Source organism: Pteronotus mesoamericanus, unplaced genomic scaffold (assembly GCF_021234165.1).
Source record: "Pteronotus mesoamericanus isolate MK-2021 breed Mesoamerican mustached bat unplaced genomic scaffold, CSHL_Meso_final contig_639, whole genome shotgun sequence".
NCBI classification, from domain to species: Eukaryota; Metazoa; Chordata; class Mammalia; order Chiroptera; family Mormoopidae; genus Pteronotus; species Pteronotus mesoamericanus.
Window position 1 is genome coordinate 1,607,759 of NW_026555223.1, and position 141,585 is coordinate 1,749,343.

General features: G+C 46.5%; 6 protein-coding genes and 1 pseudogene across 11 annotated transcripts; 5 read left to right on the top strand and 2 right to left on the bottom strand.

The window, feature by feature from the left end:
* The first annotated feature begins 42,003 nt into the window (after nt 1–42,003).
* Nucleotides 42,004–71,271, top strand: LOC129076712 (F-box only protein 17-like; annotated as a pseudogene).
* Nucleotides 71,272–71,764: 493 nt separating this feature from the next.
* MRPS12 (mitochondrial ribosomal protein S12) lies at nt 71,765–76,358 on the bottom strand. Of its 3 annotated transcripts, none has more exons than XM_054580866.1 (3): nt 76,306–76,358; nt 75,973–76,040; nt 71,765–73,705 (listed from the first exon to the last, which is right to left on the bottom strand). In XM_054580866.1, the coding sequence occupies exons 2-3, from the start codon at nt 76,019–76,021 to the stop codon at nt 73,335–73,337; spliced, it is 420 nt and encodes a 139-aa protein (XP_054436841.1). In that variant the 5' UTR covers nt 76,022–76,040; nt 76,306–76,358; the 3' UTR covers nt 71,765–73,334. The 3 variants fall into 3 exon arrangements, with proteins under 3 accessions (XP_054436841.1, XP_054436843.1, XP_054436842.1); XM_054580868.1 differs by having other exon boundaries at nt 76,261–76,333; XM_054580867.1 differs by having other exon boundaries at nt 76,239–76,333.
* A 206-nt stretch (nt 76,359–76,564) lies between these two features.
* On the top strand, nt 76,565–88,031 carry SARS2 (seryl-tRNA synthetase 2, mitochondrial). Of its 2 annotated transcripts, XM_054580870.1 has the most exons (16): nt 76,565–76,869; nt 80,433–80,528; nt 82,496–82,525; nt 83,161–83,301; nt 83,382–83,436; nt 84,029–84,092; nt 84,331–84,436; nt 85,157–85,204; nt 85,454–85,562; nt 85,876–85,921; nt 86,004–86,091; nt 86,172–86,281; nt 87,001–87,094; nt 87,190–87,282; nt 87,390–87,455; nt 87,543–88,031. In XM_054580870.1, exons 1-16 carry the CDS (start codon nt 76,603–76,605, stop codon nt 87,684–87,686), a joined length of 1,557 nt encoding a protein of 518 aa, XP_054436845.1. In that variant the 5' UTR covers nt 76,565–76,602; the 3' UTR covers nt 87,687–88,031. The 2 variants fall into 2 exon arrangements, with proteins under 2 accessions (XP_054436845.1, XP_054436844.1); XM_054580869.1 differs by lacking the exon at nt 85,157–85,204 and having other exon boundaries at nt 76,566–76,869.
* A 1,689-nt stretch (nt 88,032–89,720) lies between these two features.
* Nucleotides 89,721–92,093, top strand: CCER2 (coiled-coil glutamate rich protein 2). The gene is made up of 5 exons (XM_054580823.1): nt 89,721–89,793; nt 90,049–90,089; nt 90,219–90,306; nt 90,713–91,233; nt 91,876–92,093. The coding sequence occupies exons 1-5, from the start codon at nt 89,721–89,723 to the stop codon at nt 91,963–91,965; spliced, it is 813 nt and encodes a 270-aa protein (XP_054436798.1). The 3' UTR covers nt 91,966–92,093.
* Nucleotides 92,094–92,317: 224 nt separating this feature from the next.
* Nucleotides 92,318–103,215, bottom strand: NFKBIB (NFKB inhibitor beta). 3 transcript variants are annotated; one of them, XM_054580810.1, is made up of 6 exons: nt 102,976–103,215; nt 95,003–95,108; nt 94,592–94,715; nt 93,558–93,646; nt 93,162–93,467; nt 92,318–92,455 (listed from the first exon to the last, which is right to left on the bottom strand). In XM_054580810.1, the coding sequence occupies exons 1-6, from the start codon at nt 103,152–103,154 to the stop codon at nt 92,360–92,362; spliced, it is 900 nt and encodes a 299-aa protein (XP_054436785.1). In that variant the 5' UTR covers nt 103,155–103,215; the 3' UTR covers nt 92,318–92,359. The 3 variants fall into 3 exon arrangements, with proteins under 3 accessions (XP_054436785.1, XP_054436784.1, XP_054436783.1); XM_054580809.1 differs by having other exon boundaries at nt 93,207–93,467; nt 94,592–94,922; XM_054580808.1 differs by having other exon boundaries at nt 94,592–94,922.
* A 309-nt stretch (nt 103,216–103,524) lies between these two features.
* On the top strand, nt 103,525–121,487 carry SIRT2 (sirtuin 2). Its single transcript, XM_054580812.1, has 16 exons — nt 103,525–103,640; nt 104,483–104,529; nt 107,546–107,594; nt 107,857–107,970; nt 110,939–110,980; nt 111,139–111,245; nt 111,361–111,417; nt 111,887–111,955; nt 116,826–116,955; nt 118,986–119,045; nt 119,340–119,395; nt 119,559–119,635; nt 119,721–119,772; nt 120,359–120,429; nt 120,573–120,639; nt 120,760–121,487. Exons 1-16 carry the CDS (start codon nt 103,625–103,627, stop codon nt 120,913–120,915), a joined length of 1,170 nt encoding a protein of 389 aa, XP_054436787.1. The 5' UTR covers nt 103,525–103,624; the 3' UTR covers nt 120,916–121,487.
* Nucleotides 121,488–122,971: 1,484 nt separating this feature from the next.
* RINL (Ras and Rab interactor like) lies at nt 122,972–129,948 on the top strand. The gene is given in 10 exon segments (XM_054580871.1): nt 122,972–123,042; nt 123,222–123,369; nt 125,149–125,251; nt 126,205–126,277; nt 126,364–126,428; nt 126,508–126,657; nt 126,741–127,148; nt 127,541–127,852; nt 128,112–128,243; nt 128,397–129,948. Coding segments are annotated over 10 exon segments (1,680 nt in total). The 3' UTR covers nt 128,615–129,948.
* Nucleotides 129,949–141,585: the final 11,637 nt, after the last annotated feature.

Genomic DNA, 141,585 nt, shown 5'->3' on the forward strand with positions numbered 1-141,585 from the left:
AAGCAAAAAAAGGTTCAGCTGCCTGCCACAACAAAAGCCAAACTCAGGAAGCAGGTGCTGGTGCAAAAGGAAAGAGGTTTTATTCAGGTGCTATGTGACCTGGGAGAATGATGGACTCCTATCTCAAAGGCCATGCATCCTGCCTGCTCAAGCCTGCAGTTCTGCAGGGATAGGGAGGTGAGGGCTTTTATCATATATAATTATCTTGCTACCTTTTGGCATGCTTCGGTCCCAGTCATTCACCTTCCTAACTTTCTTTGTACTCAGCTCTTGTCCATTCATCTTTCTAGCTTTAAGACACACTTGGGTCCTACCCATTCATATTTCTGGCTTTTGGCACACTCAGTGTAAGAATCAACCCCTTAGCCAATGGGGGAAACTTCCTTGCACTCGGACTGACTGTCTACGGTGGTAACACCTTTATCTTTTGACCTCCATAGTAGCTTTTTCAATGTCTGTTCACTGTATTTATTAAATATCTGGCTCTACCTGTGAGATATTTTCCTTGCTTATATTTTCTTATTTCTGGTTATAATCTTTCCTTTTCTGCTTGAAAAAGACCCTTTAACTTTTCTTCAAAATCTCATTTAATGGTAATAAACTCCTTTAGTTTTTGCTTGTCCAGGAAACTCTTTACTTCTCCTTCAATTCTGAATGATAACCTTGCCAGGTAAATTACTCTAGGTTGTAGGTTCCTTTCTTTCAGAACTTTTAAAGATGTGCTGTTACTTCCTTCTGTTGTATAAAGTTTTTGCTGAAAAATCAGCAGAATGGTCTTATGTAGTTTCCTTTATATGTAACTAGTTATTTTTCTCTTGTTGCCTTCAAAATTGTCTCTTTATCTGTAACTTTTGCCATTTTAATTACAATACATCTTGGTGTGGGTCTCTTTGGGGTCATGTTGTTTAGAACTCTCTGTGCTTGCTAGACCTGGATGTCTGTCTCCTCTCCCACAGAATGAATTTTTTAGACATTATTTCTTCAAATAATGTTTTGTTCCTTTTTGTTTCTCCTTCTTTGATCCCTATTATATGAATGTTTGTGTGTTTATTTCAGAGATCCCTAAAACTATCCTCTTTTTTAAGTTCTTTTTGCTGTTCTGATTAGTTGGTTTATTTCCACTAGTCTAATCTTCCATGCTGATTAATTCTTTTGTATTAGCTAATCTGCTGTTGATTTCTTCTAGTGTAGTTTGCATTATTCAGGTCTGTTTGGTTTTTATTATACTTTCTAACTCTTTGTTGAAGTTCTAAGTTCCTCTATTCTTCTCTTAATTTTAGTGAACATTCTTATGATTTTCCTTGGGTTATTTATCTGATAAATTTCTTATTTCTGTTTCCTTATGGTTTTTTCTGACTTTTTTTGTTTCTTCATTTGAAAAATATTCTGTCTTTCATTTTACTTGACTTTCTATGTGTTTGTTTATATAATTTAGACATAGCTATTTCTTCCAGTCTTAAAAAGTGGCCTCATGTAGAAGCAGCCTCTGTGTAGGCTGTGTGCTAGGTGGTTTTGACAGGGTGGTAGGAGTTAAGCAGGTGTCTAAGGCATTCAGGGCACTGGCCCACCAAGCTGCAGCTGCTCCAAGTGTAGAGGCCAGATGCATGTCGGTCCTGCTTGTTTCCTCTATTTGGGACTTCATCACATGTTTAATCTCAGCCTCCAGGTCAACTGATACTGCATGACCCAGAGCCAATGACCTTAGGCCTTTACCCTAAGTCACATTGTTGATCTCTCTGAGTGGCTATCCTCAACCAAATCACATTGTTAGACTATCCAGTTATTACCCAAAGTCCCAAGGAAACAAAGATATTCCTACCAAGTATAACATTCCAAAGGCCCACAGATTACTTCCCTGAAGCTGAAGGCAAAGGTCAGACCTTTGGCTCAGGCTAAATTCTTTTCTACACATTATCTTTTAAACATTTTAAGATGGTTTCAATCTGCAGCAAAGTTTAGGAACCACTAGTGGGTAATATTATAATTTGGCCTAAAAGAAAATAATGTTAACACTTAGAGCGTTATAGTCACAGGATAAATTTAAAATTTCTATTTATATTCTTTATTTTTGTGATTGGCTCAGCTGTATAAAAGGATAATCGATTAAGTCTTCTGAATGTAAAAATCCATTAATATTACATTTGGACAAAATTCTGTGGAGGAATGGACATCTAATTCTAAGCAGTAGAGTGATGTGAAGTCTCTCTAAAAGACGGTAGTAGTTCATGTATTTTTACAGCTCTTTACTCTTAAGTTTGTAAATTTTAACTTCTCACATGAAAAGTGCCTACATAATTATGATAAAATCAACACATTCCTGTTACGAGCCCCAAGGTCAGAAGCAGAAATTGCCAGGAAATCCCACTCCCAGCACCTTCATGCCCCTTTCATATCACTATCCATTCAACTATAAATGTTTTGTTCATTTTTGTACTTTATGTACAATTATATATATATATTTGTATCTGGCTTCTTTCACTCAATAACATGTTTGTATGATCCAATCAAAAAATGGGCAAAGGACCTGGGCAGACGCTTTTCCAAGGAGGAGATACAGAGGGCCCAGAGGCATTTGAAAGGATGCTCAGCATCACTAGCCATCAGAGAAATGCAGATCAAAACCACCATGAGGTACCACTTCACACCGGTCAGAATGGCCATCATAAACAGATCAGCAAACAACAGGTGCTAGCAAGGCTGTGGAGAAAAGGGAACCCTAGTCCACTGTTGGTAGGAATGCAGACTGGTGCAGCCACTGTGGAAGGCAGTGTGGAATTTCCTCAAAAAGCTGAAAATGGAACTGCCTTTTGATCCAGTGATTCCCCTGCTGGGACTATACCCTAAGAACACCAAAACGCCAATACAAAAGAACCTATGCACCCCAATGTTCATAGCAGCACAATTTACAATAGCCAAGTGTTGGAAGCAACCTGAATGCCCATCAGTAGATGATTGGATCAAAAAGTTATGGTACATATACACAATGGAATACTATGCAGCAGAAAGAAAAAAAGAACTACTAAACTTCACGACAGCATGGATGGAACTGGAGAGGATTATGCTAAGCGAAATAAGCCAGGGGGCGAAAGACAAATACCATATGATCTCACCTATAAGTGGAACCTAACCAACAATACAAAGATGCAAGGAAAATAAGACCAGCAACACTGAAAGGAAAAGAAACCAACAGAGACAAGAGGGAAGGAGGGAGGGGAGGCGGGGAAAAGGAAGGGAAGGGGAAAGTCAGGGAACATATAGCAAGGACTCATGGACAAAACCAAAAGGGAAGAGCTGAGGGAGGGAAGGAGGGAGCGGGCAAGGGAAGGTGGTGGGGGATAGGCAAAGACAAATGTATTTGAAAAATTAATTAAAATAAAATTTTAAAAAAAGAAAAAAAATAACATGTTTGTAGATTCTTCCATAATTGGATGTAGCTGTACTTAGTTTCATTGCTATATAATATTCCATTATGGGAACATACCATAATTTATTCATTTATCATTGGTGGGCATTGGACTTTTTAAAATGTTGCTGGTAATTCCATTACCATTTCATTTAGCTTCCCATGGATCCTTTCGAATGACTGAAAATTGTGTTTAAAACATCAACATTACATGGACAACAGTGTGATGATTGCTGAGAAGGAGGGCATTTCAGGGAGCTAATTGGTAATGGAAAAAAATACAGTAAAGATTAAATTTTTAAAATATCAACATTATAGCCCTGGTTGGTGTGGCTGTTGGTTGGAGCATCATCCCTTAACCAAAAGGTTGCCAGTTTGATTCCTGGTCAGGGCACATGACCAGCTGCGGACTCAGTCCTCCACTGGGGCACGTGCAGGAGGCAGCCCATCAGTGTTTCTCTTTCACATCAATGTTTCTCTCTCTATCTCCCTTCTTCTTTCTCTTAAATGAGAATAAAATAAACCTTTAAAAAAATGTTAAATCAACATTATATGCATCATAAATTACATCTTTTGCCACCATTTAAACATAGAGTGAAAAATTTTAATTGTCACCTTAACAATGTGGGAGGAGGTACCTTGGAGAGCACTGCTCTAGGTCATTGCTTCCATAATGAATGTGCATGCAGACCAGCTAGGGATCTCGTTTAGTGCAGATTCTGATTTATTGGGTATGGTGTGGGGAAAGCTCCCAGGTGATGTTGATGGTGCTAGTCTGAGGACCACATTTTGAATTTGCACATGCTGAAAATTCATTCAGGTGGGGCGGGCAGATACCCAAAGAGATGGGGTGCCAACTCCAGTTTTCAAGGCCTCCCTCTTCCAACAGGTAGGCAGCCTGACCCAATAGTAGTTGTGTATATTGAACCACTGTCTGACTTCTGGATGTCAACGAGACCATCCTGGATGAATTCCCTGATATACCTTCTCCCATTTGGCAGTGAAACTACAATGTCTGCCATCAGGTGAGTCTTTGACGGGGTGTGGGGCCTGTGATTGTTACCAATTGCTGTATAACAAATCACCCCAAAACTTGGTGGCTTAACATCAACGGTACTTTATTACCACTTTAGTCACCACTTTAATACCTCTCATGGTTTCTATTAGCAGGGTTCTGCTGGGTGCTCCTGCCTCCAGTCATTCTTGTAGTTGTGCGCAGACAACGGCTGGAGCTGAAGGGCAGGGTAGGGGTGTGTGTGTGTGTGTGTGTGTGTGTGTGTGTGTGTGTGTGTGTGTGTGTGTGTGTAGAGCAGCTGGCAGCTGGCCAAGCATCTCTTTTCATTTGGATCTCTATCATGGAATGTCTCTGCTTAGCTGGGCTTCCTCACATCCTGGAGGCCCCATGGCAGTCGGACTGCTTACCAGTGGCTCAGGGTTCTACCATGAGGATTCTAGAGAAACCAAGAGAAGCTGCATTCTCTTTCTTTTCTATCTTTTTTTTTTAATCCTCAATGGCAGACATTTTTTCTTTGCTTTTAGAGAGAGAGGAAGGGAGAGAGTGAAACATCAATGTGAGAGGGGAAACAGCAATCAATTTCTCCCATATACTCCCAGACTAGGAATTGAATCTGCAGCCTAGGTATGTGCCCTGAAAAGGAGCTGAACCTGCAAACTTTTGGTTACATGACAATACTCCAACCACCTGAGCCACACTGGTTAGGACTGCATTGTCTTTTCTGACCCAGCCTTGGAAATCACTCTGCCAAAGTCACTTGGCATCATTCTTGCCTCACTCTTGGTTACAAGAAAATACACCCAAATTCAAGAGGACAGAAAATAGACTTCACCAAATGATGAGTTCCATGATGCTAGAGCAAATTGTGAAACCAGAGGCATTGCTGCAGCCATCTTTGGAAAATATCATCGGCCAAAAGGCCCCAAACTCTGTTTGAAGGCAACGTGGTGGCACAGTGATGCTAATTAATCTCTTCCTCTACCTATAGACCACCCATGTTTCAAACACTCGGACCAACTGTGGCCTGGCCTCCATGGAGCCTGTGTGACTGTGCAGGTTCCTCTGTCCTAGTCAAGGGCTCTCTTTGCACAACAACCTGACTGTGCTTTCCAAGAGCTGTGACCAGTGACCAGTAAAAGAGTTTGTACCTCCCTGGCATCCTGAGAACTTCTGGGTCCAGTCAAGGGTTCTGCTGTTTCCTGTCTTCAAGTTCTAGAAACTACTAGAAAAAAGTTCCTCCATCAGATCTACCTACCACTGCTGCCCAAGGGTAGTTCCCGTGCTACTGAGGGGAGACTCACAGGTAAGCCTGGGGGAACGCTGGTTCCTGAGAGGGCTCCTGGTCACCTCACCCAGATCCCCTGGTTTAACTCTGTCCCCTCTGCCCACCTCCTGTTTCTGCTTTAGGGACTTTATTGGTTCCTTCATGGAAGCCCTCTGCTCTTCTCTGAACTAAATTCTTATCCTTATGGCTGGGGAAATTCCAGCCACCTTGGATGGTGAACTTACCTCCTGAGGTTGCCAGGCTGGGACTGGGTCTCCCAAACAAGCTGACTACCTCAAAAAAGTGTGTGGTTCTGCCCACTCTGATTTCTCTGAAAAATGAAGGAATTCCCTGAACCCAACCCTGATCCTCAAGGACCCCTGTAATTGTGCAATGTATAAAATTATTTTATTTTGAAATTTTTTCAATCCTGTGAGAATAATATATCAGCAACATCTATCTGCCAACCATATGTAATAAATTTATTATTTTGCCCAAAGTGCCTCAGATCTTTTTAATAAAAATACAGTGTTATTACCTTGGTTACTTGTTGGTTCAGAGGAACAAGTTGCCTGTTGAGAAGGAGAAACTCTAAGGAAGCCACTGGTTGATGGTATTTTACAGCAGAAACAATAGGAGAGTTAGAACAGTATTTCCCAAGCCCTAAGGAAATCATCAATTCAGACAAAGATTGTCAATCAGTGTTAATTAGGAGCATTAAGCAAATGGTGGATGTGGGTACAGTGTCACAATGGCACGACACTCGTAACTTCCTAATCATGAGGGTTAGATGGCACCATGCAGTGGCAGGGTTGGGCTGTCCTCAACTCAACCCAGGGACCGTGACCAGCCTCACACCACTGAGAAGTTCTAGGTGTTCTGATGTGATGCCAATGAAGTGTGTGCCACCTCTTTTGATGTATTCCTCCCTGAATTGCCTCATACGATGGTCAGGCTTCAGCCCCACCCTGCAGTACAGACAGAAGTAGAGGGAGAGCAAGCCTAGGCCGGCCCAGCAGCAGCCAGACACACCCAGAGGTGGCGAGTTTTGCTGGTTTCATAAAAAGGGGGTTGGGACAGGTTGAGATAGATCTAAGAGTCATGACCAGATAAAGTATGTGGTCCTGCAATAAATCCTGGTATGCACAACTGAGCTCTGGAAGCTATTTTAGGGTCAACTGGGGGAATTTGGATATGAAGAATATAAGATGAACCTTTATAAAAAGGGAAAGGTGGAGACAATTGCCTGGGGGGTGGAAGCAGCAGTATATTTTTTTGGCATATATATGCATGTTATTGTATATATAAGTGTGTATGTGTATGCCAAAATTAAATTATATTGCTTTATACACACACCTGTATATATCTACATGTATTTACATCCTGTTTTTACATCCTGGATTACCTTATGGGCACATGTACATATATATTCAGAAGAATAAGAATATGAACCACAGTGTTACAAGATTACTGCAGTGTGATCTCTGGATGGTGGTGATTTTGTATTTACTAATTCTGCTTATCTATATCTCATTTCTTATGTACAAGTATATAGATATACAAAAATACAATGTTACAGATAAAATATAAAGCATCCTCCAATGCAATTTCCCTCTCCTTCCAGAAATAAGCACATTTAGAAGGCATCTTTGGCCCTGGCTGTGCAGCTCAGTGGATTGAGCACAGGCCTGAGAAGCAAAGTGTCATCAGTTAAATTCCCAGTCAGAGCACATGCCCGGTTTGTGGGCCAGTAGGGGATGCGTGAGAGGCAACAACACACTGATGTTTCTCTCCATTTCTCTCTCCCTCCTTTCTCCTCTCTCTAAAAATAAATAAATAAAATCTTTTTTTAAAAAAAGAAGGAGGCATCTTTGCTGACAGGGTTTTTGTTGTTGGTTTAATTTGGTGATGGAGAATTCTAAACACAACAAAGGCAGAGAGGAGAGTAGTATAACCTCAATGTATCTATCACCCAGCAACAGTTACCATCTTCGGACAGTCCTTAATCCACACCCCTATTGATTCTCCCCTCTTTCATATTATTTTAAAATATTTTTACTTTGAAACAATCTCAAACTAGGTTTGAAGTTGAAGGTATGGCACAAAGAGCTTCTTTCCTCCTGAAATATTTAGTACATTTCCAACTTGATGTGCCTTTAACATCACAGCAAAAATCTTCAGTGTGTATTTCCTACATATAAGGACATTCTGCTGCATAAGTACAAGACAACCACCAAAATCATGATAGCCAGGTTGATTCAGTAGCAGCAAACAGCAGGTTAACGTAGCTGGCCTCTCCCCAAAAAGGCAAGTTTGCACGGGTGGCCCTTGGCTGGGTCTGGGAAACCGATAAGGAGGGTTCATTGTGGTAAGGCCGACTGTCTGCACAAACAGCTTGGGTTTCAGATGCCCACCTGCTTTCATTCAGAGAGTCTGGAACGTCAGTCCGCCAACCAGAGGGAGCCTCACGACCAGCCCCTGCCCAGCCCTCGGGGGCGGGGCCTAATGAGCTTCCCCGGACATCACACGTGTGTTACTACATTTTTGTTGCCGAGGGAAGAGGGCACTGTGTGGCCCCTCAGGAAGAGGACAGGACAGAGGGGTCCTACACATGGATTCTTCAGCCTCACCAGTGTTTTTTTCCCCTAATGGTCCCACTGTGTGTCCTTCACACCTTGTAGTAAATCTGAGGAGAGAGTACTGTTTCATTCTGAGTCCCAGGAGTTCTAGCAAATATCAGAACACAGGGTGGGTTTGGGGATCACACACAACCGCACCCGCAGAGGTGGGGCTGCTCGGGGAATCCTGACTAAGTGAACTGTGGCTACTGTATTTTGCGGGGAGGAGAAGTGGGGTGAGGGGTGATGAACTCCTGGTGCCTTGTGGCCATGAAGTTACCCATGAGCTAAAAGTTACCTGTGGAATTAAAACCCGAGCTCCAGAAAAATAAATAGATAAAAATAAAAATAAAACCTGAGCTCCAGACCCGGGGAGTCGGCTCACCGACCCCCTGCTGACTTTGGCTGGTGCCAAATGAAGTGAAATCAAGGAGGCCTGGTGATGCCTTTGGGCTTTCCACCTTCCTCCAGGCAGAAGAAAGGACCGAAATGTCCCACAAGTGGGTCTGAAGTGGATCAAAGACAATAGACATTAGTTTGTGGCCTCTCCCTATCCCAGGCACAGAAGACAGGAGCCAAATTTCCAAAAATAGGTGTTTTTTACCTTTCTAATACACTTTATTTTTGTAATTTTATTTTTCAATTAAAATTTACTTTCCATATTATTTTGTATTGGTTTCAGGTGAACAGCATGGTGATTAGGCAATCACATAATTGACAGTGTTCCATCCCTGCCCCCATATTTCTAGTAGCCACCTGGCACCATACATATTTATCACAATATTATTGACTTATTTCCTGTACTCTACATCCCCATGACTATTTTCTAATGACCAATATGTGTTTCTTAATCCCTTCACCTCTTTCACCCTGCCCCCCACTCCCCGACTCTAGCAACCATCAGCCTATTCACTGTGTCTATGAGTCTGTTTCAATTTTGTCTGTTTGTTTATTTTTTTCTTTAGATTCCACATATAAGCGAAATCATATGTTCTTTCTCTGACTGACTTATTTTACTCAGCATAATACCCTCTGGGTCCATCCATGCTGTCATAAATGATAAGGTATCATTCTTTTTTATGTCCAAGAAATATTCTATTATATATATATGTACCACTGCTTTTTTATCTATTTGTATATTGATGAGCAATTGGGTTGCTTCCCTATGTTGGCTATTGTAAACAATGCTACAGTGAACATACTAGTGTATATATTCTTTCAAATTAGTGTTTTGATTTTCTTCACATATATTCCCAGAATTGCTGGATCAAAGGGCAGTTCCATTTTTAATTTTTTGAGGAACCGCCATACCGTTTTCCACAGTGGCTGCATCAACTTGCATTCCCACCAACAGTACATGAGGGTCTTCTTTGCTGCACATCCTCGGCAACATTTGTCATTAGATGAACCAAAAGAGTTTGCATCATTTTCTCCACCACAGGGGAGGAAAAGGGTTAAATCCATTCCTGGAGCTGAATCAAAGCTTTAGATAAGCCAGAAGGAACAAGGAAAATAAAACACAGCTCTTCAGCCCCACATATTCTAACTGGGATCTCTGGGCAGCCCTGGTGTTAACCCGGTAAATGCGGAATTTTCTTCAAGGGATTTGAGTAAACTTGCAGTGAGGAAATGAAATGGGAAGATTTATAATAAAATGTGATCTGTTGATTATATCTCAAAGGAAAGGGAAATTTGACAAACTGCTGTGTATTTTAAGGCCATTTCAGTTGCATGTGTGATTTAAAAATCAATGGTCAATGTATATATTATATTTATATACGATATACATATAAATATATATTTATATATATATATATTTGTTTGCTTTCTGTATATTATGACATTTTGACCACTTACAAGTTCTTTCTGGCTGAAGAGAGACTGTCCTTCCCAAAGCTAGTCAATTTTTGGAACCCAGCCAGAGTGTGCCTTTGATATACAAATGACCCAGTCCTGAGCTAGGCCTTCTCTATTTGGCTCCTGCACCATGAGAGTCAATATTCACCTGCCTTACCCACCCCAGAGCCAAGTACCAAGCAACTGAGGACCAGCCCTAGAGTACAAAGTCAACCCCCCAAAAAAGAAATTATTCAACCTAGCCAGTCTTAAATTGTTTACCCTGCCTGCCTTTCCCAAGGAATCCCCAACAAAGGTCATGACCTAAACCTTCCCCTTGGTTCTGCCTCCTGTCCCCTGACCTCCCCGTGGCCCTTCGTGGTACACCTGTGTCTAGGACTCTCAAGTATAATAAACTTGGTTTTCCTGATCGTCTTCACTGTTTTTTCTTGTGGCTGCACCTCATTGATCACCTTTTGAAAGAATACAAAACAATGAAATGTTGTATGCTTGTAATATACACTAGAGAGATCATCTGGATTAGAGAAAACTGCAAGAACAAGTGTGTGTGGTATGTGTGTGTGTGTGTGTGTGTGTGTGTGTGTCGCCCCCTTGTCTTTGCCACTAATGGGAGGATTGGAATTTAAACCCTGTGAGTACTGGAAACAGAACAAATACAAGTCTCTGTAAATGATGATTTTTGCTGTCATTTTGGCCTATTGAAATCTTTGGGGGAGGGGGCAAAGGAGAAAATGTAAAAAGAGAAACAATCTCCAATCCACAGGCAAATACACTTTATAGTTTTTAGTTTGCCAGTGGGACCTTGTTAAAGCCAAATGCCTAACTCTGCAAGACCAAAGTGGGCAATAAGCACAGACAGAGTAACCCCCGTCCCCCCACACAGGCACAGCCCACCATCAACATTCCCCACCAGAGAGGGACATTTTTTACATCCAAGAACCTACATCAGCATCATTATGACCCAGAGAGTTCACTCTTGATGTTGTACATTCTATGAGTTTAAACAAATATATAATGATATGTAACCATCATTCTTTAAAATAAAATTTAATTGATTTTTTAATTTTGTATTTCTTTTTTTAAGATGTTATTTAATTATTTTTAGAGAGGGAAAGGGAGGGAGAAAGAGAGAAAGAGAAACACCCCTGTGTGGTTGCATCTCATGCATTTTCTGCTGGGGACCTGGCCTGCAACCCAGGCATGTGCCTTACACTGGGAATTGAACCAGCAACATTTTGGCTCGCAGGATGGCCCTCAATCCACTGAGCCACACGACCTACAGCTATTTCTTCAGGGGGTTTTTTTTCTAGAGAAAGAAAAACATTGATCCATTGCTCCACCCATCCATGCATTCATTGGTTGACTCCTGCATGTACCTTGACTGGGGATCAATCCGTAACCCTCGCACATGAGGAAAATGTTCCAACCTACTGAGTCACCCGGCCAGGGCAACATGTACCTTGATTACATTATCATACATTTTCTCTGTGCTTCACCTGTTCATTCCTCCCTTCTCCCAACTCCTGGTAACCACTGATCTTTTACAGTCTCCACAGTTTTGTTTTTTCCAGAATGTCATATGGTTGAAATCATGTTAGTATGTAGCATTTCAAATGGGCTTCTTTCACTTAGAAAATGTATTTAAGGTTCTCCCATGGCTTTTCGTAGCTTGATAGCTCATTTCTTTTTAGTGCTGAGTAATATTCCATCAGCTGGATGGACCATAGTTTATTTAACCATTCGCCAACTGAAGGACATCTTGGTTTCTTCCAAGTTTTGGCAGTTATGAATAAAGCTCCTACAAACATCCATGCACAGTTTTTTGTGTAGACATAAGTTTCCAACTCATTTGGGTAAATACCAAAGAGTACAAGGTTGGATCATTTGGTAAGATATGTTTAATTTGGTAAGAAACTACCAAACTGTCTTCCAAAGAGGGTGAACCATTTGGCATTCCCACCATAAGTTAATGAGAGAGTTCCTGCTGCTCCACACCCTCACCAGCATTTGCTGTTGTCCCTGTTTCAGACTTTGGTCATTCTAAAAGGTGTGTAATAGGTAGCTCATTGTTGTTTTAATTTGCTCTTCCCTAATGACATATGATGGTAAGCATCTTATCATAGTTTTATTTGCCATCTGTATATCTTCTTCTGTGGGGTGTCTATTCAATCCTTTTGTCCATTTTTAATCAGATCGTTCATTTTCTTGTTGTTGAATTTTAAGAGTTCTTTTTATATTTTGAATAAGAGTTCTTTATCAGATATATCTTTTACAAATATTTTCTCCCAGTCTGTAGCTTGTATTCTCAGTCTCTTGAAGAAATGTATATTTTTAAGTGGGTCAGTTTGACTCTAAGACTGACAAAGCAACAAGAGCTTAGGAAAGCTGTTACCATCATTTGGACTTGGAACACAGTCGCATGCCCACGGCTGAGCTTGCTGCTGCTGAAGGAAACCCTCTGGCTTTTCTGAATTCCTGAATTCACAGTTCCTAATTGTCTGGACCTGACTCTAAGCCAAAACCTGATACGGTCTGCTATGAGCTATTTCATTCTCAGCATGCACTGTGCTCAGCTGAAAGCAGACATGTGCTCAATGAACAGGACTCCAATTCTGGGACCTCAGCAGATTTAGGATGCCCCCTAAACTGTGAAAACATCATGGGTGCTGGCTGGACCATCTGGATCACATAAACATGCCCACAGGAAAATCTTCTTTGAGGAAACTGTCCGAAACCAAGCCACTGCTCAGCTCTCTCTTTCTGAGATACTAACTTCTGATGCCTTTCCAACTTGTGATTCCTGCCAAACCTGCTGCAAGTTAGAGGAGGGCACATCACAGGGACTGTGACCCTCTGGGCACTCCTAACAGACTGGATGGTGGACCCTACAGGAGTGAGGGTGGGATGCCTCACTGCTGTTGACTTGTGTTCCACTTTCCCCATTAGATGAAGTTTTGCAACAGTGGTCGGTCTAACAGCCTGACTCTGAGTCCTTCACTTTTCTCCTGGTGCACACACCTTAGGAAGCAGCTCGATTACTAAATGCAGCTGTCCTCAGAGAGGGGTTGATCTTTTCCAGGATGCTCACTGGATAAGATATCAGAAAAAAAGGGGATTGTACAAACTGATTCTGAAAATTGTTGAAATTCCAGAGTTCATCCTGACCAATTCCTGGACATAATGTGTCTTTCTAGTTGTATAAAAACGTTTTTGTTTGCTTGTATGTGTGAAAATGTTTTTGTCCCTTATTGCATCCTACCCTTTTGGATGAAAAGCTTGAATAAGAATTTTAAAATAATCGGAATTCTAAAGTATTCACACAGAAAAAAAACTGTTAAAGCTAATAGAAGAATTCAGGAACATTCCAAGATATAAGATCAACATATAAAACCCACTTGAATTTCTATACAGTAGCAATGAAAATCTGAAAATTAAATTAAGAAAACAATTCCTTTTATAATAGCATCAAAATGAATAAAATATTAGGAATAAGTTTAACCACAGAACTAAGACTGAAAACTATAAAACATTGCTCAAAGAAATTAAAGACCTAAATAAATGGAAAGACACCCACGTTCACCACCTGGAAGACAATATTGTTAAGATGGTAACATCTCTCCAAATTGGTTTACAGATTCAATATAATCCCTATCAAAATTCTAATTCTAATTACCTTTTTTTGTAGAAATGGACAGCTGATTCTAAAGTTCGTATGGAATTGCAAGGGGTCCCAAACTGCCAAAACAAACTTGAAAAAAAGTTGGAAGACTCACATTTACTACAAAGCTAATAAAATCAGTGGGGCATAAGGATAGACATATAGATCAATGGAATAAAACTGAGAGTCCAGAAATAAACTCATACATCTACAGTCAACTGACTTTCAACAAGGTTGTCAATGGGAAAATGACAGTTTTTGTCAACAAATGGTGTGGGACAGCTGGATAACTACAAATGAAAAAAATGAAGTCACACCTTTACCTCATACACAAAAATTAACTCAAAATGATCAAAAACTTAAATGTAAGAGTTAAAACTATAAAATTTTTAGAAGAAAACATAGCAATACATCTTCATGACCTTGGATTTGGCAATTGATTCTCATGTATGACATAAAAAGCACAAGCAAAAAAAGAAAAAATAGATAAATTGAACTTCATCAAAGTTAAAAATATTTATGCATCAAAGGATACAGTAAAGATAGTGAAAAAACAACCTGCAGAAGAGGTAAGAATATTTACAAATAATATACCTGATAAGAGCCTAGTATCCAAAATATATAAGTAATTCTTACAAACTCAACAATAACAAAAAAATAAAATAAAACCAACCCAATTTTTAAATGAACTTGAATGGACTGTCTCCAAAGGAGATAAATAAATGGCTAAGAAGTACATGAAAAGTTGTTCAACATCATTAGTGTTTAAGAAAATGCATATCAAAACCACAATGAGATACCTCTTTACATGTATGTAAACATAGAAAATAAATGTTTGTGTTGATGTTGAGAAATTCTAGTTTGCAGACTGTTTTTTTTAAGATTTTATTTATTTTAGAGAGAGTGGAAGGAAGGGAGAAAGAAAGGGAGAGAAACATCCAGGTGTGGTTGCCTCTCACACGCTCCCCACTGGGGACCTGGCCCGCAACCCAGGCCTGCGCCCTGACTGGGAATTGAACCAGCGACCCTTTGGTTCCCAGGCCGGCGCTCAGTCCACTGAGCCACACCAGCCAGGGCTAATGTTGAGAAATTCTAATACTCATACATTGCAGGTGGGAATGTAAAATGGTGCAGCTGCTTTGGAAAGCAGTTCAGCAGTTTTTCAAAAAGTTAAACATGAGCTAGAAATTTAACTTCTACATATACACCCAAAGGTATTGAAAACAAGTGTTCAACAAAAACTTGCAGCATTATTCATAGTATCCAAAAAGTGGAAATAATTTAAATGTCCATCAACTGATAAATGGATAACCCAAATGAGATATAACCATAAAATGGAATAGTACACAGACAGAAAGAGGAAATGGAAGGAGAGGAATGAGGTACAGATCCATGCTACAACATGGATGAACCCTGAAAAAATTATGTTCAGCAAAAGAAAGCTACATATCACATTATTCCATTGATAGGAAGTGCTCAGAACAGGCAAATCCATAGAGACAGAAAATAGATTGATGGTTGTCTGGAATGAGGAGGAGGATTGGACAGTGACTACTCACAGGTACAGAGTTGTGTTTCAGGGTAATGAAAATGTTCTGAAACTAATAGTAGAGACAGTTGCATAACATTGTGAATGTACTTAAAGCCACTGAACTGTACTTTTGTTTTTGAATCCTCAACCAAGGATATGTTTTTATTGATTTTAGATAGGAAGGGAAAGAGAGAGAGAGAAAGGGAAACATTGATGTGAGAGAGAAACATTGATCAGTTGCCTCCCATATGTGCCCTGACAGGGGGTCAAACCTTTTGATATATGGAATGACATTCCAACCAACTGAGCCACCCCGCCTGTGCTGAACTATAGACTTTTAAATTGATAAAATGGTGAGTGATATATTATGTGAATTTTACCTCAAGAAAATATTTGGGACAAAAATGTAGTTTTGATTACTTTAGGAGCCACACTAATTTTGTAACCAAAAAAAAGAGGCACACAAACTTGCCAGAGTTTGGGGAGAGACATTTTGATCTTTCTTTTAGAACAACTCCTAGAATCTTTCCTCTTCACCCCAACTTCAAAGAGAGAGAGAGAGAGAGAGAGAGAGAGAGAGAGAGAGAGAGAGAGAACTGTCCAGTGCTGTCTTTCCAAGCTGCTAGACCACCTTGAGTTCAAACCATGAGCCTACCCCAGATGTCTAGCCCTCCAACCAGTCACACCTGACAGCTGACTAGGGGATGACAGGAGGTGGCCTTGACCCCGAATACCTCCAGGCGCTGTCCATGCTCATGACGTGGAAGAACTGGTGTCATGGAAAAGCCAACTGTTTGGAGCTGATTTCCTTTTTATTTCCCTCTGAAAGCAAGGACAGAACTGAACGATTTGGCCTGTTCTCAGAGGGCCCAGGGCAGGAAATGACCCTGAGGACCCTGTTACCCTGTCCTGCCTGGCCAACGCATGTCCTGCTTGGGATCCCCTAATAATTATAAACTCTTTGCTTCCAGGGTTCCACATGTGCCCTCTGGGGTTGTGTGTGTGGTGGACTGGTGCTACTTTGCCCGGGAAGGCTTTTTAATCAACTTTCGCTTAGTGATCAGAGTGTGTTATACCTAACTGATGCCTTGGGTCAGGTGAAGAGGTTCAAGCAGAAACTTGCAGAGGCCACTTTGCTTTCTAAGACTGTTATGGTTAATGGGATTTGTTTTAACTGGCTAAATCCAGGACCCTGGAAGGCATAACTGAGGCCAGGATTGCACTGCAGTCCTACTGATAATAATTTTGCTGTAAAGATGTCTGGGCCGAGGGTCAATGAAGTGAACTGAACAAAAGAGTTAGCATAACAGGCCTGAGACAGCTGTCTTTGGAAGGGCCTGCTTACAAGGTTAGCCATTGGCTGGCATCTGCAAATGCGGCACCCAGAGTGTACCAATCACTCCGTAATTGATGAGGGTGATTCGCTGAGCTGGGATTGTGCAAATACATCGTTTATCCTGAGCACTTGCATTCTTTCTTGGAGTATGAAATTTTGGTACACACTAGGCAGAGCGTGCCTGTATGATGGCCTCCAATAAAAACCTTAGATGCTGAAATCCTAATGGGCTTCCTGCATCACACACGTGGTTGGTATTTTCTTGTGCTCTGTGACATCTCTTGGGAGGGAGAAAGCATAAGGAAGTCTGTATATGATTCCTCCAAATCCCACCTTGTCTTTCCCCTTATGATCTGTCTGTGTATCCTTAGTACATTGCTATCATAACCTTATCTGAGTGCAATTGTACACTGAGTCACATGAGTCCTTCTAGAAAATCTCTGATAAAGACAAACTGCGACTTGAAGCAAACAGAGTCAGTAGGGAGATCTGCCAGAGTCTATGGGAGGAGCGAGGGCTTATGGAAGTTTTTGAACTCCAGGTAACTGCAAGGACCTTACAGGAAGAACTCTCTGTTTATAGAAAGCTCTGTGTTCTAACTCCCCCTTCTCTTCTCTTCCTTTTCCTTCTAAAAGTGCCCCTCCTTCTTGGCACGCAGGCCAGAGTGTGTACGTGGCTGCCACGTCTGCATGCACTGGGTTGCAATTCTTTTTTTTTTTCCTGAATAAATCCTTGTTGTGACAAAACACACGTCAATATTATTTTTCAGTCAATATCTCCAAATATTGTATGGTCTTTAGAAATCCCAATAGTGTGCCACTAATCTCTAGAGTCCATTCAAATTTTGCCAAATTTCCCAGTAATGTTATTTGTAGCAAAAGGATCCAGATTAAAATGACATGCAGTGGTTTCTAGATGCCATGTCTCCCTAGTCTCCTCTGATCTGGAACAGTTCTTCTGTCTCTTTTTTACTTTCATAATCTTGATAGTATTGAACATGATAAGCCAGTTTTGCTTCATAGGATGTCCCTCAATTTGGTTTTGTCTGATGTTTCCTTATAGATTCAGATTATGCATCTTTGGCAAGAATATCACAGAAGTTAATTTTGCCCTTGTTGCATCCCATCAGGTTATACATGGCTTCAGTTTGTCCTGTTACTGATGATGCTCACCTTGACCACTTGATTTCAGGTGTAAACTACCATCCTTCACTGTCAAGCTACTCCTTTCTCCTTCTAAATAGTGTTTGGATATAGCATTTTTAAAAGGTCTTCTTGGAAGTTTGGCCTTTGGTTAGCTTCTAGAATGTTGGATAAGGGACTAATCAGAGTGATTCACTGCCTGGATTATGTGAACAATGTGGTTTTTGCTCTTTTCCTTCTGGAATTTTTGTGTATGTGCTAGAAGTAGATACATATTATGTTCAGCATAAGCCACGTTGTTAGCCTTAGATATTCTAGCCACAGTTAAGCGCCCTTATCGGTTAGGAATAATGGTAAGAATACTTTCAAAAGCCAAGTTTCCAGATGCCAGCCAAGGGCTAACCTTGCATGCAGACCCTTCTGCAGATAGAAGCCTCAGGCCTGTTGTGCTGACTCTCCAAAGTTCCCATCCAGTTCTATATTAATATAGCCACACACCCCGATCTCTTTTAGTTACTATTCTGAAATATGTGGAATCTTTTTTTTAAGATTTTATTTATTTATTTTTAGACAAGAGGAAGGGAGGGAGAAAGAGGGAGGGAAACATCAATGTGTGGTTGCCTCTCATACGCTCCCTACTGGGGACCTGGCTTGCAATCCAGGCATGTGCCCTGACTGGGAATCGAACAAATGACCCTTTGGTTCACAGGCTGGTGCTCAATCCACTGAGCCACACCAGCCAGGGCAAGAATCTTTTTTTTAATTTATCTGTTCTCTAAGCATCCCAACCCTCTTACCTTTGACCGAGAGGTTACAACTTGAAGTTATTTGAATCAGGAGTATGAGTGGGATGCTGACATTTTCCAAAAGATGTTTGCAGCTGGGTTGCCTTCCACTGTCTCATGAACACATGTATGGAAGATTTTTAGAGGGGGTCTGAATGACAGGAACACTGAGTGTTAGCTTTTCCAACTCTGCGAGGTGGGAAGTTTCTGGAGTATAGTCATTTTAGGCTAAGGCCACAGGCTGAGAAGAATCCCTTATTGGAGCCTATGTCCTTCCATCTCTGCTTACAAATTGGTCAATTCTTGCTTGCCCTCATATGTCTTATAGGGATACTGGGAAAAGCAAAAGGGGGCAATATAGACACCAACCAGTTCCCTAGGGCTACAATCTCAGGTGATCAAATAGCCTGCCAACCTAATTATTAAAAAAGATAGTTCTACAAAATGTTTCTTCCTGACATGTTAACAAAGACAATGCCACCTGTCTTATTTAGAATTCTGTTTTTTACATCAGCACCCCATGTCTGGTATCAATTGCTGTATTAAGATACAAGTTAGGCGGTTATAACAGACACTAAAATATAGAACTTCTGCCCTGGATGGTGTAGCTCAGTGGATTGCACACCAGCCTGCGAACCAAAGGGTTGCTGGTTCAATTCCCAGTCATGGCACTTGCCTGAGTTATGAGCTGGTCTCCATTTGGGGTTGTGCAAAAGGCAGCCAGGACATTGATGTTTCCCTCTCTTTCTCCCTCCCTTCCCATCTCTCTAAAAAATAAATAAATACAATCTAAAAATGAATAAAAACACAACACAGTATCTCAGGCAATATAGAAGCTCATCTCTCATTTAATATTTTACTGGTTGTGGGCAGTGTGCGGCAGGTAAATGGCTCTGATCCTTGACCTGTCAGTTTTACTGTCTTCAATATGTGCTTTCCATCTTTAGGCCCAATGAAGCTACTGAAATTGCTTTTTCTATCCAGTAGAAAGGGAGAGAAGGGGGAATATAGAAGATTGGCTTTGCCCTACTGGTATGGCTCAGTGGGTTGACAATCATGCTGCAAACCAAAAAATGTCTCCAGTTCAATTCCCAGTCAGGTCGTGTGCCTGGGGTATGGGTCAGGTTCCTGGTTGAGGATGTGCAAGAGGCAACTGAGATGAACTAGAAATTGCAGTGTCTGTACTTACCTCCCATTGGCCTGAACTTAGTCACATGGCTACCTCTAGCAGGAAAGGAGGCTGGGAAAAGTAGCGGCTGGGTAGACAGCTGAAACTTGGGGAATTTTATTACTAAGAAAAAGAAAGGGAAGTGGGTATTGAAGAAACTGATGGTAATAACTACTCAATATGTTCCCATATATATTCTCTCTATAATATCTCTGGCCACAAGTCTTCCTGAAATAAAAACTACATTTTCCAGTTCCCTTACATCCAAGTGTGACCATGTGACTAAGTCTTACCTAATGGAATGTAAGGGAAAATGATGTATACAGCTTCTGAGATGTGATTTCAAGGTGGGGCAAAGCATGCCCTTTTTAATTCCCTCTGCAGCATTCCTGCTTCTTGGAGGGTGGATGTGATGCCAGAGCCCTGTCATGGGCCATGAAGATAAGGATGAGAGGCCAGAAGCAGCCTGGATCCTAGACAATGGCTGAGCCGCCATGCCAAGCCTGAACAACCAACTTTTGAATTTTACCTAAGAGAAAAATAAACTTATACCTCATGTAAGTTCTTATGAGTTTTAGTGTCTGTTATACACAGCCAAATCCAAATCCTAATTAACACAAAGAATGTCAAACTTAATGTACCTTTCACAACTTGCTTTTTTCACTTAAGATTACAGATCTTATATGTTAATATTGATTTATGTATAGCCAATTTTTTTCATAAGTCCTTCAGGAGTCATTACACTGAGTCTCTTTATTTTATTGTGGTAAAATAAACATAACATAAAATTTATCATTTTATCCATTTTTAAGTATACAATTCAGTGGCATTAAATGCATTTACAGTGTTGTATTGTGCAAACCCCACTATCCATTTCCAGGACTTTTCATAGTCCCGTAACAGCAACTTCGTACCCATTAAACAGTCACTCCCCATTCTCCCTGCCACCAGCCCCTGTTAACCTCTTGTCTATTTTACATCTTTATAAATTTGCCTATTCTAAGTCCCTCATATAAGTGGAATCTTACAATATTTGTCTTTTGTGTCTGATCTAATTCATTCATTTTAACCACCAAATGACATAGTGTCTGTCTCCTTGTTTAGATCATCTTTGTCATCCTTTAAAGAAGTTTCGTAATTTACTACAAAGTGAGCCTGGACATCTTTTCTTGATATTTGGGCTAGGTACCTCATGTGTATAAGAAAATGGAATCTTTTTTAAGAATTATATTTTATAAATGGTAATGGAAAAATACAATAAAAATAAACTATTAAAAAGTTATATTTTCTAATTGGTCACTGCTGCCATTATAGAAGTGTTATTGATTTTTTTTTTTTGGATGTTAATCTTATATCCAGCAGACTTGCTGAAATTTCTTCTTAGTTCTTAACAGAAAATTTTTCTAATTAACTTGGCTATTTGTTACAGGTTTGTGGTTGGCTCCTTATATCAGATCGATGCCTTTCTCTTATCTCCTGTTGGTCTTGAAAGTTTTATTATAAATGAGTGTGGAATTCCATACAGCATTTTTCTACTTTGTTAATATTCCATATTAACAAATACGGATTTGCTGTTAAACTTTTGTTGTGAGATTGTCATAGGTAGGAAAATGGAGTGGATGCTATAATATGCCCCCCCATACGCCTTCTTGAGGATGAAGGCATTCCTCCCACCAGCTGCCAGGAGGGTTGGCAGCTGATGGCTTACAGCTGTGCCTCTGTCTAGGCAATGCCCTCAGTGGAAGAGGACCATCTCTCTCAAGCTTATGCCCCTTTCCAGGGGGCAGCCCACATTCTATGTCTGGTCAATAAGAGGGACAAAAATTTGGCTTCATGCCTCAATTGGGTACAACCCAGAAGAGCCACCACAACTCCAGGTTCCCTGTAGGACAGACTGAAGCCCTTGTTATAACCACAGCAATGTCCCTCTGTGCCCATCCAGCCCCTGCCTTCCTTAACTGGGAATTATCTGCTTGTGCAGCAACTCTCCAGCTCAGAGACAGTTTCCCGGGAGACTCTACCTGTCAAAAACTGGTTGTATGTATGTATGTTTATTTTTAAACAAAAATAAAATAAATACTTATGTGTCTACCAACTAAGTTCTGTAATAGATCATCGACACTGCCTTGGAAGCCTCTTATGGGTCCTTCTGCTTCCATCCTACTCAGAGATCATCAATATCCTCAATTTTGTAATGATCTCTTGGGGGTGTTTTTATCTATGTACATATCTATGTATGTCAAGTACATGAATGGCTTTGTTTGCTTTTGAACGTTAAATAAATGGAGCCTACAGCATGTGCTCTTCTGTGGCCTGCTTCTTTCATACAATCTTGATGTGAAATTCACCCATTTTTTGACAAAGATAGCTATTATTTGCTCATTTTGTCCATTATGTGAATAAACTAGAACATGTGCCTCTGTTCCACCTTTGACAGGCATGGGTGCTGTGTCCAGTTTGGGACTATTACTTGCTGCTGCTGTGAATGTTCTCATACTTGTCTCTGCGGTCACTGGCACAAGTGTCTCTAAGGCGGCGTTTCTTAGCACTATTGACATTTGGCCTGGATAAACCTTGGTTGTGATGGGCTGTCCTGGGGGTTGTAGAATGTTTAGCAGCATGCTTGTCCTCTACCCACTAAATGCCAGTAGCACCTCTTCCCTCTGGTTGTGGCAACCAAGAAAGTCTCCAGGTACCACCAAATGTCCCCGGGGAGCAAAACCGCCCCAGTTGAGAATCACTGTCCAAGACAAGCCACTTAATTTCCAACAGCTTCCTCCTCTACTTAATGGTGCCAATAACTGTATTTGCTATACCATAGCTACACTATGTACTGTTAAAAGAGATAACACGGCCAAATGGAGTCACTTGTGCTAAGCCCATGTCACCAAACCAAGACTCAGTACCTAACCCAATTCAGTTTCAGCCTCTCCCAAGAATGTAATCTTTAACCAGTCAGTGTTGGAACTACCTGGCCAGCACTAGTGAGGTAATCTGCCTGATAAGCCCCTTCTGTCCCCAAAGGAATGTGATCTTGCCAGAAACAATTTGCTAGAAACTTCCTTGTTCTGCCTTCTCCTGCCTATAAAAATCTTCGATTTTGTACATTTCCTCAGAGTTCCTTACTATCTCCTAGGTGGAAGGCTGCCCAATTCATGAATTGTTGAATAAAGTCAATTAGATCTTTAAATTTACTCAGCTGAATTTTGTTTTGGGCTATATTTACCTATAAATTAAGCTGAGTGTTAACATGTGCAATGTGCTTAGAACAAAGCTTGGCACAGAGGACAACTGTTAGATTGTTGTCGTTATTGTTGCTATTATATGTAAAGTAAAGGCATGTGCTTAGCGCTAAGAAGCTACCCTATCTCCTCTCAGGCATCCTGAATTGGTCCCCCTCTGAGCCTTTCGTCCTGTGCAAAATGGTGACATTCTTCTTTCCTGGGCGTTCCTATGGGATCCCAGAGCAAACAGCAGGGGGTGCCTGGGCTCTTGACAGACTTCATGAGTTTCTGAAGCAGGGTCCCTCTGTCAGCCAAACACGTTGTTTAAATATTGAAATACTTCACACAGATGTGAATATCCACTGCCGAGAGCCCTCCCCTCCTCGGGACTTCCTCCCCTCCCCATACTCAAAAGTGCACCCAGGGCATTTGAGACCTAACCTGTGTCAGTCATGACTGGGCCCTGCCATTCTATGCTATTATTACAGACTGTGATGTCACCCTGGCCGGTTGTCTCAGTTGCTTGGAACATCATCCTGTACACCAAAAGGACATGGGTTCAATTCCCAGTTAGGGCACATGCCTAGGTTGCAAGTTCGATCCCTGGTTGGGATGAGTATGGGAGGCAACAAATCAATGCTTCTCTCTCACATTGATGTTTATCTCTCTCCCTCCTTATCAATAAAAATATCCTCGGCCCTGGCTGATATAGCTCAGTGGATTAAGTGCTACCTGCAAACTAAAAGGTTCCTGGTTCCACTCCCTTCAGGGCATGCCTGGGTTGTAGGCCAGGTCCCCGGCTGGGGGCATGAGAGAAGCAGCCAATCAATGTTTCTCTCCCTCTCGTTCTCCCTCCCTTCCTCTCTCTCTAGAAATGAATAAATAAAATCTTTTTTAAAAATATATCCTTGGATGAGGATTAAGAAAAAAGACTGATGTCACCACTAATCCTACTGGGGCAGATCCCTTACTCATTAACTATTCCCCCTTTCTGGCCAACAGAGCCCCAGTATGTTTTCAGTGCAGCAACAACCCAGCCTCTGGAGATCCAGGGATGAACTGGGGTCAACCAGCTATGGCTGACCTGTTCCTTTTGCTGGATGTTTGCTCTCACAGCCTCCTTGGCACAAAAGGTGACCACATGACCCCATTCTGAGCAGGGAAGTTCTGCTGGGTGGTCTTCCTCCCTCCTTCCTGCTTCTGTGTGTGGTTATAGAACCTGCAGCCAAGACCCCCATCTTGGAGGATAGAAGCCAGCATACTTGGGCTGGTGAAGAGGAAAGAGAGACAGCCAGGCTCCTTGATGACAAAACTGAGCTGCTGGACCCACCTGGGTCTGGGGGTCACAGGGCAGGCACTTACCCACGGCAAGTCACAGAGCAGATCCGCAATGCAGTGGAATCTGTTCTCCCCATCATTTCCTCCACGTCACCAATCCAGGCAGTTCTCTGAAGAAGAAGAGGTAACAGAGGTGCCCACTCTGGTCACCGCACAACCTATTCATTCTGTCCCACCCTCACATACCCTCGCTGCTGGGCAGTGCTTGTCCCTACCACTTTCCCACACTGGCCCAGGGCCCTTTCCTTGAACTCTTCCTTAAGGACATCAACATCCCCGGAGGGACCTTCAGGAGTCTCAGCACCCCCCTCCCACCTCCACATGGTCACCTCAGCCTACACCATCGCCCTCCTCAGGCACCAAGGCATTCCTGACTCCCCGTGGTCAGTCCAGGCTCCCTGATTTCCCCTGGGCAGTAATAAGGCCAAGTTAAGTCTTGAGGGGATAGAACATAGAACATTGGTTTCCAACTTTCAGGCTGTGACTCATTGATAAGTCACAGCATTTTTTTAAATTAAATAAAATTAAAAAACTATTTTAACAGAGTACACTGCATACAGCAGGTAAATACGACTGCAAGGTATTCTGTCTACTTATATGTGTAGTGATTGTTATAGAAAAGGTAATCCTTACTCAGATTATGGAAACGACATTTAGAAAGACATTGTGCCTTGAAGTTCCCAGCACATGCCCAGAAAGAACTGATGTCACCCCACTCTGAACCTCTTCCTCAGGCACCTTCAGGACAAGGTCTCTTTGTTTAACCAGTTGCTCAGATCCAAGACCTTGGCTTTATCCTGACTCTTCTCTCTCACACCACATCCAATCCCACAGTAGCAAATCCTGTTTCTTTCCTTCGAAGTATATGCAGTATCTGTCACACTTCTACAGCCACTTGTCTCTTGTCCCAGCCAGAACCCCCTCTCACCTCAGCTATGACTCGTTTAGCTCCATGACAGCAGGACCAAGGAAGAGCACCTGTCACAGGGTAGGTGCTACACATAGCAGAGCTGACTCTCTCTGGGCAAACCTGATCTGCCTCCTTGGTCTCATGTCTGGGCAAGGCTGGGCTTTGAAGTCACTTGGCCAGCCTCCTTCTGCTGTCCTCACCCATCCCCCCCACCCCCCAGCCTGTTACCTTCCCTCCCCTCCACGCGAGCTCATTCCTCCAGGACACAGGGCCTCTGAGCCATTTAAGAAGTTGAGCCCAGCAGCCCCACATGCAGCCCCATGATGGAGGCTGGTCAACTCCAGGCTGATCGGCTGATCATATCTTCCCCAATTTCCACTGACACAATCCACACCAGGGACAATCTCCAGATCCCCAATGCCCAAGAAACCTCTGAGGCCTCCCTGTTTATCGCTGGGTCACAACCTTGATTTCAGCCTGACCAGGAGCAGAGACAGGGAAACTGATGATAAATGGTTCCATCAACACACTGAACGTCATTTAATTGTCTCCGGGGGTTGTGGGCAGGCCAGACGCTGAGACTCAGGGAAGAATGCAGAATAGAGCCCAGCAGTCGACAGACCAGCTGACGCCAGGCCAGCTGTGAGCCGGCCAGGCAGCGCCACAGACTTCCTCTGATTTCAATGGCCATGAAATGATACACATGTGAGGTAATGCTTCACCCGACCGGGGATGCAGGCCAGAAGACCGAAATTTTGTAGTCAGGAAGCCCCTTTGTCATGGTAACTATTTGTCAGGGGTTTTGTCTTCTTTCATAACTACAAAGGTAGAGCTTCCCCTCTAACTCCAAATCTCTGGCCAAGAATTAATCTTGCCTTGCTAGTAAAACTTTCCTTGAGAGTATCTTTTAATGCTCTGTTGTAAGGAAAGCATACAATTAAACAGCAAGTCAATGAAACCCACAGAATTAAATACTTTTTTGTTATGTTTAAGACATCTGGGATATTGATATTTAAAGTTTTTGCTATGTTTAAGAGAATATGACATAGGAAAAAATATGGCAAATTTGTCCTGTAAGTCTTCCAACGTAAAGTAGGCAATGGAGTCATTCATTATTTTAGACCTATAATTTTTCACAGAAACATGAAAGAGAATTTTTTGAAATATCTAAATGGTCCTGGAATGTTTAAAAGATCTCAGTACTCTTGTAATTTATTATAAGAGTTTAGTACTTGGGAAGGTTTCACTCCTTAGAAGCTTCTGTTGAGTTTCTGAAGAAAACTGAACAATTTAAATTTGTGAAGGCACAACAGTCAAGGGGATTTAATTAACTAAGATTCTACATGGGATGTGAAGCTATTGAAACCAGAGTTGGTTGAACATTAATCAAAGACCTCCCTGAAAGTGATTGTTTAAATTTACCAGATTTATAAGTAGACTAATATTTGAAAGTAGAACTTTGAAGCTTAAGGAAGAGAGTGCTTTTAATTGATAGTTATAATACACTGAAGGTTAATTTAAACATGAAGTACTCAGGCTTTTCTATGCACAAATGTCTCCCCCCAAGACACCAGAATGCTCACTCAGATGCTGTCTTTTGTTGGTGGCTGGAAGCCATCTCCCTAATCAGGGTAAATGACTGACCTTCCCTTAGAGAAATGGTGCCAGGCATAGCTAATTGTCCCCATCCCCTTCCATCTCCCTTCATTCACAACTGTGGGAGGCCACCTCTGAGATGACCCTATTGACCCCCACCTCCTGGTGTTTATGGCCCCCACAATCCCCTCTTCTGGAGTATGGGCTGCATCCAGTGACTCGCTTGTAACAAATAGAAAATGGCAAAAGTAATGAGATGTCACTTCTAAGACTGGGCTACAAAAGGATTGATTGCAACTTCTGTCCTGTTCTCTCTCACTAGCTCTCTTGCTCAGAGGGAAGCCACACGGAGAGCTGCCCAGTGGTGAGGCCCACTGGCTGGGGACTGATGTCCCTCTGACAGCCAGCCAGCAAAGACCGCAGGCCGCCCACAAGCATGCCCATAAGCTTGGAAAAAGAGCCTCCCCCACTTGACTGCAGCTCTGACCAACACCTTGCTTGTAGTTTTGGGAGAGACCTTCGGCCAGAGATACGAGATTACTGACCACAGAAAACATAAGATAATAAGTGTTTGTTGTTTTAATATTTTGGGGGGAGGGAAGGGAGTAATCTGTTACATGGCAAAAGCCAACTAACACAATAGTAATGTAATCTGAGCAAAAGATTCCAGCCCTGAAAGAAGACCTACATTTCCCCCACTCCTTTGTGGCCAGGCATGGTGACATGGGGAAGTGATAGTGTTGACAGCTATCTGACCACACAGACAAGGCCAACACCTAGAAGGAGTAGAGGTGCCTGACTGACTTCATAGAGCAGAGCTATTTTATCAGCCTGAAAGTACTAGGGAGAGCAAAATAAACTTTGAACAGCTAAGACTCAGCTTTTCCCAAGTCCCACATATTCATTTAATCCATCTTTTAATCAACGCCCTCTTTTTTAAATTAGTCTCCTTCTGATCAATGGTAACAAAGGTCGTATGGTTTGGAATGTTTGGTACATGTTTTTGTTTATTTTTTCTAAAAATTATTACAATGATTAATAAATACATATTGTCTCCTATATGTCACAGAGCAGCCCACCACTAGCACACATGCCATCAGTCATGGAAACACTTCTCTTCTCTTTATTTGCCCAAGAACGTATTTTTATGAAGATTAGCTCCTTACTCATCTTTTCAAATTGTGTTCTAATTTGCCAGTAGCCTTCTGGCAACCCCTGGGTTCCTGGTGCTTCAGCTGGCCAGCTTGACAAAAGCTACTGGCTGCTTTTCCTTCTAAGCGTGGATCTTCAAAGGAGATCCGTGTTACAGACACTTGATATTTGGCAAACACTACCCTAGAGAAAACTATGCCCAGTGATCCTCTGGAAGGATGATTTGTGTGGGCCTGACCTGAGCCCACGGTTTTCAGGGAGTTCCTGCAGTGTGCCGGCACCAACAGGGAACCTGCAGTCCTGAGTTCTCTGACCCACAGGGCCTCTCCTACTGGGGTGGGCCAACCTCAGAAAATGATGCCAGGAGGAATCCATGGAGGGCGAGCACCTCAATGAATCAATTTCTAAGATTCGACATGCACAGGCCTTAGCAAACCTCTGGGAGGGGGGCATCTGAGGGTAACCAGGGTTTTATGCTTGTAGATGGGTCAGCCCAAGATGGTGGCTACGGACTCTTGGTCTGATCTAGGCTCCTCCTTATCCTGTGTTGTCTTACCCAATACCTTTGGGATAATGATGGAATCAACCTCAGATGGTTGCTGGGAGCGTTAGATGAGATAATGTACTTTGAGCCCTTAGTCCAGTACCTGGCACATAAGATCCTAGGGCACATAATTACAGAACATTAGTGTGTAATAACAATTAGGATGATGACTACCATCATTATAAAAGGACTATGGTCTGTGGTGGGCTGAATAATGCCCCCCCAAATTATTTAGATCCCTCGACTTTGTAAACATTACTTTATATGGCAAAATGACTTTACAGGGTCCCAAAAGGGGAAGATTATCCTGGATTATCCAATGGGTATATTAACGGTCCCCTTAACCACCATCACTACAATGAGGCTGGCCAGCTTTGTTTGGGGATTGCTTTTCTCTTCCAAGGGCTGACAACACAGTGGTCTGCAATGCCAGGCTCTGGGCTAAGTGCATTGAAGGGATTCCTTGAGGAACTGCCACCACAAATGTCCAAAGGGCCAGGCTGACATTGTGACACAGGATGAGCCCAGGAACAGCACAGCTCAGGGTGGAGACCATGAGAGTGGGACACAGTGAATCCTCTCTTACAGTCACTTCCTGCCACCAGAGTGCAGACCAGGACTACCAGGTCTTTCCATTTCCAAGAGAAGCTGAAAAATTAGGGCTTTTTGTGAATCACCCCTGTGATTTTCTACTGTTTTCAACCAATACACCATTTTTAAAATACGGCACATGAACAGTAGCAGCAAAGAAATAGGCAAAGCTTGATTAACACACAAATCATGGGAAAGAAATGCTAGTGGTTCTTAAACACAAGAAAAGATGATCATCTTCGTCATCACAAGAGAAATGCAAAGTAAGACTATGGCGAGGTATCATTTTCCACTACTCAAGCAAAGATTTCACACATCTGGGGACTTCTGGTCAAGATGGCAGAGTAGGCAGATATGGCTTGCCTCTTCACACAACCACATCAAAATTACAAATAAAATATAGAACAACCATCACTCAGAACCATCAGAAATTGAGTTGAATGAAAGCCTGACAACTATGGAATTAAAGAAACCACATCCATCCACACTGGTAGGAGGGGCACAGATGCAGAACAGGATGTTCCCACACCCTGTGAGGTGGATAAAAATTTGGAAGGGATCTCTCAGGAGCAAGGAGCCCAGCCCCATGCCAGGCCCCCCAGCTCAGTATTCCAGTGTCAGGAAGATAAATCCCCACAACTTTTGACTGCAAAAAAGATCAGGGATTGAGTCAGTGGAAGAAAATTCTGGAGCCCCAAACAGTTCCACTTAAAGAGTCCACACATGGACTCACCTACTCAGACTCACTTCCTCTGAGCTCCAGCACTGGGGTAACAGCTTGAAAGGCACCAGTGGTATATAGGAAGAAACTGAAGTGACTGGCATCAAGGTGAGCAGAGGCCATTGTCCTTTTCTAAACCTTCCCCCCACACAGCCAGTAAGTTGGTGCCACACCTGAGACTCCATCAACTTGGCTAACACTGCTTGACCCATCTTGAAGATCCCCAGACTCTCCCCATCCAGATTACGGGGCCCACCCAAGCTGCTTTTCTTTCCTTAAGATTTTATTCACTTATTGTTAGAGAAAAGGAGGGAGAAAGAGAGGGAGAGAAACATCAATGCGTGGTTGCCTCTTAAACACCCTCAACTGGGGACCTAGCCCACAACCCAGGCATGTTACCTGACCGAGAATCGAACCCACTACCTTTTGGTTCACAGGCCAGCACTCAATCCATTGAGCCACACCAGCCAGGGCTACTTTTCTTTTTTTTCTTTTTAATTACGTTTAAGATTCTATTTATTTATTTTCAGAGAGAGGGGAAGGGAGGGAGAAAGAGAGAAACATCAATAAGTGAAGGAAGCATCGATTGGTTGCCTCTCACATAGTCCCAACTGGGGGCCTGGCCTGCAACCCAGGTATGTACGTATCCTGATGGGGAATCAAATCAGCAACGTTTCAGTTCATATACCAGTGCTCAATCCACTGAGCCACGCCAGCCAGGGCACCAAGCTGCTTTCCCATATGAATGGATGGTCATGGCTTATGCTTCACAACATCTTAAATCCTATCAAACAAGCAACAGCTGGCCTCAGTGAGCCACAAGCCCAGCACTAGCAGCAGCCAGCCTAGGTTCACATCTTGGTTTTGCCTGGGAATCTCCAAGTCCAGCACAAGAAGCAGCCATCTCAGACTGCTTTATAGCTCAGGCATACTGGTCCTGGGCAAAACAAAGGTGGTGGCTTACCTTGGCCTGCACCACCTGGGAAACCCCAGGGCCTGAACACCCAGTGGATAGCTAGAGACCATATCAGAGCACCATCACCCTGCCCCTGCACATCTGACCCTCTACAGAAACTGGAGGTTGGTGATAAGTGATCACAGCTGACTGGCCTGTGTAAGTCCTTCCCATTGATCTGCCAACAGCAACCAAGGCTCAAGTACAAGAGGAGGGTGTACTCAGCACACATGAAGGGTGCATCTTGAGTACTCAACTTGAGTGATAGGACAGGCTGTGCCACTGGACCCTACAGGACACCTACTACTTTAGGCCATGCTGCCAAGACAGAGTCAAAGCAGCTCCATCTACTACATATAAACAGTCACAAGGAGGCTGCCAAAACTAGGGGACAAAGAAACAAGACCAAATGAAAGAACAGATCAAAACTCCAGAAAAAGAATTAAACAAAATGGAGATAAGCAATCTATTAGATGCAGAGTTCAAGACACTGGTTATAAGGATGCTCAAGGAACTTAGTGAGGACCTCAACAGCAGTTTTTAAAAAATCCAGTCAGAAATGAAGGATACACTAATTGAAATAAAGAACAATTTACAGGGAAACAACAGTAGAGTGGATAAAGCCAAGAATCAAATCAATGATTTGGAATATAAGGAAGCACAAAACAACCAATCAGAACAATAAGAAGAAGAAAAGAATCCAAAAAGTGAGGATAGTATAAGCAGCCTCTGGGCAACTTGAAGCATTCCAATATTCACATCATAGGGGTGCCAGGAGAAGAGAAAGAACAAGAAATTGGAAGTCCATTTGAAAAAAATAATAAAAGAAAACTTCCCTAATTTGGTGAAGGAAATAAACATGCACGTCCAGGAAGCATAGAGAGTCCCAAACAAGATGGATGCAAAGAAGCCCACTCCAAGATACAGCATAATTAAAATGCCAAGGGTTAAAGATAAAGAGACTCTTGAAAGCAGCAAGAGAAAAGCAGTTAGTTATCTACAGGGGAGTTCCCATAAGACTGTCAGCTGATTTCTCAAAAGAAACTTTGCAGGCTAGCAAGGATTGGCAAGAAATATTCTAAGTCATGAAAAGCAGGGATCTACAACCAAAGATTGCTCTACCCAGCAAAGCTATCATTTACAATCGAAGGGCAGATAAAGAGCTTCCAAGACAAGAAGAAACTAAAGGAGGTAGTCATCACCAAACCATTATTATAAGAAATGTTAAAGGGACTTATTTCAGAAAAAGAAGATCAAAACTATGAACAAGAAAATGGCAAAAAATACAAATCTATCAACAACTGAATCTAAAAAAAATAAAACCTAAGCAAACAAGAAAAAAAGAGAATCATGGATACAGAGAGTGTTTCAATGGTCGCCAGAATGGAGAGAAGTGAGGGTGAATGGGTGAAGAAGTGAAGGGATTAAGAAGTACAAATAGGTAGTTACAGAATAACCATGGGGATGTAAAGTACAGTATGAGAAATGGAGTCACTAAAGAACTTATATGCATGACCCATGGCCATGAACAATGGTAGGAGTATTGCCTGAGGGAGTGGGGGTGCTGGATGGGTGCAGGGCCAAGGGAGAAAAATAAGGACAACTGTAATAGCATAATCAATAAAATATATTTTTCAAAAATATATTTTAGAAATATAGAAAGAACAAGAAATTGGAAGTCCATTTGAAAAAAATAATAAAAGAAAACTTCCCTAATTTGGTGAAGGAAATAAACATGCACGTCCAGGAAGCATAGAGAGTCCCAAACAAGATGGATGCAAAGAAGCCCACTCCAAGACACAGCATTTTTGTTTTCAAAAAGAAAAACAAAATCCCTCCCCCCCAAAATAAAACATCTGATAATACATGGAATCTGCAAACATGTAGGGTTTTGACATTTCATGTTTTCATGGTTGATGAAAATAAAGGTTGGGATACCACTTCACATCTAAATAGAATGGCAATGATAATGACAATAATAATATTAATGATGATGATGATGATGATGCAAAATAAGTGATGGTAAGGATGTAGAGAAACTGGAACCCTCATACATTGCTGATAAGAATGTAAAATGGTGCAGCCTCTATGGAAAACAGTTTTGTTGGTTTTCAAATAATTAAACATAGAATTGCCATAACCATATGACCCAGCCATTCCATTTCTGGGTATACACACCCAGAAGAATTGAAAACAGGGATGAAAGCAGATCCTTGTGGGTGAATGTTTATAACAGCTTTATCCACAGTAGCCAAAAGGTAGACACAAACCAAACATCCATCAATAGATGACAAAAGGACAAATAAAATATAATATATTCATTCAATGGAATATTTTCATCCATAAAAAGTAATGAAGTACTGATGCATGCTATCACATGGATGAACCTTGAAACACTATGCTATGTGAAATAAGCCAGACACAAAAGAACAAATGTTGTATGACCCCACTTATATAAAATATCTAGAAGAGGCAAATTTATAGAGACAGAAAGATTAGAGGTTACCAGGGGCTGGGATTGGGGAAGGAGGGAATGGGGAATTATTACTGATTGGGTACAATTTCCGTTTGGGGTCATGAAAATTCTGGGCCCTGGCTGGTGTGGCTCCGTGGGTTGAGTACTGGCCTGCAGACCAAAACAAGGTTCCCAGTTCAATTCCTGATCCAGGCACATGCCTGGGTTGAGGGGCAGATCCCTAGTTGGGGGCATGTGAGAGGCAGCCAATCAATGTTTCTCTCCCCCTCTTTCTCCCTCTCTCTAGAAATAAATAAATAAATAAATCTTAAAAAAAGAAAGAAAATGTTGGGACAAAATAGTGATGGCTACAAAGCAGGATGAATGCAACTAATGCTATTACATTATATACTTAAAAAGGGATAAATTAGCAAATGTGTTATATCTATTTTACCATAATAAAAATAAGTTGAGGCTTTATTAAGCCACACTAATCAAAGGCTTTGGATTTAACTGAATAGAAACAGATCTGGTCCTGCTCAGGACAAAGAGCTCAGTGGAGGGAGGCCTGCCTGCACCACGTGAAAAGATGCTAGGGACACCTGTGACCCTGAGGGGACTGCACAGCTGGGCCATCAACAAAACCCATCTGCTGGCGCAGAGCCAATCTCAAAGACTCTCTGAGTAACTACTCCTTTAGAGCTCCCTGGTCTCACCACCAGTCTGTCCACCTACACCTAAAACTCAGCAGTTCTGAGGCAGTGACCCTGACTCTTTCTTTATGTCAGGTGAGTAAAATCATGCTCCCAGCAGGAAAGAATACAAATTGAAATAGTAATAATAAAGACATAAATTCAACCATGGTGTCAACACATTTGTGACATGTGTCAGTACAAGTTACTAGTTTTATCATCATACAATATCATACAACTGCTTTGTGTATGTGTTAAGGTAGTTACAATGTTTGCAAGCATCTGCTATTAGATTTGTGAAAGGTTTAAGTGATTGTCTTTGGAACAAGTGCTTAAATGGTTATGGAAATCTGATTTAAAAGAACCACTGTTTCGACCTCTAGCCAAGATGGAGGCATAGGTAGATACACTTTGCTTCCTCGTACAACGAAAACAAGGATAACAACAAATTTAAAAACAAAAAACAAACAGAACTGCCAGAAAACTGAACTATATGGAAATCTAACAACCAAGGAGTTATGGAAAAAACATCCCTCCAGACTGGTAGGAGGGGTGGAAACAGGCAGCTGGGGTGGAGAGGATGCATGGCAAGGCAGTGGACCGGGGCAGGCAAGGCAGTGGCTGGTGAACCAGGATATACCACATTTGTGTACAGATAATCCAGGAGGAACAACTGGGGAGTGAGACAGACTGCACAATACAAGGTTCCAGCACAGGAAACTAAAGCCTCAAAACCTCTGGCTATAAAAATCTGTGGGGGTTGTGGCTGTGGGAGAAACTTCCAGCCTCACAGGAGAGTTTGTTGGAAAGATTCATGGGGTCCTTGAATGTACACAAGCCCACCCACCATGGAATCAGCACCAGAAAAGCCAAATCTACTTGTGGGTAGCAGGGGAAGTGACTGAAAGCAGGGGAGAGCTGAGCAAGTGGCATCATCCCCTCTCGGACCCCTCCCCCACATACAGCATCCCAACACAGAGATCCAGGTTCCCTGACAAATACCTAAGGCTCTGCCCCTTACAACGTAATAGGTGTGCCCAGACAAAGAAATATGGCCCAAATGAAAGAACAGATCAAAACTCCAGAAAAATAACAAAGCGACAAGGAGATGGCCAACCTGTCAGACACAGAGTTCAAAACACTGGTAATCAGGATGCTCACAGAAATGATTGAGTACAGCTGCAAAATAGAGGAAGAAATGAAAGCTTTACAAAGTGAAATAAAGAAAAATATACAGGGAACCAACAGTGAAGGGAAGGAAACCAGGACTCATATCAACAATTTGGAACAGAAGGAAGAAATAAACATTCAACCAGAACAGAATAAAGACACAAGAATTCAAAAAAATGAGTAGAGGCTTAAGAACCTCCAGGACAACTTTAAACATTCCAACATCTGAATCATAGTGGTGCCACAAGGAGAAGAGGAGAGCAAAAAATTGAAAACTTATTTGAAAAAATAATGAAGGAAAACTTCCCCAATTTGGTGAAGGAAATAGATTTCCAGGAAGTCCAAGAAGCTCAGAGAGTCCCAAAGAAATTGGACCCATGGAGGAACATACCAAGACACATCATAATTAAATTACCCAAGATTAAAGATAAGGAGAAAATCTTAAAGGCAGCAAGAGAGCTCTGGCTGGTGTGGCTTAGTAGACTGAGCGCCAGCCTGCAAAGGAAAAGGTTGCAGGTTTGAGTCCCAGTCAGGACATATGCCTAAGTAATGGGCCAGGTCCCCAGTAGGGGGCGCTCGAGAGGCAACCACACATTAATATTTCCTTCTCTTCCTCCCTTCCCCTCTTCAAAGATAAATAAATAAAATCTTTAAGAGTTACCTACAAAGGAGTTCCCATAAGATTATCAGCTGATTTCTCAAAAGAAAACTTGCAGGCAAGAATGGGCTGGAAAGAAGTATTCAAAGTCATGAAAAGCAAGGACCTACCTCCAAGATGACTCTATCCAGCAAAGCTCTCATTTAGAATGGAAGGGCAGATAAAGTGCTTCCCAGATAAGGTAAAGTTAAAGGAGTTTATCACCACCAAACCCTTATTATATGAAATGTTAAAGGGACTTATCTAAGAAAAAGAAGATCAAAACTATGAACAGTAAAATGACAACAAACTCACAAGTACCAACAACTGAACCTAAAAAAACAAAAACAAGCAACTAGAACAGGAACAGAATCACAGAAATGGAGATCACATAAAGAGTTAAAGGGCAGGGAGAGAAGAAGGGGAGAACAGGGAAAAAGTACAGGGAATAAGAAGCATAGCTGGTAGGTACAAAATAGGCAGGGGGAGGTAAAGAATAGTATAGGAAATGGAGAAGCCGAAAAACTTGTAAGTATGACCCATGAATATGAACTAAGGGAGGGGAATGCTGGAGGGAATGGGGGTACCAAGCAGAAGGGGATAAAGGGGAGAAAAAAGAATGGGACAACTGTAATAGCATAATCAATAAAATATACTTTAAAAATATTTAATCATTTTAAAGTGTATGACTTGGCAGTTTCTAGTATATTTACAATGCTGTACAATCATCATCACTATTTCCAGAACATTCTCATCACTCCATTCTCTTTCATTCCTCCAGCCCCTGGCAACCACTAACCTACTTTCTGTCTCTATGAATTTGCCTATTGTAGTCATTTTACATAAATGAAATCAGTATAAGATGTGGCCTTTCATATCTGGCTCCTTTAATTTATAATGTTTTCAAGGTTCATCCATGTTGTAGCATGGATCTATATACTTCATTCCTGTTTTTGGCTGAATAATTCCATTCCAATAATACCATTGTATAGATATACCACATTATATTTACCTATTCATTTGTTTATGGACATTTTGATTATTTCCAGCTTTTGGCTATTATAAATAATGCTGCTATGATCATCTGTGTACCAATTTTTGTGTGGACACATATTTCATTTCTCTTCAGTATACACCCAGGAGTGGAATTGCGGGTCATATGATAGCTCTAAGTTCAAATTTTTGAGGATCCACCAGACTGATTTCCAAAGCTGCTGCACCATTTTACACTCCAACAAGCAGTGTGGGAGGATGCCAATGTCCACATCCTCAGCAATACTGACTATTGTTTCTTTTAAAAATTATAGCCATGCACATAACTTTCGACCGAGCAATTCCACTTCTAGAAATGTCTACTGTGATGACACTTTGTATTTGGCAGCACTGTTTGTAATACCTTATATTTCCATTAGTAAGGGACAAGGAAAACATCAGGTACATTCCTACAATAGAATTCTATGCAGCTGCTAAGGAAAAATAAGGAAGCTTTACACAGTGATATGGAAAAATCAAAATATATTAGGTGATCAAAGCAAAGTATCAAACATGAAGTGCATGGTATGTTATTGTTTGTTTGAAGTACGTGTGTGTGTGTGTATGTGTGTGTGTGTGTGAAATTCCTCAATAATGTATAAAAAAAACCTCTGCAAGAACACATCAGGACCCCTACCCGGGTAGTTTAGTTGGTTAGGGCATCGTCCCGATACACCAAGGTTGTGCGTTTGATCTCCAGTCAGGGCACATACAGGAAGCAATCAATGAATGCATAAATAAGGGGAACAACAAATCGATATTTCTCTCTCTGTCTTCCTTCCTCTCTCTTTCTCTTCCTCTCTGTAAAATCAATAAATTTTTTTTAATTAGAAAAATAAAGAACATGTTCGAATGGAAAGAAAAATGGGGTAGCTGAGGGCAGTGGTAGAAGACAGATTAGCGCTGGACATATTTTTCGTACTTTAAAAATATTATACAATATGAATATATTATTCAATTCAAAATTAATACAAAGAGAAATTTTTAAACACTGAAAGCTAAACAGAACATATGTGTGATATAAACTGGAAGCTGCCAGGCCCTGACTTCTGCATTGTCCAATTGACCCTCATTCCATAAGGAAACTGGCAACACTGGTTGCTCAGTAACCAGAGCTGTCACCAGAAGATAAAGTTTGACCCCAGAGCCCACCATCTTAGCACCTCAGAGAACCCTTATGCACTCTTATTTGTATAAAGTAATGGAATCAGAACGGGAATCAGCTGGCAATGGCAAAGAGATTGGGGAGGAGAGTGTGTTGGTTTCCTGTGGCTGCTATAACAAAGTATCATAAACTTAATGACTTAAAACAACAAAATGTGTCCTTCTACTGTCCAAAATCAGTTTCATCAGGCTAAAGTCAAGGTCTCTGTGGGGTTGGTTTCTTCTGGAGCTTCTGAGTTAAGAGTGTTGACCTTTTTCAGCTTCTGGTGGCCACCTTTGCTCCCAGACTGTGGCCCCTCCCTCTACCCTCAAAGCGCCTCACTCCAGTCACTGCTCCTCCCGCCGTCACATTGCTGTCCCTCTGACTGACTCCTCCTATCTCCCTCTGTAAGGACCAAGTCATTGTATTCAGGACCCACCCAGATCATCCAGGACAATCTCCCCAACTTTGAGATCCTTAACTCTGTCGTAACACCTGCGAAGTCCCTGTTGCCTTATAAGGTCACATTTACAGGTTCCAAGAATTAGGGCACGAATATTTTGAGGGGGATTTAGCCTACTAGAGACCATCCAAACTTGAGAGATTCTGACACATTTCTGGTAGACAGATCGGGTAGAGCCTTGGGGACATGAATCACAGGAGGTCGTTGCATTCAGGAGAGAACTACAGAGAAGAGGGAGCCCAGCTCTCCTTGGGTTGTAGGCAGTAGGCAGGAGTGAGAAAAGATAGTGAAGGCAGGTTGTGAAGAATGTCTGCCCATGCTTCCTGCACCCTTTCCTACGCTGTTCCCCAGGGCCCAGGCCAGCCAACATGCACATGCAGAAAAACAAGGACTGAAGAGCAGTTCCCTAAAGAGATCCAGCTGACAGCCTGAGTTGGTAACTAGGGTAGGTTCTGGCTTATGAAAAAAACCAGTCCTATTCTGGCAGCCAGAAGTGGGACTCCTGGCCCCCTACCCACCCACATGTGAAACCAGACTGTGGGCAAGCCCCACGCCCAGGCACGAAGCTCCCATTCATGCTCCGACTCAGGGTAGAGGCCTGGAGGGAAAACAGTCCAACATTTATAACAGGAACCACACCCCCATCACCTATAGACACCAGCCTTGTCCCTCATTTGAGAATGGCAAGGAACAAGCGAGGAGCACCAAACAGAAAAAGAAAACCAGCACTGGGCAGTGAGCAAGAGCTCACCCAAAGGGAATGGCCAATTCAGGACCCAATCAAGGTGCATGAACTGTATGTGGTTGTTATGGTTCCTTGGTCTCTTTTTGTTTTTCACAGGTAGACTTTTTTTTCCTTTTGTTATATGTTGACTTTTTTTGAGAAGTCTTGGCCAGTTATTTTGGGTATATCCCTTATTTTCAATGTCTGATTGTCTTCCCATTATTAAATAGAGATTTAATTTTTAAAAAAAAGAATTCTGCATAAGCAATCTTGTGCATTTCCTATAATGTCACATCAACAGGTTTTCCCACTATGGGGATACTGTTGATCACTCAGTTACAAAGAGGGGATATGCCAGAAAGCACCCCCTCACACACACTAGGTAGGTACATTTCTTTCCCGTTGTAATGAATAAGTCATCTGTTGAGTGTTAATTCTGAACTGTTCCCCAATGGTCTTGGCATCCTTTGACCATCCAGTTATCTATTTTATTGGGGGTCCTTGTGTTTTTCTGAATTTATCTGTAATACACAGGTATTATTTGTTGAAATAAATTGCTTAGTGCCTGTGAACCTACATATTCTATGTAATCTGGTTCACAGCAGGTGTTTAATAATACATGGTATCAATTTTTTTTTAATCATTGCACTGGGAGGGGTACAATCTCATCCACAAACATAAACTTTCTTCCTAAACTCTTTAAGCAGTAAGACCTGACTGAACTGATCTCAGGTTATTTATAACTAAGTGTGTTTTCCTCTCGAAACAGACTTCGAAGCAGGAGTATCATGTGATAATGCAGCTGCCGAACATGCTGGGAATACTGAAGTATTCTAAAACAAACAAACAAACAAAAAGCAAGAATCAAACCATCTATCTCTGAACATTTCATATAAGGGACTGTGTGTTCATCTGCACTAAAAACACGACCAGTAATGCAATAATTTTACAATCCGCAGCAGAAAATGCTTTTGGTGCAAATAATGAAAGGTACTGTCTACTCCACAAGCACACGATCTCACGCCGTCCTCACGGCGGCGCTGCGGTGCCTTGTTTACGGTTCTAACGAAGGGGACCCGGGACCCCATGCTCAAATCCTCTCTCACAGTGTGAACTCCACTCCCCCCACCCCCAACCAAGCAAGGGACTTGTACTGCGTGAATAGAGTAAGAATCTCTGGGCCTCAGTTCCCCAGGAGAGGCGTCCATAGGATCATGCACATAAAGCATTTAGCACAGTGCCTAATGTGAGCGAGAGCTGGGGAAGGCCTGGCATTCAAGACTTGGCTCTGAAATTTCCAAGATCAGTCACTTGAGGTCCCTTGGGCAACTTAGGGCAATCAGAAGGAACTCTGAAAAGCCAAGGGAGAACTGGGTTGTGGCCCTATTTTCACTGGTGCTGAACCTTCTGATTAATTCTGTTGTCTACAATTTAAGGGATAGGGAGGTTTTTGAAGTAGGATGTGTGGTAGAAAGGTTTAATTTAAGTCCCCAGGCCTTTTTTTTTTTTTAACTTAATCATGTCACTGGTTTATTATAAAAGAATATAACCCAGTAACAGCCAGATGCCTAGGGCAAGGTATGAGGAAAGTAGCTCAAAACTTCCATAACCTCTCTGAGAGCGCCACTCTTACCGAACCTCCAAGTGTTCCACGTCCAGGAGCTCTCCAAGCCCTGTTTCTGTTGGCTTTCCCAGGAGGCTTTCTTATACTGTCACGATTGGTTCTGTCACGGCCCGTTGTTTGCCTCCGGCCCCTCCCCTCTCCTCCCCTCGAGGTTGGGGTGGGGAACCGGTGGGAGTGAAAGTTCCAGTCCGCTAATCACTTGAACGAAACCCCAGGCAACCAGCCCCCAAACTTAGGTTACCTGGGGTCTTTCCAAGTGTCAAGTCATTAACACAATAAAAGACTTTTATCACTTAGGAAATTCCAACGGTTTTAAGGAACTCTGTGCCAAGAATGGAGATGAAGACCAAATATACTTTTTTATTATAAATCATAATATCACCGTGAGCATATTGTCAATTGTAATGAATGTTAATGGTACATTTCAAGAATTGCTTCCCAAAAGGGGGAACCCTTATTAGAATTTGACCTCCTGTGGAATACTTGAAACTCATAAAGAGTTGATTTCTCTCAGGTAATTATATCGCAGGCTGGAGGAGCAATGGGCATAATAGGTCATATCCAGAAAATGGTAATCGATGAAGCACTTTCAGTTTGGGAAAAGATAATAACTACTGATCCAGAAGCAGTTAAAATATTTTTAAAACTAGTAGTTTTAATATTATATCTTTCAAATAACTGGTTCTTTGGTTTCCACATTGCTTCTCTTTTTTGTAAGCATAGCCAAAGGGGAAGGTTCCGAGTTCTTCCCTGAGGACCCCGGCTTCTGAGACTCTACGCTAAGGTCACACTGTAAATACAAGTGGATGGGAATTTTCATCCAAGTTTCTGTAACGCCCAGGATCGGAGTCACAGCCAGGGCATTTACCAGCAGCGGACAGATGGTGGGATAGATGTTTTGAATGGCGTAGGCGGCTGTACCTGGTAGGCTGGAATAAGAAGGATTTGCGGGGAGGCACCTGAGGTGTGCGCCGGGAACCCGGGTCTCGGAAGGTGGGGCGCCCAGGCAGCAGGGTGACCACGTGGGTAAACTGTAGGCTCCGTAAGGTGCGGGCCGCCGTCTCCCAGAGCAGTGGGGCTGGGTTTCCTGCCAGCCCTTGGCAACTGGGCCCTCCCCAGGCGCCAGCTGCGCTCCCGGGTCCCGCTCCTCTGTCGCTCCCGCCTGCCGGGGGAGCTCAGAGCCGCCCGTCCCCGGCGCCCAACCTCAGCCACCAGCCCCCGGAGAGGATCGACTGCCCACACCACCGACCCGTGGCTCCTTGGGCGGGGACGACCCCGGGAAGCCCCCGACTGCCTCCCAGAGCTGGGTGGGGAAGGGGATCTTGGCCCGCTGCCGCCTCCGAGCGGACCGCCAGGTGAGCGCCGGGACAGGTAGGGACCCAGGTCGGACCCCGCGTCCAGTCCTCACTCTCAGACGGGGCGCCCCGGGAGGGAATTCCGCCCCAGACCCTTCCCGGAGGGGCGGATCTCAGGGAGTCCTGTACCTCAGCACCCCTTCCCCGGCCCCTTGGCGTCCTAGGCTGTCGCAGCCAACTTGAGTCCCTTTCGGCCCAGAGTTGCACAGCGCACGTCTGAAAGCGCAGAGCGCTCTGCGTTCTAATCGGGTCCTCCGAAGCCCACGCCCCTCCACCCGCCGCCCCTTCGCGGAGGCAGCCACTGAATCTCGGTTCCAAACGACCGACCCACACGTGTTCACAGCAGCAGCTGAAAGTTTTACCAACCCTGGGTTTTGTTTCTTCTGGCTGGAAGCCCCTTCGCAATCTGGGAATCAGAACCCTTAGAGCGCCGTCTTGATGTAGCCAGTTGGGCACAGTATTGTTTTTATCTGCGGCCGCTCCTCCCAGATTAAATTTTGTTTTGGTATGTTAACTGTTGCTGTTCAGTCATATGTTTTCACACTCCACATCTTGTTATGTCGAGTTTAGACAGCATTTATTTACCCCCTTTTGAAAGACAGCCATATATGAACCTACTTTTAAGATACAATTTTAAATGTAAAAAAACACAAAAACAAAAGACAAATAAGACAGACCTTTGCATGAAAAATAACAGCCCTTTAAACAGCTCCTCCCCGCCCCCGCAGCCGATTAAAAATTTTTGTAATTAAATTACTTTTTTTCATTTTTTAATTTAATTCTATTTTTTCAAATACATGTCTCTGCCTCCCCCCCACCACTTTCCCTTGCCCCCTCCCTCAGCTCTTCCCCTTTGCTTTTGTCCATGAGTCCTTGCTGTATGTTCCTTGACTTGCCCGTTCCCTTCCTTTTCCCCGCCCCCCCTACCTCCTTCCCTCTTGTCTCTGTTGATTTCTTTTCCTTTCAGTGTTGCTGGTCTTATTTGCCTTGCATCTTTGTATTGTTAGTTAGGTTCCACTTATAGGTGAGATCATATGGTATTTGTCTTTCGCCCCCTGGCTTATTTCGCTTAGCATAATGCTCTCCAGTTCCATCCATGCTGTCGCGATAAATTACTTTTCAAAAATGGCAAAAGTAGCTTATGATCTGTGGTGCATCACTTTAAACCTCTTTCTGCTTTTTATTCCTCTAGTAGTTATTTCCAACCTCTAAAGCAAATTCTTGGATTATTTCTTAGATTATCAGCTTTAAGGCAATGTCCACTAATCCCTTGCTAGAAATAGAAGGGAACAGTTTTCAAGGCCTGAACAGCTTCCTCCCTCCTCGGGGGTCCCCAGCCTCCCGCCTCCCTCGCATTACCGCGAGAGCTCCACCTCCTGTCTTCCTCCCCCACCCCCACCCTGGTACTTGGAAAAATTGTCTTCCATGAAACCGGTTCCTGGTACTGAAAAGGTTGGACACCGCTGCATAATCACAGAATTCCTTTCAGTTTCTCTATTGGATACTTTTGTAACATAAAGTTTTTAAACTGGTATTTCTTGTTCCATAAAAAAATAGATATTTATATGATCTGTGGGATTTATATGATCCCATTTTTATGAGATATGGCTGAGAAGCCTGCTTAAAAAAATTTTTTTAATTTTATATTTATTTAAATACTTTTTTATCCAATCAATTTAGACATATGGTTCACAAAGCAAACAGAAGTGAGTCTGCCTTGTTTTTTTCTATGATAAAAATAATATAATCTCTGAGAGAAGAGGGAAAAGGCAGGGCAATGTTTTAGATTAAAAGGGAAACAAACTATCCCAACACTGAGAGGCCCAGACCTTGTTAGGAAGAAGCAAAAACCTTGGGACAATGGGGAAAATGGTTCACACGCTGCGCACTACCTAGCAGAATGCTTTCTCCTCATTGTTATATGAGATCACAGTGCAGACCTAGAGAATGCCCTTATTCTTGTTTGGAAGATGCACATGAAAGTATTTCAGAGTTCATCAAAAGAGAGAGAGAGAGCAAATATGGCAAAATGGGTATTCATTTTCCTAACCTTTCAACTTTTCAATATGATGAAATTTTTATGGTAAAAATTTGAGTTAAATAAAGAAAATTTAGAAACTCGGAAAGAGGCAAAGATACATGCACAATGGGGCAAACTCAGTCCTACACACCAAGGTTCAAATCCTGATTCTGCCACTTACTTGTCTGGCAGCCTTGGGCATGTTGAGTCCCTCCTCCCAGCCTCAGTTTGCCCAGCTGAAAAATAGCCCCTACCTCTTGCTGTGGTTTGTGAGACTTCTCTGAGATTCTGTAAGCACTTCCCACATGCCTAGCGCAAAGTTAATGCACAGTTAACAGTAACTTCATATTTTGTGAGGGGTTTTTTTAACTACCATAGTCTGCTCCCCTGCAAATAACTGCTGTTACCATCCTCACTGCTGTTGTGCTCTCCTTGTACTTTTTTTCTAGAGGTGGGTTTTGAACTTGGCATATCCTTTTTCCTTTTTAAAATTCCTCAAATGGCTCTGATCTTGCCACTGGAAGAGTTTTGTGTTCGGCTCTGTCTCATCCCATTACTTCCTAAGCACGTCTCCCCTCAGCCCACATTCCTCTAGTCAAGGTTCCAGTAGCCACATGGTCCACACACGGAGGTGCCTGTGCCACTCCAGTCCCATAGCTGGGCCTCAACTACTAATCCTAGTGACAGAGTCACAGTGGCAGCTAAAATTTGTCGAAGGCCAGGCCTTGATCTTCATTACACATGATGTTCATTACACTTAAATTAGAACATGCCAAAAAGCCAAAGTGACTTGGCTTCCACTTCACCCACACTGTGACCCAGAGGGCAGCTGGGTAATGAGAGGGAGATGACAGTGAAATGCAGAGAAACAAAGAAATTCAAACCCATTGCTGTCTGCTGTGAAAGATGATATTTAGCCCACTGCATCGTTCCCTGTTTCATCACTCCATCAATTTTTAATAACTGTACTTTTTTCAATCTTTCTTATTTACCTTTGTAACTACATTTTATGCTTCGCTGCTCTATTTTTTATTCTGACAGCTTTTGATTGCCATGATAAAAAAGTAGGTGAGCCCAGCATCTTGGCTTCCCCTCCCCCCACCTTTCATTTCCCATCTTTTGTCAGTTATGTGATTGCTTGCACACTGTCAAGGTTGATAACATCTACAGTCTGTTCTGTTACCATACGTAAGCCTTACATGCTTTAACTGTAAAATTTGCAAGGGTTTCTTTTTTGGACAGCTCTATTGAGGTATAATTTACATACCATAAAATTCAGCCCATTTAAGTGTACAATTGAGTGATTTGTAGTGAATTTACAGAATTGTGCTGCCATCATCACAATTTTGAAGCATTTCTGTTGCCTCTCAAATATGCCTTGTGCCTGCTTGTGGTCACTGTCCATTCCCATACCCAGCCTCAGGCAATTACTGATCTACTTCCTGTATTTTTAGGTGTGTCTTTTCTGGATATTTCTTATGAATACATCATACAGGAATTATGAATACATCATACAGTATGTGGCTTCTTTAACTTAGCATATATACTGTTTGGGGGTTTAGTCATACTATAGCAGATACCCGTATTTTATTCCTCATTTTATTAAACAATAATATTCCATTGTATGGATAGACTACATTTCATTTACCCATTCAGCAGGTGATGGACATGTGAATTGTTTCCGAAGTTATAATGCTGCTGTGAACATTTGCAATCAAGTCTGTGTGGACAGCCTAGTAGAATTGCTGGATTTCAAGATAAGCTTGTGTTTAACTATTTTTTTTAATGTTCAGCTTTTAAAATAACGGCCCAAGTGTTGTCCAAAGTGACTGTACCGTTTCCCATTCCTGCCAGCAGTGTGTGAGGGTTCCACTTTCTCCATATCTTCAACCAATCTTTTGAACATTAGCCATTCGAAGTGCGCATGAAGTAGTGTCTCATTTTGATTTTAATTTGCATTTCCTTAATGACTAATGATGTTGATCATCTTTTCATGTGCTTATTAGTCATTTTTATATCTTCGTTGGTGAAATGTCTATTCAGATCCTTTGTCCATTTTTTAATTGATTTGTCTTATTATTGAATTTTAAGTGTTCTTTATATTACATATTCTAGGTGCAAGTCCTTTATCAGATATATGAATGACAAATGCTTTCTGCCAATCTATAGCCAGTCTTTTCTTTTTCTTAAGGGTGTCTTTTGAAGTGCAAAAGTTTTCCATTTTGATGATATTTCATTAATCCATGTTTTTCTTTTATGAATTATACTTTGGTGTTGTATCTAAGAAATCTTTACCTAACCGAAGATCATAAGATTTTCTCCTGTTTTCCTCTAAAAGCTTTAAAAGACTTAAATTTAAGTAAGTCTGTGATTCATTTTGAATTGATATTTGTGTATGGTATGAGGTAAAGGCCTAAATTCACCTTTTTGCATATAGGTTTCCCAGCACCATTTGTTTTATATTTTTTCTTTGTTACTGTATTTTTCCATACCATTTATCCCCTGTATACCCTCCTCCCCCCTGCCATCACCACACTGTTGTCTACGTCCATGAGTCCTTTTTCCTTTTTGTTTAATCCCTCCTCCCCCTAACCCCCACCCCATAGCTGTCATCCTGCTCTCTATCTATGAATCCGTCTCTATTTTGCACATTAGTTCATTTTGTTTATTAGATTTTCACATATGTGTGAAATCATATGGTGTTTGTCTTTCTCTGGTTGGCTTATTTCACTTAGCATAGTGTTCTCCAGGTCCATCCATGCTGTTGCAAAGAGTAAAATTTTTCTTCTTTTTTACAGCCGAGCAGTATCCCATTGTGTAAATGTCCCATAGTTGTTTTATACATTAGTCTATTGATGGACACTTGGGCTGCTTCCATATCTTGGTGATTGTAAATAACACTACGGTGAACATAGGGATGCTTACATTCTGTCAAATTAGTGTTTTGGGTTTCTTTGGATGTATTCACAGAAGTGGAATCACTGGGTCAAAAGGCAGATCCATTTTTAATTTTTTGAGGTATCTCCATACTGCTTTCCACAGTGGCTGCACCAATCTGCATTCCCACCAACAGTGCGAAAGGGTTCCCCTTTCTCCACCAGCACCGAAAAGACAATCTTTATGCTAAGAGACCAGATTGTAAATGTTTTCAGCACAAAAAGAAATGATAGTATGTGACTGGATAGAGGTTAGCTAACACTACAGTGGTAATCCTATTGCAATATATATATGTCAAATCAATACATAGTATACCTTAAATTTAACAATGTTATATGTCAATTGTATCTTTAAAAAAAAGAAGACAGCCTTTTCCCAATGAAAACTAATAAATAAGGCCACTGCAAGGAAAATGCGCCCTAACTGGTAGGGCTCAGTGATTGATTGCTGGCCTGCAAACCAAAGCCTCACTAGTTGCATTCCCAGTGTAGGGCACATGCTTAGGTTGCAGGCCACGTCCCCAGCAGGGGGCGTGCCAGATGCAACCACACATTGATGCTCCTCTCTCCTTCCCGTCTCTATGAATAAATAAATAAATAAATCTTTTAAAAGATAAATAAAGTCTTTGTTAAAAAGAAAAAAAGGAAAATGTCCCTAGCCTCCAGGTCAATGGGTTCCTCTTTTTTGCACTTTGTTAAATGGACAGGACATGGATACAGGTTACTGTATATTATATTTGGTCCATGGTTTCTTAAACAGTTTTTTGCTTATCCTGCAGTTTCTATAGCTTTAGTTTTTCCCTTTTGAGAGAAGCATTTTTCTGTTTCTAATGCATCTAATCTATTTCCTGGAATTTTTTTCCTTCTTGAACGTATTCTTTTCCAGTGCCCTGTTCTTGTCTTGAGAATCTTCTCAAATCTAGGTGTATCCAGTACCAGCTCTATAACCTGCAGGGCCCAATGCAAAATGAAAAAGTAGGCCCCTTTTTCCAAAATAATTAAGAATTTTGCGCTGGCCAGGTAGCACAGTTAGCTAGAACATTGTCCCTATACGACAAGGTTGTGAATTCTAGTACCAGTCAAGGCACAAACAACAAATGCATAAATAAGTGGAACAACAAATTGATGCCTTTCTCTCTCTGTCTCTCTTTCCCCCCATCTCCCTTCCTCCCTCTCTCTTCCTAAAATCAATAAATGTTTAAAAATTACTAAGAATTTCAAGTTGGGTCCTGGCCAGGTGGCTCAATTGGTTGGAGCATCATCCCATACACCAAAAGGTTGTGGTTCAATCCCCGGTCAGAGCAGGTACCTAGGTTTCAGGTTCAGTCTCTGGTCAGGCGCATACAGGAAGCCACTATGTGTTTCTCTCTCATATTGATGTTTCTCTCTCTCTCTGTCTCTCTCCCTTCCTCTTTCTCTAAAGTCAATAAATATATTCTCAGGTGAGGTTTTTTTAAAAAAAGAACTTCAAGTTGGCAACAGCAGAGCATTAAAACCAGCATGGATCCCTTCTAAGTGGGGGACTGTGTGTGACTGCACACGCCCCATGACCATAAAGCCTGAAGCCAGCTTTAGGTGTATTAATTAGGGTTTTCCTTTTCCTTTAAGTTCTTTCAGTGCTCTGAATTGTCTGTTTCCTCTGGGGTCCATTCACTCTAGCTTTGCCTGTTTATCCAAATACTTTTCTTTCAGCCCTGGCTGGTGTGGCTCCATGGGTTGAGTGCTGGCTTATGAACCAAAGGGTCACCAGTTCAAGTCAGGGCACATGCATAGGTTGCGGGCAGGGCCCTAGTGGGCGGTGCTCAAGAGGCGACCACACATCCCTTCTCTCCCTCTCTTTCTCCTTCCCTTCCTCATTCTAAAAATAAATAAATAATCTTTAAAAAAATTTCTCTTTCATGCTGCTTGTTTTCTTCAAACATCTAGTGATACTTGCTTGTCCAATCACATTTTCAAACAAGGACCTGGGTGGCTTCTTTTTTTAATTTAACGAAGTAGTTATTTATTTTTTAAATTATCATACAGTAAAATTGACTTCTTGGGCAAGGATGATACAATTCTATGATTTTGTTTTAAGTTTTATGAATTTTAACTCATTTTTTATGTAGCCACCACCACAATCAGGATACATAAATATTCCATCACTCAAAAAAAACCTCCCTTTATAATTACACACCAGCCCTGCACATCTTCCAACTATAGATTTGTTCTCCATCCCTATAGTTTGTTTTTTCAAATAATGTCAGATAAATAGAATTATTATGCCTTTTCAGGTTGGGTGACATTTTTTAAAGTCACTGCTATGAGACCTGGGGCTATTGTAAATATAGTCCTGGTTTCCCACTGGTGTGTTGCTCCCATTGAAGGGATGCCTGAGACTTGGTTAGAGGCAGCACTTATCGGAATGGAGGGAGTCAGTCTTTGCTGGGAGCTCACTCCTAGCTGCCAGGACGGCGAGGGCTGTGCTGAGGAACGCCAGCAGCCTGGGCACTTCCCAGATGTTTCATGTGACTTCTCTGGACAACAGTCATGTGGTACTGTTTTGCTTTCCTGTGTATGAATGTTTAGCAGCCTGAGATCTGTGGGGCAGAGCATGAGGGAGGAAAAAGAGGAATCGGGGAGCCAAGAGGCACAGTTTTTGCAATGATGGACCTCTGTCCTCACTCTGCCCTCTCACTGCTGAGCTGCGTGCCTACCCCAGCCTGGGCTGCTTGAACCCCTGACTTTGGGTCCAGGGCCTCTGGGGGTCCCTGAGGTTCCACTGTCCCCACCTTGAGTTCTGTCCTAGCCCCTACACTTCTGCCTGCTCTCTGTCTTTCAAAAATACATCGATATTTCTTTTTTTGTTGATAGTCTCCCTCTTGTTCACTTTTTTTAAATTCCTTTACTGAACATAGAGAGAAGGCCCTTTGAGAGGAAGAGAAGACCGCCCAGATCCAAGCCCCAGTGCACTTCTGATGGCTGTGTGACCTTCTGGAAGTCATTTTACCTCTCTGGGCCTCAATTTCTTCCTAGGTGAAGGTCAACTAGGACAATACAGAAGTCACAAAACAGCCACCCCTATTCGTTCCTGGGTCCGTAGTTGTCCTATCTGGCCCATACTGTGCTTTAATTTTTTTAATGCATTGCTAACATTTAAAAATTGGGTGATTTGACATAAAAACTGGAATTATCAGTTTCTTTTGAACAATGAAGATGTGGCCAAACGGGCCCACCTTCCTACCTGGCAGTAAATCAGGCACAGTGAGTATTGGCCCGGCGCCCAGGTAGGCTGTTCTCTCCGACTTGCCAGAGTCTCTACCACTCCCTGTTCCTTCCACTGAGTCGGCCTCATGTAGAATGCTGCCTGTCTCAGGTGGGCATTTGAACTTGGGACTCCTGGGATACGGTTTTGAGAGCACCCAGCCCAGGAGCAGACACTTACGAGCTGTTATTATTGTGAGACTAGCTGGGGGTGGGGCTGGGCAGTGGAGGCCCAGATCCAGGCCTGGCCCTGATCGCCAGGCCCTGCGACCCCAGGGGTGCATTCACCCAGAAGGGCTGCCGTTTTAGAAAATCTACACAAAGGCTCAAGTAGGCCAGTATAGCTCCTGATTATCACTAGCTCTTTCTGCCTTCTTAAAGAGGGGAGCCACACAGACTCTTTGAACAAATAAATAATTCTAAAGAGTAAAGGATTTTCATCTTATTGATGATTTTTATATATCTATTTGTTGCAGGTTAGAAACAATACAAGCACTACAGTTCAAGAGCAAAGAGTTAAAGTGAGTAAGGGAAAAGGTCAGGTAGAGGAAAACCTCCCAAAGGTGTGAAAAAGAAGCCACTCTGCCTAAAATTTAAAAGATTGAAATACCAGATGCTGGCAAAGGCAACTCTCATACATAGTAGTTGTGAATGTAAATGACACAGTCAGAACTATTGGTGAGTTGGTTTGTTGTTTCTTGTAAAATGAAACATACACTTATGTGATCCAAGAATTCCACTCGCAGGCATCTTCTCGTAAGAGATGCAAACATATGAACACTTGTACGTGAATGTTCATAGCAACTTTATTCATAATCACCCCAAGTTGGACACAACCCAAATGTCCATCATGGTGAGCAGATAAATACTCTGCGGTGTATCTGTTCAATGGAATACTACTCAGCAATAACAAGGAATGTACCACTGACTGGTACATGCAACAATGTGGATGAATCACGCAGACATTATGCTGAAGGGAAAAAGACACAGGGAGTATATACTGTATTTAATCAGTCAGGTCCAGTCAGGAGACTGAACCCACACAGTAATATGAAGAGAGAATGCTTAATGTACAAAATTATGAATTATAGCAGGGGATTGGAGTAAGAGGGGTTGGCTTCAAAGAGATAAAGAGGATGCTAAAGAATATAGAAACAGCAGATAGCAGGAACAACCGCTAATCCTAAGGTCTAAGATAGAGAGTTCAAAAAAGAGAACAGTCTCAAGCTGTCCTTGACAGCCCCAGACACCATGATCTCATTGGACAACACTTGGCCTTCACTCACTAAAGGGCAAAGGAGTCTGTATAGTGCTGCTCCTGTGGAACCTGCTGGAAATCCACCCTCTGGAACTTACCAGAAGTCAATTCTCTAGGGTGCTGGAGAAAGCAGTTCACAGGAAGTGCTTGGAACCACCTGAGGTGGGTGCCAGGGGAAGGTGCCCGTCAGTCGTGTGCGGGTTGCTGCTGACTGCAAGCACTGGAGAAGCTGCTTGTCCTGAGGAACCCCATCTGGAAACAGGAAGCAAAACGCTTTCCTCCTGCAGTATCTCTCTGGCTCCCCCTACTGGAAAAAGTTAATATCACGTCAGCCAGGGCCAAACTCCAGTTTAGCAGCTTGGAGCTGTGAGGCAGTAAATGGATAATTGGCACACCATATGATTCCATTTATATAAAATTCTAGAAAAAACCAAATTTATAGTGACAGAAAGAAGATTAGTGGTTGCCTTGGAGTCAGAGTTGGGGTTGATGGCAAAGGGGTAAACCTTTTGGAGTGACAAGAGATGTTCTGTACCTTGGTTGTGGTGATGGTCACCTGCTTGTATACAGTTGTTAAAATTTAAATTATACACTTGAAATATATGCATTTTACTGGATGTAAGTAATACATCAATAAAGGTATTTTCATTTTTAATGTTTCATTCTGGGAAACATAGGACTCCTGGAACTTACCAGAAGTCAATTCTCTATATTTTGGGCAAATATAAATGGAAAGACAGGCACGTGTTCACTTACACAGCAGAAACGCACCAAGAATTCTACCACCAAGTCACCCCAGCTTACACTGGTGAATATGTGTCTTGGGGATGTTGTTGCACATTGGCTTGGCGGCTTGCTCACTTATTCTCCCTCAGGAGTTCAAGTTCAACATGGGTGTGGTGGATAGTTGGCAGAGTTTAGGTTCCCACAACCTTCTCCCATCTTCCTTCTCCCCAAGGTGGATCCACAGAGTGCATCTCACTATAGGTTCCTAATTCTTTTAGATGATCAAATCTTCATCCTAAGAGCTAAAACCTGTTTGTTGTTTCATTACCATTGGGTCTTATTCCTTAAGATCTGGCCGGGCTTGTCCTTCACTGCTTTCATCAATCCTCTGAGGTAGAGCAACAGCTCTCCCTGTTACAAACAAGATTCGGAGGCTAGCAACATGCCTGAGAGACGACATGTCCAGGAAGAGGCAGAACGAGGATTTGAACCCAGATCATCTGCCTCTATAGTGGGAGCTCTGGACCACCACCCTTCCTGCTGGGGGCAGTAGCCCAAGTCCTGAAAACCCTCAGATGCTGCCTGCTCTCAGCGGAAGGGTCCTAATAGGTTTTAGGAACATTGAATCTTTGCTAACTGGATATTTTTACCATCATGATTTTATTATGGAAATTGTCAAGCATAAAAAAGTTGGAATAATTATGCAGTGAACAAACACTCCTAAGAATGGGAGACAATGATAATGCCCGTATTTTTTTTACCCTAATTACTGACATAGTAACAGTTTGTTCAGTCTTCCAAGTTCATTAAACAAAATAAAAAGTTAATGAAATGAGCTCTGACTAGTGTGGCTCAGTTGGGTGTCAGCCTGCAAAGCAAAAGGTCGCTGGTTCAATTCCTGGTCTGGGCACATGTCTGGGTTGCAGGCTGAGTACCAGCTGGGACGTGCGCAAGAAGGCCCATCTATGTTTCTCTCACACATCGATGTTTCTCTTCCTCTGTTTTTTCCTGTTTTTCCCTCTCTCTAAAAATAAATAAATAAAATCTTTTTTAAAAAATTAGTGAAATGACATTTCAAGTATTAAAATGTATAATATCACATCAAAGTAAAATAACTGATAAATATCTAAGTTACTTATAAGTTATTCTAATATAACAGCTGATACAATTTTAACATCAATTGAAATAAAATTGCTAAAATTAATAAAAATTAACTAATAAAATTAATCAAGTTTAAGGAAACCATAAAATGAAAGTTTGATGAATCATGAGTCTTGAAAATGAACCTGTATTAATATTAATTTTCTAATCCTCACCCAAGGATTTATTTATTGATTTTTCTTTTTGAGAGAGAGAGGAAGGGGAAGAGAGAGAAACATCAATATGAGAGAGAAACATTGATCGATTGCCTCCCATTCATGTCATGACTGGGGATCAAACCATAACCTAGTATGTGCCCTGACCGGAAATCGAATCTGCAACATTTTGGTGTACAGGACGGCGCTCCAACCAACTGAGCCACCCAACCAGCGCTGAAATTGTATTATTTAATCTTTGTCAAAAGTGCATACTCTGGAAAAAGTATGGTCTAGCTGGAGAGACCACATGGAGATAGAGAAATGGCCGAGGAGCCCCAGCTGTTTCGAGTCTCCCAACCCCAGGTTTTAAATATAGCACCAATGAGCCTGCAGATGGCAGGGCCCCACGCCCTGCCTGAGGGCTGCTGCATGCAGCCGCTCGGAGCTGCTTAGCTGAACCCAGTCAACCCCCAGAGCCATGAAAAATAAATAAATAATGGTTATTGTAGGTGTCGCTTCCAGCAAACAAACCAACCCTGGCTATGGTGTCCTTTTTTGGGGGGGGTGGGGGTGGATCAAATTTTAAGAGAAACTTTAGAAGTTACAGAGACCATAGAAGTGAGCCAGCTGGGATGCCTGGACTCAGGAAATAAGTTACAGGAGCAAAAGAGGGGCCCTTGGGACTTAGGAGAGAGAAAGGTGCAGGTAACAGGCCTGGGTGGGGGAAGAAGAGGGAGAAGAGAAAGGTGCCAATGTGCTCCTGAGAAGTAGAGCCACCGCCAAGGTGTCTTCACTGAGCCATGGATGTATTTTTGTGTACAGTTTTCCAGTCACCATGAAAAGGTCTCCAGCCCTACACAGTTTGAGGAACTGCTGAGAAGACATATAAGGGAACTGTAAATAGTTTGTACAGATTTCTTCATTTTAAAATAGTCCTCTGTTTTGTTTAATAACTTTGGGAAGGGGTTTTGGACATCTTTTGTTCATTTCTATGGACTATCATCTCATTTTACTGTTATTTATAGTAAACCTTTTATTGAATATGCAGAAATGTACAGTCTGAATTGTTATAAATGCATACACATAGCTAGCCCTCACCTCTGCCCAGTTTGAAATTTGCTGCCTGAAATTCTCTTAGCAGAGAAGTTCTTGTTGGTATTCAGCACATACATTCATCATGAAATAAATCATTGAGTCATTGATCACAATCTCAAGATGCAAAAAATTCCAGATTTTTAAGTAAAATGATATAAAGACATTACACCAACAAAAATACCAGGATCCAGAATAGCTAAAACATGGAAGCCACCGTTGTCTATAAGAAGATAAATGGATAAGCAAAACAGGATACATATACGATGAGATATTATTCAGCCTTAAAAAGGAAGGAAATTCTGATACATGTTACAATATGGATGGACCATGCCAAATGAAAGAGGCCAGTTACAAAAGGACAAACACTAATTCATCTTATATGGATTATTTAGTAAAGACCAGAGATAAAGTAGCAGTGGTTACTGAGGGCAGGAGGGAAGGGACAATGAGGAACTATTGTTTCAAAAGATGAAAAGAGCTCTGGAGCGGTAGCACACACATTGTAAATGTATTTAGAACCACTGACCTGTACACTTAAAAATGGTCAAGATAGTAAATTTTGTTATCTGAACTTTACCACAGTTTTTTTTAAATGTTGCCCATAAAACAGGCAACAAGTAAGAACAACCAAAAAAGAAATATTTCTGATTATAAAAAAAGCCAAAATAACCCCCAGAAACAGTAGTCAGTACTTTAAAACAGCATCGTTTAAAAACAAACAAACCCTAAGAACACCAAAACGCCAATGCAAAAGAACCTATGCACCCCAATGTTCATAGCAGCACAATTAACAATAGCCAAGTGTTGGAAGCAACCTAAATGCCCATCAGTAGATGATTGGATCAAAAAGTTATGGTACATATACACAATGGAATACTATGCAGCAGAAAGAAAAAAAGAACTACTAAACAGCGTGGATGGAACTGGAGAGCATTATGCTAAGCGAAATAAGCCAGGGGGCGAAAGACAAATACCATATGATCTCACCTATAAGCGGAACCTAATCAACAATGCAAAGATGCAAGGCAAATAAGACCAGCAACACTGAAAGGAAAAGAAATCAACAGAGACAAGAGGGAAGGAGGGAGGGGGGGCGGGGAAAAGAAAGGGAAGGGGCAAGTCAAGGAACATATAGCAAGGACTCATGGACAAAACCAAAGGGGAAAAGCTGAGGGAGGGAAGGAGGGAGGGGGCAAGGGAAAGTGGTGGGGGGGAGGCAGAGACAAATGTATTTGAAAAAATAAATTAAAATAAAAACAAACAAACAACAAAACATGCTATTCCTGAATTACATTTACTAGTCTCAAAGGAGACTTTTTTTTGGCCCCATATCACACAGATAGAAAGTAGGGAATCAGGATTTGAACCCCGTTTGGTGCACATTTACAGTCAGGGCTCCTCGCACTGAGGGCAGCTCTCTGTAGGGGTACCAGTGACTTACAGTGCAGGTCGCTGAACCTCATTCCATTTAGCTAGTGCTGCATAACAGACCACTTAAAACCTAGTGACTTAAACAATAACCTTTATTCTATTATTATTTCTTATGGAAAGAGACGTGGCTCAGCTAAGCAGTTCTCAGGGGCAGTTGCCACCAGACAGTGGTTGGAGCTGGGTCATCTGATAACTTATCTAAAGCACCTGGAATGGGAAGTCAACCAGCTGGGGCTCTCTAGGCGTTTCTCTCCCTCTTCATGTGGTCTCTCCAGTATGGTGACTTCAGGGCAACCAAATTTAAGTGGTAACCCAAGCCGTGGTGTGCTGGAACAGTTCCCACCAGCTCAAGTGGATTTGGGGCAACTCTTTCCACCCCCACCGTTTAGGCACTTCACCTTGGTAGTTAGCAGTCGACTATGATCAGTTTGTTTACACCACAGAAATCAGCAAACTTACAGACCTAGACTTCTCCCTCACCCCTCCCCTGCAGAGAGCTAATTGTTAACCATTTAGCAGCGCGCCACTGGACTTGGCTCCTGAGCACACATCAGAGAGAGTCAGGCAGAGGTAGAATCTCTGTTACAGTATGGTTTTGGAAATCCCTTGGCAATGTCATTTCTGTGGTCATAAAGGCCTGTCCATGTCAAAGGAAGGGATCCACTCTACTTCTTACTGGAGAGGGATTAAGTCCAGGGAGAGCATGTCAGAGAGGATGTGCTATTACAGCCATTTTGAGAAGATATGGTCTGCCGTGACCTCATGGGTCCCTGGAAACTGAGTACCAGTAGCATCCCCCAGTCATTGTGACAACCATAAAATAACCTCCCTGCCAAACATGCTCCTGAACACTGGGCAGCAGTCAGTGCTATGCCTCACGTGTCCCATATGACCCAGTCAGTTGTTGGCATGCAGCCATGTGGACACAGTGGCTACATGGCACCTCGTGGCTCTCAGCAGAGCATCCCGAACAAGTGTTTTATAGACTCAGGGCTCATAACATGCATCACTTGAAGGTTCTTATGTTACCAGATAAGATCTGGGCCCGGAGCGGGTCTGCCTCAGACCCGCTAGTAGTATGTGGGTTCTTGACTTCATGTAGGAAAGATTTCACAACACAAGTCCAGGTGATTTTGAGTGTGTATATTAAAGCTGGGAACAGTGAAACAAAGGAAGAACATAAGGTAGAAGAAGCAACAGGAAAGAGAAAGTGAGAGAAAAAGGGGCCTTGGGGACAAGTTCAGGGGGTAAGCCTGGGACGAGCTGCCACTGCCCATTGCTCTCATAGCTGCAAGTCCTGTCTGGTCCCTTAGAGTTTAGGAGATGCATGCCTTTGGGGGAAGAAGTAGGGGAAGGGAAAGGTGTGGGTGAGCTCTCAGGAGGGAAAGCCCACTGCCAATTCTTCATCTTGAGGCTTTTTATCATTTTTTTGGCAGGAATCCTAGGGAAGGTCTCAGGGCAGGGTCTTAACAGAATATTAGCTTTTCAGATGTGTCCTTTGGTGTGTTGATTCATCAGAATGTGTGCTATAAAGGAATTAGGGTTATTTATCTGCTTGTTTTTATTTTTAAAGGACATTATTGAAGGGGGACCAGGACCGAAGCTGTTCTGCCCCGGGCCTGTCTGTAATATGTAAACCATGTGCTCCTCAGTAGTCTTGGTTAGAGAAGATAAAACCTTGTGATTCATTAACTGGCTGTAAATTGCTCAAATTGTTTGGCCTTATTTAATTATGTTGTCTCAGTTTCCCTTATTCTGTTAGCAGGCAGGGAGCCTGGCCCTGAGTGGGTCTGCTTAGGGCCGGCCAGTAGCGTGTGGGTTCTTGACTTGTGCAGGAAAGAGTTCACAACGTGAGTCCAGGTGACTAAGAGGGTACATTTATTAAGGCTGGGGAAAGTGAAATAAAAAAAGGACTTAGCAGAGAAGAAGCAACAGTCTGGGCTGCCTTAGCTCACTGGACAGAGAAAAGGGGGCCATGGAGATATGTTCAAGGGGTTAGCCTAGGACAAGATACCACTGCCCATTGCTCCCCTCCTTGCAAGTCTGGTGGGGTCCCTTAGAGTTTAGGAGATGCATGCCTATCGAGGAAGAAGGAGGGGAAGGAATGGTACTGGCTGCTCCCCAGAGGGACAACGCATGCCGGGTCCCTTGTCTTGAGGTTTTTATCTCTCCCACAGGCAAGAATTTTAAGGGAGGCCTTGTTATCATAAAAGAGTCAGTCAAGGCATCAGGAAGATTCCTCCATTAGCCAAGATGGAGGAAATGGGAGTTTCTTACACCGAGTGCACAAAAAGCTAGCAAGATGATTGGATAGGAAAAGCCCTTCCCCCTGCCACTTCAGGGACTAGTTTGGGGGAGGGACTAGGGGAAGGCAGGCAGATGTTCCATAGAAGTCAAAATAGCATGGGGGAGGTGCTGGACCAAAGAGGCCTGTCAGTCTAACCTGGGGAAAGAAGAGATAGGTTGGGGGATGGACCCACCTGAAGTACACAGAAGTTTGGGAAGTTGATGGCGCATTTTGAAAAAGCACCTTGTCCATCCCACACCCAAACTAATATAATCCCAGGGGAACAAAGATTCTGTCACTCTTGCTCATGACCTGCCTTTACATGGTGTGCTTACCTGTTCTCTCCATGGGCCACGTGGCTGCTAAGGCTGCTAAGGCTCCAGGAGGGAGTCTCTCTCTCACTCTCTTGCCCAACTGGTGATGCACTTGCCATAATGCTCGCACACTCTCTCACCTGGGAGCGCACAATCATATGGCCCTGGCAGCTGCATGACCCATGGCCATGCGGGCTTAGCGCACAAGCTCCAGGAGGGAGCCTGAAATGGACAGCAGCCAGGAACAAGCTAAGCTACCAGGATGGGGACTGGGGACTAACACTGCTTAGCATCCCCATGTGGGCTCCAAGGAACTGTACTTTAAAATAGAGTAGAACCTCAACACTGGCTTTTGTCTTGGCCTTGCTGAGGACAGTTGGACTTTTTCCATAACAGAAAGGAAATGGTCTTTGAGATGGGAATCTGCCATTCTCCCAGGTAGTACAGCACCCAAATAAAATCTCTTTCCTTTTGTACCAGCATTGTCCTCACAAGTTTGGCTTTTGTGGCAACAGTAGCCAAACCTTGTTTTTTGTTTGGTTACAGTCTCAAGGGAGGGTTTTAACAGAATATTCATCAGTTTTTCAGGTGGCTCTTTCAGGGTTTTGATCTCCCACTGCTGATTGGTCAAGTGTCAGGGAAGGGGGTCATTAGTCATTGCATCTGGTCCAGGCATTGCCCATCTTGTTTTGCTGCTTTTCTGGGCCTGAAACTGAAATATAACTGAGCCTGGATGTTACCTCTAGGGAGGTGACCTTCTGTATCTGGCTGTAAATTGGCCAGTTTGTTAAGCTCTCTCAGTTTTCCACTTGTCTTGGCTTGGGGGCCTGTGGTGGATTTGCTTGTAAATTTCTGCTAATTTCTTTAAATTATACCTTATTGATTATGCTGTTACAGTTGTCCTGATTTTGCCCCCTTTGCCCCTCACCCACCCAGCACCCCCCACTCCCTCAGGCACTCCCCACCACCGCTGTTCATGTCCACGGGTCATGAGTATAAGTTCTTCGGCGACTCATTTCCTCTACTGTACTTTACATCCCCATGGCTATTCTGTAATTACTTATTTGTACTTCTTAATCCCCTCACCTCTTCACCCATCCTCCCCCACCCCCCACCCCCATCTGGCAGCCATCAAAACATTCTGTATATCCAGAATTGTGTCCCTGTTGTTCTTGTTTGCTTAGTTTGTTGTTTAGATTCAATTGTTGATAGATTTGTATTTTTTGCCATTTTATTTTTTTGATCTTCTTTTTCTTAAATAAGTCCCTTTAACATTTCATGTAATTATAGTTTAGTGATGATGACCTCCTTTAGTTTTTTCTTGTCTGGGAAGCTCTTTATCTGTCCTTCAATTCTAAATGATAGCTCTCCTGGGTAGAACAATCTTGCCTGTAGGTCCCTGCTTTTCATGACTTTGAATATTTCTTTCCAATCCCTTCTAGTCAGCAAAGTTTCTTTTGAGAAATCAGCTGACAGTGTTATGGGAATCCCCTGGAGATAACTAACTGCTTTTCTCTTGTTGCTTTTAAGAGTCTCTCTTATCTTTAACCTTTGGCATTTTAATTATGATATGTCTTAGAGTGTCTTGGGCCTCTTTGCATTCATCTTGTTTGGGACTTTGTGTGCTTCCTGGACTTGTGTGTCTAGTTCCTTCACCAAATTAGAGAAGTTTTCTTTCACTATTTTTTTCAAATAGACTTCCAATTTCTTATTCTTTCTCTTCTCCTTTTGGTACCCCTATGATGTGACTGTTGGACCTCTCGAAGTTGTCCCAGAGGCTGCTTACAGTGTCCTCATTTTTTTTGGATTATTTTTTCTTCTTATTGTTTTGATTGGTTGTTTTGTGCTTTCTTATGTTCCAAATCATTGATTTGATTCTCAGTTTCATCCACTCTACTGCTGATTTCCTATAAATTGTTTTTATTTCAATTAGTGTATCCTTCATTTCTGACTGGATCTTTTTTATGCTGTTGAGGTCCTCACTAAGTTCCTCGAGCATCCTTTTAACGAATGTTTTGAACTCTTCACCTGATATATTGCTTATCTCCATTTTATTTAGTTCTTTTTCTAGAGCTTTAACCTGTTCTTTCATTTGGGCCATGTTTCTCTCTCTCCTCATTTTAGCAGCCTCCTTGTGTTTGTTTCTATGTATTAGGCAGAGCTGCTATGACTCCCCATCTTGGTAGTCAGGCCTAAGGTAATAGGTGTCCTGTAGGGTCCAGTGGCACAGCCTCTGCATCACCCAAGCTGTGTACTCAGGGTGCGTCATTTGTGTGGGCTGAGTACACCTTCCTCTTATAGTTGAGCCTTGGTTGCTGTTGGCAGATCAATGGGAGGGATTTACCCAGGTCAGTCAGCTGCAAGGACTGGCTGTGACCAATGTCCAGCCCTCCGTGGAGGATCAGCTATGCAGGGGCTGAGGTGCTGGTGCTCCAACATGGTCTGTAGCTGTCCACTGGGTGCACTGGCCCTAGGGTTTCCTGGGTGGTGCAGGCCAAGGTCAGGCCCCTCCTTTGTTTTGCCTGGGGCCACCCTGCCCTGCCTAAACTGTAAAGTGTCTGAGGTGGCTGCTACTTACTTGTACTGGGCTTGGAGATTCCTAGGTGAAGCCAAACTGCGAATCTAATCTGGCTACTGCTAGTGCCGGGCCTGGGGCTCACTGAAGCCAGCTGTTGCTTGTTTCATAGAATTTAGGAAGTTGTGAAGCATGAACCATGACCAGCCATTCATATGGAAAAGCAGCTTGGGTTGGCCCTTAAGTTGAGTGGGGCAGAGTCTCTGGGGATCTCTAAGGCAGGTCAAACAGTGTTAGCCAGGTTGATGGAGTCTCAGGTATGGCACCAGCTTACTGGCTCTGTTGGGGGAGGTTTTCATAAAGGGACAATGGCCTCTGCTCAGCTTGCCTTGATGCCAAACACTTCAGCTTCTCCCTGTGCACCACTGGTGCCTTTCATGTTGCCACCCCACTGCTGGAGCTCAGAGGGAGTGAGTCTAAGTAGGTGAGTACATGTGTGGGTGCTTTAAGAGGAACTTTTTGGGGCTCCAGCAGTTTCTTCCACTGATCCAATCCCTGCTGGTTTTTGCAGCCAGAAATTGTGGGGACTTATCTTCCTGGCACTGGAACCCTGGGCTTGGGGGCCTGGTGTGGGGCTGGGACTCTTCACTCCCAAGGTATCTCTCCCAAATTTTTATGCACCACATGTGGATGTGGAACTAGCTCGTTCCGTGTCTGCACCCCTCCTACCAGTCTGGATGGATGTGGTTTCTTTAATTTGGTAGTTGTCAGACTTCCATTCAACTCGATTTTGTAGTTATCAGACTTCCATTCAGCTTGTTTTCTGACCGTTCTGAGTGATGGTTGTTCTATATTTTAGTTGTAATTTTGATGTGGTTGTGAGAAGAGGTGAGCTGTGTCTACTATGCCACCATCTTGACCAGAAGGCTAATTTTTTTTTCACTGATTTTAGAAAGAGAGAGAGGAAAGGAGAGAATGAAACAAACATTGTTTTTTGTCCCACTTATTTATTCATTTATTGGTTGATGACTGTATGTGCCCCCACAGAGGATAGAACCTGAAACCTTGGTGAATTGGGACAACGCTCTAGCCAACTGAACTACCCCGCCAGAGCTTAATGTAACTAATAACCACCTGGGGAAAAGCGCACTCTATTTTCTAAAGCCTGTCTCCACAGCTGCTCTGTAGTGGCGGTGAAGAGGTATCAGACTTCTTGCCATGTCCACAGACCACTTGCCTGAGACAGGCTTATTTCTTAACCAGAACTTAATCAATTTATTTAAAAATCTTAACACCTGACATAAATCAAGCACTTATGGCATTAAGTAACAGTACAAGCATTAGATCATTACAGCCTCTTAACCCAGGGCAACCTCCAAGGATCGTTTTAGCCATTAAAACAAGATGAAGGGACACAGTAAGATGATCCAGCTTAAATGTTAAGCACAGTGGCTTAATAAGGGTCCAATAAATGTCACCAGATGGAAGTATCATCACTAAATGGTGGCTGATCATTTTTTATGATGCATTATAATAATAGCAACAAATATAATTTAATGCTTAATATTAAATTAATAGCATTCTTATTTATGAGACACCAGTGATTTTACTTAAGCATTTTACAAGTATTACTGCCACAGGTGGGCACAGGTAACCAGGTTCTTGGTGATCCCACCTGTGACATTATCCCATTTCATTATCACAATCCTAAGAAGTAGGTGCTGTTAATATCCCCATTTTCAGAAGAGGAAACTGAGGCACCCAGAGATTAAGTGAAGTGCCCTTGGTCATGTAACTAGCAGAAAACATAGCTGAGACTTGAATCCATGCATAAGGCTTATATTACTTGGCTGTTCTGCCCATGATGAGGAAATGAAATGATTTTCTGACTAGGTCTTCAGCTAATCACTGAGTTCTTGTTGAATAAAGGTGTTTCACCTCACCGTGCCTCAGTTTTCTCATCCATGTAGTGGGTTTCTAGTGTGATGATTCATTTAATCCTTCTTTGCTGAGCACTGGCATGGACACTGTGGTATGTTTTGTGCAAAGGAAACAACAGGTCTGCCCTCATGACAATTACAATGTGGTGAGGGAGACAGACAAGAAAGAAGATATTAAGTAAATTATACATACTTAGGTATGGGGTGTTAGAAAGTGAAAAAAGTTTGAAAGAAGTATAAAATGAAGAAAGGTGGAGAGTAGGTTGTGGTCATGAGGCTCTGAAATTATAAATAAGGTGGTCAGGGAAGGTTTCAGAGAGTTCATATTTGAGCAAAGACTTGAAGGAGGTACAGGGGTGAGCAAAAAAAAAAATCTTCTGGATCCATGTGGAGCAAACAGCCCATGCAAAGGCCCTGAGGTATGGAGGCTGGTGTGGCAGGTCAGTGGGTGAGAGACGAGGGCAAGGAGATGAGGGGAGCAGATCATGTGTGGCCTTGTGGGCCACAGTGAGGACTTTGCCTTTACCCTGAGTCAGATTGAGCCACAGGAGGGCTCTGAGCAGGGAAAGACAGGACCTGATGCAGGTGTTCACGCCTGATCTGGCTGCCTGTGAGGAACAGACATTTGGGGAAAGATGCAGGGAGAGAGGTGGTCTGGGTGAGAGATGGTGAGAATGGATGAAATACCCCCCAAGGGAATGAGTGGTGATAGAGAATAGAAGAGTTTCAAAGGCTGAACCCTGACTTTTCAAGATATTAGAGGTAAGAGGACGAACAGCCAAGGAGGCTGACTAGGAACCACCAGGCAGATGGGAGGGGTCTAGAAGGGTATGGTGGCCTGGAGCCAAGTGTAGGGAGAGTAACCCCACTGTGTCAGGTGCTGTTGACAGGTCAAGCAAAGTGAGAACTGAACAGCACTATTGGCTCAGCACCAGGGGGATCATTGGTGACCTTCACATTTCAGGGTGGTGGAGAGGAACAAATGAAAACTATGACCCCCTTCTGGACAAACCTTGTATTTTCAATGATTAATCAAAGAATGTAAATAATTAGGAAGAAATGAGGACTTGAGGAGTGAGGGAAAGTGAAAAGGAGGTAAGCACCTAGGATGGGAGATCACGGTGGTTTGGAAGGATTGTGTGGATTTGGGACTCTGGGGAGAGGGAAGTGGAAAGACGGGAGGTGATGGGTGGGAAAGAGATGTCTGAGACTGAAATTCTGAAGAGGCTGTGATTGAGACAAGGTCTCAGGGCAACCATAGGAGGGGGAGCTGAGAAGAGGCCAGGTCAGGGAACAGAGAGTCCAGAGTGGCAGAAGGAAGGATCACTTACCTGGGTATGGAAATCACCAGGAGTAATGATAGGAGCAGGGGAAATGACAGTGAGCTTGAAGCTAAAATCGTAGAGAAGTGAGCAATAGTGATCTGGGCTAGCAGATGGTTCACAGGGTGTGTACCATCTACCCTGATGATGAGATTCATAGTCGGGGACTTTAGGGAAGGACAGAGAGTTGCCTGGAAGCAGCACCAAGGAGCAAGAAGATTTACCCACTTGGAAGGACCACAGGAGAGCTGGGTTCTGGTTAGAGCAAGAAAGTGACAAGAATGTTCAGTGAAGAGACTGAGGTAGTTCATGAGTTCCAAAGGCCAGAGGACTTGGGACAGGTTAAGCAATGGGATGGAAATGGTTTCCTCCTGGTGGTTTTTCTGGTCTGTCTTCAGTGTGATTATGGTCACATATATAAAGTGCACATGAATACAATGCACCGGCCAGAGATGGAAGCCATGGTTAACAGTCCTGGTGGAGTAGGTCTGGCCAGCGGTCTTTTGCCGAAGAGGGAGAGCCCTTCGCCCTCAGTCTCACACCGCAGCCAGCTGGCAGGAATTAGGTGCCTGGTTTTCAAGGCTGTGGCAGTGCCCCTGTTGTCCATTAAAGCTGGTGGGGTAACAATCAAGCCGCAGGGGTCCTGTGTCCTGGAAGAACTAGAGGAAGGCCAGACTACCCTGACCCGCCAACTCCTCTCAACCTGCAGGATTCCAGCCACTGAAGATGGGCGCCCGGCCCTCGCGGCGACGGCTGCCCGTGGACAAGCCCATAGCCTTGGATGCGCTGCCCCCAGAATTGCTGGTGCAGGTGCTGAGCCACGTGCCGCCACGCACATTGGTCACACGCTGCCGCTCAGTGTGCCGCCTGCGGCGCGACGCTGTGGATGCGCCCACAGTGTGGCTGCTGCAGCTAGCTCACGACCGCAGCGCTGAGGGCCGCGCACTCTACGCGGTAGCCTAGCGCTGCACGCCCAAGAGTCAGGATGTGGAGGAATTCCCGCTCCGCGCCCTCGCTCGCTACTGCCTGAGAGCGCCCCTGGGCCACAATCTCATCTTCTGCTCCTGCGGAGCGTGAGTTTGGGGGGCAGGACCAAACAATGGTGGGCGGGGCCGGGTCTACCGAGGAGACCATAGACCAGACCGAAGGGACATATCATATATAGGGGTGGAGAACCCAGGAGGCCAAATGAGTGGGTGTTGCCAGGCTAAGAAGACAGGGGCGGGGTCAGGGCAGGGAGTCAGCGGGGGGCGGGGGGGTGGCTGAGGTAGAGGCCCTTGGGAAACTGGGTGGACCTGGCCAGGCTGTGGGCAATAGAGGGAGAAAAAATGGATGGGCGAGACAAGACAACAGAAGAAACCAGGGGACCAAGCCTGTCGGGAACCACTAGTGCGGGAAATGCAGACTCCCTGGACAGGACTTGACGTGACGTAGCTAAAGAGGGTGGAGCTAGAGGAGAGCTGGGGAGAAGCCGATTGGGTGCTGGTGGGGGTGGAGTTTGCAGAGAAACATGAGGCCTCCTTGAAAGACCTTGGGGCGTAGGACCTAAACCAGTGGGCGGGGCCAGTGCAGGAGGACCTATCAGGAAGTGGAGCCAGGGGACAAGCCGGGTCGTTAAGACGCGGAAGGAAGTAACTGTGTGGTAGCGTCCCGGAGTGGGACTGAGGAGAAGCTGAGTGGGTGGGCAGAGCTGAGTGCCGTGATTGTGGGGTGGGACTAGGAATGCCAGCTGTTTGGAGGCGGGGCCAGAGTAGAAGCAGGAGGGAAGAGATGGTGGGCCCTCCACTGGGACAGCTGGCAGGTGAATCCCTTGTCACCCCATTGTATCACACAGAGGGCTTCAGAGGCTGGGAGGTTGAACACGGTGGGAATGGCTGGGCCGGGGGCTCCTTCCCAGACCTGTTTCGTGACTTCTTTCGATTGAGTGGCCCTTGATCCCTGGTGCAGGGGCTTAAAGGAGGGTGGGGGACGGGGGACCCTACACCACTGTTATCTTGACCTTCACCCACCTTTGTCCTCCCCTCATTTATTCAGTCAACAAATATTTGTTAAGGGCCCGCCATATACCAGGCAGTGTTTTGTAGGTCAAGATAAAGGAAAATTCAGAAAAATCGGGAAACTTGTTTTTTTTCCATTTGCATTTCAGATGTAGGGTGGGGGGAGACATTAAACACATAAACAGTAAATTAACAAGAACACAACAAGCAAAGTACTTACTCTCTGACAGATGTTTTACATATAACTCTTTTAATCCTGGCAACAACCCTGTGACATAGATACTATCGTTATCTCCATTGCTATAAGGCACAGAGGGTTACCAACATCTAGTGACTGGTGGAGCTAGGATTTGAACCCAGGTTATCTGGCTCCAGAACTTCTGATTGGTTGGTTGATTTTCTTTATCCTCCTGCCCCATAGTCAATCATTCTCACATGGCATTATTCAGCCTACTAGTACTTGCTAGTATATTGGGGTGAAGTAATATCTCATTGCTGTTTTAATTTTAATTTGCATGGTTTTTATTTACTAAGAATTAAGCATCTCTTCATATGCTTGTTAGCTTCTCAGATTCCTTCTTTTGTAAATTGTCTGTTCATATTTTCTATTAGGGCTAATGCCTTCTTGATACACAAGAATTTCTTGTATATTCTAGATGGCTGTCCCTTGTTCATCCTAGAAATTGGAAAAGTTTCCATCTACCATCTGTATTAACTCTGTCTATGGTGTTTTTTGTTATTTTCATATGATCAAATTGATCTCTCCTTTTTTTGCTTTAGAATTTGTTTTGGAAAAATTTTTAAATATTTTTAGAGAGAAAAGGAGGGAGGAAGAGGAGAGAAACATCAATGTGTGAGAGAAACATCAATGGGTTGCCTCCCACACGCACCCCAACAGGGGACTGGCCTGCAATCCAGGCATGTGCCCTGATGGGGGAATTGAACTGGCAACCTCTTGGTTCGCAGGCCCTGGCACTCAATCCACTGAGCCACACCAGGCAGGGCTGACATTTTGTCTTAAAAAGATCCTTTTCTACCCTTGGATTCTAACAATATTCTCATACTCTCTTTTGGTAAACTCAATTTTATCTTTCACATTTAGATCTGTAATCCACCTTTGAATGTGTTGTTAACTATGAATCTAGTTCTACTCCTCCATATATTGAGCCCATTTTCCCAACTCCATCTACTAAAGATCCCATCCCTCCCTCGTGGAATGGCAGTGTTGCCTCTGTCATTTTTGAAGTTCTTCCTCCATCTATCCCTGAGCACTTGTGTTCTGTTCCACTGGACAACTTAGCAGTTCTTCCAGTACAACACTATTTCTATATTATGGTATATTCAAGTGATGGAAGAAGGGTTGTTTACAAAGATGTAGACAGACCACAAGGGATATCACATGACCCCCGAGCTAGTAACAAAGGGGGAGAAGGGTCATTACCACCCTTAGGCCTGATGAGTAAGGGCAAGAACACTTACTGAAATATAAGGCAGAGAAAGCTGTGAGGAGAGGGCCCTTGTGGAGCTGGGCCTTTTTGTTGACAGACGCAGCAATCCCAGGTGATTGCTTGGGAGGGAGCCAGGAGGTTAAATACCCCAATTTTACTCTCTTCTCTTCTATCTTCTGCTGGAGCTTCCCATTGGCAGACCCAACAGGAAGGAAGGGTAAAGGAAACCAGTCCATACAAGCAATACCACCTCAGACCTTGGGCCCCCACACTTTAGTAGGAGGCCCCAGAATTCCCTGCTCAGTGTGGGCCTCCATTTGTACTCATGTGCTGGTCCCCACAAATATCAGAGGCAGGCCTGCATCCCGGAATCCAGGACAGAATGGAAAATGGCAGAAGGATGTGAGCAGCCAATGGGGATACCCAGCCCATCACACATCTTGTCTACAGAGCAAACCTCTCAGACTGCTTTGATATGGTTGTCAGAGGAAGCTTCTGAGAGATGACTTTTGGAGCTGTGGCTGTCTGCTCCACACACTACCTGCCCTCCCCCTCGCACCATCTCCCCTTCCCAGATTGTGCTTCAAGAGGCAGCTTGTGAACCTGCTGATGGAAGGGGTGTGACAGGAGCTGCTGGACAGCGCCCAGATTGAGATATGTGTGGCTGACTGGTGAGTGAAGAATGGCAAGCTGCCCCCAAAACCAATGGTGGTGGCAGCAGTTCTGCAAAAGGGACTCATTTCATGCCCGCACCGATGCCATGGGCTGGCCACTGTTCCTGTGCCCCCTTCATTGTGAGGCTGAGAGGGGAAGTGACGCCTCAGTGAGCCCAGAGCCACCACTCTGCCCTGCTCCCCACCATCTTCCCAGCAGGCCAGGGTTTGTTGTTGACATGGGGGCCAGTGACTGGCCTGGCTCAGTCTGAAACAAGGTGTCTCCCCTCACCCACTTCACCATGATCACCTGCAACTCTGCCCTGACCCTAAGGGCTTGTGGACCCAAGGCCTCAGAAGGGTTGGGAGCATTGTGCCCTGAAAAACAAGGCTCAGAAGGGGCAGAGCTGGGCCAGAGGTACTGGCTGGCTTCAGAGCCTGCACGCCTGACGAGCCCCTCCTCTTAGAGCACTTAGGCTCCTTCACAAAGCACTCAGACTCCTCTTCCCTCCAGCTCTTGCTCCTCCACAGAAAATCCAGCTTCTTCCCTGCAGTTGACTCCTCCCCAGAGCATCCAGAGTCCTGCTCCCTCAGGCTCCCCAGAAATACTGGGGCTCCTCGTCCAGTCCCCCAGGTCATGGTTTCTCCCAGAGCGCCATACTCACCTCCACCCACCCCTCCCCCGCCACACACACCCCTGATCCAGTCTCTAGAATCCACCCCAGAAGCATCCAGGTTCCTCCCCCAGGCTCTGGCCCCGCTCTTGGAGCACCCAGCCGCTTCCCCCTAGAACCAGGCCGATACCTCTCCAGGCAGAGTGTGGCTGTATGCAGCCCTGACCTGATCAAAGTGCAGGGAGGCTCAGCCCCCAGCCTCCCTCCTCCCGACCCAGAGATTGGGTGTGGGGGGGGCATCAAGGGTCACTGCTGCCCGGCAGGTGGGGAGCCCGAGAGAACTGCGGCTGCATCTACCGGCTCCGTCTGGATGTGTACTAGAACGAAGTAGTCAAGTTCTCTGCCTCACCCAACCCAGTCCTTCAGTGGACTGAGAGGCTGCTGACAGGTAGGTCCAGGCAAGCTAACCTCTCACCCTGCTCAGACTCCCTTCTCAGCTTGTCTTACCACTGCATATCTGTAATAGTAACAGCTAACAATCCTAGAGTCCTTATTATATCCTAGGCCCTGTTCCAAGAGTTTTCCTTTTCATTTCATTAGTACAACAGACTAGTCGTTCAACCTACATTTACTGAGCACCTATCCCCATTCTAGAGGTGAGGAAACTGAGACACAGGAGGTCACATGACTGCCCCAGAGTCACACTCAAGTGTGCAGGGCCTGATTCAAGCCCAGGAAGGCATCCCAGCCTGTGCTGTCAAAATGATCGCACCTGTTTTCAAAATAACCATTCAGGTGGTCTTGTTTCCGTTCCTGGTCTCTCGCCATCCAACAAGAATCGTCTCCATTACAGAGTCAGATCACCGCTCTCTCCTGCTTGTAACCCTCCCATAGCTACAACTCAGAGAAAAAGCCAAAGTCCTAACATCCTGCTATAAAAGGAAATGAAGTACCAGATCCATGCTACGACATGGATGAACCTTGAAAACAGCACATTAAATCAAAGAAACCGGGCACAGAAGGCCACATATTGTAGGACTGCTTTTAGATGAAATGTCCAGAATAAACAAAGCCATAGAGACCGAAAGCAGATGGATTAGTGGTTGCCAGGGGCTAGGAGAAGGAATTGGAAGTAATGAATGGCTAATGGATATGAGGGGGGTTTTTTATAAATGGGGTCATAGAATGTTCCAGAGTTAGATAGTGGTGATGGTTGCATAACATTGTGAATGTACTAAAAAACACTTCAATTGTACAGTTTAAAATGGTTTATGTTGGGTGAATCTTAGGTCAAGAAAAAAAATTCAAGAGATTAAAAAGCCAGAAGCCAAAGTCCTCTTGTCGCCCAAAGTCCCCACGCCATCTGTCAGTTACCTTCCTGACCTCATTTCCTACTTACACCCTCACTGTGCTCCAGTCACACTCCTACCTCAGGGCCTTTGCACTGATGGTCCCGTCTGGAACACTCTTCCTCCAGATCACCACATGGCTCTTCCTCCTCCTTCAGGTGCCTGCTCAAATGTCACTTCAGTGGGGCCTTTGCTTACTCACTTCACAACCCCACCATTCTGCAAAATTCCCTCTGCCCCTACCACTATCCATCTTCAGTGTCTGGGTCCCCTACTAGATGGTCAGCTCTACCAGGGCAGGGTTTTTGCGGGGCTTTCCTCACCACTGTATCCCCAGCACCTACAGCAGGACGTGGCACCTGACTGGGGGGATTATCAGTCCAGTTGGAAGAACAAGAGCCCACGGGTCCTCACCATTTCATTCTCCTTCCCCATGCACGTCTCTCACGTCTCCACCAACTTTGGCAAGAGCATCCAGTATGTCTTTTGAGCAGTATGGAGACACACGCTCCTGGGTGGGGCACTACGGCACGCTTGGGACCCACCCCAGCATGAGGGTCAGGATCCGCCTGTCCTAGACCACCAGCCCGATCAGGCCTTCCAGGACCTACTACCACCTGCCAGACGTCATTGCCAATCAAGGGCAGCTTTGTAGCTGGGAGCCAGAGGATATGCCCAGGGGCAGCTGAGGGCCCATGTGACTTGTTCCCAGCCAGGTTCCAACAAACCCCACTTGCTGCTGCTTCAGCATGGCACCCCACATGCTGTTCACCAAGCTATTCACAGCTTCCTGAGTCCATGGGGTGGAAGGGAGAAGAATCAAGGATTAAGAGAGACTTTTACTTTGTCTGCAAATTGTTTTCTCATGTGTGGATATCAGCTGGTAGATTGGGTCAAAAAACCAAGGCCAAAACGGGATTGCTAATGCGGGGGAAGCTGCTAAAACCTGGGACAGGACCTTTGTTAGTACATTTCCGGGTTAAGCTGATTGCTGGCAGGGGGTAGAAAAGCCAGTCAGAAAAGCCTGCCCTGGAAGGGACCAACAGGGGCATCAAAGAAACCCTTTGTTGTTTGGGGGAGCCTCTGGGATTCAGCTCTGGGACCTGTGCGACTCCCTCTGACACTGCCCCATCAGCACCTCCCCTTTGGGCCAGACTGGCACTTTCTCACAGAATCTGAGACCAGGTCTGCGCTGTGCCCTCCACCCACACCTCCTGCCTCTGCCTCGGGAGCAGCTTGTCTCCTGTAAGGCAACACCCTCCTTTTGTCCACCCTAGCCCACTTGCATACAAATTCCAGGAACAGGGCATGTCGTGAAGGAAAGCTCTCCTGTCCCCACTCCCCTCATGTCCTCCACTGTTTCCACAGATGGGCACAGCCACCAAACTAGCTCAGTAAAATTGGTGCGAAATGTGAGATAATGGGGGACTTGTCTGTAATCAGTGCACTTATCGGCCCCCTGCTCTGATCCTAAAAGGCCTTGTGGAGTGTTCTCAATTGTGAGAACTTTGGAGGTATGCTAAGCACTGTGCTGGAAACAGGTGAGCAACAAGGCTGCACCCAACGGCTCTGATGCCAGTCCTCAATGGTTCATGCCTTTTAGTCCAGGAGGAAACAGGCCAAGTGTAATGATCTGCCCAAGGTCACCTGGCCAGTAAGTAGGATAGGCAGAACTTGTACCTGAGTCAGGCTCCAGAGCCCAAGGATATAAGGACCACCCTGACTGGTGTGGCGCAGGCGGTTGGGCATTGTTCCACAAAGTGAAAGGCTGCCAGTTCAATTCCCGGTCATAGCATATGCCTTGGTTAGTTTTGGTTTCTAGTCAGGGTACATGAGAAGCAACCAATCAATGCTTCTCACCCTCTCTTTCTCACTCCCTTCCCCTCTAAAAATAAAACCTTTAAATAAATAAAAAAAAAAAAAGGATATAAGCACATCTCCCAATCTTAAAACCTAACATGGCCAAGCATAAGATCAGGTAAGGGCAGCATTACTTTCAGAACCATTTTCCAAGGGATGAAACAGGCGCCAAGGGGGTAACAAACCCAAAGTCACAGAACAACTAAGAGGTAGAGGCAGGATTTGAACCCAGATTGTGTGTGATTCTGAGAACAACATAGAAGGGAAGCTCCCACCTACACAGCAGCAACCCCCATTCAATCTTTCTCGATGCCCCTTCATTGCCACCATGACAATTACTGCCATTTTCAGGAAGGAACATGAGGGTGGGGCTTTCCTAGTCCAGGGACCAGGGCCAGCAAGAAGGGCAACTAGGTCTCAGTGCTGCCATCAGACTCCAAAATTTAAAAGAGTACCCATCCGCATGTGCTTTGTTCACAGGGTGTCTAATGTTCACCAAACCCAACAAAGGGGATGCTGTGGGTAGAGGATGAAACAGAGGCCCAGAGGGCATGTCAGTTGCCAAGACCACACAGAAGGTGAACACTGGGCAAGCTGTACTCCTCACAACCACAGAGTCTGTGTATTTATTGCAACCCCTTCCCATTAGATGGCAGTACAGTGTACTGTCCCAGCAGAAGACGACTCTTGCACCAACACTCTATACATGGACACCAAGGGTGTTGGTGGAGGGGCACCTTTTTCTAATTCACACCCAGGACCTCCATGGGCTATTATTGGTGGTCCTGATGGAAGAGGTGAAACCAGGATTTGAACCAGGACAAGCTGCTTCTAGAGCTGGCCTAGCTTCCCAAAGATACTGTAGGAACCCAGAGACAAAGGTTCTTGTTCTGTGTGAACCCCAGCACACCATGCACCTGGTGGTCACTTCTTCTTCTGCACATGGCCACAGTCATACTTGCCACGCACAACCTTGAGCTTGACGCCGGGCAGGTCTTGGGTACGGCCGCCCTGCACAAGCACGACATGATGCTCCTGCAGGGTGTGGCCCTCTCCTGGGATAAAACAGACAGCCTCGCGGCCTGTGCTGAGCCGCACGCGGCAGCACTTGCGGTTGGCTGAGTTGGGCTTTTTAGGTTTACGAATAAATGTGCGCAGAACTACACCCTTCAGCTGTGGCCGGCCTTCTGTGGGACCCAGTTTTGGCGATGGCCACTTTGGAGGGCCTCGGCGGTGCATCTGGTTCAGGGTGGCCATGGGGCGGGTGGCCCAGAACTGTGGGACCAGGGCTAGACCTGGAGAGACACAACCGGGAAGGAAGAGGGGGGTTATTATCCCAATGAACAGGTAACAGTTATAACAATTCAATTCTGGTGTTCTAGGCACTGTTTCAACCACTTTACAAGATCCCTGTGTATATCTTGGCATACTCATAGATAACAGTAGTAACAACTAACATTTATTGAGCATCCACCACGTGTCAGGTTCTACTTTATGCATTTTACATGAGTAACTCATTTCATTCTGCCAGGACAGTATTAATTTTAATGCTGTTTAAAAATAATAAAAGTAAATAGGCTCACAATGTTCGCCTGCTGTTCTACACATCACACGTACATTCACTCGTGCCCTCCCCACAGCACCACTATGGGGTATTCCAGGGAGGTGACCCTCCTCCTGTCACACCCGTTTCCATGCCCTGTGAGCAGATCCTGTCAGTTCAACTTTCAAGCAGACCTTGTCCCTTCCTCCATTGCACCCGCTAGTATCCTGTCCACCCTCTTCTGTGTCATTCCACTCCTGGGTCTTCCCATTCCTACCATCTGCTCTGACATGCAGCCAGAGTGGCCCCGTGGACACCTGGGGCAGATCACATCCTCCCCCTTCTCAGAGCCCTCCTGTGGGGCCATCTTAGTCAGGGTAAGAATCAAAGTCCTCCCACAAGGCCCCACACAGTCTATCCCTGGTACTTCCTTGACCTCGTGTCCCCACTCACCCCCTTGTTCACCCAGCTGCAGCCTGTGTCCCCAAACACACGAAGAGGAAGGAGATCAGTGTAGCTGCACTCTAGGAAGAGGAAAGGCAGGGAGGGAGGAAATATATTTCCAAGGCAGACCCACAGGATTTGCTCATGGTTAGAATGTAGGATGCAAGAAGACTCAAAGACAACTGGATTCTCTTCAACATTCACTGTGTCTTGGCCCCAATAATGGGGACACCCAGTGGTGACTGAGACAGCCCTGGACCATGCCCTCTTAAGAGTTCCCAGTCCAGGGTTTGAAGTCCTAAGTCTACTGTCACTGGCATGGATGCCCTTTCTTTTTTTAAAATTATTTATTTTTAGAGAGGGGAAGGGAGGGAGAAAGAGCTGGAGAGAAACATCAATATGCAGTTGCCTCTCACGTGCCCCCTACCAGGGACCCGGCCCACAACCCAGGCATGTGCCCTACAATGGGAATAGAACCCATGACCCTTTGGTTCACAGGCCGGCACTCAATCTACTGAGCCACCCTAGCCAGGGCTCTTTTTCTTTTAAGATTTTATTTATTTACTTTTCAGAGAGAGGGGAAGGGAGGGAGAAAGAGAAGGAAAGAAACATGAATGTGTGAGAGATACCTCTATCGGTTGTTTCTCACATGCCCCGACTGGGGAACCTGGGCCACAACCCAGGCATGCGCCCTGACTGGGAATCAAACCTGCAGCCTTTTGGTTTGCAGGCCAGCATTCAACCCACTGAGCCACACCAGCCAGAGCTGGATGCCCTTTCACACCCAAACTCCCCTCTATATACAGCGCAAGTCCTGGTCCTATTATCCATTTCCACATCTCCTTTGTCTCAAGTTACAGCAGAATCCTCAAAGGAGATGAGACAGTCCTACAAGTCTCTTCCTGGTGGTGTGCTCTTTAGCAAGACTCTTCACCTCTTAGTGTCTCCGTGCCCTCCATAATCAAGTCTCCCTCCTGAGTACTATGTGTGAGAGGCTACCATGAAACCCGCATGTTAAGCTAACCCAGATTCCCCAGGCAGGGTGCAGGCCTGTTTTGCCCAGCTTTGTGATCCTTGGTGAACCCTTGTGATCCTTGGTGAGTGGCAAACAGAAAGTGCTTAATAAAGGTTTGGCTAGTAAGTAAGCGAATGAAATACCTCACAAAGCGTGTGGCCCATGAGAAGCACTTTAATGTTTGTAAAAGGAGTAAGTTCATAAATAAAGCGTCCTACTCAGTGCCTGGCACATATAAGGCTCTTGAAAAATATCAGCCGAATGACTGAGTTAAATGTCTCGCTTGGATGTCTCAGCTACAGTGGTATTTAGCAAGTACAGCAGTTACTAAAGAAATAAAGAATTAAACCAAACTCCTGGTACTCACCCGACGCAAAGTAGCCCTGAATGCAACCACTTCTCACATCTTGCTTTTGCACCCCGAGCTCCGCCAAAACCCATTGCGCAACCGTCCTTGATTTAAAACTCTGATTCCCTAGGTTCTGCAGAAGAGGCACACAAGTCCCGGAGGAGATAATCCTCATCCAGCCCCGTCTCTACAGCCCAAGACCCTCACTTACCATAATTTAGGGACGTGTTGAGGCCACGGAGAAGGCCGGACCAGGACATTCCGCCGCCTGCAGCGTTCCTGCATTAGGGGGTAAGAAAGTTAGAAGGGAGTAGTGGAAAGTGGCTGTAGTTGGGCAAGGATCCAAAACCTCCCCTTCCCGCTCTCGGGACCTTCTGGTTAAATTTAAGGAATTTCCTCTGATGCCTCTGATGCCTTTCTCTGGGTAAGTAAGCTCTTGGGGACCCAACCACCCCCCCCCCAGCCCCCACCGCATACTAAAATAAGGGAAACAGAGAACCGGAGCGCTTTCGAGATGCTCTAAGATCCCTTCGACCTCACCGACCCTAGTGAGAGCCCCAGACACGCTGCATCCGGCCTCTTGCCGCTTCCGGGGGTCATACTGGCAGGGATTGGCTGGTTCTGCCTATCACGTACACGGAAGGGCGTGGCATCGACTGCTATTGGGCAGCGACAGAGTCAATCTCGGTAAACTTTTCTCATTGAATCGTGTTTTGAGATATGGGCGGGGCTCACCTCTGCCAGGGTCTAAGTGGCTCATCCCGAGCAGGATGACTGCTTTCCAATTGGTGTAAACGCGGAGTGGGCGGGATGAAAGTTGTGTGTCCCAACCCTGGCCAAGATGGCTACGTCTATAACGCGGCGTTTGTGGCCTTTGGTGGTCGCCCGAGGGATTCGACCCCGGGAAAGTTGTGTCTGCAACAAGAGCCCAAGGAAAAGTTTCACAACCGAGAGACGAGGCCGGAACCTCCTGTACGAGCACGCGCGCGAGGGCTATAGTGCACTCCCTCAGCTGGACATGGAGTCGCTTTGCGCATGCCCGGAAGAAGCCGCGCGAACGCTGGAGCACCGCAAGGGGGAGCTGCGGCCGGACGACCTGCCAGCGATCGTGAGTGCGCTTGCGTGGGCCAGCTGTCACGGGGCGGAAACGCTTACCTATTAGCTGTTCGTTTTACGGACAAATGGGCGTGCGAGACACTGTCTAGCAGGGAGTGATCTTATTACAGGAATTTTAGTTACTTTCTAAGTGTAACCAGTATTGTCCTTTTCCCTCACGAATGTGCCAGTTGTTCACGTAGTGCGAAGTCCCTGCTGTCCAAACACCCTTTATGCACCTGTTCCATAAAGCGGGCTGGGTGGGTATCTACTCTGCGCTAGGAACTTTGTACCAGTGCCCTCTGTGCTTCGACTTCATGCCAGGCTTATCCTAGGACCAAATGCAAAGACGCGGACGGCGCAGGGGGGAGGGGCGGCAGAGAGTGGGGGTCATTGTTGCCTTTGGGGAGTGAGAGGTCCTGCATCTGCCCCACGCATAGCAGGCAGTTAAATAGGGTTATTTAATGAATGAACGGATATGTAGGGAGCGCCTATCTATGTTCCTGGTGTTGAGAATAGGTGGCAATAATAGTAAAAAAAAATCTCAGTACTTATATAATGCTATCTTCTGGGGAACTGGAACCGGGATCACCATACTCCTAGGTCCCGGCGAAGTGCTGAGAATGGTGGGGACTCCAAATCCTTGCGGCCCTCTCTTGGACTTGCCTACTATCCTCTTCTAAATGTTTTGTAAATGTTAACCTTATTTAAGCTTTGCAAGAACACTGGGAAGTAGGTGCAATTCTTTTCCCTGTGTTGTCAGAGGAAAAGCTAAGGCTCAGAAAAGATAATTACCCAAAATCATGTAGCTGGTAAGTGACAAGTGGGAATTTGAACAATGCTGTTTGGCTCCAGAAGCCAGTCTTAACTACTCCACTATGCTTACTCATGAGCAAGGCAATCTGAGTTCACAGTCTAGTGAAAGAGAGATATTTAACATACAGTTCAAAACATATAATTAATCTTTGATGTGTGCTATAAAGACAGAATATAGGACACAGTACTGGGAGGGCTTCTCAGAGGAGGTGGCATCAGGCAAATATCTGTGGAATGAGTGAGGTTAGCCAGGGAAACAGGAGAAGAGTGTCCCAAGTGGAGGGACCAATGCTACTACAGTATACAGGTAGATAATTTAGAGTATCACAGCCTGTAGTAGGGTCTTCCAAACTTTGTGGCTGAGACTAAGAAGTACATTGCATGTCCTGATCTAGTACACACACCCAAAGATGAAACTAAAGTTTTTTGTTTTAAGATTTTATTTATTTATTTTTAGGAAGAGGGGAAAGGAAGGAGAGAGGGAGAGAAACATGAATGTGTGGTTGCCTCTCACACATCCCCTACTGGGGACCTGGCCCACAACCCAGGCATGTGCCCTGGCTGGGAATCAAACCAGTGACCCTTTGGTTCACAGGCCACACACCAGCCAGGGCTGACACCAAAGTTTTACTGACAATCCTTGCTCTTACTATGTGTGATGTAGTCTTATGTTTTGTTATATTCTATTTCATTTTAAAAATGCCAGCTTAAACATACATTAGAATGGCTATTATCAAAAAAGCAGGAAATAACAAATTTTGACAAGGATGTAGAGAAATTGGAATCCTCTGCATTGTTGGTGGGAATGTAAAATGTTACATCCGCTTTGGAGAAACAGTCTGGTAGTTCCTCTAAAAATTAAACATAGAGTTACCATTTGATCCAGCAATTCCACTTCTGGGTGTATACCCCCAAAGAATTGAAAGCAGGGACTTGAATAGATACTTGTACACTGATGTTCATGGCAACATTACTCACAATAGCCAATATATGGAAATAAGTGTCCATTGACAAATGAATGAATAAACAAAATGGGATACACACACACACAATGGAATATTGTTCAGCCTTAAAAAGGAAGTCCTGACATATGCTCTATCATGGGTGAACCTTGAGGACATTATACTAAGTGAAAAAATCCACTTATAAAAAGACATACTATATGATTACACTTAGAATAGTCAATTTCACAGAGACAGAAGAATGGTGGTTGCTGGGGCTAGGGTAGGGGAGAGGAGAATGGGAATTAGTGTTTAATGGGTACACAGTTTCATATGGGGAAGATGAAAAAGTTCTGAAGATGGATGGGGCTCACGATAGCACAACAGTGTGAATGTAATTCATACTTTGTGCCACTGAATTGTACCCTTAAAAATGACAAAAATGTCACCTGGCTGGTGTGGCTCAGTGGATTGAGTACTGGCCTGTGAACCAAACGGTCGCTGGTTCGATTCCCAGTCAGAGCACATGCCTGGGTTGTGGGCTGGGTTCCCCAGTGTGGGGCATGTGAGAGGCAACCACACATTGATGTTTCTTTCCTGCTCTTTCTCTCTTCCTTCACCTGTCTCTAAAAATAAAATCTTTTTTAAAAGTGGCAAAAATGGCCCATTTGATGTACATTGTCCACAATGTTTTAAAGTCCAGATTTAGAGATCCTAAATTAATTTTATAACAGTAATGGATCACATTCCAAAGCTTAAAAGACACCTCTTTACGGCATAAAGTGTGAAGAGGGATATGGTATGTGGCTTTGCAGGCAATAGCAAGGCATGTGATTCGCTCCTGGAGATTGCGGAGCCGTGAGTGCTTTCAGGCGAGAGAGGAATTGTGTACGAGCTCTGGCTGGGTTGGAGGGGGTGAGCCTAAAGGCTGGGCGGTTCACACGGGGATCCTTGTGGGAAGTGACAGGATCTGGGATGGCCGGGAGAAAGGAATAGGGAAGGACAGATTTGATGGATATTCACGGGCAGAAAGGACGGGACACATACTTGGCGTCAGGGCTGGGGTGGTATCCAGGAGGAGGCCCAGGGCATTGGGGTGGGGGGGTGGGAGTTTGTGGGGCTGTCCCTAAGGAGGAGGAGCAGATTTGAGGGAGATGCTTAGAGGGAGATGCTCACTCTTGCACATGGTGAGCATGAAGTGTCCAAGAAACATCCAGGAGGAGCCACCAAGCGAGTAGCAACACACCCTGTGGTCCGCCTTCCCCTTCAGATTTCCAGCCTGGGGTAGTAGGGCAGGGTCTGTACCATTTTGTCAAAGGGTAACTGCAACCAGAGAGGACAAAGAGGTTTGCCCAGGGACCTGGGCTCCCAGAGGGCCTCCGCGGCAATATGTGCACCCAAGAAATGAGAGCTGCGGTGCCAGTCTCTCTCGCCCCTCCTGACCCCGTGTTGGAGAGTGCAGGGCTAGCGGCTGTGGTAACCCCTAGGATAGAGGCTCTTTTGCTCTGACATGGGAGTCAAGAGCTGATTGCTGGCATGTCCCTCAGTGCCCAGATCCTTTCCTCTTCTTGCTCTGTGTCCCTTAGGATGTTCTGTTCAGCTCTCCTTAGGGTCCGTCATCCAGTCCAAGAGGACTGAAAAAGAGAAACATCAGGACATCCTAGTACTGAAGAGAAGGGGAGAAGAATGGCTACCGGGGACGTGAGGGTCTCTTCCTCACCCCACCCCTGGTCCAGGTGGCCAGTGAGGTGAGGCTCTCACCAGAAGGGGCAAAGGACAGTGGCCACTTCACACTTTCCCCTGCTGTGTCCATCCCCAGATTTCAACATGGCAGGAGCTGAGGCAGCTGCGGGAGCAGATCCAGAGCCTGGAAGAGGAGAAGGGGGCCGTGGCTGAGGCAGTGCGGGCCCTGCTGGTGAGTATGGGGGTCCTAGGCGGGTAGGGGGTGGGGCCAGGATGCCTCTGGCTGCTTTTTCTTATTTTTTAATCCTCATCCAAGGATAAGTTATTGATTTTAGAGAAAGAGGAAGGGGAGGAAAGAGAAAGAGAAACACTGATGTGAGAAACATCAATTGGTTGCCTCCCATACATGCTCTAACCAGGGATCAAACCCGAAACCTTCTGGTATAAGGGACGATGCTCCAATCAACTGAGCCACCTGGCCAGGGCACCTCTGGCTGCTTTTAATCAGTAACCCAATTTCAGAACTTGAAGGAAGATTTGTACATTTATTACCTTACATAACAAGCTGTCCAGGACACTGGGGTTGATAAATTAGCTGCTTCCAGCATCTCCAACCCAGTTTCTTTCCCTCTCTCTCCACCCATGACTTCACTGTGGTGATTTGAACTCAGTGTCCCCTGTCACAGTTCCAAGATGGCTGCCATAGTACAGTGTCTCTTCTAGTGACTCTGCCAGAGGCAGAAAATGGGACTTCTCTGGCTCGAGTGCCATTTTCAGGAGCAGGGAGACCTTTCCTGAAGCCTCCAGCAGAGTCCCCTTATTCTCATAGGCCCAGGACCCTAGCCCATAGCCGTCAGCAGCAAGAGCAGCCTCAGCTGCACCCACATTCCCTGAACTGCAGACCGCCTAGGCGGGCAAACTGAGTCCAGGGTCTGTGGGAAAGGAGGAAGGAGGGCGGGTGAACTTGTATTAGATAGCCAACAGCATCTACCACAGAGGGCTGAAAAATAGTCATAAAAATAATAGCAGACGTTTATGTACCAATCACTGTGTGCCAGGCACTGTTCTAGGTGCTTTCCTTACTCTTGATTCTCAACAACTCTGAGACAGTTACAGTACAAACCCAACTCAAGCTGAAGCCCCACGAGGTTAAAACGTGCCTCAGTCACACAGCCAGGAAGTGGGAGCAGCAGGATTTGCTTCCAGTCATTGGGGCTGTTTTTCACCACTCTGCTGAAAGGCCTCTTGCAACACTGATTACATCTCCCAGGGACCTACTGTGTGTGTACAGGGCCCTGGGCCACATGCAGCAGAGGGGACAGACTACGAAAAGAACACAGTTTAGCCCTGGCCAGAGTGGCTTGGTTGGTTGGAGTGTCGTCCCATGCACCAAAAGTTTGCAGGGTTGATTCCCCGTCAGGACACATACCTAGGCTGCAAGTTCAGTCCTGGTCTGGGCACCTACAGGAGGCAACCAGCCAATCGATGTCTCTCCCTCACATGGATGTTTCTCTCTCTCTTCTTTCCTCTCTCCCTCCCTCTTTCTCTACAAGCAATGAAAAAATGTCCTCAGGTAAGAATTAAAAAAAAAAACAACCCACAGTTGATCTCAGTTAACGGCCAGTGAGTGCCAGCTCAGCTTCCCAGGGCAGCCACGCACCAGCCTGCTGGAGGCGTCCTGTTATCATCCCACTTCGCAAATGGGGGTACCAAGGGGAAGAGAGTTGCCCGAGGCACACAGCTGGTCAGCACCCAGCGTGCAAACCAGGTCTGTCTGATTCCCTCTGCTGCTCAGCTTCACAGAGGCTCAGAGCGTCAAAGGCCCTTGGTTGCAGACCTCCAAATACACTCGCACAGACTGCCTTTCTGAGCCTCAATTTTCTCATCTACAAAACAAGCTCACGTTGATGCCAACCTCATGGAGTACGTTATGAAGAAATCAGATCGTATGAAGGCTCTCTGTGTCGAGCCAGGCATGAGTCAGTGCTCAATAAACAGGGCTGCAGGGGTGATTATTATTATGTTATTTTGTCTCCCAGCATTACTGGCAGAAACTGATACACTGTCCAGGAGGTACCCAGCCAGGCATTGGCAAAGCAAGGAATTTAGATCCCTTGGCCCTGTTTGACCTTTTACTCTCCCTCCTCCCAACTCCCAACTTCATCAACCTAATCATCCTACCTCTTTCTTTTCTATCAGGTGAACCAGGACAATAATCAAGTGCAGCAGGTACTACTGGGAGTTGCTTTCCTGTCCCTGGTGGGGGCTGCGCAGCAGATACCGTATCAGTCATTAGTCCCCCATTGTGTGTGACAGTGACAGCCATGAGTCCTCCATTGTATGTGACAGCTCAAATAGGAGTAAGGAAAAAAGAAAGCCATGTTTTCTTGTCGATTTAATTTCATGTCAGTTCATAAAACTAAAATGTGAGCTTCAGGTACAGCTGGATCCAGGTCCTGGCTTCACATTTGGTTCTGCTTCCCTCTTATCCCCAGACCAGCTTTCTCCCCTTGATGGAAGGAGGCAGAGTCAGGCACAAAAGAGAACTGCTTCCCTGATAGCTCCAGCAATAGCTCTGGGGCTGATTTGCATGAGTTTGGCTTATGTCATGGGCCTGTGTTAGCCAGTCACTGTGGCTAATGCAATGGAATGTTCCAGTAATCCAGGCCTGAGTCATATCGCCATGAACGTGCCATGTGAATGTGAGGGGAGAAGGGAAGTTTCCTAAAGGAAATTAAGGATATTGAGCCAAAAGAGGAGGCAACAAATGTCTACCACAAGGATCTGCCAGAAAGGATCCAGTTCAGACTAGTTGAGGGACTTCCCATCCCTGTCCTGGGCTGACCCTGCTCACCCGCCCCCAGGACCCCCAATATAAGAGTCTGCGGGCACATGGTCGGGAGATCCGGAAGCAGCTCATGCTCCTGTACCCCAAGAAGGCCCTGCTTGAGGAGCAGTTTTACTTGCAGGCACTGAGGCTGCCCAACCAGACCCACCCAGATGTGGTAAGTCCCACGCTGGGCAGCAGGAGGCCAGGGCCTTGCGCAGTGTCACCTTCCTGGCCATGCCTTCTGTCTCCCTGCAGCCCATCGGGGATGAGAGCCAGGCCCGAGTGCTGCATGTGGTTGGAGACAAACCAGGTGGGCCACACTCAGACCTAGGGACCCTAGGCTGGGGGCAGGGCTCTTAGGGTCTGGGACTGCACTGGCACCTATGGAACCCCAGGTGCTGTGGGAAGTGGCTCCAGCTTCCTGCCTCACTGGCTGGAGCTGAGGTGTCTAGGGGGCAGTTCTCTTTCCCCTCACCTCACCAGACCCTCTCACCCTGGCTGCCTCTGCCATTGGCCCCTTCCCTCATGTGCTTTTCCTCCCTGGCTCTCTGTGTATCTCCCTCTCTCTCTGATTCTCTCCCTTTTCACCTAGTGTTCCCTTCTCCTTCCCTGTTTCTCTTCCTCTCCATTTCTGCCTCTGCCTTCCATCTCTTTCCAGCTTCTATCTCTACCTCCATTTTATTCCCTGTCTTTCTCTTTGTTTCTCACTCTGCATCTTTCTCTCTTCTCTCTCTTCCCACCTCTCTCTCTCTGTCCCTTTTCCAGCTCTGTTTTTCCCCTCTCTCCTTTTCTCTCCCTTTCTGTCTTACTGCCTTTCTTTCCTGCTGTCTCTCTAATCTTCTTTTTCTCTGTCCCAGTTCTCCCCTCCCCCCCTTACCCCATTTCTTTTCATCCACATCCAGCTTTCTCCTTCCAACCCCGAGGCCACTTGGAAATTGCCGAGAAACTCGACATCATCCGTCAGAAGTGAGTCCCCCTCTCAGCCCCTTCCGCCCAGCCCTCCCAACCCCAACAGCTGGCTGCCAGCTCTACCTCCCCCTGCCCAGCATGGGATGTTGAACCACCAAGGCCACACCCTGCATGAATGTTTGATGCCCAGTCTCCCGTTTGGCAGCTGGGCCTCTGCCCCAGGGTGCTTGTGTCCCCCTCTTCCCCCGAAGCCCTAACCCGCATGCCCCAACTTGTGTGCCCATCTGTCTCCCAGGCGCCTGTCCCACGTGTCTGGCCACCGCTCCTATTACTTGCGTGGGGCCGGAGCCCTCCTGCAACATGGCCTAGTCAACTTCACACTCAACAAGCTCATCCACCGGGTATGGGCAAGGATGGGAGGGGTGCCTGGAGGGGGTGGCATTGAAACTGAGCTCAGAAGAGTTAAAGCGTTGAGGAGGGGGTTCCAGTCACTGTTTTCAGAACTTTATATGTATCATTGACACATTTAGTTTTTATGGCAACTTAATGAGATGGGTGCTAGTATTATCCCCAATGTGGAGATGGAGAAACTGAGGCCTGGAGAGGGGGTAAGTAGCCCAGGGCCTTAAGGCTAGGGTGAGGCTCAAGACAGAGCCTATACTTGTAACCACTGCACTCACTGCCTGCCTGCCATGTAAAGGGAGTGCTGGGGAAACAGTGTGCACTGAAACTGGAGGGGTCAGCAGTGGCTGAATGCGTGGGGCGTTGGCCATGGTGAGGGACGCGGACCTTCCCTGGGAGCCATGGAAGGCTTTATTTAAGCAGGGGGTGGTGTGGGGAGGTTATGATGAAACTATACTTCTGGCTGCCCAGTGTGGTGTGATTTGAGTGTGGAAGCCATGAAGCATCAGGAGAGGGTCCCAGTGACAGGGGCGCCAGGGCCCAGGGCCAACCCCTAGCCCCCAGCTTGGGCCTTCCTCAATTTCCTCTGAAGTGGGATGGACTTTGGAGTGACAGGGGGGTGCCATTGGCCCATCTGCAGTGTCCCTTCTTCAGGCCTGAGCTTGGGGTCTGATGGGCGTCCTAGCTGTGCTTCTCACCCCTTCTCTCCCCCCACACAGGGCTTCACCCCCATGACAGTGCCAGACCTTCTCCGAGGAGCTGTGTTTGTGAGTGACGACTCTGTGCTCCATGCCAAGCTGTGTGTCAGGCCCTGTTCTGGGGGCCCCGGGCGGGGAGACTAATCTGTCTCCCCTGAGGAAATAGTCCTGGGGCTGGCTTGAGGGGCTAGGGCAGAACTGAAAGGCCAGGGCGATTCTAGATGCTTCTAAGGGACAAGTAGGGGTTGTGACTGCAAAATGGGGGGTGCCATGGCTATGTGTCCCCTGACCTCTGTGGGTTGGCCTCCTCCTCCTCAGGAAGGCTGCGGGATGACCCCAAATGCCAACCCATCCCAAATTTACAACATTGACCCCTCCCGCTTTGAGGACCTCAGCCTGGCCGGGACAGCAGAGGTGGGGCTTGCAGGTGAGCACCTGCCTGGGATAAGGGGCGGTGAGTACACCATCAGTGTCCTCAGAGCAGGAGGAATTGTAGGGGGACAGCTTGGAGCATCCTGAGGGGGGCAGCTGCCTGCTCAGGATACCTCAGCAACCCCAGGGCCGACGTGTACAGTTGTCAGGTTGTTTACTGCACAAAAAACAGTACAGTGAGGGTCCAGCCACGTGCCCCGACAGGAGGCTGTGTCTGCCAGAGGGGATACCTTTCCTAATCCTCACAAAAGTTTCCTGTGGATGGCAGGTGGCCCTGGCTGACCCCTCCTGTCCCTCTCTCCCCCCAGGCTACTTCATGGACCACTCCGTGGCCTTCAGGGACCTGCCAATCAGGTGATGCCCAGTCCCTGTAGACCTTGACCTTCCCTGTGACATTCCCTCTCCCCTACCTGACCCCATCCCCCTGCTCCCCCAGAATGGTTTGTTCCAGTACCTGCTACCGGGCAGAAACAGACACAGGGAAGGAGCCATGGGGGCTGTATCGAGTGCACCACTTCACCAAGGTTGGCATAGCAGGGACTTTGGGGGGGGTCACCCCAACAGCCCAGGGTCTCCTGACTTCTGTGCTCCTGCTCTGCCCCAGGTGGAGATGTTTGGGGTGACAGGCCCAGGGCTGGAACAGAGCTCACACCTGCTGGAGGAGTTTCTGTCCCTGCAGATGGAGATCCTAACGGAGCTGGGCTTGCACTTCCGGTGCGGAGGGGGCAGCTGGGGTGGAGCGTGAGGGGAGGGAGGAGGTAGATGCTGGGCTGGTGCTTCTCCATTTTGAAAATCTTCCCCCACTTCTCCCCCAGCCCTCTTTTCCCTGTATTACAATTATATATAGGCTCCCTGCCTATCACTCTCAGAAGTCTTCATTAGGGTTATGGGATTGTAACCACAGCATAAGCAGCACAGGGTCGAACTCCAGGGCCGAGACCCAGCCCCCTTCCTTCCTGTTGCTCCCCATCCCTAGGGCATTGCTTTTTATGCGTGGTCCCTGCTGGCTTCTCAGCCGAAAGAGAAGGGGGACACGCCCCTGGGTGTCGGATGCCTACGTCCCTTCTTGCTGTCAGTCACATGTAGCTTTCAAAAGACACAGAAATGCAAACCTCTTTCTGGGTGATCCATTACAAAAATTTGGGGTGCCGTTATTACAGACAGCGGGACTGGCCATGGTGAACAGCCAGGAGATTTGGCCACAGGCCCTTTCTCCTTCCCGGCCGCCTGTCCCATCAGCTCCTTCCGGTCCCTCCTCCTGTATTCCCTTCTCCATCACCACTCCCTGCCTCAAGGAGGTGTCCCCTTTGCCACTATCTTCTCCTTTCTTAGTTCCCTTGCCCACTTTTCTGGCTATCCTCTCCTCCATCACTTCCATTTTTCCTCTTCTCCTCCTCACCCTGAACTTCACCTGTCTTTCTCCATGGCTGCAGGGTCCTGGACATGCCCACCCAGGAACTGGGCCTTCCTGCCTACCGCAAGTTTGACATTGAGGCCTGGATGCCAGGCCGGGGTCGCTTTGGCGAGGTGAGCCCTCGCTCTAGTGGGGACACAGGGTGGAAGGAGGATGACACCTGCCCCCCACAGCTGATCCAGTCAGTCTGCCCCACCCGCCTGTCCAGGTCACCAGTGCTTCCAACTGCACAGACTTCCAGAGCCGCCGCCTCCACATCATGTTCCAGACAGAGGCTGGGGAGCTGCAATTTGCCCACACAGTGAGTGCCCACACTCCTGCACCTTCCTACACCCATGCACGTCACACACCATCTCAGCCCCTCCCCGGGAGGCCTAGCAGACCCCCGTCTGAGCACGCCTCTCCTAGGTGAATGCCACCGCCTGTGCTGTCCCCCGGCTGCTCATCGCCCTCCTGGAGAGCAATCAGCAAAAGGTGAGGGGGCCGAAGCATTGCACCCAGAGAGGCAGAGGGCAGAGGGCTAGTGCAGCGGCAGCATCCTGAGGTCTGCTCTGTCCCCAGGACGGCTCGGTCCTCGTGCCACCTGCCCTCCAGCCCTACCTTGGCACTGATCAGATCACGGCGCCCACCCACGTGCCTCTCCAGTATATCGGACCCAACCAGCGCCAGAAGCCAAGGCTCCCAGGACAGCCTGTCTTGAGCTGAGGACTCATCGGCCACCAGGGTTGTTGCTGCTTCCTGGGGCTCAGGGGACCCTGGATCCCTGGGACCTGTTGTCCTGGGACTGTCCTGACCTCTGTATTCCTCACGTCAGCTCCACGCCTGGGCCTGTAGACTCCAGGGTCCACCTCTCCTTCCCGCCTTCCTCAGAATCAGTCAGTGACCCTGTTGTCACTGGGAGCCCCAGCCTGTACTGGGAAGCAGGACATCTGGGGACTTGAAGGCCCTAGGAATGGGGGAAGGAGAGGGGCCTTCACGCCTCCTTGCTTCCCCCCTTCCCACCTCAGTGCTTAGCAGAAGGTCCCCAATAAATGGTCAGAACAACAGTTGTGGATCTGTGAGTGGGGAGATGGTCCTGGCCAGCTTGCGGAGAGTGGTGGGCAATGGCTCAGAAGTGCTAAATCATCAAAGGGCCGTGGCCGTGGGGGCCATGGCTGGAAGGGAACAGCAACTCCCAGGGCACCTGGATGGTAGCTTGGGGGCCACCACGGTAGCTGAGAGGATTCCAAGTTCTCTCCCCTTTAGGACAGTGGCATCTCACACTGGCCTATTTCAGCCTCACCCCTTGGTCTCCAGCTCCGGGTAGGAGGCCAGGAGGCAGGACAAACAGACCAAAACTTGCCCTTCCCCGAGGTGTGCCCATTGCAGTACATGGAGCCATTTCCCCAGGTCTCTGGCCTCAGCCCTGCAGGTCATCCTCTTAACGTCCACATCCAGTCCCTCTGCACATGGCTCCACCTTCAAAATATCCCCAGGACCGGCCCTCTGTCTCTTGTCCCGGGCCCTTCCGTGATCCTGTCCACCACCACTTCCCATTTGGAGAGTCATGCAACCTCTGCTGTGTCCCTGCTCCCTGTCCCAAACACATGGCCAGACGGGCACCGGGACACCGGCATCAGGGCATTCCCCTCCCGCTCAGAGCGCCTGTGGTTCCAGCTCGCTCAGGAAGGGCCACGGCGGTCACTGTGGTCCACGAGGCCCAAGCAGTATGTTCCCTACCTTTCTCTTCAACCCTCCCTCTGTCATGCTGTAGCCTTTGCACTCACTCATCCCCTCCCTGGCTCCTGTTCCCCTAGATCTTGTGTGATTGCTCCGTTTGAATCACCAGGTCTCTGCCCAAGTGTCACCTCAGAGAGGACGACATCCCCGAGCTTTCTGGCCACAATGTAAAACTCCCAGCATCTAGTGATACACCGCAGTCCCCTCCTCCCTCCTTAGAGGAAGTGTGATTATTTAAGTGTTACCTACCACCCACTTCTCAAATGTCTGTGCCAAGAGGGCAGCGCAGTTTGCCAGTTCCTTCACTGCAGCAGCCTCAGGGTCTAGGTGGGGGCTGGACATGAAGTAGGCGCTCAATAAAAATTACAGGGCTGAAGGTGCCACAACCTGCGCAGTTGCCGATGCCCAGTACTGCCTGTTAGCTTATACACACGTTCATTTTTTTAAGTCCTCACCGTCAAGCCTCACCTGCAGAGTAGGTTGTCACCAGCCCTATTTTACTAACGAAGAACAGGCTTCAGAGAGGTTAGGCAATAATCGTCCCGGGACTGCAGGACTGGCAGCTGTGGGGCTGGGAGTCAGGAGGAGCCCAGCCGCAGCCTCAGGAAATAGGCTGAGACCCACTTTCCAGATGGGGAAACCCAGGCCAAGGAAGGGTAGGAGTTGCATGAGGTCGGTCAGTCAGTGGCTGCTACTGGATTTGAACCCAGGCCTGCCTACCAGCGAGGGCTTAAGCTTGTCAGATCCTGTTTCTGCGGGGAACCTCCCTACCCTCCAACCCCTGGCCATGCTGGTGCAGAGGCGCCAGAAGCAGGAGGGGAGCGGGTGCAGGGCGTGGGTCCCCATGAATAATTGAGGGTCTCAGGCAGCTCGGGCGCCCCGCAGCTGTTGTCCAGCCGCGGGCGAGGAGGGGGCGGCAGTGATGTCACTTCCTCCCTTGCGGGGGGCCAGGGGCGCTGGTCAAAAGGAGCTGCTGCTTTGGTCTGCACAGCGCTAGGACCCTGGTCGAGAAGCTCCGCCATGCTGCGCTGCGGACCTTCTGCACTGCTGGTGCTGTCGCTGTCCCCGCTGCTGGTGCTGCTGCTGGGGGCATGTAAGTGCCAGAAACCGGGAAGGGGCACCTCGGCGGCCATGTGGGGAGCGAGGACTCGGGTGATGGAGGACCTGGGTCAGTGCACCCGGCTGGGTCGGGTGAGAGGCTTCATGGGCCGAGTTTCCCAGTGGGGACAGTGCGTCTGGCAGGTGGGCTGGGAGGGGACTGTGAGTACCAGGACGCCCTTGGAGCTTGGATCAGGACTGGGCTTGGCGCCGGGGTCTTGACCCCAGTTCCCACTTCCTTCCTCTACAGCCTCCGCTGCGCCCTTGGAGCCGAGACCCTCCAAGGAGGAGGTAAGGAGTGTGGACCCCTTGCCCTGTATCATCCTGGCCCCCTCTGCCCAGCCTCCTCCACACTCATCTCCCCTGCAGCTGCTCTCCTTACCTCCACCTGCCCTAACCTCAGGTTCCCTTCACCCCCAGCTGACCCGCTGTCTGGCAGAGGTGGTCAGAGAAGTGCTGACGCTGGGTCAGGCCCAACGAGGCCCCTGCACGGCTCTCCTTCAGAAAGGTAAGGAGGGCCCAGGCTCCAGGTCCTCCGGAAGCTCCCACCCACCTGCTGTTCTGGCCCGGGGCTGCCTGGAGGGTGTCCTCATCCCCAACCCGCCCTTGCCTCCTCCACTTGCCTCCCTCTCCAAAGCCTCTTCCTTCTCCTCCTGCTTGGGCTCTATTTCAGGCTGGCAGAGGTGCTGGTGCAGCATGTCCTCATGCCCTCTCTTCTCCCAGCGTGTCCAGCCTGGCCCCAGCCAACCCTTGGGACTCCCTACAAAGGCCCAGAAGGCGGGACAGACAATGTCCCCAGTACCTGACCCTCCTCTCCCAGTTCTGGGCACTCCCCCTGTGGGGTTTTTGGTGGGCCCCAGAACTCCAGATGTTTCCCAACTGGCTGCACAAAACATCCTTTCTCTTTCCACCAGAGATGTGTGAGACAGAACCCTATAGCTGTGTATCCGCTGAGGAGAAAGGCTTGCTGCTTGGAGATTTCAAGAAGCGGGAGGCTGGGAGGATGAGGTCCAGCCAGGAGGTGAGGGATGAGGACGAGGAGGAGGCAGCAGAGAAGATCCACAAGTCCGAAGTGCGGGAACAGGCAGTCCGTGAGCAGCTCCACAGCAGGCTCCACCAGGAGGAGGACCATGAGGAGGAAGACGAGGGGGAAAAGAAGAGAGGGTCCATGGAGACCTTCGAGAGCCTGTGGAAGCAGCAGCTAGGGGATGGAGGGGGCCCCCAGAAGCGGGTGGCAGAGCAGGCCAGTGACGAGGAGACGGCCCAATTCGAAGCCGAGGAGAAGGGCATGCAGGTGCTGGGCGGGGGCCACAGCCTGTGGAAGGGGGCAGAGGGCAGGGGAAGAGAGAGGTACAAGGCCTTGCTGCACCACCACCATCACCAGCCAGAAACTGAGCCCAAACAGGAGGAGAAGGAAGAGGCTTCGGAGAGGGAGGTGAGCAAAGGAGGCAATGGGGAGCAGGGTAGACCCAGCAGTGGAGTTCCTACCAAACAGCTACCAGTGTTGGGCCATAAACAGCAAGACCCACCATGAATGGGTCACAGTGACCAGGACCAGAGAGGAACATCCAAGCAGGGCCTCTACTTGACCAAAATGGCTTCCATTCTTATTACAGTAACCCGGACAGCCATCATTAGTGCACAGAAGCGTCTGAATTAGCCATGATTGCTAGTCCCTGACAACCAAATTGGCCACATGAATAGGCTGCTGTGCCTGGTTCACTGAACTATAGATGAATACTATTGCTGGGTCACATAGAGTAAGATGTTTCCATGATTGGTGGCTGTAACCAAAATGGCTATCACCTCCCAAATGGGTCATGACATCCAAGTTGCACCTTTGCTAGTCCTGTGTCTACTGCTGTTGGCTATGACAGTCACCATAAACTTCACCAATGTTCATACTGGTCATGCTGGCCAACATTACTCTTCCCTGGTTATAGCAGCCACTGTGGTCAGCCGCAGGATGACCACTGCTGGCTGCCAGTATGCCAGCTGACGTGGCCCACGTCATGAGTGGCCATGGAGGTGACCGCCCTCTGGTGGGTGCTGACCACCCCATTTCCGGTCCCACCAGGAGCAGGATGTGGAGCAGCTGGAGCACGTGAGAGAGGAGCTGAAGAAGGCTGCGGAGGTGCTGGGGCAGGAGCTCAGGAGGGAGGGCTGACTCCTGACCTCATGTCCTCCTTCTTCCTGACACACCCATCGCTTAGGACTGTTGACCCCCAAAGCCCCCGCCTCACCTGGTGCCCCACTCCACTCCTCAGCCTGTAGGAGTTGGGGGAAGGCCTTGGAACGAGGCCTGAGGGGCCGGGCCTGTGCCAGCTAGCGGGGCCGGGCTCAGCCTGACTCAGGAAACACTCTGCCACCCACCAAACCCGCTCCAACCCTTCTGAGTGAATAAAGCACAAAGAAAACCACCAAGACTTACTGTGTAGCACTCAATTTTGGAGGGATGGGGCCCAGGAGTAAACCGGAAGACTGAGAAGGCAACAGTCAATCTAGTCTCTAGTTGTCAGAATTGAGATTTTATTAGATTGGAAATTCTATTAACAACTAAGTCAGATGGGGTCATCAGGGAGAGGTTTTGAGGCTTGGGTAGGAGGTATCCGGTTTGCAGTCCGGTCACTGTGGACCACGATGTCGTCGTATTCATCCTAGGGGCAGAGAAGGCCAAACAGAGGGGCTCAGGTGGCTGCCACCTTGCCTGCTGCCCAATTTCTCCCACTCACCCTAAAAATTGGATCTTGTCTTGAAACCCAAGTTTTCCTCCTTGTAGTTCAACTTCCTGGCTCCTGGTTCTCCACCCACCATTTTCAAGGTCAGCTGAGTTCTCCCACAGCTACTGCTGGGGCTCTAGCCCGGTTGCTTCTCCAGTTCTTCAGCAGCCATAGACACTGAGGTCTCCTTCCTCTACCCCTTCCGTCTGCCTTTACCCAAATTCCTCAGTCCCCGCATTCGACATCCTTCCCTGCCCAAAGGAGCTGCCTGGGTTCTCCAAAGAAACATCCTCACTGCTGGCTAAGGCCTTTCCCCACTGCTGCCCGTGTCCGAATCACTGCTGCCCAAGGTCACCTGCCCACGGCCCAAGCTCTCCCCGCACCGCAGCTAGCCCACTGCTGCCTATTTATCGGTCACTATAACCGAGGTCTCTTCGCTTCCTCTGCCTGAGCTCGCCTTCTGCCATTGCCTTAATTTCCCAACCACCACGGCCCGAGTTTTTCCTGCCACCCCCAACCCTCCACCGTTCAACTCACCTACGCTACTTGCACTCCTGCCTGAGTTCTCTAATTGCAGCAGCCCAAGCTCAGTCTCAACGTCTGGCCTAACTTCTCCCGTTCCCCTTTCTACCTGCCCACCTACACTGAGCCCCCAAGCTGGGCTGTCCAGTCTTTCCTCCTGACTCACGCCCTCATCCCTGCTGTCGCTGTCGCTACTGCTGCTGCAGGGGCCAGGTTTGTCGTCCTCATCCTCAGGTTCAGGGGCACCGTGTGCCCGGAGGAGGCGGGCGAGGATGGGGTTGGGCCGTAGCATGGCGCTGCCCAGTGGGGTGCGGCCACCATACATGCGGGCAGCAGGGTCAGCACCCGCCTTCAGAAGAAGCTCCAGCACATCGGCTGCTTGGGCCTCCACTGCCAAGTGCAGGGGGCTCCGGCCGCACGTAGGCTCCTGCGGGGTGTAGCAGAGAGGTCAGAGGAGGCCCTGTCCCACCCTGGGGACAACCCAATCCTGCCACACCTTCTCCCTAGGGAGGCTCACCGGTTTGTTGAGGTCAGCTCCAGCCTCCCGGAGTAGACGGACCATCTCTGCATCTTTGTGGATGACGGCTACATGGAGTGGGGTATGGCCTGGGGACAGAGTGACTGATGTCAGATGATGAGGGTGAGGGGCTTGGGCACCCAATGCCACAATCATGGGGGAGGGCCTGAGGGTGAGCGAGTCTGGGGTCTGGCTCCTGAATTCCTGGGTATGTCCAAGAGCCACCTGTGTTGTAAATGCCTAAGTCTCAGATGGACTGAAACTGGCTGGAGATTCCAGTGCCTCGGGGAATCCAGTGGGATGGCTGGGGCCTAATGGCCAAAGAGCCTGTGGCTACAGACAGGAGGCCTAGATCTTGGGGCCTAAGAGACGTGAGCCTCTGGTCTTATTTTGCAAAGAAACTGGGACCCAAATTCCTGGGTCCTGAGTAGTTGAAGAGACTATAAGCTTGGAGGCTTGGAGTAGGCCCTGAACGCTGACTGGGTCCTGGATGACCTCTGTCCCCTTGTGAAGGGACTTGGTCCCAGGCAGTCGGACTTACAGATGGGAGAACTGAGACCCAGACACCAGGGCCCAGGGTAGACAGTCTTTTTTCTCATGAGGACTGGCTGAAGAAGCCTGTCCCTGAACTCCAGTGTCAAACTCTGGGAATCTGGGCTGCCAGAATTTCACAGAGGGCCTGGGCCTTCAGTTCTATCATCCTGGGTGGGCTGGGACCCATGGCTGAAGGCGGGGGGGTGGTGTCCAGGGTGAGTTGTGCTTTCCAGCTAGGGAGACTGGGCCCAACACCTGAATTTGGCCCAGGAGCTCTGGCCTGTGGGGTTACAAGTGATCTGGAGCCTTCAGGTGGAGTTCCTGGGTCCCCTGTGGCCAGTTCTCAATAATCTGGGGCCTGAGTGGGAGTCTTTGGTCCCAATGTCTGGTTCCCTGAAGCCTCAGAGTTATTTTCCAAGGGACTGGGTGTTGAGTCAGGAGAGCTGAACCCAGAGCCAGGGGCCGTCACCTGGCCCTTCTCAGGGACTATGGACCCTCACCGTGGTAGTTTTCAGCCTCCAGCTGCAGCTTCCAGTCTTCACTCTCATCCTCTTCCTTCTCCAAGTCAGGTTCGGGGTACAAGGCAACAGGGGTGTGGTCGGTGTCGGGGGTGTGGTCCAGGCCCTGAGTGAGGTAGGTGTTGGGGGCTTCCCTGGGGCGCTGGGGGCGGGGCTGGAGCAGCACTCGGGCGCAGGCGTGTGCCCCCACACGGCAGGCCAGGTGCAAAGCGGTGTGGCCCCCACGCTCTGCCACGTGCAATCCGGAGCCCGCCATATACAACTTCTCCACTGTGGATGCCTCCCCCAGGATGGCTGCCAGATGCAGGGCTGTCTGCAGGAGCAGAGTGCAGGGGTTAGGGATTTCACTGAGAATCCTGGCCCCAAGCCTTGCACTGTCCTCCAGTGGCTCACCTGGCCCAAGTCATTCTGCAGGTCCAAGTACTCAGTGCCAGCCACATAGCCTAGCAGGAAATCCAGGAAGGGCTCATGCTGATGAATCACAGCCAAGTGCAGAGCCCTGAGAACAAGGACAGGGATCAGAAAGCAGAGCTCAAGCACTCTTCCATTTACTCATTCAATAAACATGGTGTGCCCACTGTGTGCTAGCCATTGTGACCACAGTTCTGGAACCAGCCGTCAGGAATCTGAGAGGGTCAGGTAAGAGTTAATTCAGAAGATTGGTTTAATCAATGTTTATTAAGTAGGACTTTTATCTCCCTTCAAACATGGACCAGATTTCCCTCCTACTGAATCAACCAACAAATCAAACAAAACAGTATACAAAATGACAGTTTCCTTCTTTTCTCCCTTCTTTCCTTCCTTCCTTTCTTCTTTCTTTTTCTTTTTTGTATGAAACAACAGTTTTCAAGATACTGGACATCGTGGAATGAATGATAGTGAAAGACAGGAAATAAATGAAGTGAACCCTTCACCTGACTACCATAGCTTCCTGTTTTGAGAATTTCCATGCCACAGTGCAGGGAGGTGCCTGTGGGGAGGAGATGGAGCCGAGTCTCGGCGGGGAGCCAGGTAGCCAGAGTCAGAGGATAGAGAACCTGAGAGGAGAGCTCTACAGGGAGAGATTCTGGACATCTGCAGAGGGACCTCTGTACAGTTTAGGAGGATACTGATCAGAGCCTCGGTATGAGGAAACTACCCCAGTCTGTGGAAATACCATCCAAAAGGATTAGAGAGATATATCTATTGCCCACATGAGACTGGGAATAGCACCTGTTCCCACCAGCCAGGCTAGGAAAAGCCCATCATTCACAGGACATTGAGTAAAATACTCCAGAAGGTCTTACCTCAGTAGTGGGGAATAATGAGCTAGGTGGAATAACTGTTCAGGACCCACCTAACAAATCATAAAAGCAAAACCCAAAAGGTCAAACTACATATAAGTAATTTAGCTGAATCCCAGAACAATTCTCAAGAATATTTATAGGAACACAAACTAACCAGTCTAACAAGGTAAAATCTACAATGTCTGACATCTAATCAAAGACCATCAGGCATGCAAAGAAGCAGGAATACATGATCCATAATTAGAATAATCAATTTACTGCAGTTGACCCAGAAGTGATCCAGATGTTAGAATTAGCAAACAAGAATATTTAAAAAGTTCATTATAACTATATCTCACCCATTCCAAAAGTTGAGACATGGATGATAAAAGAACTCCAGCCTCGGCCAGATGGCTCAGTTGGTTAGTGTCATTCTGTACACCCAAGGTTGCAGGTTTGGTCCCCACTTGGGGCATATAAAGAAGACTGCAGATCAATGTTTCTCTCCCATATCAATATTTCTCTCTCTCTTTTCCCCCACTCCCTTCCTCTCTTTCTAAGATCAATAAAAACACTTCCGGCCAACATGGTGGCAGAGGTAAACATGGCTCGCCTCCTTGCACAACCACATCAAATTACAGCTAAAATACAGGACAACCAGCACTCAGAACCATCAGAAAGTGAGCTGAATGGAAATCTGACAACTATGGAATTAAAGAAACCATAGCCATCCAGACTGGTACGAGGGGTGGAGTCAAAGGACAGGCTGGCCCCACATCCACATGTGGTGCATAAAAATTCAGGAGTAATATCTTGGGAGCAAGGAGTCCCTGCCCCACAGAAGGCCCCCCAGACCAGAGTTCCAGTGTCAGGAAGATACGCCTCCATAACTTCTGGCTCCAAAAACCAGTGGGGACTGAATTGGCAGAAGAAACTTCTGGACCCCCAAGCAGTTCCTCTTAAAGAACCCATACACAGACTTAGCCAGACTCACTCCCTCTGAGCTCCAGCACTGGGGTACCAGCTTGAAAGGCACCAGTGGCACACAGGGAGAAAATGAAAAGTCTGGCATCAAGGCGAGAGCTGGGGGAGAGCCTTCTCCCAGACAGAAAGGTGAGCAGAGGCCATTGTCCCTTTTCTAAACCCTCCCCTGACAAAGCCACAGAGCCGTCAGGCTGGTGCCATATCTGAGACTCCATCAACCTGGCTAACACTGTTTGCCCCACCCTAGATATCTCCAGAAATTCTGTCCCACCAAACTTATGGAATTAGCTGTTTTTCTATATAAGTGGCTGGTCTTAGATCATGCTTCACAACTTCCTAAATCCTCTCAAACAAGCAATAGCCAACCTCAGTGGGTCCCCAGCCACCATTCTTCTTGCTAAGGGGCCCCAGGCCCGGTACTAGCAGCAACCAGCCTAGATTCACAGCTTGGCCTCATCTGACAATCTCCAAGCCCAGCACAAGTAGCAGCCATCTCAGATTGCTTTATAGCTCAGGCAGGGTGACCCCAGGCAAAACATCATGTGGACTGACCTTCGCTGGCACCACCTGGGGAACCCCCGGGCCTGCACTCTCAGTAAACAGCTACAGACCACGCTGGAGCACCACCATCCCGCCTCTGCACAGCTGATCCTCCGTGGAGGGTGGAGGGTGGTGGTCAGTGGTCACCGCCAATCCTTGCACCTGACTGGCCTGGATAAATCCCTCTCATTGACCTGCCAACAGTAATCAAGGCTTAACTACAAAGTGTACTCAGCCCACACAAATGGTGTACCCTGAGTATCCAGCTTGGGTGATGGGGAGGCTGTGCCACTGGACCCTACAGGACACCTATTATATTAGGCCACACTGCCAAGACAGAGAATCATAGAAGCTCTACCTAATACATGGAAACAAACACAGGGACACTGCCAAAATGGGGAGAGAGAGAAATGTGACCCAAATGAAAGAACAGATTAAAATCCAGAAAAAGAACCAAACAAAATACAGATAGTAATGTATCATATGCAGAGTTCAAAACCCTGGTTATAAGGATGCTTGAGGAACTTAGTGAGGACCTCAACAGCATAAAAAAGATCCAGTCAGAAACGAAGGATACACTAATTGAAATAAAGAACAATTTACAGGAAATCAACAGTAGAGTGGATGAAGCTGAGAATCAAATCAATGATTTGGAACATAAAGAAAGCACAAAACAACCATTTAGAACAAGAAGAAGAAAAAAGATTCCAAAAACAAATGAGGATAGTGTAAGCAGCCTCTGGGACAACTTCAAGAAGTCCAACATTTGCCTCATAGCGGTGCCAGAAGGAGAAGAGAAAGAACAAGAAATTGGAAGTCTATTTGAAGAAATAGTGAAAGAAAACTTCCCTAATTTGGTGAAAGAAATAAGACACAAAAGTCCAGGAAGCACACAAAGTCCCAAACGAGATGGATGCAAAGAGGCCCAAGACACTCTAAGACAGATAATTAAAATGCCGAAAGTTAGCCCTGACTGGTGAGGCTCAGTGGATTGAATGCCCACCTGCAAACCAAAGGGTTGCCAATTCGATTCCCGGTCAGGGTACATGCCTGTGTTGTGTGCCGGGTCCCCAGTGGGGGGCGTGTGAGAGGCAACCACGCATTGATGTTTCTCTCCCTCTCCTTCCCTTCCTCATCTCTAAAAATAAATAAATAAAATATTTAAAAAGAAAAATGCGAAAGGTTAAAGATAAAAAGAGGATCTTAAAAGCAGCAAGAGAAAAGCAGTTAATTACATACAGTGGAACTCCCATAAGACTGTCAGCTGATTTCTCAAAAGAAACTTTGTGGGTTAGAAGGGATTGGCAAGAAGTATTCAAAGTCATTGAAAGCAGGGATCTACAGCCAAGATTGCTCTACCCAGCAAAGATATCATTTAGAATTGAAGGACAGATAAACAGCTCCTCAGACAAGAAAAGCTAAAATTCATCATATTCAAACCATTATTACATGAAATGTTAAAGGGACTTATTTAAGAAAAAGATCAAAACTATGAACAATAAAACAGCAACAAATACATACCTATCAACGACTGAATCGAAAAAACAAATAAAACAAACAAGAGAAACAGAGAGAATAATGGATACAAAGAGCATTTTGATGGTTGCCAGAATGGAGGGCGGTGAGGGGGAATGGGTTAAGAGGTGAGGGGACTAAGTACAAATAGGTAGTTACAGAATAGCCACAGTGATATAAAATACAGTATAGGAAATAGAGTAGCCAGAGAACTTATACACATGACCCATGGACGTGAACAATGGTGTGGGGATTGCCGGAGAGAGTGGGAGGTGCTGGGTGGAAAGTGGCTAAGGGGGTAAAATCAGGACCACTGCAATAGCTTAATTAGTAATATATCATTAAAAAATAAAATAAAATCAATAAAAACAGCCCTGGCTGGTGTGGCTCATTAAATTGAGTGCCAGCCTGCAAACCAAAGGGTCTCCTGTTCGATTCCCCATCAGGGCACATGACTGGGTTGTAGGCTGGGTCCCCACTGGGCAGCATGCGAGAGGCAACCACACATTGTCTTTTCTCTCCCTCTCTTTCTTCCCTCTTTCCCCTCTGTCTAAAAGTAAATAAATACAATCTTTTTAAAAAGTAGAACTCCTAGAGATAAAAACTACAGCACTTGAAATGAAAAACACAGTGGATAGAATTAACAACAGATTACATATTGCAAAAGAAAGACTGACAAATCAGAAGACTTCACAACAGAAACTTTCCAGAACTAAAAACAAAAAGCATATTTAAAAATGAAAAAACATCAGCGATCTGTGGGATAATGTCCCTAAAGGAGGAGGTGGATAAAATATATATATATTTGAAGAAACAATACCTTGAAAATTCTCCAAGCTTGCTGAAAACTCTAAACTCACAGAGCCATGAAGGTGAATGACTGCCAAGAACAAGAAATATGAAGTAAACTACACTAAGATCCATCATTTTTAAAAAAAATCTGTTAAAAACCAATGATAAAGACCAAAATCTTAAAAGCAGCCAGAGAAGAGATATCTTAAATACAGAGGACTAGAAATAAGGATGACAGCAGATTTCACCTAGGGAAGAATGGAAAAAACCACAATGAAGCAACATCTTCAATGTATTCAAAGACAGTAACTGTCCAACCAGAATTCTTTAACCTAGCAAAAATAGCTTTCAAAAATGAATACAAAATACAGATGTTTTCAGATACACAAAAGCTGAAGGAACTCATCGCCAGCAGACCCACGCCACAAGAAATGCTAGAGGAAACCTGCAAGCAAAAGGAAAATGATATCAAATGGAATATAGATCTATACAAAGGACTAAAGAACACTGAAAAGAGTAATACTGGGAATCAACAGATACTTTTTTTTAATTATGTCTCTTTCGAAGATAATTTTTTAATATAATTGACTGTTTAAGCAAAAATAATAACAACATTTGGTGGAGTTTATAACACACGTAGAAGTAAAATGTGTGACCACAATAGCATAAAGGCCAGGGAGGGACAAACGGAAATACACTATCTAAGGTTCTTTTACACCATGGGAAGTGGCATACTATCACTCAAAGGTCAAATTTGTACACTATAAACTCTCAAGCAGGGATCTGCAAACATTTCAAACATTTTCTATAAAGGGCCAGATGAATATTTTAGGCTTTGTTGATCACGTGGTCTCTTTTACCTACTCCACTCTGCTGGGGTGAAGCCAAAGCAGAAAATGACAATATGGAAACAGATAAGTGAGGCTGTATTCCAACAGAACTTGATTTATGGAGCCTGAAATTGGAATTTCATATGATTTTCACTGGTAACAAAATATTGTTCTTTTTATTTTTTTCAACCATTTAAAAACATAAAAACCATTCTTAGCTCACAGCCACACAAAAGCAGGTGGCTGGCTGGGTTCTTCCTGGAGGCCAGAGTCTGCCAGCCCTGTCTTTCAGAGTGATCACTAAAGTAACAAAGCAAAGACTTAAAGCTAATAAACCAACAAAGAAATACAATGGAACAAAATGTACTAGTTCCAAAAGAAGGAAGCTAAAGAGGAACAGAGAAACAAAGAAGATACAAGTATAAAATAGCAATATAATAAACATAACCACATCAATAATTAAATGTAAATGGCCTAAACACTCTAATTACAAAGCAGACATTGTCACATTGACTAAAAAAGCAAAACCCAACTATATGCTGCCTCTAAGAAACCCTTTAAATATAAATATTTTAAAATAGATTAAAAATAAAAGGGTAGAATAAGGTGTATCATGCTCACACTAGTTAGCCAAAAGAAAGCAAGACTTGAGTATTTTAATATGAAAGTAAATCTCGGAGCAAGGAATATTACCAGGATAAAGAAGGTTATTTCATAACAAGAAAGAGGTCAATGAGGCAAGAGTCATAATTCTAAACATTTGTGCCCCTAATAACAAACTGTCCAATTACATGAAGCAAAACCTGATAAAACTACAAGGAGAAATAGACAAATCCACAATTCTTATTGGAGATTTCAGTACATCTCTCTCAGGAATTGATAGAACAAGTATACAAAAATCATCAGCAAGGATATAGCAGAATGGAATCCTATAGCCAATAACAGCAGAATATATATTCTTTTCAAGTGCACACAATATTCTGGACCATACAACAAGTTTTAATAAGTTTAAAAGGATTCTAGTCATACAAAATATGTTCTCAGTCCACAATGGAATTACATTAGAAATCAATAAAAGAAGGTATCTGGAAAGACTTCCCAATATTTGGAGACTAAATAATCCACCAACTGAAGAAGATATCAAAAGAGAAATTATAAAGTATATTAAATTGAATAAAAGCCACAACACAACATATCAGAATCTGTGAGATACCGCTAAAGGTGAGCTTGAGGAAACTTACAGCACCCAACACCTGTAACAGAGAAGAAAGGTCTCAAATCAATGACCTCAGCTTCTACCTTGAAAACCAGAAAACGAAAAATAAAGTAAGCAGAAGAAAGAAAATAATGAAAGTCAGAACACAGATCAATAAAACAACCAAACAAAAAAAAAAGAGGAGAGAGAGAAAGAGAAAATTAATGAAGCCACCTGGGTTCTTTGAGATCAATGTTTATTGAGTGCCACCTATGGGTCAGGCACTGTTCAGTCACTGGGGATACAGCAGAAAACACCACACACAAAAACCCCGGGTACAGTGCCTCACTTGGGCCTTTCCAACGTTGCTCTTTCTATTCTCTTACCCGGAATGGTCTCCCCAAATAATCTACTTGTCTCATTTTCCTGCGTGATTTTTCTCCAAAGAACTTACTACCCTCTGGCACACCATTTTTTGGCTTTTTTATTTTTCTCATTTTTCTGTCTTTCTTTTCTCTCTCTTACTTTGTGTCTTTCTATGGTCTTTGTCTTTCTTTCTCTTTTTCCTTCCTTTCTTTTTTTCAATCCCTTCCTCCCTTCCTTTCTGTCTATAAACCCTCCTCCCTCAAATGTCTATTCCACAGGGTATAAGTTTGTTTCTGTTTTCTTCACTGCCTTATCACCAGCACCCGAAACAGCGCCTAAGACAGGGCAGTGTTTGATAAACATTCGCTTGCTTAACAGATGAATCCCTGTTGTCATGGAGCTTACAAATTTTCTCTTTGAATGTGAGATGAGAAGATCAGTATTCAGAAGGTGGGATCTTGTGTCAAAGGCCAAAGGTCATTTTCGGAAATCAAGATGTAACGCTCACAAATCAGAAGTGAAAGATCAAAGACCATACACATTTTTGGAGGTCAAGAGGTCAGCAGATGCCTGCGTGAGCTACAGTTCCAATAAAAGTCTCAGGACTGGGGTCAGGAAGGTCAAATCCAATTTGGGAATCAATGGAAAAGCATGTGGAACTCTGAGAACAAGAAAGGAGGTCAGAAATTATTGGATTAGGATGAAAGTCGGGTAGGAAATTGGTTTTATTAAAGGTTAGGACTTGTGGGTTAGAGGTCAGGAAGTCAAGCATCAGAAATCAGATTAAGGAGTGAGAGATTGGGAAGCCGGGATCAGAGGCTAATACAAAATCAGATGTCGTAGCTTAGGGCCCAGTTTGGCAGCCTAAGGTTCACTCACGTGTCCCCATCCTCAGTGACGTAGCTGAAGACGAGGTGCGCCCACGACAGCCCCGGATCCAATTCCGCGCCCAGTCCCGGTCCTCCGGGAGCCGCTGCGTCTGGACCCAGAGAGCCCAGGCCACTGTCGCACCATTCGTCGGCATCCACACCTTTCCCCAAGCATGCGACCCCGGCCATAGCCCCCGAAGCCTCAGGGGGCCCTGCGCGGACTCCCGCCTTTCGCTGGGATAAACCTGAAGCTCTGGAGCTTCCGCCCTGCGGGAAATTCCCCAACACGCCCCCTAATCCACCCAATCAGAGTAGGCTAAATCGCTCACGCCCCGCCTCCGTACTACACCGGGCCAATGAGAGTATTCATATGGACTACAGCTCTCTACCTGTTTCCACATTTTCCGGGCACCCTTTATCAGCATGGCTCCCAGCGCGGGGCACTTTGGGACTCGTAGTCCGGACCTCGCCTATTTTTTTTCCTTACCTAAGAAAGACGTGCGCCGGGCGTTGTGCGAAAGCGTGTATGCAGCCGCGCTGACTGCTGGGAGTTGTAGTTCTCTGCCCTATCTCGGCCCCCATCTCTGCCCCTACTGTTTCCGGTGCTGTCACGGGACAGAGAAGTCGGTGACAGCCCCGAGGACTCCCGCCCCGCTCCCATGGCCGAGCCAGACGGTGAGTCGGGGTCCTCGGTGGGAAAGTCGGGCCGGGCCGGGCCGCGCCGGGGCCTGGCTCAGGGCTGCAGGCCCCGGGGCCCGAGGGCGGACGTGGTGGGACAGTAGATCGGGGCTGCACGTAGGAGGAGTGGGGTTGGGGTGTGGGCAGCCGTTTTTAGGTGATCCGTATTGTTAGGCTGGTGGGTTTCTGGGTCGCGATATTTTAAGGGGCCGTTTGACATGTCGCCCAAGTTACTAATGATCGCGTGTTTCTCTAGCCTTTGTTGCCAAGGACCCTCGTTGCTAAGGGCTTAAGTTGCTGCGGTCCTGGTTGCCAAGGGTACCTGGTTGTTAGGGGGAACTGTAGGATGCTAAGGCACCCCTGGTGTCCCTTCCTATCTCTTCCCTCTAGTTCTTATGCCTCTCCTAAACATACCATCCCCATCGCACCTCCTCTCCCACACCCACTTCCAGTCCAAATATCTCTTACCTTCTCTCTTCCTTTCTAAACTTACCTTTGCTTGTAAACCGAGCCCTCCCTGCACATACACTCAGACACTATATGTCGTCCTAACTCCTCCGAAGGCTTCCTCCATGCCCTGTATCCTTTACTTCCTCCTCCCTCTCCTAAACCTTCATCTCAGCCCCTTTGTCCCTCACTGACCACCTCTCCTCCCAGCACCCTCCACTCTGCTTTTCCCCATCCCTTCCCTCACTCTACTCCATTTTTACCACCACCCTGTACCCCAGTGTAACTAGGTTGGTGGGTCTTCTTGCCTCCATCCCCCTGCTTTGAAGCCGTTGATAGCCCCTTAACCATTCCCCCCACTGTAACCACATCTGCTCCCCCTCCTCCCCTAGCCTCTGACCCTCTGGAGACCCAGGCAGGGAAGGTGCAGGAGGCTCAGGTGAGATGGGGGAAGGGTGGAGGGAAGGAGAGAGATGGACCTGTTCCTACCCCACTCCCCTGGGGGGAGGTGACAAAAGGGAGAGTTACCCCAGGGCCCTCAGCACACAGCTCCAATCCCTTGCCCCCACCTCCCAGTTCAGCCTCCTGGGGAATGGTGGATTCTGAGGACTGTCAGAAAAGGGTGTGCAGCCTCAAGCCCAGGCCTGCCCTCCTGAACTTTCCTCTTTCCTTGCCCCACCCACTGCCTCAGTCCCTTCTGAGCTTCATTTATGCTGGTCCTGGAAGAGACAGGCATCCAACTTGGTCCCCGAACCCATGGATCCCATGGACAAGTGACTAGAAAATGATCTTACATGAAAGTGATTATGAAAGTAGCTCACTGTTTGAGCCCAGAAGGAACTTTGTGGGGTCACAGAGATTCCACCCAGTCCCTTTCCTGGAGGAATCCACGGGCTAGCCTAGGAGTCAGATTGAGGTAGATGCATTTGTAATACGTGAAGAATTACTTAGAATTTTCTTAGACAAGATGAAAAGTTGTGCTTCACACAGAGGGTACAGCTACTGCAAAGACCTGGGAGTGTGGAAGAGTGTGATGGGTTTAGTAGGCTGTGGCTGGGGGTGGTCAACTAATTGTACGCATGGCCAGCATTTATTGAGTTGCGTACTCTGCTTATTCAGCTGGGGAGTCTGCTTGGTGCTTTATAGGCATCATCTCATTTCATCTTCCCCGCATTCCTGTGGGGGTCAAGGCCTATTGTGGCCATTTTACAGGTGAGGAATTTGAGGCAGAGTTGTTAAGTATCCTGTCCTCTATCACTCAGAAGACCAGAGAAATCCACAGCACACAGCCCAGTGCCTTCTAGATGCTTCAGGGAGAGGTAGACAGGCTGCCTTAGAGAGGCTTGAAGGGCCTGTGAGCATCTTCAGTTCCTGCTTAGGCCAAGTTTCTCCCACATGCTGGGCCGGGCCCTTGAGGCCTTCCACAGAACCTCACTGTCTGCAGCCTGAAGAATGCTAGCCCCTCTCCCCAGCAGTGAAATTGCTGTTCAGATGTAGACAACACAGAAGCTGTGATTAAAGCACCTCCCAGGTGCACAGCAGAGGGTACAAGAGCTTCTTGTCAGGCCAGGGCTTCTCCGTTGCCTGGCTCCCAAACAGGGCCAGTGTCAGAGAAAAAGGTTTAATGTTATAAGGGATCCTCAGTCCCAAAGAGAGATTTGAAGACATAAATTGCAGCATTGTTCATAATGGGGCAAAACTGGAAACAGCCCAAGTGGCTGTCAGTAGATGGTTAAATGAACTATTGGGCCTCCTTACAATGAATGCAACATGTTGTAGCTAGTTAAAAGAATGAGGTGGGTCTCTAGTATCTAGTTCTGCAGAAGATGCGAGGTGCAGGATTGTGTAATGGTATGACCCATTTCTGGGAAAATAATATATACTCAGAGAAAAAAATCTCAAGAAATTACCATTGTACTGTTAATAGTGGTTATCTCAGGGGAAAGGGGTGGAATTACAAGGCAGGTCCCCCAAGTTATAACTTGTCTAAATGTCAAGCTTTTTGTACAGCTTATGTAATCTAAAATGCAATAAAAATGTAAATTTGTTTGGAAGGAAGGTTCCTATTCAAAAAGACTTGGAACCAGAGAGTGAGCGATGGAGGAGAGAGGTTATTGGAGGGGTTTTAAGCAGGAGAATGAGTCGGTAAGAATTTTTTTTACCAGAGCCATTGTAGGGCCCAGCCCTGGTCTGAGACACAGGTATTCATTCATTCAGTGGTGAGTAGTTCTGGAGCTCTGCCAGGCACCAGACCCTATTCTTCGCACTGTACACCCTGTGGTGAACACAGAAAACCCCTGCCTCTTGGAGCTAAAATCATGGTGAACCTTGTAGATGTTTGTGATGAGATGAATAGACTGGAGACACCAAAGAGAAGAGACTTGAAGTGGAGGGGACAGGCCATCACATAGAGGGTAGAGGTGTAGATCAGAGGTGGAGACTGAGGCTGGGAGCTTAGGTAGGAGGCTGAGACAAGATCCCCAAGGGGAGAGTACAGGCTGGACCAGGTGTACCCTGGGTAATGTGTCCCCTAAGGAGGGGACACATTATGGCAGGAGGTCAGGGGAGCGGGGCTGGAGGCGCCTGACAGACTGCGAGTTGGAGGCCATGCTGAGATGGTGTCCAGGAGGAGGAGCAAGCTTGAGGGAGATGCTGAGGCCAATTTGGCACACAGTGGGAGTGAGAGGCCTGGGGTCCCTTAGAGGGAGGCATCCAGATGGCCATGGGAACCTTGGGTCAGAGAGGTGGGTGGCATCATCAGTGACTGGGCCAAGGCCATTGGCATGGATGAGGCAGCTCCCCCAGGGAAGGTGGAGAGAAAAAGCAGGGAGGGCCCAGGACAGAGTCCCAATACCTGCATTTGGGAGCTTGGCCAAGAGGAGGGGTCAATACAGGAGAGGGAGGCGTTGAAAGGTGGTATCTGAGGCTTCCAGAAGGAGGGCTGCCGGCCACAGGGTGAAGGCTGAAGTGTTTTCACTGGCATTATCCCATTATTATGGAGTGACTTAGGTGAGGAGAGCACAGGCTACAGGGAGCAAGAGGGGATGCAAGGGGAGGATGTGAACTTGGCATGAAATAACAATAGCCAGCACTTCCTGAGCACTTACCCTGCCGGGTGCTGTCTGAGCACCTCACATAGGTTACTCATTTCATCTCACAACAGCCCCCTTAGAGGGGTGCCCTTGGAGCTCCATCTCCAAGGTGTGGCGCTCTGAGACTCAGAAAAGCAGTCACTTGCATGAAATTATTCTCCTTGGGAGTGGCAGGCCAGGTCCCCAGTGCTGGCACCCTGTCCCAGAGCCCACACACTGGCCCCCAGAGCTGCCCCTCCACCGCCCCTCACTTCCTTGGGCCCACCTCCCAGCCAGAGCCTTTTCCCCAAACCGGGTGTCACCCACCTCCCACTCCCTAACCCCACTTCTTGGGCCTGGCCACCCCACCTCCACCCCTTCCAGGACTCGGATTCAGACACTGAGGAAGGAGCAGCTGGTGGAGAAGCAGAGAGTGAGTACCATCCTTAGAAGCCTGGTTCTGTGGGGGGAGGGGGAGTGGTTTAGGGTAGGGGCCTGGGCGATACCCCCCACCTCCATCAAGGGCGACATTCCGGTATGTGATAATGGGTGCGGTGCCAACTCCTGGAGGCCCGTGTCTGGGTCAGGCATGGAGCCTGAGTTGTGGGAAGGCAGGAGATCCCTGGGATGGGGCAGGGCTCTCTGGGCCTCAGAGCACTGGGGCTGAATGCGCACTGCGGTCTCTCTTCAACCAGTGGACTTCCTGCGGAATTTCTTCTCCCAGACGCTGGGCCTGGGCACCCAGAAGGAGCGTCTGCTGGACAGCCTAACCCTGGAAGGGGTGGCCCGCTACATGCTCAGTGAGCGCTGTAAGTCCTCCGCTACCTGCTCTGGGCCATTGCTCCCCACCTGGCCCCAGCTGACCTCTCATCCCCAGCCACTTGAACTAGTCACACCTTTTGTCTACAAGTAACAAGAAACCCAATTCAAACTGGTTTATGCCAAAAAAAAGTCTTTTGACCCCTTAACTAAAATCTAGCTTGAAGCCTGGGTCCAGGGGCTTCCGTGTTGTCAGACAATCTCAGCCATCTCTGGTGCCGCTTTCTCTTGTGTTAGGGTAAAGTAAAGGTAGCTCCTGGCAGCTCCAAATGCAAGTTCCACCAGCCTCACAGCTCCAACTGAAGAGAGCATCTTTCTCCCAGTGGTTCAAGCAAAAAAGCAGAAATTTGCTTCAGTTGGCCCAGGCTGGGTCATGTTCTTACCCCAAACAAATCACTATTGTCTCTGATTGGCCAGACCTGGGTTATGTCTTCATTGCTGAACTAAGGGCTATGCTCTGATGGGTCAGACCTGTTTGATAGAATGATAATAATAGTGTTTACCGCACAGAGTTACTGGGGGGTTAAAACAATAAATATGTAAATGCCTAGGACAGGACCTGGAACATAACAAGAGCTGTGTAAGTGTTCCCTTTGATTATTAATTGTTACAGGAAGCTTCTTTCAGGTGTAGTGTGTAGGTGCCTCCTTTACTGGGTCACCATGTAGTTTATATTTCTTGCTGGGAGTTGAGGTCACCAGAGTCTGAGAATCCAAGCCCTCGGCAGTCCTCCACTACAACAATCAACCCTTTAAGGGTCCTGAACAGCCCTTTGTTGAAGACGTCTTCTCCAGTTTCCCTGTCCTCCAGCTGCTGCCGGCTCCCTCCTCGGGCAGCCAGACCCGCCACCCTGAGCCTCCTGCTCCTGGCCAGGCCAGGCAGCTTGTCTGCAGCCAGCTTCTGGCTTGGGTGGGCCCCAGAGGACGCAGGCAGTGGCTACAAAGCTTTTGTTCCTTCTGTCCTCCTACACCTGGATTTTAGGATAATTGGCTCATGAGAGGGCCTATGAGGTGATAATAATAAATAATAACAGTTAATTGAGCCCTCACTATTTGCCAAGCACTGAGCCATGCATTTCACAGACCTCCTCTCATTTGATCTCCACAGTTTATCTGTGAGGTCATTACAGTAGTGATCATGACTGAGGAGAAAACTGAGGCACAGAGAGGCTGTGACTTAGTACAGGGTCACCCTGCTGCTTAGAAGCACAGTCAAGACTCCACCTCAGCGCCCCTGAATCCCAACAGAGGCTCCCTCCCATGTAGCCCCCACTGGGTCCGGCCAGGCCCTGTTTGCTGGCATCCCTGAGATGAGAGCTGAGGGCTAAGGCTGTGGCAGGCCTCAGCCTTTGTCACCCCTGCTGCCCTCCTTTGGACAGAACGCCCCAGAGGCCCCTGGTTCACAGGGCTTTGCTTGTGTCTGTCCATCAGCTGACGGGCAGATGCCAGGGTCCTGCACAGCTTCTGCCAGCCAGCGGCTGAAGAGGCAACTGGGCTATAGTGGAATGATTCAACCCCTGCCAGGTCTTCCCATCCACTTTTCTGAAAGTTGGTAAAATGGGGGAATAAAGCACTTATAGGTATACAAATTATGGGTCTCAAGAAGTTTAGTACGATTGGCTCAAAGAATAATAACAAACACATATACAGTTCACCCTTGAACAACACAGATATAAACTGCATAGGTCCATTTATATGCAATATAAACAGTATTCAATAAATACTGTAAGTGTATTTGCTGTTATGATTTTCCTAATTTTATTTTCTCTAGCTTACTTCATTGTAAGAACACAGTATATAATACATATAGCATATAGATATATATTAATTACTTTTTTAAAAAGATTTTACTTATTTTTAGAGAAGGGGAAGGGAGGGAGAAAGAGGGAAAGAAACATCAATGTTCACTTGCCTCTCGAGCGCCCCATCCTGGGGACCTGGCCCTTAAACCGGGCATGTGCTCTGACTTTGAATTGAACCTGCGACCCTTTGGTTCACAGGCTGGCAGTCAATCCACTGAGTCACACCAGCCAGGGCTAATTATTCTTCATGTTATAGGTAAGAATTCAGCCACGGGCCTCTATGCCTATAGTTAAGTTTTGGAGCAGTCAAAAGTTATACACCAATTTTCAACTGCCAGGGTGGGGACAGTGTTATCTCTAGGAAACCCTCACATTGTTCAAGGATCAGCCATACAGTGTTGGCTCAGGGGGCACAGATCGAAGCTAACACGAGTAAATTCATTCTCTCAACAGCTCTGCAAGGTCAGTACTGCATGCCCATTTAATAGAGCAGGAAGGTGAAGTCAGACTGGTGATCTGAACTGAGACCCCCTGCTAGTGAGCAGGAGAGCCAGGACTTGAAGCCCTCATCCACTGTCCTGTTCATTAGGTCTGGGCTGAGCGTGGCAAGTCTTTGGTCTTCACCTGAAAATTGCCATACCTCAGGTGGCTGATGTGTGTTTGATTATGGCAGAAAGGAATGTGTGTAATATGCTAGAAATAGATGGTCTTTCAGTATTGTGTCCAAAAGATGAAGTTCTGCCAGAGAATGTTACAATAACCTGTAGCTCTTCTGGGAGAACCTCCAACCCCAGCCTCCTCATTAAGATCTCATGTTTTTGTCTAGCTCTAATTAGGGGCAGAAACTTCTCTCTAAGTTAGGGGCTTTTTCTTGACTGTCTAAGTTGGTATAATTTCAAACAGTAGATTCTTTGTCCTCATCCTGGCTCTTTCAACTGTGTGACTGCTTCCCCTCTCTGAGACTTGTTTTCTCAAGTGGTGATCTGTAAAATGGGAATGTTACCACCCACCTCAAGATGGTTGAGAGGACCATTTATGCATTGTAAATGTGTGCCCCAGTGTCTGGCACTGAGTGACCAGTGTCAGCGGCTGTGATGGGTGGTTATTTTGGGGCTGAGCAAACTGTGTCACGAGATGCATAAACTCCTCTCTTTCAGGTCGCAGAGTCATCTGTTTGGTGGGAGCTGGAATCTCCACGTGTAAGTGTCCCCTCCCCCAATAGCCGCCCCCCAGTTTGGGGGAGCCCCATCTAGGAGCTGGGGGGAGCCATGTATGGGCCCCCTCACTTGGGAGGGTCACTGTGGTACAGATGGGGGCCGAGTCCCTGATGGATTGCTCCCTGCCCCTCCTCCCCTAGCCGCGGGCATCCCCGACTTCCGCTCCCCATCCACGGGCCTCTATGCCAACCTGCAGAAGTACCATCTTCCCTACCCGGAGGCCATCTTTGAGATTGGCTACTTCAAGGTATGTGCAGGAAGGAATGTGTGCAGTGACGGGGTCAGGGAGGAATGGGGTCATGTGCTCTCCTCTCACCAGAGACATCTGGGTGTCCATCTGCCCTTCGCTGTCTCTTCCACAGAAACATCCAGAGCCCTTCTTTGCTCTCGCCAAGGAGCTGTATCCTGGGCAATTCAAGGTGAGCTCTTTTTTTTGCTGAGGGGAACAGAGAAGGTTGGTAGACACCAGGCATGGGAAAGACCACTTAAACAAACATCATATGGTCAAGAAGTACATGGGCTCTGGGCCGAGACTGCCAGGGTCCGACGCCTAATCCTGTATTTCCTGCTCCTTTGATCTTGAGCCTCAGTTACCCCATCTATAAAATGAAGCTGATGATATTATATGAAAAGTGTTGTTGTAAGGCTTAAATGAGTTGACAATACATGTAAAAGCCCAGACTCTGGAGCCAGGCTGCTTTTGTACAAATCCCAACTCTGCAACTTGGTGGCTGTGCGACTTTGGCAAGACAGTCAGCCTCCCTGTGCTTCAGTTCCCTTATGGGGTTAATGATGGTCCCTGCCTCACAAGGTCGATGTGGTGATCCCATGAGGTAAAACACGGTCTTCTGTGTTACTGTCAGCACTGTTCTGATTGCTCTCCTGCAGCCAACCTTGTGTCACTACTTCATCCGCCTGTTGAAGGAGAAAGGGCTGCTCCTGCGCTGCTACACTCAGGTAGGCGGGACAGTGGGCATCCGAGGAGGAAGAGGGTGGGTTGCGTGTGACCTGGTGCCTCAGTGCCAAGAGCTCAGGCTGCTGCTTCTCTGTCACATGCCCTGCAGTGAGTTATTTCCCCTCTCTCAGCCTCAGTTTGCCCTTCTATAAGGCAGAGGCCAGAGTAGCTTCACGCTGTCAGGTCAGTGGTGACATGGCGGGGAAGTCCTCTCAGGGCCATCCCATGTGTACTGAGAAAGGACCTTGTGTCTGAGGGGGTGGACACCATGTATACCATAGATTTCATATATGTTAGGGTTTTCTAGCAGATGATACCAGAGTGACTCGATCTAACAAAATCCATATACTGTGACAGTATCCTAACTGGTGGACATAGTATCTTAAGAAAGGGGCATCTTTTTATAATTTGCACAAAGGCCTCAAGTGTGCCAGGTCAGGTGGTGAGCCAAATGCCTCACCCTGGAGTAGCCAGGCAAGGACAGCTTGCCATGTTGGCTCCTGGACTAGTCAGCAAGAATTCTGGGATCTCGCACCCCTAACAGTAAAAAATGTTTGTGCCTCTACCCTTGTTTTATGATTATGTATTGAAATTATATCATACATGCTATTAATTATACTTCCGAACCCAAAATTATAAAATAGAGAACACATGAGTATAAAGAGGTATTCTATTTTTTTTTTAAGATTTTATTTTTTATTTACTTTTAGGGAAAGGGGAAGGGAGGGGGAGAAACATCAATCAATTGCTCTGACTGGGGATCAAACTGATGACCTTTCAGTTCACAGGTTAACACTCAATTCACTGAGCCACACCAGCCAGGGGTAAGAGTGCCTTATAGTATTTCCTCGCTGCACCTGGCCTTTTGGAGCCTGCAACCTCAGAAGCTGCCACCAGGGGGAGGGTGAATTCTTTGTAGGTCCATATTTTGCAAATAGGGGCAGATGCTCGTGCCTAGAGCTGATGGTGTGATGGGGAAGGGGTCAGTCACCTTCTAGGAGGAGCCCAGGCTCAGGATAAACCTGACCTTTCCTCCCAGAGGGTCAGTTTTATCCATGGGAGGTGGCTCAGACATGATACAAACAGCTTACCTGAAGCCAAGTATCCTCCATGCATGATTTCATGGACTTCTCACCTTGGCCCTGTTGGCATCCCTGTTTGTCAACTTCTGTCACAAATGTTTACTGATTGTCAACCCAGTGCCAGGCCCTGCTGGCAGCAAACAGAACAGACATCCCTGCCCTCCTAAAGCTGACACTCTAATGTGGCGTGAGGCAGTGAACAAGATGAGTAAGTAGCTTATCCAGTGTGGCAGATGGTGAGAGTTCTGTGGAGTAGGATTAAGGAGGAAAGGGGAATCCAAAACTCTTTGTGTGTGGTTGGGGAGTGGAGTATTGTTGTAAACCAGGTATTGGGAAGGCCTCACTGAGAAAGGGGACATTTAGACAAAGACCTGAAGGAAGGGAGGGAGGGAACCAGGGGACTATCTCGGGGGAGTGAGTTCCAGGCACAGAAAACAGCTCGTGCAAACATCTTGAGAGAGACTGTATTTGGCACGTTCAATAAGCTAGATCTGAGTAAGCAAGAGGACAGTAGTAGGAGAGAATGGGGAAGACGAGGCCAGGGAGGTGACGAGGCTAAACCATGCGGGGCCTTGGGGGCCATGGCGCTGTCCTTTACTAAGAGTGAGACGGTACCACAGGAGGGTTCTGAGCAGGGCAGGGGCAAGACCAGGAGTCCCTCTGGCTGCTTGTAGGGGCTAGGTTGTGGGCACAGTGGGGAAGGGTTGCAGAGAACAGAGGAGAGGCCGCCATGATGGTCCAAGCAGGAGAGGATGGAGACTGGGCCAGGATGCGGACCATTGAGGGAGAAGGGGTGGGTTATAAATCCATTTTGAAAGGGGAACCAACAGGACTTGCTAATGAACTGCATGTTAAATGATTCATGAGAGAGAGGGGTCAGGATGACGGGACAGCTCTTAGCCTGAGCACCTGCTGCTTTTTACTGAGATGGTGGGAGGTTGGAAGGGCGGGGGACAGAAGGGAAATTTGCTTTGAGGTCTATGGAAGCTGAGATACCCACGTGGAGATGTGGACAGATGGTTGGACAAGGAGTCTAGACTTGTGCCTCAGGAGCAGAATATAGACAATGTTTAAACTCACCAGACAGTATGAGGGTTGCAGCATGAGGAGTCCAGGCCTGAGGCGAAGTGGCCCATTAGGACTGATCAGCGGGCTCACCTCCCAGACCTGCCAGGGCAAAGACCCCGCCCTTGACTGTAAAAGCACACTGACTGCCCACTGTTTTTACATGAGAGCCAGCACGAATACATTCTGGGGTCGAAATGTACTCTGCAGGTATTCTCCCCTCCAATTGCAATATTTAATGCATGACATTTACACATAATACTCAAAATGGCATACTACCTAAAATAGGTAAAGGAGGAAAAAATCTTTCCACTCTCACATCTCAGAAAACCTTTTTTTTTTCTTTTTTTTCAAATTTGGCACCCTCTTCTTTGATCTCAGCCACCATTTGAGCACTGACCCAGTTTTCTGGAACATGTTGTCTTCACTTCTTTCTGAATTGTGATGACACAGCAATTCTGAAGCATGTGTCATGCTATTTTTAATCCCAAGGCACATGTATCCACTCGAACGTGAGAACAGTTGTCCTGTTCATTTAGGTAACTGTGATCACCACAGCAAAACATTCTTTTAAATATATATGGCATTTGCACTTTTTTAAAATAACCAGTTTATTTGCCTGTCTTTATTTCTCTTATACTTGTCATGAAAATCTTTTAACTGGGCAGCTGAAGGAAGGAAATTCTTTGTCACCACAAACTCATCGATCTCCAACCTCAGCTCGCCTTTTGGTAAGGCACAGCCACACTTTTATTTCATTTTTTTATGGTTTTATTTATTTATTTTTAGAGAGAACGGAAGGGAGGGAGAAAGCTAGGGAGAGAAACATCTACGTAAGAAAAGAAAAAAACATCAATCAACTGCCTCTCGTTTGCACCCCAACTGGGGACCGAACCTGCAACCCGGGTTATGTGCCCTGACCGGATATGTTTTGTGGCATGAGACCCAACCAACTGGGTCACACTAGTTAGGGCCTTTTTTTTCTTTAAGATTTTATTTATTTAATTTTAGAGAGAGGGGAAGGGAGGAAGAGGAAGAGAAACACTGATATGAATGAGAAACATCCATTATCCTCATGCTTTTTAAAAGCTGCCGTTGGTGATGTGTCAACCAGGGACATGACGTTTTGAAACAAAAAGGGAACAAATCAGGAGGTTTCAGGTGAAAATCCAGGCTTCAGTTTCCTCCTGAAAATGGGAAGAGCTGCACCCTGGATGGCTTTCCCAGGGAGAACGGTGGGCTGGGGTTGGTTGGCCACTGCCCACTCTAGGAATGGCCCGCCCTTGCCCAGGGCCCCCCTCCTCTCCACTGCCTGTTTGCTGCCACGCTCCAGGACCACAGGGCAGTTGTTCTGTATCATTTTGAGTTCAGTGCTTGTCTTTCAGTATGGAATTTTCCTGGGCCAGACTGCCAAGCCCCCAGCTGCACTCCCTGCGGGCTACTGCTGCTGACTCCTTCTTGTGTTTCCTTTGAGGTTACTCTATACTTAGGCAAGCAGATACACAAATTCAAATATACTTTTTCACATCCTATACACACTGCTTTTGTGTTTTTGTGCTTTTTAACATCTTGGCGAGATCATTTCATATCAATACATACAGATTGGCCTCATTCTTTGTTTTCATTTGTGGTTTCTTGTGGTGTCAAAGAATAACAGAGGATCAGTTAGGCAGTTCTTCACGCTCTTGAGTTATTTGCATGCACACTGCTTAAGCAAGGGAGTCGGTAGAAGGCTGAATCAAGTAACAAAGGCAAAACTAGGATTTCTAGTAGAGAAGAGGAAGGGGAAAGCTGCGGAGAGTCTGGAAACAGTGACTCTTGTCTGCATGTTTTGGGGATAAGCTGATTGCGGGCAGGGAGCAGAGGAGGCAGCTGGGGCCATCTTCCCGTGAAAGGGAACCTTTCAGTTGTTCATGGAATCTCCAGGAAACCTTGTCAGTTCAGCTATGGGCCGCACATGATGGGCCATCTCTGTAACGTCTGCCAGTCTCCTCCATCAGTACCTGCCTCATGGGCAAACAAACACCACTCCAGAGGGACTGCGTGTTTAGAGAAAAATGAGAGAGCACAAATGTCTATGTGGAAGAGGATATTCCTGTTTGGTCAATAAGGAAAGTATCTCTGTCTTAAAGGAATACAGGTTAAGATGCCATCTGTGAAACAGACCAGAGTAAGAAACCTGACTGCAAAATAGGAAAACGGTGTGGTTAAAACCAAATAGTCCCTCCTGAGTTTTTTTTATTTCTTTTAATGCTTGGCTAGGGCTGCCACATTTAGAGCTGTGCAGCCCCCGCCAGATGCCACATTTGGGGGGCTCCTCTCCAGTTACGGTGGAAACATTGTATATTTGTACATTATTTCAACAGATTTCTGGTAGGTGGCACTAAAGTATGTGGTTCTGACAAAACAAATAATCTGAAAAATAGAAGGAAAGTGGCCTGAATTTGCAGAAAAACATCCTATGGTCTGGGTGATAGCCATGGGTATGGACCCACATACATTTGAGTTTGGGCCCCTGCATGGAAGCATCCATGACTTTTACCCTTTTAGTGGCACTATCAGAATGAACAAGCTTTCAGATACACTCTGCCGCTTGCTTTTGCCTTCCTTCTTTCTCTCTCTCCCTGTCCCACTGGTTTCGCATGGTTACAACTCCATGCTCTGCCTTCTGCCCCTGAGACATGTGGTTCACTCCTGACCCTCTACCCTCTCTCTCTTCTTCCAGAACATAGACACCCTGGAGCGCGTGGCAGGCCTGGAGCCCGAGGACCTAGTGGAGGCCCACGGCACCTTCCACACATCGCACTGCGTCGGCCCCCTCTGCAGGCAGGAGTACACGCTCAGCTGGATGAAAGGTGGGGGGCTAGGGGCCATCCACGAGGGCAGGCCTCCTACCCACTGTCCACCTCTCAGAGCTGGGGACAGGGCCTCCAGCCAGTGGACACTGGTTCTATCCTGCACAGCTCTGTGGCTCCTTTTAGTAGATAATGGCAGCCTCCAAAGATTTGAGGTAACAGATTCATTGCTTCCAACACTAGCTCACAGACAGGATATGGCAGATGCAAGCTCCAGAACAAATTCAGCCACACAAAGAGGAATGAGTTAGCAGAGAGGGTCCCAAATGGTCACACAGCCCATTCCGTGAGGTCATGAAACCCTCGCTCTCTGTCCTTTGAGGGGCTCCTACGCTATCATACATGAGGTGCGCATCAAGGCAAACAGAGCTAACTTCTTTTTTTTTTTTAATTTTTAAATACTTATTTATTTTTATAAAGAGGGGAACGGAAGGAGAGAGGGAGAGAAACATCGATGTGTGAGAGATACATTGATCTCTCAATGCCTCTCACATACCCCCAACCTGAGACCTGTCCTGCAAGCCAGGCCTGTACCCTGACTAGAAATTGAACCGGCAACCCTTCGGTTCACAGGTCGCACTCAGTCCACTGAGCCACACCAGCCAGGGTGGGTCTAAGCTCTGAGAAGAGCAGAACTGTCCATCAGAACTTTCTGAGGTGAGGGAAACCTTCCCTATCAACATTGTCCGATATGGCAGCCACTTGCTACTTGTGACTGCTAAGCACTTGATACGTGGTTAGTGGGACCAAGGAACTGAATTTTAAATTTTTTATTAGCTTAAATGTAGAAAGCCATACCTGCTATGATGACCATGTTGGAGAGCACTTGCACGAGAAGCACAGGATTCAGCCCGTGAGTTTTGGACGAGCAGAATCGATAGAGTGCAAAGCCAGACACAGGCCTCGTGAGGGCAGGAGGCTGGGGCTGCCCCCAAGGGTGCAGACTACAGGGCTTGCTGAAGTCACAGTCCCTGTTCATGTCGGGACAGGGCGTTCAAAAGAGGGAGAAAAAACCCCAGCCAATACACATTTCTCGAATGCCAGCAAGAGACTATTTCTGACATCCATTGTGCTGATTAAGAAGTCACTTATTTTACCCTGGAAACCCGTTTCTTGTATTCTTTATGCTGACATCACAAAGCCTCTGGTGTCCGTGGGAGATAAGGACAGCCCTTATAGGAGGGCCTCCGGAGTGTGGCCTTTTTGACAAAACACCAGCTGACCGCCCCTGGGGTGAGGAGGCCTGAATAGCCCAGCCACACAGCTGGGGGTGATACACAATTAACATTACCCCGTTATGTTCGCTTACAGCAATATCATGTGCAGCACCCATAAAACAGCATAATGTCAATGCAGAAATGTTTTTAAGTAAATGACAGGCATTAAAACAGTGCTCTAAATATCTGTTGAAGAAATGAGTAAATAATTGAATGAGCAAGCTAGGATTCTGTGGGTCGCAAGTGACAGAATACGTTTCAAGTTTATTGAATCAAACAACAAGGAGCATGATTGTGACAAGGATGGTGTGTGTGGGGGACGGGGGGCCAGTCACAGGACCCAAGTGCAGGGAAGCGGCTGCGCCTAAAGACTTCTCCCCACCCCAGGGCCATCTGCATACTCTTCCCTCTTGTTCTGCCGCCAGGCCTGGGACCACCAGGCCTCTCTGACCCAGGAGGAAGGAAATGGGGCTGCCCACAGGCAGAGCTTCGCTCCCACTTCCCCAGGTTGGGGAGTAGGGAGTCCAGTGGCCCCTATTAGGAACAACTGTCTGCTCATTGGTTTATTCTTCCATTCAGTAGCTAAGCCTGGTGCTGGGAGCGCCCCCTGGGCTCCTGAGGCAAGGAGGAGGGGAGGGGCAGCTTTCTGAGAAGGGGGTCCGTTCTGAGCAGATGGGATCCCGCAGGAGGTTCCCCGGTGACTAAGGTGTGTTCGTGTGGAGAGTGAAGGAAAGGGCAGGGGGGTGGCAGGGCCGGCTGCCCCCAGCCCAGAGCCTCTCACCACCTTCTCCCCTTGCCCTTCTCCACGCCCAGAGAAGATCTTCTCCGAGGTGACTCCCAAGTGTGAGAAGTGTCAGAGCGTGGTGAAGCCCGGTGAGCCATGGGGCCTGGGACCAACCAAGGGAAGTTTGGACCGGGAACCCCGCCTCGCCTCTCCCCACTAATCCTTCCCAAGAAGACCACCCTAGCCATCCACCCCACCTCTGGTCTCCCTCTCTCCGGGGAGAGGGTTCCGCACCCTGGCCTGTCCCTACTGCCCCGCACTCCCACACAGCTCCAAGGTCTGCCTCCTGCTCCTGCCTGTTCTCATCCCCTTCCTTCCCCTTCTCTGACACCCCCATCCACTGTCTCTGTTCTGTGTTGTTTGTCCGTCTGTCTCCACCTCAGACATCGTGTTCTTTGGCGAGAACCTCCCCGCACGTTTCTTCTCCTGCATTCAGTCGGCAAGTATTCCTGCCACCACCCTGTGCTCAGCCCACGTGGAACAGCCTGGGCCCTGCCCTGGGGAGGGTCACTTCCCCAACTAGCTGTATGTGAGCTTGTGGTGAGGTGGGGACGGAGATGGCCACCCAGTCCCGGAGGCCTCACGACACTCCTCCTTCACAGGACTTCCTGAAGGTCGACCTGCTCATCATCATGGGCACCTCCCTGCAGGTGCAGCCCTTTGCATCCCTCATCGGCAAGTAGGTTGGGGGTCAGGGCTGGGAGGATGCTGGGGCCTGGGGGAGCCAGAACAGGTCCTCACCACTCAGTCCACCCTCCCCACAGGGCACCACTCTCTACCCCACGCCTGCTCATCAACAAGGAAAAAACTGGCCAGGTGAGTGAGCTTTTATTCATGCGCCCCCCCCCCCCCCGCATTCTTCTCTTCCTGCCTCAGGATGGGTCCAGAGGGAACCCAATAGTTTAGACCCCTGAGGCTCAGGACCACGGATTCCAGAATCTGGAGGGATCAAGCTGTAGGCTGCCCCAACTCTGAAATTCTATAGTTTTCTGGGTCATTCAGGACCCTTCTGAGCAAGTGACAAAGCCCCAACTCAAAGTGACTGAAGCCAAAACAGGGATGTTGCACTTGCTGGGACTGATGAGTCAGAGTGAGCTGGAGCCAGGGCCTTTGGCAGTGACAGCAGAGTCACCAGCTTTGGGCTCCTTCCTGGGGAGCGATGTTTCCTCAAAAAGGCAAAAACATACCACATGCCAGACACTTGTAAGCATTTTCCCTACATTAACTTACTGACAGTACAACCCTAGGAGTGGGCTCGATGATCATCCCCACTCCGCAGGTAAGGAAACAGATTCGGAGAGGCCAGGGCACTCGAGCAAAGCCACAGAGCGGGGATACAAACCCAGACCCTGGCTCAAGGGTCTGCCCTCCTAGCTCCCTCCACACTCCCTCTTCCCCGCAGACTGACCCCTTCCTGGGAATGATGATGGGCCTCGGAGGAGGCATGGACTTCGACTCCAAGAAGGCCTACAGGTGAGACCTGGGGCTGCTGTGTGCGGTGGGGCCTGCAAGGGACGGGTCCAAGGTGGGAGGAAGGGCATGAAGTCACACAGACAGGGCAGAGCTGACTGAGACCTGGGGCGAGCCTGGGAGATCTGACTCTCGCTCACCTGCAGGGATGTGGCCTGGCTGGGTGACTGTGACCAGGGCTGCCTGGCTCTTGCTGATCTCCTTGGATGGAAGGTGAGGAGCCTGGGCCACCCCAGCCCACCCCAAGCCCAATCCCTGGACCCCTGCCCCATTAGTTCTCTGACTCCATGAGGCATGGCGACCTCTGACCGCTGGAAACATTATCCCCTGCAGAAGGAGCTGGAGGACCTTGTCCGGAAGGAGCATGCCAGCATAGATGCTCAGTCAGAGTCGGGGAGCCCCAACCCCACCACTTCAGCTTCCCCCAGGAAGTCAGCACCTCCTACCAAGGAGGAGGCCAGGACCACGGAGGGGGAGAAACCCCAGTGACAGCTATGTCTCCCAGGCAGGACACCCAGGTCACTTGGGACAGTTGAGCCCCAACCAGCCATGGCCCTCCCTAACTTGCAGCTCTTGTCTGGGGAGCTCAGAGCATTCTCTCAACCTCATAACCACTCTTTCCCAAAACTGGGGTCCCAGCCCCCTGACCCCAGCAAATCTCTAACATCTCCTGGGGACTGAGGCATAGGCAGCCCTGTCTAACAGCCCAGAGCCTCTAACCACCCCCAGGGGCAAAGATCGACCTTCCCTAATCTCTAACAGCTCCCAGGGAGCCAGGGGGCCTCCAAACTTCTAACTGTCCCAGGACAGGGCCCCAGGGCCCCCATACTACTGCTCCCAGGGGCCTGTGGCCAAGTAGTCAAAAACTAAGCTACCCTGGCGGGATGGGGGGCCTCCAAACATAACTCATCCAATGGGGGTGAGGGTTGGGCCTCCCACTTCTCTGCCTCCAACTCCCAGAGTGGGTACTGGGCCACCTTCACTCAGGACCCACTTCCATGTGTGGGTGGGCAGATGATATTGCTTATTGGAGACAAATTAAAAACAAAAACTAACAATCAGCTGTCTGGCCTCGCTCTTCCTTTCTGTGGGCTCACTGGGAAGCAGCTGGAGGGAGTCGGGGAGATTTTGGGCCACTGAGGAAACCAGGATATCTACAGGCTCTCATGAGAAACAGAGTGAGGGGTACCCAGAGGGGACTCCAGGGTGGGTGGGAGCTTTGGGGCTCGTACCCCTGGACTTTGAGTCTGCCAGGGTCCCTTCCTCCAAAGCCCTGCCACCTGAGGCCTGAGCCACCCAAAATAGGGAGGAAGGTCGATTTCAGATACTCCCAGCCCCGCCTCTTCCCCCCACCTCCCTCTCACCCAGCTTCCTCTCTGTGAGGAACACTTTCACTTCCTGCTCCTCTAGGCCTCCCCTCCGAGAACAGGTAGGGGTCCCCAGGGACCAGCAGCTGTCATTGTTGCCCCTGACTGCCTCCTTTGGTATTAGGCAGCTCCCTCTTCTGCTCTGCCCAGCACCACCCACCTCCTCCTGCCCCTCTCATGGGACCCCGCTGAGCATCTGTCTCCCTTGCCCACCCCTCAGGAAGGGAAACAGGTCCTGCCTGCTCCTCACTGGACAGGGTGCCCACTTTGGTCCCCTCTTCCTAACACTCTGGGCTTCTGGTAAACTGGTTAGCTGATTTATTTAGCTGTTTATTATCCATCTCTTCTACCCACTCCAAGAAGAATGGATCCTGTGAGAGCAGGGCCTATTCTGTCCCCAGGGCACCAGCACCTAATTCTGGGCTTGTACTCAATAAATGTGGGGTGCCTGGACACATGGACCCAGGTTTCCTACTCCTGGGAGTGCTACAGGGGAAATATTCAAAAATAACCTGTCTCAGCCGGTGACCCACTATAGGACACTGTACCTGGTTAAGAGTTGAGGGTTGATAAACAAATGGCTAAAGCAACAGCTGTGTGAGAGAGCAAAGAGTGAAATATTGGTAGAATTATGTAGCGGGTATATGTATGTTCCCTGTAAAATTCTTTCCATTTTTCTGAATGTTTGAAAATTTTCATTAAAAAAATGTTGGGGGAAAATATTTGAGGGCCTCTTTGTGGTCTGGGAAGGGAGGAGGAGGGGATGTGGTATAACGTGTCCTTTATGGGGCTTACTATGGGCGGAGTCCTTTTGCAGGCACTGGGTTTTGACTAGGCCTGTTACTCAGCTGGTCCACATTCACACAGCTACACTGGATGTTAAAGCCTGAAATATTGCCCTACCACTTGGTAAATCCTCGTCATTTTGAGTCCTCTCCCTCTCCCCAAGACACACTGACCTCCCTCCTGGGACCCTCAGAGCATCCTGCCGTCCAGCGATGAAAGAATTCACTCCTGGCACCGCAAGGAGACTTGGGTCCACTCTGATTAGCCAGGGTCTTTGCCATATTGGTTATAAATATTTTGAACAATCCCTGTGAACTGGAGCAGCCTTGAGCCTTATCCTTCCCTCCTGCTAGAGGCCAGGCCATGGCTTGCTGGCCTCCCGTATCCTGAGGATGGCCCAGCAAGAGGGCCGGGACTTGGCAGGCCCCACCTATGGGGAGAGGTAAGGGCTGCTGAGGCTGGGGTCTCCGTCTCCTACCCCTGGATACAGAAATCCCTTCCATCCAGTGCTGCCCCCTACAGGACCCCGAACCCTGTTTCTGACCCTTTACCCCTGGGCTACCTCTTCCTGACCTTTGGCCCCACCTCAGTGTCCAATTGCCCACTTCTGACCCCTGGTCTCCTGGACCCTGCACATCCCAGACTGGAGAATGGAGCAGGCGAGACCTGCTTAGGGGTCCTCAGGGCCCCAGAGCCACTTCTTCGACTGCAGAGGACATGGGGGGTGTGGCAGATCCCAGAGCTGGACACCCAGGGTGCAGAAGCCCTTCTGGAGCTGTGGCCACCGGGGGTGAGTACTCACAGCTTGGGATCCTTTCTGACCCTCCTATAACACCCTGGATCAGTCAGGACTCTGCCAGTTCCTAGTGACATACACAACACAAACAGGCCAAACCAAAAAAGGCTGCTTATTGATTCAAATGACTGAAAAACCCAGATGTAATTTCAGGAATGCCTGGATCCTGAGAATCAGGCAACTTATAAATTTCTCTTTATTCTATTTCTTGGCTTTGTTTTAAACTGTGGGTAATTCTGAATATTTTGGGCTGTAAGTAACAAGCACTCATTTTATAGTTGTTTAAACAAATAGGTATTTATCTTTCTAACATAACCAGAAAGGCAGCTGCTGACTCTGGTTCAGCAGCTTGGGTGGCATCAAGGGCAGTGACCCCGCAGTTACCCCTGGCTGCCCAGTGGCTGCCCTAGGTCTGGGCACATGTGTGTTTTCCAGGCTGAACAAGGGAAGAAAGGAAGCACTGGTTGCATCTATTTTTTAAAAAGATTTTATTTATTTATTTTTAGAGAGGAGGGAGGGAGTGAGAGAGAGACGGAGAGAAATATCGATGTGTGAGAGAAACATAGATCAGTTGTCTCTCACTTGCCCTCAACTGGGGCCCTGGCCCACAATCCAGGCATGTGCCCTGATGAGGACTGAACCAGTGACCTTTCATTTTGCAGGCCGCATCAGCCAGGGAGCGTCTATTTCTTTTACAAGCAAAAGCAATAGCCTTTATATTTGATTCAAAACATATGGATGGGGCCCAGTAGCAATATTTTTAAAAGCTCACCTAGGAGTTATACAGCCAGAGGTGGGAAGTACTAATACTCATCTATGGCTGTGCGTATTAATGCCCTGAACAAAACTGGTGTTCTGCAAGGAATAGGGAATAGATTTGGATAAGATAGAGTCTACTATAGCTTCCTCCCTGGGGGAGCTCTCTCCTTGTGGTGGCAGAGATAGGTGTCCCCAACTCAGCACCACATCTCCCCAGGTTAGCAACCCCAGCATAAGAAAAAAGGCCTCTTTCTGCTCTGGCTGGGGTGGCTCAGTTTGAGCGCTGGCCTGTGAACCAAAGGGTTCACCAATTCAATTCCCAGTCTAGGGCACATGTCTGGGTTGCAGGTCAGGTCCCCAGTAGGAGGCACGCAAGAGGCAACCACACATTGATGTTCTTCTCCCTCTCTTTCTCCATCCCTTCCCCTCTCTAAAAATAAATAAATAAATAGATAGATAGATAGATAGATAGATAGATAAATTTTTTTTCAAAAGAGGCCTCTTGCCCTGGCTGACATAGCACAGTGGATTAAGTTGCTGGCCTGTGAATCAAAGGGTTACTAGTTCAATTCCCAGTCAGGGCACATGCCTGGGTTCTAGCCAGGTCCCCAGTGAGGGGCTCACAAGAGGCAACCACACATTTATGTTTCTTTCCCTCTCTAAAAAACAACAACAAAAAACAAACAAATGAAAAAAAGAGGCCTCTTCTGGAAGAGCTCCAGCCAAAGTCCTGTGGAAGATTTCCATTGGCTCAACTTGGGTCACATGCCCATCTCTGAACCAGTCACAGCGGTCAGAGAGCACTGTCACCCTATTGGGTAGGCCAGGTTCTGGACCCACTCTGAGGACTGGTGGGGTGTCAGTCTCACCCACAAGTGGACTGAGAAGGAGAGCAGTGATCTCTAAAGGAAATTTGGGGCATGGAGCCCTAAATAAGGGAAATGGATGCTAGGCAGGCAAAAGTAACACACCTGCACAAATCCTCTTCATGCTGACCTTTGTCTCCACCCCTAGAGCTTCCTGGTCACAGGACATGACCCCAGCCAGGTCCTGGTGTTGAAGACAGGACCTTCCCCAGGGGAAGTCAACACCTACCAGATCCAGAATCTTCCCGGAGGTGAGGAGCCTACACCCTGGGTTTCCAGTCAACAGCAAGTTTATCATCAAGAGCTGTCAACTTTACTTCCAAAATACCTCTCAAACCCTCCCAATGCTTTCTGCCTCCATCACCCCAGCCTGGGCCATCATCAGCTCTTTCCCAGACAGTTGCAGTAGGCTCCTCTCTGGTACCCCTGTGCCCACCCTTTCCTTTCTGCAATCCCTTCTGAGCGCAGCAGCCAGAGTGGTATTTGCAATCAATCAGGCATTATACATTTCTGCCTTAAACCCTGCAAAGGATATGCAATATCCTTAGATAAAAATTTAAACTCCGTATCACACTTTATAAGGGGTTTCAGTAGCCAGCCTGCCCATCTGTCCATCTGCTGCCCCTCATTCCCTCTGTCCCAGCCACACTGTTCTCTCCTCTCTTTCTTGAGCACAAGAGATGAATCCCAGCCTCAGGGCCTTTGCACTTGTTCACCCCATCTGGATTAGTGCTCCTCCTTGAACGATTGGTTTAGTCTCCACGCTTCAGCCCTCTGTGGAAGTGTAACCTTCTTGACCACCACAGTTCAGATGGCCCTGGTCATTTTCAATCACTCCACTTTATTCCCAGCACGCAGTACAATATAGTTATCTTTATTTTTCTACTCATTTATTTTCTGTTTCCCTCCACTAAAAGGTAAGCTATAGGAAGGCAGTGATGGTGCCTGCCTTTTCCTAAATGTATCCCCAGTATCTGGGAATGAAAAGGTGCTCAATAAATACTTATCTAATGAATAAATATTTGGTGGCATACATAGGATGCAAGCATAAAGACACAGTAAAGATTCAGACACCAAGCAATAGAAATTTCCCTGTTTAAAGGTTCTTGGAGGGATTCAGGACTTGGAAGAGGGAGTCCCAGGGAAGAGAGGGCAGCCAACCCCTCTCATTTTCTAACTTTTCCTTCCTTGCTCCCTCTTACAGGTGTGTGTCTGGAATCCTCTAACCTCTGCATGCCAGACCTGCCCCATCTCCTGGCCTTCCTATCAGCCAGCAGGTACAGCTCACCTATCACAAGGGCTCAGGGAAATCCCTTTCTAAGCCACCTTACCCATATCATGGCTCCCATTTATCTTTTCTCAGGGATATTTTACCCAGAACTCTGCTCTTGCCCCCTCCTGCTCTAGGGCCTGGGGAACAACACACAGGTAAGGCATGGTTGTTTAAGGGAGGGGGAGGCCGACTTTTTGCCTACTTGGTCCAGGAGGATGGCACTTGGGGGACCAGATCTTCTGCAGATTGGCAGTGTCCAACTCAATACCTCAGGGAGGGTGCTCTCCGTGGTGAACAAGGTCTACCTGGACATCCACAGAGGGCAGGGAATGGAGCAGGCTACCCCAGAGACACCTCCAGAGACTGCCAAGAAAAGTGATCCAGGTTAGCTGGGCAAGGCCCTGGGGCCCTAAGATGAGGGAGCTTTTGCAGCTGTTCTGCGGAACTAACCCTCTCCTCACATCCAGCCCCTAGGAACCCTGCCCCTCATCAGGTCTCTTGGGTGGAAGGCCCATTCAGCTCAGAAGTACACCATCCTGGACCAGCTCTGGCCAGCCTGGAGGAGGAGGAGGAAGAGGAGAAGACTGTCAGCTACAAAGATGAAGGGGAAGGACCTGAGGATGTGCTTACTAATCATGTCCGGGCTCTGGCCAGGTCCAGAAGCAGCTATGTGGCAAGGCAGTTCCAAGGCCTTAAAGCACGCCTCACCGCAGATGCTGGGGGCCCCCACAGGCCTGGGGACCCCGCCACTGAGCTGCTTCAGGATGTGCGGCACCTCCTCACTGACCTCCAGGACCACTTAGCAAAGGACCCCTGTGTCAGGGCTGTCTTCGGAAGCAGGGGGCCTGGGGTCCCCCAGAAGGACGAGGATCTTGGTAATGAGGAAGACTGGGAGGAAACTTATGGCCACTTCCTGAACCCACACTGTTCACATTTGCCATCACTTGACCATACATATGTGTTTACACCCAAGTTCTTCCTCCCTATCCCTGTGCACACATTTTCCACTCACCTGCCCTTTCTTACACGTAGTAACCCCTATTCTGTTCGATGCCGCTCATCTCACCCAGGTGTGACAGCCATGATTCCCTCTCTCACGCGCGTGTTCACACCCAGGCTCCCTCTTCCACACGTGTTCATACCCATGTCTACACTTGTGTGTGACCAGAAGCTAGGGAGGGGTGGCAGTCGGGCAAGGTGGGGTGGAGCGAGCAGGTGGGCGTGGAGCAGCTCGCGATTCTTCCCTCTCCTACTCCGCCCCTCGTAGGCCCCGCGGTGGAGGTGGCCTTGTGCCAGGCGGTACTGGCGCCTCTGAAGCCTGCCCTGTGGACACGACTCCGCACGCTCCGAGCCCCAGAGCTGCGGCGCTTACGGCGGCGACAAATGGCTTTGAGGGCGAGTGCTGGGCCTCCGGGAGCTCAGGGGGCGGGGCCTGAAGGACAGGGCCCCGCCCTGCGGAGCCGCATCCACTCGCGCCTGGCGCACCTCCACGCCACCTGCTCCCCACGCCGCAAGGTGGCGTTGCTCCTGGCGGTGTGCAGTGATGTCTACGCGGGGTTGGCTTCGGGCAAGAACCAAGGTAAAGAAGGAGTCTGCATCTACCTGGATGTGGAGCAGCCTTGAGGGTTGCGCGAGCCAGGTAGGAGACGCCTGTGTGGATGTCGAGGGGGTAAGACGATATGCTCTCTGGAAGGCGTCCTCGCAGGCCTGGGGTTCAGATAAGAGGCATTTGCACGCCCAGCAAGGTGAGAGGCAGTCAGAGCTCGTACTCCTGGGGATGGGATGGAAGGGGCCTGCAGGACCCCGTCTCCCTCAGAGCCTGTCCTTGACTTTCGCAGAGCCCCTGGGCGCCGACGCTTTCCTCCCAGCGCTAACAGAGGAGCTTATCTGGAGTCCGGACATTGGGGAGACACAGCTGGACGTGGAGTTTCTTATGGAGCTCTTGGATCCAGAAGAGCTACTGGGAGAAGGTGAGGCCCCATCCCCAGAACGTCAGGACCCTACAGGGTGGGCCCCCAAACAGCCTGACCCTGAAGCAGGTGGAAAGATGGGCAAACTAAAGGGACCTTCAGGCCACAGGGGAAGCCAGGAGAGCTGCGCCAACCTCTTCTTCTTGCCCCTAGCTGGGTACTACCTGACCACGTGGTTTGGGGCGCTGCACCACATTGCCAACTACCAGCCCGACGCAGGACGTGCGCCAAAGGGGCTCAGCTCTGAGGCCCATGCCTCCCTGCGCCAGTGGCGCCGCAGGCGGACGCTGCATGGACAAGGCCTCGCCGGATCCCAGGTGACCAGCCAGTTGGACCGTGGGAGGGGCGGGCTGGCCCTGCTGCCTTTCTGATGCAGGCTCCTGCCCGTCCCCGCAGGCCAACCTGCCTTTTGAGGAAACCTGGGGAACAGAGACTGTGCCAAGAGATCAATGATGAATAGGGATCTCAAACCTTTCTGTTCTTCAAGCAAGATGCAGAGGCACCTATTACTTAGGGGCAGCAAGGAGCAGGAGGTCCCAGTGAAAGGGAGTGGCCCATATCTGGCCTTTGCATGGGCCGTTCTTGCTTTTTGGAATGCCCTTCCCTAATATCCACACTGCTCCTTCCCTCCTTTCCTTCAGATCTTTAGGCAGATTTTACAGTCTCAGTGAGCCTCTCTCAGACACAACTGTGTAAAACTGTAACTCCTCTCCTTTGACCCTCCCTGTGCAAAGCAGAATAATGCATCCCACCCCCAATGTCCACTTCTTAATCCCCAGATCCTGTGACTATGTTACCTTATGTGGTAAAAGCGACTTTACAGATGTGATTAAGGATTTTTTTTTTTATAATGAGGATTTTTTTTAAAGATTGTATTTATTTATTTTTAGAGATGGGAAGAGAGGGAGAAAGAGAGAGAGAGAAACATCAATGTGTGGTTGCATCTCATGCGTCCCCTCCTGGGGACCTGGCCTGCAACCCACACATGTGCCCTACACTGGGAATCAAACTGGTGACCCACTGGTCTGCAGGCTGACACTCAATCCACTGAGCTACCAGCTAGGGATAAATTAAGGACCTTAAGATGGGGAGGTTATCCTGGATTCCTGTGGACCCAAGGTAATTACAGGACCCTTACAAGAGGGAGGCAGGAGGGTCCGAGTCAAAGGAAGAGATATGATGATGCAAGCAGAGGCTGGCGTGAGGTCCGGGAGCCAAAGAATGCAGGCACCCTCTAGAAGCTGAAAAAGACAAAGAGTGGATTTTCCCCTGGAATCTCCAGCAGAAACTCAGCCTTTGATTTTAGATCCCTAGGATATATTTTGGACTTTTGACCTTTAGAACTGCAAGGTAATAAATTGGTGGGGGTTATTTTTTAAGCCTCTAAGTTTGTGGTAATTTGTTACAGCAGTGCCAGGAAACTAATACACTACCTTATTCTTGTCTTTATTTTTTTCCATAGAAGTTATCACTTCCTAACACACCACATAATATGCATATTTATTGTGTTAATTGTCCACAGTCTCCCCCCACACTTAGAACAGTACCATCCAATACGAATACAATGCAAGCTACACATGTAATTCTAAATATTCTATTAGCTACGTTTTTTTAAAAAACTAAAAAGGAACACGTGAAATTAACTTTAATAACATTTGATGTAACCCAATATATCCCAAATATTATTACTTCAACATGTAATCAATACTTTTAAATTATTGAGATATTTAAAATTCTTTACATGTATGTGCTAAATCTTCAAAATCCTCTGTGCATTTTATACTTCAACACACCTCAGTTCAGACTAGCCGCATTTCAAATGCTCAGTAGCCATTCAGGGCTTATAGCTACCATTTTGGAAAATGCAGCCTTAGAATGTCAGCTCCCAAAGGCTAGGGATCTCTTTTTTGTTCATAACCATATCCTCCATGCCTAACAAATTCCTGGCACACAGTAGGTGTTCAGTAAATATGTGCTGAATGATTCAAAGAACAAAGTTTCTGTGGTAAACTGAAACAGGCTTCCCAAAAGATATCCATGTCCTAATCTCTGGAATCCATGATGGTTACCATATTTGGAAAAAGGCCTTCGCAGATGTTATTACACTAAGGATCTTAAAATGGGAGGATTATCCTGGATTATCCAGGGGGACTACAAATGCAATCATGTGTATCCTCATAAAAGGAAGACAGAGGGAGATTTGACACAAATAGGAAAAGGCAATGTGAAGACAGAGCAAGAATTGAAGACACTGGTCTTGATGTGATGCAGCCTCAAGCCAAGGAATGCTGCCAGCCACCAGAAATTGGGCAAGGCAAGGCAAGGGGAAGTTCCCCCTCTGAGCCTCCAGGAGGGGGTCCTGCTGACACCTTGATTTAGCCTGGTGATACTGACTTTAGGCTTATAGTCTCCAGAACTGTAGGAGAATAAATTTCTATAGTTTTAAGGCACTGAGTTTTTAGTTATTTGTTACAGCCAGACAATAGAAATGTAACAGTTCCTCAGCTTTTAACATAAAAAAAGAGTAGAATTAATACCCAACTCAGCCTCACTATAACAACAAGGAACGTTCATCTACAGATACAGTAATTAAATAGAAAAATAGGAATGTCACCAGACAAGGACTGGGCCCGGAGCGGGTCTGCCGCAGGCCAGTCAGTAGTGTGTGGGTTCTTGACTTCGTGCAGGAAAGATTTCCCAACACAAGTCCAAGTGATTTTAAGAGTGCATTTGTTAAAGCTGGGGACAGTAAAACAAGGAAGGCTTAGCATAGAAACAACAGGAGAGAGCCAAGTGGTGCTCTGCTTTGGCTCCCTAAAGACATTAAAGGAAAGGAGTGAGCCAAGGCAAGGCTGCTTTTAACTCACTGGAAAGTCAGAGAAAAAGGAGCTTTGGAGGCAGGTTTAAGGGGTAAATCCAAGATGAGCTGCTGCTGCCACTGCCCACTGCTCCCCTGGCTGTCAGTCTTGTGGGGACCCTTAGAGTTAAGAGGAAGTGAAAACTTCATGTCCTGGAAGGGGCATGGGCATGCTCTAGAGCAGGAGTTCCCAACCTCCAGTCTGCAGACTGGTACTGGTCTTGGCCTGTCAGGAACCAGGCCACATAGCAAGAGGTGAGTTTGAATGTAATGCACTTAAATCATCCTGAAACCTTCCCCCACCCCCACCCTGATCCATGGAAAAGTCATCTTCCATGAAACTGGTCCCTGGTGCCAAAAGTTGGGGACAGCTGCTCTAGAGTGAATCCACCCTGGGTCTTTGTTGTAAGGGTTTTCATTTCTCTTCTTCAGGTGAGAATCTTAGCGGGGAGTGTTGGGAACCATCCCCAGGGGTTTTAGGAACTTTAGCCTCGCTGACAGGTGAGAGGGCCTCAAGGCTGGAGCTAAGGCCTTGGGAAAATAAGCCACTAAGGAGACAATACCTGTCCCTCTGGTGAGGTGCAGCCCCTGCCTTCCCCACATCACCCTGCTTGGCCCCGGATGATGGCTGGTTAGTCAATGATGGGTAAGACTCGATGGCAGGGGCACAGCCACATGGGCATCAGGGGAAAACTTGAGGGACATGGAGAAAGGTCAAAAGATCCTCACCCCTTGGCTTTGATATGGCCGGGGCCCTCATTCTGTCTGAAAGAAATCTCCCTATCTCTCGGCAGCTCTGCTCCCTCCACCTGGCTCAGGCTTAAAACAACACTGGAGACAGCCCTAAACTGGATCGGGCAGTTCCTGGGGGAAATCAGGCCTAGAAGTAAATTCCTTGAAGCATGCTTTGTTTTCCCCTTAAAAGCTATGATAACCAGCTCATGCTGGGAAGGGAATTTGCATTATTCACAGGCCCTGACCCCAAACACTTTGGCGCTCTTATGTTTACTCATCTCATCTCAGACCCATGTAAATTGGTGTATTCCTACCATTTGTTTTCTTCAAAACATCATCTATTTTCTGTAAACGTTAACATACTGATGTAATGAGATCACCTGTACATTCCTACTACATAGCCCCCATTGGTAACCCTTTCAATAAAAGCCATTGGACAGAGGGCCTGGGGGCCTTCTCCACTAAAGGAAATTGCCACCCCGCCCCCTTCTCCTGGCAGACAGAAAGGTCTGGAACGACTTATTTTATTTCCCCATCCATGTTGACCGAGAGCGGCCTCTACAGGACAGAGTCTGACCTCCACCTCAGCAGGCGCCCAAACAGGGACCTTCAGGACCCTCGCCACCTCAGGGGAAGGTTTCAGCAGAATATTCACCAGCTTTCCAGTTGCATTTTTAACATAATGATGCATCAGAATGAGCATATAGAAGAGTTTGGAGTTAACTTTTGGTCTATTTTATTGTTTCACTTTTATCTTGGATCTTTCTGGCTTTAATGGGGTTTTTGTTATTTTTCCCCCTGACTTCATCTGTCCTTGGGTACAGCTGGCACAAATGGCATTAACTGGGTCTCTGTTCTCTATCTCCCTGACCAGGATGATTTAAACTATGTATTCTCTGGTCAGGGAGGAGAGGTGTAAACTATTTATTCTCCAGTGTCCTTAGTTAGGGAAGATAAAGTCTTGCAATTCACTAGATGGCTATAAGTTGTTCAAACTGTTTAGCTGTGTTTAATTTTCTTGTCTCAGCTTCCCCATTCTGCTTGCCCAGGAATTTTCCTAGCTTCTTACTGTCCTGCCTCAGAATGAGCCCTCTCAGTCCATCTGACAAAGAAATGCACTGTCATTAAAATGTTATATTTTACATTTTATGACAATCAAAATTATGTAATCTTAGATGTGAACTAAAAGCTGTACCAGGAAAGAGTTTTTTGAAATTGTTTTTGAAAGCCCAAAAGCTTGAGGAAGGCTGTGGCCTGTGATCTTATGTTCAGACAGAACTAAGGGGAACAGCCAGGCCCCAAGAGAACGGAGAGAATCAACTCTTCCTTCAAGAAAGAGCTGACCTCCAGGGCAAGCAGGGCACCAAGAATTTCATTGCATTTATTTATTATGTGTTTATGTATGTGTGTATTTTTAATTTTAAAACTTGTGGTAAAAACATAAAATTTACTCTCCACTACTTTTAAGTGTACAGTTCAGCAGTACTATACTGTTAACTATAGTCACACTATTGCATAACAGTTCTCCCTGGAACTTTTTCACCTTGTAAAACTAAAACTATAACCATGGAACACGATTCCCATTTCCCCCTCCCACAGCCCCTGGCAACCACTCTTGTACTTTCTGTTTCCCTGATTTTGACTTCTCTAGGTACCTCATATAAGTGGAATCATGCAACATCTGTCTCTTGGTGAATGGGTTTATTTCACCTAGCATAATGTTCTCAAGGTCCATCCATGTGGACCTTGCACATGACAGGATTTCCATCTTTTTAAAGACTGAACAATTTCCACTGTATACATATATCACATTTTGTTTATCCAGCCATCCATCAGTGGGCATTTGAGTTGCTTCTACCTCTTGGCTATTGTGAATAATACTGCAATGAATATGGGTGCACAAATATCCCTTTAAGACTCTGCTTTCATTTCTTTTGCATATATACTGAGGAGTGAAATTACTGTATCATATAGTAATTCTATGTGGGTTTTTTTGTTGTTGTTGCTGTTGTTTTAATTTATTTTTTGTTTTTGTTTGGTTTTTACATTTCTTTTTCTTTCTTTCTCATTTTTCTTTTTTTGGAGGAAACTCCAAACTGTTTTCCACAGCAGCAACACCATTTTATGTTCCTACCACCAGTGCACAAGGGTTCCAGTTCTTTCACATCCTTGCCAACACTTATTTTCTGGGCTTTTTTTTCTTTTTGATAGTAGTAATCTGTATGGCTGTGAGGTGATATCACATTGTAGTTTTGATTTGCATTTCTCTAATGATTAGTGATGTCGAGCATCTTTTCATATTCTTGCTTCTGTATATCTTCTTTGGAGAAATGTCTATTCAAGTCCTTTGCCCATTTTTAAATTGGGTTATTTCTTTTTTGTTGTTGAGTTGTAGGAGTGCTTTATAATCTGGATATTAATCTCTTATCAGATATATGGTTTGCAGATACTTTTTCCTATTCTGTAAGGTTACATTTTCACTCTGTTGATTGTTTTCTTTGATGCACAAAAGATTTTGACGCAATCCAAACTATCTATTTTTGCTTTTTTTGCCTATTCTTTTGGTTTCATATCCAAGAAATTGCCAAATTCAATGTCATGAAGTCTTTCCCCCATGTGTTCTTCTAGGAGTTTTATAGTTTTAGGTTGTATGTATGTCTGGGGTTTTTTTTTTTGCGGGGGGGGGGAGGATTAAATTTATTTTTAACGAAAGAGAAGGAGAGAAACATCAGTGTGTGGTTGCCTCTCACACGCCCCCAACCAGAGACTGGCTTGCAACCCAGGCATGTGCCCTTGACTGGGAATCGAACCTGCAGCCCTTTGGTTGCAGGCTGATGCTCAATCCACTGAACCACACCAGCCAGGCTGTATGTATGTATTTTTAACATCATTTTGGTCACATCATCTGACATGTAGTCCAAAGTCTGATTTCTCCACCTGTCTCCCCCTAAATAGATGCTGCATGTTTTTTCAATCTAAAATAGAATCTGGGCCCTGGTCAGGTGGCTCAGATGGTGGGAGCATTGTCCCATACACCAAAAGGTTGCAGGTTCAATCCCAGGTCAGAGTACATGTGGGAGGCTGCCAATTGATGTTTCCCTCTCATATTAGTTTCTCTCTCTACCCACCCCTTCCTCTCTCTCTAAAATCAACAAATATATTCTTGAGTGATTCTTAAAAGAAAAGAAAAAAACCCTGGCTGGTGTGGCTCAGTGGATTGAGCGCAGGCCTTTGAACTGAAAGGTTGCCGGTTCGATTCCCAGTCAGGGCACGCGCCTGAGTTCTAGGCCAGATCCCCAGTAAAGGGGCACGTGAGAGGCAACCACACATTGATGTTTCTCTCCCTCTCTCTCTCCCTTCCACTGTAAAAGTAAATAAATAAAATCCACTTTAAAAAAAAGGAAAAAAAAGCACTCAAATCACATTCAGCCAGGTGAGAGATAGGAACCAAGGAAGTGATAGATTACTGCCTCATAGTTCATACACACTTGGGGGCATATACCACTTACTTAGCAAGTGGAATGGAGGGCAGGATAATTTTACTTGTTTAAACATTTAAACCTTTTAGTTTGCAGGCCAGCACTCAAGCCACTGAGCCACACCATCCAGGGCCTTCCTGTTTTATTTTTAATCTGATACTATATCTCTGTGATTTTCAGCAGCAACTTTTTAAAAATGCAAATTCTAGAATTACACCCTCTCATGTGTGGTCAAATGATTTTCGACAAGGGTGCCCTGATCATTAAATGAGGGAAGGACAGTCTTCAACAATGGTGTCGGGTAAACTGGATAAATAATCCACATGCACATGAATGAAGATGGACACTTAACTAACATCATGTACAAAAATTAACCTATGATGGATCAAAGACCTAAATGTAAGAACTAAAGGTAGAAAACTCTAAGAAAAAAACAAGAGAAAAGCTCCATGATGTTGAATTTTGCAGTGACTTCTTGGCTATAACACCAGAAAAACAGAAACAAAGACAAAAATAAATTGGGATACATCAAAATTAAAAATTTCTATGCATCAAAGAAAATAATTAACAAAATGAAAAAGTAATCCACAGAATGGGAGAAAATATTTACAAATCATAAGGAATTAAGATTCAGAATACACATAGAATTCTAAAACTCAGAAACAAAAAAAACAAGCAACCCATTTAAAAATAGGCAAAAGCCCTGGCTGGTGTGTCTCAGTGGATTGAGCACCAGCTTGCAAATCTAAAGGTCCCCAGTTCTATTCCCAGTCAGGGCACATGTCTAGGTTGCCAAATGAGAGGCAACCCATCAATATTTCTCTACACATTTGATGTTTCTCTACCTTCTTTTCTTTCTCCCTTGCACTCTCTCTAAAAAAATAAATTTCTAAAAAATATTAAAAAAGGAAAAGGACTTAAAGATATCTTTCCAAAGAAGATTTTAAAAAAAGAAGATAAACAAATGGCTAATAGGCACATGAAAAGATACTAAACATCACTAATCGTTAGGGAAATGCAAATCCAAACACAATGGGCCAACACTGTTTATTCTCTGGCTTCCCCAGAGGATACTAACTAATGCTTAGTGGCTTGCATGCCTGTTGGAGGAGATCATGGAGAAGACATGACTGCCAGCTGACCCTTGAGCTGTACTTGGGCAATCAGTAGCTCCTCATCCCCTCCCCTGTCCTTGAAATGTACTTCTGCCCGCTGTTCCCACAGTGGGAGCTGTTCCAAGGCCATAGCCTTGAAAAAGAAAGGTGATGTTGAAACCATCTGGCTGGTACAGGTGACTAAGCCCGGTTAAGGCCTCCGTGTTTAAGGTCCTGGAATGTGGGTGAGGAGATCTACTTGTCTTGCAGCAGTCCAAGTCAAGCTTCAAAAGTTCCCTGACTTATTAAACCTGCCACCTACCAAACTGGAGTGGTCTGCCTCTTTCTTGGGTCTCTCCCTGCCCCTTGTATACAGGACCTAGTTTGTGAACCAACAAGGCCACAACCTTCGTAGGTAAAGATTGCATCACCAGCATCCCCTTTTCACAGAGTAAGACTCAGAAATAAGAGGACTTGCCCAAGGCCACACAGCCAGGAAGTGGCAGAGCCAGAATTTGGACCCAGGCCATCAATCTCCTGAGCAATGTGTGTTCCCAACCTCTAAACCATAACATCCTCGCTGAGAGAGGATCTAAGCCAAACCTTAGCTTCTAAGGGTGGGAATTTTGTGTGCCTTGTTCACTGCTGAATTCCCAGTGTCTAGAACAGGGCCTGGCACAGAGAAATGCCCAATAAATTTATTTTTAAAATTTTTTATTTATGTACTTTTAGAGAGAGGGGAAGAAATGGAGACAGAGAGGGAGAGAAACATTGATGTGAGAGAGAAACATCAGTTGGTTGCCTCACACACACCCCAACCTGGGGACCTGGCCCATAACCCGGGCCTGTACTCTTTCTGAGAATTGAACCTGCAAACTTTTGGTTCATAGGCCTGCACTGAATCCACTGAGCCACACCAGCCAGGGCACCAATACATATTTTTTGAATGAATGAATTAAAATAAAGTCTATATGTTCAACCAGTTTACTATTATTATTAAATAAATAAATGACACCATGGCACAACTAGTTTGGAAAATAGCTTGGCAGTTTCTTATGACGTTAAATGTATACCTGCCATAGGATCCAGGCATTCCACTCCTAAGTGTATGTGCTAGAGAAAAGAAATGTCCACACAAGCCCTAACTAGCATGACTCAGTTCATTGAGCATCATCCTGCAAAGCGAAAGGTCACCAGTTTGATTCCCAATCACGGCACATGCCTAGGTTGTGGGCCCAATCCCTGGTTAGGACATGGGCAAGAGGCAACAATCAATGTTTCTCTCACACATTGATGTTCTCTTCCTCACTTTCTCCTTCCATTCCCCTGTCTCTAGAAACAAATTCTTTTTAAAAAAACTGTCCACACAAAGACTTACACACCAATACTCCTATCACCTTTATTTGTAATTGCCAAAACTGGAAACAACACAAATATCCATCAGTGGGTAACTCAGTAAACAAATTGTAATATCTTAAACTATTCCATGCAATGGAGTAATACCCAGAAATAAAAAGAACGAACACTTGTTCAACATTTATGAATCTGAAAATAATAATATGGAATGAAAAAGCCAGACATGAGAGTTCATGCTATATAAATTCATTCTAGAAAATAAAAACTAACCCATAGTGACAGGAATCAGATCAGTGGTTGTCTGGGAATGTGTGTGTGGAGGGGCGAGGGATGGAGTGTTTACCAAAAGGCATGAGGAAACTTGGGGATGATGAAGATGTTCATTATCTTATGGTGATTATCTTGATTGCAGTGGTGGTTTCACAGGTTTATTTGTAAGTTAAATCTCATCAACTTGTATACTTTAAATATGTGTTTCTTATATGTCAGTTATACCTAAATAATGGTGGGGAAAAAGTGTTGCAACTGTATAATGCAGCTGAGAATTTTTTGTCTACAGGTTGGCTTTACCCAGTGGCCTCTGAGAGCATCTGAGTTTTCAACATGAGGTCCAACAGACCATGAAGCTATTTCTGCTTGGAGCCATGGAGAGGCTTAAAAAAAAAAAAAAAAAAGTGAAAAGTAAGCTGGCCTAGTTCTGCTTTGGGGCTTGTCACATTTCTCCTCGGAGACCTCCAGCCCACAGGGGAACAATTTCTTGAATGGCGGAAGAGAAAAATGAGAATATGCACAGGGAAAAAGCAGCTCAGCAGATGAGAACAGCCACAGGTGGGAAGGTGGAGAGGGTCACGAAAATGCAGGAGGAAGGTTGATGTGGTGTAGAGTTAGTTATGGTTCTCAGGAAACAAGAGGGCCATGACTGAGAGTGAGATGCAGAAGAGCTCTTGGAGGTGTGAGGAGGTCTGGTGTATCATCTGGGAGAGTCAGGAGATAAGGGACATAGGTAAATTTGCTGGGCAGCATTATGGGTCTACTCCAAGTCAGTGGGCATGAATTTAAGGTACGACCAGTTAACATGGGTAAATATTTTTCTCTATCCCCATTTCCTTGCACAGACACAGATATGCACTAGGTGGAGCCTTAGATTTAACACGGATTGTGGTTTCACCAGATGAATAGGATGGAGAGTGGTGTGCACAGTGTGTGTAAAGTGTGACTATAATGGTTGGTCAAGGTATTTAATCTGTGTGATGACAATGAAAGGCCTTAGAGGTTGTGGAAAGATGGTAGGGCCAAAGGACTTTTGGAGTTGAGCTACTGAAAGGAAAGAACTAGAAAGACAGGTAATAGGTAAAGGGCAAGAGGCATGAAATTAAGGTTCCGATGGGGCTGTGGTTATTGGGGCAAGGTCTAAGTGCAAACATGGGAGGGAATACCTGGGGGAGGACAATATCACTGGAGGAAAGAAGGTCTAGGAACCAAAACACCAAGATGGTGTGTGGATTACCTACCTGGATACGGAAATTACTAAGAATGAGGACAGGAGCAGCATCAGAGACAGTGAGCTGGAAGCTAAAATCATGGAGAAGGAGTAGGGATCATTATTAATTGCTGACTAGATAAAACAAAATGCAGTATATCCATACAGTGGAATATTTGGCCTCAAAAAGGAATGAAGTACATCCGATGACATGCGTGAACCTTGAAAACGGTGCTAAGTAAAAGAAGCCACACAGTTACATATTATATGATGCCACTTACATGAAATGACCAGAACAAGCAAATCCATAGAGACAGAAAGTAGGTTAGTGGTTGCTAGCAGTTGAAGGGAGGTGATGTGTATGGAGTTTCTTTGGGGCGTGATGAAAATGTTATAGAATTAGATAGTGGTGATAGTTGCACAACTGTGAATATGCTAAATAGCCTGCCCTGTGGGTTCTGCTTTCAATCAGTTCCACAACCTGCCCATGTTAACCCCTCCACAGTCCCCACCCTGATCTCATCTACCTTCTCCTTCAGCCTGCTCCATTGACTAGGCCTCCTATCTTTCTGCTCCCACCGACATCCCAGTGTTTCTCATATTCACATCATGCAGCCACAGGACTCCTGGGAATACCTCAGCCAGATCAGGGCCCTCTGCTCCTCAGAACCTTCCTGTGGCTCCACCTCAAAGTCTAAGTCCTTTCCATGGCCCATGAGGACCCTCACAGATTGCCCCTTCCCCCATTTTTCTGACAGCATGGCTACTGTTTACCCCTCACTCACTCTACTTCAGCTACAAAGGTCTCTAGCAATTTCTGGAACACACCAGGCGCACTTCCTCCTCAGGGCCTTTGTACTGGCTATACCCTCTGCTTGGAGAGCCTTCCCCTAAGTATCCACACGACTCCCCCTCTCTCCCCTCCTGCAGGTCTTTACTAAAATGTCACCTTCTCGGTGAGCCTTCCCCTAATGCCCTTTTGGGCACAGCCAACTTCCCCCACACGGTCCTCCTCTTCCTCCTTCTCTCTTTTATTTTCTTCATAGCAGTTATCACCATCTGATACAATGTTTTGCTTAGTTTATGTATTGTCTCTCTCTTACTCTAGCATATAATACCCAGATGCTCCAAATAGTGTTTGTCCAATAAATATCTGTTGAAAGCTTGAATGACCCTAGGGTAGGTCCTTAGGAGGATTAAAATACACCCACTTCTGGCTGCCCAAAGCCCAGATTCTAGTGAGGAGAAGTTAAACAAATAACTAGGTATTTGCACATGGCAATAAGAGCAAAGAGGGAGATAAACGGGGAGCCAAAATTATGGGGTGGTCAGGAGTTCTGTTAGATGAGGAGAAAAGATCTGGGAAAAGAGTAATGTAGGCAGAGGAAACTGCCAGTACAAAGCCAGGAATGAGCTTTGGGAATTTGTACCATGTCCAGAAAAGTGGAAAGGGTTAGAGATGGATTTAGATGGGCCTACAAGGGTCAGATTATGCCTTGGGGGTGTTGAGGGGATCTACTTGGTTTCAAAAGCCGCCTAGCTGTGATTTTTCAATTGGTCTTTACCCTCCCTGGGCCTGTTTTTCCTAATCTGTGAAATGGGGGTAAGATTCTGGCATCCTCCCTGCTTCCAGACCTCTCAGCACTCCTCAAGACCATTCTATGAGGCAGGTGCTATTACCTTCCATTGGATAAGGAAACGGGGGCCCAAAAAGGCTAAATCATTTTTACAAGGTCACAGTACTAGTAAGTGCGGCCTCTGCGGGCACTGTGGCCCCAGGGTTTGCGCCCTTAGCTTCCATTGCATACTGCAGCCCTTATAACCGTAACAGGCACTGCCGCGCAGTCTTTTGCAGTAGACAAATCCTTATATGCCGCTTACAAGCTGTGGGATTCTGACCTAGTTGCTGTGTTCCTTGAGCCATTTCCCCATTTGTACAATGTGCACCCCAACATTTACTTCAACCCACAGAACACCTGATTAGGAAGAATGAAGCATTATTTTCTGACAACTGCGCGACTTTCGTGAGAGAAAGGAGTGGAGGTTTGAGGCGTTGGGGGTGTTTGGAGAAAGGGATGCGGAGCCCGCATGCAGTAGCCCTTCTGTCTTCCCATTCTTTTTGTGCGTTGTTTCCTTCATTCAGCCGCGAAGCGACTCTCGGTTTGGCCCCCCTCTTGACGCCCCCGCCATTTTTCTCCAGGTTGAAAAAAGGTCGTGGTCCCTTTAAGGCCCGTCCCTCCCTCTCCCAAAACTTCCCAGTGTCTGCTCTTTTCGATTCCGAACGGCCGGCCAGGCTCGCCGCCGAGCTGGTAGGGGTTAGGGGCGAGGGGCCGGGGCCGGG

Bases quoted from the DNA above. Each gene is read 5' to 3' on its own strand.
- MRPS12 (XM_054580866.1), bottom strand. From the start codon at position 76,021: ATGTCCTGGTCCGGCCTTCTCCGTGGCCTCAACACGTCCCTAAATTAT. The intron at 73,706-75,972 runs GTAAGTGAGGGT...GTGTCTCTCCAG, and splicing joins CAACACGTCCCTAAATTATG to GTCTAGCCCTGGTCCCACAG.
- SARS2 (XM_054580870.1), top strand. From the start codon at position 76,603: ATGGCTACGTCTATAACGCGGCGTTTGTGGCCTTTGGTGGTCGCCCGA. The intron at 83,437-84,028 runs GTGGGCCACACT...ATCCACATCCAG, and splicing joins TGTGGTTGGAGACAAACCAG to CTTTCTCCTTCCAACCCCGA. The intron at 85,922-86,003 runs GTGATGCCCAGT...CTGCTCCCCCAG, and splicing joins TTCAGGGACCTGCCAATCAG to AATGGTTTGTTCCAGTACCT.
- CCER2 (XM_054580823.1), top strand. From the start codon at position 89,721: ATGCTGCGCTGCGGACCTTCTGCACTGCTGGTGCTGTCGCTGTCCCCG. The intron at 90,307-90,712 runs GTAAGGAGGGCC...TCTTTCCACCAG, and splicing joins CACGGCTCTCCTTCAGAAAG to AGATGTGTGAGACAGAACCC. The intron at 91,234-91,875 runs GTGAGCAAAGGA...CGGTCCCACCAG, and splicing joins AAGAGGCTTCGGAGAGGGAG to GAGCAGGATGTGGAGCAGCT.
- NFKBIB (XM_054580808.1), bottom strand. From the start codon at position 103,154: ATGGCCGGGGTCGCATGCTTGGGGAAAGGTGTGGATGCCGACGAATGG. The intron at 95,109-102,975 runs GTGAGTGAACCT...CCTTGTTCTCAG, and splicing joins GTCACTGAGGATGGGGACAC to GGCTCTGCACTTGGCTGTGA. The intron at 93,468-93,557 runs GTGAGCCTCCCT...TACACCCCGCAG, and splicing joins GAGCTGACCTCAACAAACCG to GAGCCTACGTGCGGCCGGAG.
- SIRT2 (XM_054580812.1), top strand. The intron at 119,396-119,558 runs GCAAGTATTCCT...CCTCCTTCACAG, and splicing joins TCTTCTCCTGCATTCAGTCG to GACTTCCTGAAGGTCGACCT. The intron at 120,430-120,572 runs GTGAGACCTGGG...GCTCACCTGCAG, and splicing joins GACTCCAAGAAGGCCTACAG to GGATGTGGCCTGGCTGGGTG.